General features: G+C 35.4%; 1 long non-coding RNA gene across 1 annotated transcript; it reads right to left on the bottom strand.

The window, feature by feature from the left end:
* Positions 1 to 68,648: 68,648 nt before the first annotated feature.
* On the bottom strand, positions 68,649 to 106,951 carry LOC139082330 (uncharacterized). Its single transcript, XR_011538230.1, has 3 exons — positions 106,414 to 106,951; positions 75,938 to 76,032; positions 68,649 to 73,229 (listed from the first exon to the last, which is right to left on the bottom strand). It is a non-coding gene; the product is annotated as an uncharacterized lncRNA (long non-coding RNA).
* Positions 106,952 to 144,179: the final 37,228 nt, after the last annotated feature.

Genomic DNA, 144,179 nt, shown 5'->3' with positions numbered 1-144,179 from the left:
TTTTCAATGGTGCTGGTTGTAAATTGCCAAGTTTATTTCAAGGACTCCAGAAATAATATACCATCCTACACTCGCAGCGGCAGCACGGGGAATTGCTGATTTCTTCTTGCACCTGCTATTATTGGAACTTATGATTGTTTCCATTTTTGCAAATTGGATTGGGGAAATATCTCTTGGAATCTGTACATCTACTTTATAAATAGCCTGTTAATATATTTTGCCCAACTTGACTGGTTTCTTCATCTTTTTCTTTTTGATTTATAATCCTCTTTACTATTAGGTGTATTAAACAAGGTATGCATATGTGAAGTAAATGCTCAGTTTATGCTTGTTTTTACATTCTATCTCTCTATTTACTGCTTTTTAATGTGCACATTGATCTTGATGTGATCAAATGTCGTAAAATTTTGTCTTAAGCAATGTGCAAAAAATCTCCCATCTTGTAAACTAAGTGCACATGTATATTTTTGTATAATTTTCTGATTAAGATCTTGTTCTTTCACATTTAAATATTTGTTTCTGGGGGTAAATTTTTTTTAATTTTTATTTTTTTCGGATGTACATCATATTTCAAATTCTGTATACATTACATCATGTTCACCACCCGAACACTAATTATAGTGCATCCCCTCACATGTGACTCTAATCACCCCTTTTTCCCTCCCCCCTCCCCCCTTCCCCAAAGGTAACCACCAGTCCAATCTCCAATGTTATGTGTTTTTTTTTTTTTTGTCATTTTTATCTTCCACTTATGAGTGAGGTCATATGGTATTTGACTTTCTCTCTGAGGGGTAAATTTTTATTTTGCTTCATTTAAAACAGGCAACCAAATGTCCACATATCATTTGGTGAATGTTCTACCTTTCCACACAGTCTTGAAGCACCGTCACTTTGTGTACAAATGAATAAATACACACAGAATTACGTACACACACACACACTCTCACACACATAATCTTTTAAGAAGCTTTCCATTCTGTTTAAAAATCTACTTATGCATTCTTCACAATGTAATATAGTTTAATATACTTTTATATCCAGATTATACAAATCTTTCCTCATTGCTATTCATTTTTATAATTTTCTTGATAATTCTTTTTTTAATGTTTTTTTTTCTTTTTCTCCTCAAAGCCCCCCCAGTAGGTAGTTGTATATTTTAGTTGTGGGTTCTTCTAGTTGTGGCTTGTGGGATTCTGCCTCTGCATGGCCTGATGAGCGGCGCCATGTCCGCACCCAGGACTCGAACCAGCAAAACCCTGGGCTGCCGAAGAGGAGCGTGAGAACTTAACCACTGGGTAATGGGGCCAGCCCCTCTTGACAATTCTGCTGGAAATTTTTTCTCATATGTGCTCAAGTATCATTTGGCATGGTTACAGTAAGATATTGAAATTTTTAATTAGATATAATGAATTTAGATATTAATCTGTGGACAACTCATTTTATTAAGGTTTCCTAGAACAGTTTACTACAATGACTTATAAATCAGAAAATACGTATTAACTACCATCAAAGACTCTTTGGCATCTGTAAAGGTGATTTGTTTTTTGCTCTTTTATTTTGGCCTATGATGTAATGAATATTATTGCTAGTATTGTCTAATATACATATATTTAACTTGTTTTTTATTGAGAATATATTAACTTAATGAATTTTTTTCATTTGTTTTATGCTCTGTAACAATAAAAGTGGTATGGAACTTATTGGTTAAATTAGGCTAGTATATTTTAAATAAAATAAGTCTCCAGAAAATGTGAATTAGTAAAATTTACTTAAGAAAAAGGATAAACTATAAAAATAGCATTTAATTACGTAATAAAGTATTATCAAAAATACTTTCTCCAAAAAGTTTTTTGATCTCAAGTAGAAAATTCCTTTAATATTTATTTACAATGTATTAACATACCCAAGTTATTTTCCCGACCTGAATCTGTGACTTATTTGTAAGAGATCTGGTTGAAGAAATAGGCATGAGAAAGAGTACAAAGGGGGCTGGCCCCGTGCCTGAGTGGTTAAGTTCACGTGGTCTGCTGCAGGTGGCCCAGTGTTTTGTTGGTTCGAATCCTGGGCGTGGACATGGCACTGCTCATCAAACCACACTGAGGCAGCGTCCCACGTACCACAACTGGAAGGATCCACAGCGAAGAATATACAACTATGTACTGGGGGACTTTGGGAGGAAAAGGAAAAAATAAAATCTTTAAAAAGAAAAAGACTACAAAGGGCATTTTGAGCAATGCCAAGTAAGTAAATCATTACCTTGAAGGAACGAAAAAGCCACTGAAAGTTATTAAACATCAGAATGATGTAATACATTTGCATTTTACAAAGTCTTTCCCCACACAGTGAGTTGGAGTGTGAGCTGATATAAAAGATGAAAATCGTTTTAGGTGAGAGTTAGAATTGGCCTGTACATTGGCATAGGGCATGTAAGGAGAGCTCTAATTTCAGAAATAATAATATATACCATTCAATAACTCTGTGCCAGGCACTATTCTAAGCGCTTTACTTGTATTATCTTACTTAGTCCACCTGAACGAGTGCGGCTATTATTATTTCCACTTCCTAGATGAGCAGAAGGAAGCACAGACATTTTTGTCACATTTGTCAGACAACATAGTACTGAATAGCAGATACAAGATTTGAACTCAATCAACTTACCACAGAGACCCTAGTTTGATGGCTATAAATTACAGCTCTCCAGTGTATCTAGGCCAGAGAGGTAAAAGAATATGCGAGGAATAGGTGTAGGAGTGGGGAATGTTTAATCATTGACAAATATTAATTAAACACTTTTGTCATATCAACACAGTCTAGAATTGCAAGCTTGTACTTCTTGGAAGATGGAGGAGCAAATCATTGACGTAATGGAAGTTAATAATAGAAGATGCATTAAATTGTGGATCTTGGATTATTCAGGGGAGGTATCCATCAGGCTATTAGATATACTACTCTGATCTTAGGAGAGAGATTAACGCAGAGGATGTAATTTAGGGAGGTATCATCACATAAAGTAAGAGTTGAAGTTGTGGGCACAGATGAATTTTCCAGGAGAGTTTAGTCTTATATGAAAAAAAAATAGCCCAAAATAGAATTCTTTGCAAACAGAAACGTGTAAAGGGAATTGCAGGAATATAACCCATTAGGTATAACATTATGAAATAAAGATATTGGTAGATAAGACAGAGAAATAATTAAGAAGAAGGATATGAAAGAGCAGTAGTGTGGCTGAGAGTAGTATTCTATGATACGAACTAAAAAGTACAGATTAAGTACGGAAAATAGGAAAAATATCCTGGGTGACCTTAGCAAGATCATTTCAAAAGAGAAAAAAGCTAAAGTCACGGTTAATTAGCGTAAGGAATAAACGATACTGAGAGAAGAAGTCAAGTTGTCCTTATTTGCAGATAACATGATCTTATATACAGAAAACCCTAAAGATTCTGTAGAAAAACTGTTAGAACTAATAAATGAATGCAGTAAAGTGGCAGGATATCAAATCAACACAAAAATCAGTACACTAACGACAAACCATTTGAAAAGGAAATTAGAAAAATTATCCCACTATAATAGCCCCCAAAAGAATAAAATACTGAGTAATAAATTTAACTATGGAGATGAAAACTACCAAACTATGTTTCAAAAACTAAAAAACATTGATAAAAAATATTAAAGAAGACACAAACAAAAAGAAAGACATTCATGTTCAAGGATTGGAAAACTTAATATTGTTAAAATGCCCATACTGGCCAAAGTGATCTACAGATTCAACGTAATTCCTATCAAAATTCTGATGGCATTTTTTTCAGAAATAGAAAAAACAAGTCACAATTTACATGAAACCACAAAAGACCTTTTATAGCCAAAGCAATACTGAGAAAGAACAAAGCTGGAGGCATTATACTTCCTGATTTCTAACTATATTAGAAAGCTACAGTAATCAAAACAGTATGGTGTTGGCATAAAGACAAGCATATAAACCAAGGGAACAGAATACAGAGTCCCTAAATAAATCCGTGCATATATTGTTAACTGATCTTGGCAATGATTTCTCGGTTATGACACCAAAAGAACAGACAGCAAAAACAAAAATAAATAAGTGGGACTACCTCAAACTAAAGTGCTTCGGCACAGCAAAGGAAATAATCAACCGAATGAAAAGGCAACCTACAGAATGGGGGAAAATATTGGTGAACCATATATTTGATAAGAAGCTAATATCCAAAATATATTAGGAACTCCTACAACTCAGTAGCAAAAAATCTAATATCCCAATTAAAAATTGGATAAGGACTTGACTGGACACTTCTCGAAATAAGACATACAAATAGCCAACAGGTGTATGAAAAAATGCTCAACACCACTAATTAGGGAAATATAAATAAAACTACAATGAGATTTTACCTCATACCTGTCAGGATGGCTATTATCAAAAAAATAAAAGACACCAAATGTTGGCAAGGATATGTAGAACCCATGTTCTCCAAATTAGAACCCTTGGACACTGTTAATGGGAATGCAAAATGGTACAGCCTCTATAGAAAACAGTATGGAAAGTCTTTAAAAAATTAAAAATAGAATAACCATGTGATCCAGCAATCCCTCTCCTGAGTATTTATCCAAAAGAATTGAAATCAGAATCTTAGAGAGATTTTTAGCACTCCCGTGTTCACTGCAGCACTATTCGCAATAGCCAAGATGTGAAAACAAACTGAATGTCCATTGACAGATAAATGAATAAGTAAAATGTGATCTATTTATAGATATAGATAGCTAGATGTAGATACACACACACACACACACGATGGAATACAATTCAACCTTTAAAAATAAGGGAATTCTTTAATAAACAACAACATGGATGAACCTTTAGCACATTATGCTAAGTGAAATAAGCCAGTCGCAGAAAGACAAACACTGCGTAATTCTGCTTACAGGAGGTATCTAAAATAGTCAGACTCATAGACTCAAACAGTGGAATGGTGGTTCCAGGGACTGTAGGGGATGGGGAAATGGGGGGTTACTGATCCACAGATACGAAGGTTCAGTTAAGCAAAATGAGTAAACTCTAGAGATCTTCTGTACAACATTGTACCTACAGTCAACAATAAGGCATTGCACTCTCAAAAATTTGTTACAAGGGTAGATATCATGTTAAGTATTTTTACCTCAATCAAATAATAAAATAAAATACATTATACTGACCAAAAAGTAAAGTAAAATGAAAGTAAGGAACTATGCATAACCAGCTAACAAACATTACCCCCATACGTAACACGGGAACATAATTTTATAAATTGCTTCCAGACTATGGATTATTAGAGATGACTTATTTCACGTAATAACTGGATGTGAAAAGATAAGAAAATTGTTGAAATTTCCAGAAAAAGTCTTATTAATATGATATAAACAGAAAGGAAGAGATGCATTCTAGAGTTATTTTAGGAATAGAAGCAATAAGTCTTGGAGATTTATTGTATTTATTATGTCCAAATAATTTGAGATACATAATAAAAAATATTTCACAAGGTCTATTAAGAAAAAGAAGAAAAAAAGAACATGAAGGAAAAATTAAAAAAGAAATGACACTGGGGACAGGAAACCATCGTAAAAATTTCTTTTCTGAATTTTGGTTGTTAAAAAATACAAGCAACTTAGTGGATGGCTTGAAGGGACCATGGAAAAAGTTTTCAGTTTGTTTATGTCTGTATTTTGTTTGTTTTAAAAGAAAGCAGAAAATTATTAAGGATGGGGTTTGCTAGCTGATTTTATGAGCAGGTGATATTTTGGGACTAAAGTCATTTTATTGTCCCTTCTCATTGATCCATTATTATTTGCAGCACATTTCCAAGATTGATAATATGATGGATTGGTTTTTAATTGCCACCAGTCCATTTACAGTATCTCATACACACACACACACATACATACAGCAACAACAAAAACCAGACAAGCAAAAAGCTATCACACAGTATTTCGCATGTGAATTTATATACCAAGTTGCTTACTAGCTTGATTGGTTGATTCACTTATTCCGTAAACATTCATTGAGTTTCTAGTGTGCCTACAATATTCTAGGTGCCAAGAATACAGTTGTGAGCAAGAAACCCAAAACTCAACTCTCTTGCCTTTATCTTCTAGTGGGAGAACGGACAAGGAAGAAATAAATAAAGATAAAAAAGAATGACAAGTAATTATGGAATCCATGAAGAAAACCTAAGAGGGTTAAGGGATACAGAGTGATGGGAGGGGCACTTTACTGACAGCTTAGGAGTAGGTGACCACAGGCATGGGAGTTGGCTATTGTGAACAAAAGTTCACCAAGGGCAAGAATCAGAGGGACTCAGAAAGAAGGCCAGGATGAGTGTAACTTGAGGATATCAGAGCACTGAGGATTTATGTACATTGAGACTGGCGGGGTAGTCAGGGAGCAATCCGAGCAGGGCCTCACAGCCAGTGCTAAGGATTTCTCTTTTATGCTAGTTGCAGTAGAACATAAAAATAGTGTAAATCAGGAGAGAGACTTTCTAATTACATATCTTATTTGATTCTGTGGCTTCTATAGAAGTATATTAGATGTCTGAATATTTAATAGGTACAGTTTTGCGTTCCTGTAATTGAGAAGGTTAACAAGTAATATTATCAGAACAAATAATAATTTAAAACCTGATTTATTTTGTGTTAACTTAGGGAAATTGAAGTGAGTTGTATTAATTTGGGTGGAAATATGGAGCTCTCCGACTTCATATATTTACCACTGTGCTGCCACATCAGCAATTTAAGTCGTCTCAGTCAGAGACTGGGGACAACGCCTCACAAAATTAGAGTCATCCACAGCACAAGGAGAGCTCAGACAGTTCTTGGAATATAATCACTAGACATGGTTTTTAAAAAGAAGAATATTCAAAGAAGTAAGAAGAGTTGCTATTTTTGTTTCCTTTAATCTCCATGAGACTCTGTAATAACTAGAGAATAGCAAAAAACTTAGAAGAAAAGGAAGAAAATATTAGAAATGAAAAGATAAAAGTCTCCCCTATACTCCAAAATCTTGAAAAGATTTCCTTAGATGTGGAAGTGTCTGCTTGCATCAATTTATTTCTCTACTGGCTTACCATATTACCTGAAATTCTCTTCATTAAAATCCCTTTTTCTATCAAAGCATTGTGCCTCTAGAAGGCTCCTTTAATGTAAGGTTAATGTAAAATCTCCAGTCATTGTTTAATCTGTTACATGATATTGCCAATAAAAATGAGAAGCAGAAATTAAGACACGTCTCTCCAGGAAATAGAACTAGAAAAATTACATTGTGATATGAGAAGAAAGATTGGATCGTGAAACTGTAAACGGAGGAAGAAAAGAAGTAAGGGTGTAGGGAGGGGTATATTCAGGTGAGACATTGCAACTACATTCTTTGTCAATGAAAGGTTAATATTTTTGTGTTTATATGTCCTATTCCGGCAAAGTATGATTACTCTGAGTATGTATAGCATTTAGGGTACTTGCAGGTATATATGTGGGTGTGTATGTTTGGTGCCAAACTTTGCCCGTCCTGTGTCACTCTACCTTTTACTTCTGAAGAAATGATGTTTGAGCATGCAAGTATTTGTCCTTCATCCCCAAATAAAAGAATGAAGTGTTGAAAAAGAAAATGATAGAATGGCCCCAGCTAAGTCTTCTAAATTGGGTAAACATGAAAACTTCCCAAGGGCAAAGATTGTTTTAGAACAGGGCTTTTTGACCTCACCTCTATTGATATTTTGGCTGCATTATTCTTTGTTGTAGGGGGCTGTCTTGTATGCTGGGTATTCAGCAGTGCCCTGGTCTCTACTCACTAGACTCCAGTAGCACTGCTCCCCAAGCTGTGACCCCCAACAATGTCTCCATCTCCAAATGTCCTCTGGGAGAGGGATAATTGTCTCGTATCCAGAACAACTGTTATAGAAAAACCAACTTCCAGACACGTTACTTCCACATAAACTCTTTCCTTTAACAAATATGCCTGAAAACTTGGGGTGTCAAAGCATCCTTTAACAAGGCAACACAAACCCAGAGTTGAGCTTCATAACTCAAACATATTTCTGATAATTCTTAAGCTTGATATTAGAAACTGTGTATTTTGATCTGTGTTGAGATGTTCTGAATTATAAAATGAGTGGCAGAAATAATGATGTTTTATTTAACAAAGTCACTTTTTTTCTTTTTCTTTGAGGAAGATTAGCCCTGAACTAACTACTGCCAATCTCCATCTTTTTGCTGAAGAAGCCTGGCCCTGAGCTCACATCCATGCCCATCTTCCTCTACTTTATATCATCTTCCTCTACTTTATACGTGGGACGCATACCATAGCATGGCTTTTGCCAAGTGGTGCCATGTCTGCACCCAGGATCTGAATAGGCGAACCCCGGGCCACCGAGAAGCAGAAGGTGGGAACTTAACCGCTGTGCCACCAGGCCGGCCCCAACAAAGTTACTTTTTTTCATTTGGGCTTACTAAGGAAAAAAGAAAGGAAGGAAGGAAGGAAATAAGAAAGGAAAATAAAATATTGTTCCTCTGAGAGGAAAGCAGAAAAACTGATATTAAATATATTGAAGGTGGTGGCACATTGTTTTATCAAGAAAACATTAAAAGAAGCCATATATAATCTATCTAGTCATTTTCTAAATTATATTTCACATGTGACTTTTAAAATTACAATGAAGCAAATAATTTTTCAAATTTCCTTTAGGAACTCTTAAAGTAAAATTTAAGGATGACCAGATTTATCATTTGGAATCTTGCCAATTAGCAATCCCAGCAATTTTGAATATAGAGCAAATACTCATAAGATTCTTTTAAATTTTATGTAGTCAAATTAGATGATAACGTTACAAATTTCAGTACCCAAATTGTATGCATTCTTTATATACCTTATCCACAGGAAATTTCCTTATTCTAAATTTACTTATTCTTAGATCATATAAAATACTTACTATTTACTATAACATTTCCCTGAGTTTAAAAATTACTGTCAGAGTCCATTCTCTAGAATATTTCAAGTTTGAATGTCCAATTTAGAGATAGGTTAGAAATCACTATTCTTTTTGAAAGTTAATTTCTCAAGTACGTATTTTAAAAACGTTGAAGTGTATACACTGTTGTTTTCAAGTATACTCAGGATCGGATTGAAAGTGCTTTCAAAGTGTTGCAAAACTTAAATGAGTTATGCTCCCCAGACTTCCCAAGAACAAGACATTATTAGTTAAACTTGATTTTGAATGTCTTTGTTGCATTCTAGAAGAATGTTTTCCTCTTAATCAAAATCTTCAATGAGTATGCTTACGTTTTATTTCTGGATTTTCTGAGAAACGGTATGGGAAAGCAAGGACAAGGAGATTCTTGCAAAAATGTGGATTCACACTGTAGTCATTTTAAGGCATGTTTTTAAATGACTATGAGTATCATTTAGTTAACTCTGATGCAAAGAAGACAAATAATGTAAGATCTGATGACTTGGTATGACTATCAGAATTCAGTATGGGATAGTGTTACATATCAGTGTCTAAGTCTTTAAATTTAATTTTTCCTTTACATATGTGTCTTTTTTTCAAAGCATATGATGCCATTATCCTCTGAAACTGGTGAAAGGAAACTATTTGCTTTTTTTTTTTTTTTTTGATGATTCATATAAAGGAATGTGTTAGGATAGTCTCCTGGCTGTCAATTTTGCATTCATCAAATATGAATGCTTGGTTTGGATATGTTCCTGAAAATAAAGTGTACTCTGTTGAAAACACTGTCAATAGACATCATTTTCAAATAAAGTTATTCATCTCTAAAGAAACAATATATAGTCCTAAAAATAGATTCAAACATTAACTAACAGTTATGGGCTAACGTACCTTGAGCACTGAAGGCAAAAAGCAATTTCATTGTTAATTTTATCACAAAAGAAGAGCTAGCATTGTTGAGCTTTGAAATAAGGAGTTTTCCATCCACGTTGATATGTAAGTTACCTATACTGACAAACTTTAGTAATATGTTAGAAATGGGAATTTCCATCATCTTATCCCTCAGGATACCACTTTCTGCTAGTTAGGCAGAAAAGTTTATAATAATTAAATGTAGCGTTTTTTAAAGGACTACACGTTTAGGGTGCTAAAGAAATTAGAGCTTACTATAAATCATAATCCTAATTCTGTAATCCAAAAAGGGAAAGCTGATTATTTTTATGTAATTCAGAAATACATATGTGTACATATATATGTGTATCAGATCTTAAAATCTTAAAAACAGCTTTGTTATGATAATTTTTTATTAAATCATGCACTTTTCTTTCTCAGCTAAAATGATTACTTTTTTGAAATCAGGCTTTAAGAACAGTATTCTCCTTTGTTCTGTCAAGAGGAAAGCTTTCTCCTTTTTTAGAGGAGGAAATAATACGCTATAATTCCTGGAAGGAAATTGTATTTGGTAGAACTTGACTATTAATCATAATATGAGGATTTTTCTAGCAGCAGTGGCTGAATAATTTTGACAGCTGGCCCACTGTGAATGAAAAACAGACATTTCTGAACAGTGAGCCTGTGTGAAATCCTGATGTTAGTTGCAGTGTTACTATCCACATTTTCCTTAGTGACTCAAAGCATTGATCCCTTTGAGGTCTGCTAATCACCCAGTTTGTGCTTTGGTGCCTGCATAATTATGAGTTTAATGATAAATCAGACCTGCGCTTGCTCTCAGGGAGGTTTCAATCGGGTTAGTAAATCCAAAAGGTCAACACCAGATCTTGGTTAAGGGTTGGAAGAATTACGACAAAATACCTTTTAAAAAAATCACAGAAAGAAGAAATTACTTTTAGCTTACAGGAAAGAAAAGAAGAATTGAGCAGAAAAAGAGAAACATTGTGGAGTAGGCTGAATCTAAGTTGGATATAAAGGTGGACGGAATAGTTCATACTGAAAGACAGAACAAAAGGATAAGTTCTCCACCAAGCAATAGCATGAACAAATAAATGATAGGAGGAAATTACCATCATATACATCAAAGGAGAAATAGGTCAAGAAAAAGGTTATTAAAATGATAATACTATAGGGGTATAATTATAATTGACCAAATAAATAATAGTGGGTATTGCCTAATTGAGAGCAACTCATTAGCCACATCTTGTTTTCCACTTATTAAAAAAAGCTATATGTTTTTATTGATAATTTTCGGATTAGGCCAAATGAAAGAGTCTTATTAGATATCAGATTTAATTTGTGTATGAATATACAGAAACATTCAAGTGGCATATACAATCTAATACACTAAAAAATAAAGCAGTTTATCATTAGTGCCTCGGATTGTCTCCTGTCCTCCAAGTGCTTATTTCTTACTTGTTAGACTAAGGAACATTGAGATAAATTCTTGTTCCCTTAAGAAAATAAAGAGGTACTGGGATTATTGTGAATTTATTAATTTTTAGAAGATCATGAGTTTGTCTTAAGCATTTCCTTCTTTGTTTAATAACATCATATAACAATTCTTGGACAATTATTCAGTCTTTTACTTGCTGTTTTAGCATGTAGTTTCCTGCCACAGTATTTCATAAATAAAACGTTTTGATAAATTCTTCATAAAAAGGGTATTTCTGCAACAACATGTGAGCTCAGGATGGAGTCTTGTTTTAATCCCTGTTCATCGTTGAAAAGGCACTAACTCTTACAATGCATTTCTTTGGCACACAGTAGTAAATAGGACTTCTGTTTTGTCTTGGGTATGTAAGTAGCTAGTGAGCTTTCTCTTTCACAATAGATCCCTGTAGGGCCTGTTAGTCCTGGGAAAAAGACAAAACATGTGGGAGATCTTATACTATTTGTAAGGAGAATTCAGAGAACTAATTTTTTTTTCTTTGGTGATAGTCCTGCTTACTAATTTGAGAGATTTTCAGATTAACTGTTAAAAAATGCCCACATAAATAATTGTTTTTATGACCTCGAGCGTATCCATCAAGGTGAGACAAGCTCATTGTTATTATGCATGTGTATGTACGAGATCATACACTTGTATTTCCACATAGTGAGTGAGATTTGGATACTTCAAACAATCAAAGAGGGAACAATAAGCCCAAGATTAAAGTATTAAAATCTAATAAAACAAGTCTTTTCACATTTTGTAAATGGACAGGATATTTCCAATACTTAAAGTCTAAGTACATTAAGCTAACCAGAATAGCTTCCTATATCAATTTATATTTTTGAATATTGCTATTGAAATCAGTGGAGAAATAGAGCTGCATTTTACTGAAATACCATATTATTATTTATCCCACATAAAAGAGATTGGTAATCACATGGCAATATATGTTTATAATCTTTATGACCCCCATTACATGAAATTGTTAGGCGGCAAATGGCATATATCTACGGTTTCCTTTATTTTCTTGTTCAGTCTTTCAAATGTAAATATACAGCCCAAATGCACAGATTAACTTTTGCGTATCTTTTTATTAAACTCACCTCCGGGAGGACATAGACCATATGTCTTTTCACCCTCATACAAAGAGTTCTATCAGAACGCTTGTGATATGTCTAAATAAAAGAGTTGCTCTAATAATTTTTATCAGAGAATAAACTGAAGAGAAAAATGCAAGATTAGAATAAAATACTACACATTTCTAAATGCACAATTTACCAGGTAGATATATACATTTTTAAATTGATATACTTAAAAATATGTATAGAAAATTATTACAAAAAGAAAATGATAAATCAATAGATATAGCAGGGAATGATCAACTCTCTCAGTAATTGATAGATGAACCAGATTTTTAAAAGAAGTGTGAGCATAGATATTTTGAAATACACCATTGTCTTATCAGATCTAAAAATCAGTTGTAGAACTCAGTATCCAACAATTAGAGAACACACATGCTTTAAAAGTCTTGGAACACATATATTTCATCAAACACTAGACTTCAAGGAGGTCTCAAAAAATATCAAATATTTGAATACAAATAGTCTGAGCTAAATACAGTTAAATTCAAAGGCATTCACAAAAAGTTTATCGAAGATACAGTGGAGGAAATATATGGAGATAAATTTAATAGAAGTAAGGGTAGACGATCTTAAGTTGAAGGGGCACACAGTGTGCTACAGAGGAGACAAAGAAAAACTCAGATCTAGATATGTTATAACGATATTTTAAAACACACAAGAAAAAAGAAAAATAATTTTAAAATAAAATTTCCCTAGAGATACAGAATGTCATTTACAAAGGAACAAGGATAAAATCTACATCAGTTGTTCTTTTTTTTTAAGCACACCACTGGACACAAGAAGATAATGGAGTAATATTTTTTCAAATATTAAAGAAACAGTACTTAGAATTTAGAATTTTTTATCTAGCTTACAATCAAATCCAGTGTTTAAAAAGATAAAATACCATAACCTTACTGATTTTATCCCATATATACAAAGAAAGTTCCATACTTAAAAATCTATAAACTTAATTCCCACATTAAAAATTAAAAGTAAAACTTCATGACTATTTAAATAGACGCAAAAACATATTTGATACATTTTATCATAAATACATAATAAAAATGCTCAGAATGTTAGAAATAAGAAGGAACTTAATTATGTAATGAACATTATCTTTTAGAAATCCACAAATGTTATTCTAAGTGAGTCAATGTAGAGAGCTTCCCATTTAAAATCAAGAACTATGTAAGGAAACATGCTTTCAAGACTTCAAATCGCAAATGCTTTGGTGGCTATAGCATGCATAATAATATGATAAAAAGGAATTGAATGCATGAGAATTGGAAAGGAAGGAACAAAACTGTCATTGTTTGTATAACATGATCATTTACTTAGATACATTATTATACATAATTGCAGAGTTTACCTAGATAGAAGGACAACGTGATAATATAAAAAATTCAAATGAATTTCTTTATATCAGCAACAAACAACTAAAAATAATTTGTTACTGTTTAAAGTAGTATCAGAGAATATCAAGTGACCAAGAGTAAGTCTAACAAAAGGTGTACTGGACTTTACTAGAGATGCAATAAAGATTTATTAAAATGCACAACACCTAAATTAATGGAGAATCTGTTTTCATATACAGAGTAACATGCCAGCATGAGAATGTCAATTCTTCTGAAATCTAGTTATAAATTATAAAAAAATAAGAGGAGAAAGCTCTCCCTAATTTGTTTTAAATGGCCGTATTTCCCCGATTACAATCTGACAAAGACATTGAAAGAAAAGAAAATTATAAACTAGCATTCCTCATAAATGTAGACATTGTAAATTTAATTCAGTAATAGATCTCAGGAATTCAAAGCCAATATTACGTTAAAAACAAATTAGATTAATTAACTATATTAACAGAATAAAGGAGCAAATGATATGAACAACTCAACCCAATGATTATCCATTTGTGATAAAATTTATAAGCTAAATGTAAATAGATTGGTACCTCCTCAACCTAATAAAGAGATTCTATGACAAATTCTACAAATTACATTATATTTAATTATGAAAGACTGAATGCTTTCTTGCTGGATTGAGAAAAATGCATGGTTGACACCTTTCATAACTTCCATTCAACATTGTATTGGATGTCCTAGCTAGCACAAGAAAGTAAAAAAAAGAAGTAGAAGATATAAAGATTGGAAAAGAATAAGTCAAACTGTCAATATTCCCTGGCAAGATTTTTTTTAATGTAGAAAAATTCTGAGGAATATACCAAAACAAACAAAAATTCTACTAGTTTTAAGAAGTGAAGATAGCAAGCTTCCAGGACATGGGGTCTATATCAAGAATCAATTGTGTTTCCATATACTAGTGATAAACAACTAGAAAATGGAATTAAAATGCCCATTTTCAATAACATCAAAAACTCTAAGGAATAAACTTAACAGCAGTCAAAGCAAGACATTTATTCTGAAAACTACCAAACATTCCTGAGGCTAAAGAAGACCAAATAAATGAAGACGTATGGTCATCTAGAAAGACTGAAATGCTCAATTTGGTTAAAATGCTAATTCTCCCAAATTGGTCTATGGGGTCAACAAAATCCAAATCGAAATTTCAGCAGGCTTTTTGCAGAAAATGATAAGATTATTCTAAAATTAATAAATGAAAAATACTTCAAATTCTCAGAACAGTCTTGAAAAAGTAGAATATAATTGGAAGATTTACACTACCAGATTTCACAGCTTACAATGAAGCTACAGATGCTGTGGTGGTGGAATAAGTATAGAAAAACAGATCAATGGGGCAGAATAGAGAGTCCAAAGTTCAACTGATTTTTCAATAAAAATTCCAAAGCAATTCAATGGGAAATGAAAGACTTTTCAAAAAATGGTGCTGAAGCAAGTGGATATTCATATAGAAAAAGTCAACCTTGACTTATATTTAATAACACATACAAACTTCATTCAAAATGAATCATGACCTAAATGTAATAGCTAAAACTGTAAAGTCTAATGATGACAGGTGACTCAAAGTTGACCTGAGGGTAAGTGAAGAATTCTTAGACAGAACAAAACAATTACACCCAAAAAAATTATAAATTGTACTTCATCAATAACGGAAACTTCTTATTATCAAAAGGCACCACTAAGAAAATTAGTAGGCAAATCATATGTGGGAAACATACATTTGACAACAGACATATTCAGAATATATTTTAAAAATCTCCTACAACCCAAGAGTTAAAGTTCAGACAATTCAATAAATAAATAGACAAAAAGCTTGAACAAACGCATATGAAAGGAAAATATATAAATGGACAAAAATTTCATGAAAAAGTGTTTAATATCATTAGTCAACAGGGAAATACAAATTATAATTACAATGAGATACTGCTATATTTTCACTTTAATGACCAAAATTTTAAAAATACTGTCCATGCTAAATATTGCCATGGGTGTTGAGTAACCTGAATTCTCACACATCACTGGTGGTAGTGTAAAATAGCTCAACGATTCTGTAAAATGTCTGTCAGTTTCCTATAAAGTTGAATATACAGCTTCACTTTGACATAGCAATTATACTCTCCAGGACTTATGCAAGAAAAATAAAAAATATGTCCACAAAAATAAGATGCATTCATAAATGTTTAAAGAGATGTACTTATATTATCTCAAAACTGGAAATAATACAAATTTCTATCAACAAGAGAACAGATACACACTGTGCTCTATATCATACAATGGAATACTGCTCAGCTATCAAAAGGAATAAACTGATTCCTTTAACAACATGTATAAATCTCAGAGATATTTTGACGAACAAAATAAGCCAGAGACAAAAGGCGCATGTAGTATGATTTCTCTGATAGGAAGTTTTAAAGTAGGCAAAACTAATCTATGGTGGGAAAAAAATCTGAACTGTGGTTGGGGGATATGAGGGGGTGGTGATTGACTGCTGAGGGATAGGAAGTGCCTCTTTGGTGTGAGGAAAATTTTCTTTATCTTGTCACCGTGTTCACTGAATGGGTACATCTTCTTGCTAAAACTCATTAAATCGCACTCTCAGTTTGTGAATATGAATATTGTAAATTTTACCTTATAAAATAAGTAAACAAATAGTAAACTCTAGTCAATATAATGAGGATAATGGGATCCATATTTCTCCCTGTTAAAAGAAAAGAATTTCAAAATTGGAAAGGGAAAATTTAGTATGTACCATGTGATTTTAGATTTGAATTGGAAGTATCAATATGTATTCATATTCTATATAATATGAATGTGGTGGGGAGAAGGAGAGAGAAGAGAACAAGAAGGAGAGAGAGAGCAGAGCAAGAATGAAAAAGAAGCAATAAGCACACCTATTCAGATTTTCGTTTCTGAATACCACTCCCCATTAAAAGGATAGAAGGCTTATTGGAGAAATGGTTATTATTTCCAGGACTGGAAAAGAGCAAAATGAGCCTGGAACATATTGTTGCCTTGCACAGGAGGAGCTCAAAGAATCATGAAAATATGTCAAAATGACACAAGCCAGTATGACAGCTCCCTTTGGCTATATCTGGAATTATTTGAGCATCAATGTAAGTAACAAAAGGAGTGGATTATGACCTATGGAATAAAATAATAATCCACGAGTCCATACTGATATATGTAAATAAATGAATAAGTAAATAAAGATCTTCCTTACCGTAGAATGCCAAATAATAGCAAGAATGATAAATTGATAAATCGTCAATGATATAAACCTAAAGGGTTGATGTTTGACAAGGGAGAAGATGCCTACATCGTTTCAAAATATTTCCCCATAAGCTACTTACTAGTTTCAAAGAAAATGTAGTAATACCAGCATTGGGAAATATGTGACTACCACCTGAACAAAGACACCAAGCCTAGCATCACCAAAATGGGGGCAGAAGACATCATCTGTCAAATAAGACACTCTGAAAAAGAAAGAACCTCACTCCAGTGAATCTAATCACAAAGAGGCATCAGAAACCTAAGTTGGGGAACATTCTACAAAATAACTGACCCGTCCTCTTCAAAACCGTTAACCTGAATAAATGTAAAGATTGCTACTATAGAGATATGACAACCAAATGCAATATGTGATTCTGGATTTGATCCTGGAAAAGGAAAACAAATCTATGAAGGATGTTCCTGTGAAAATTAAATCTGAGTATCATCTGTGGATGAGATAATTTCCTGATTTTCCCTAATTTTTTAAACTTAATTGTGGTTTGGTAAGAATATGTGTGTTTCCTTAAGGAATACATGTTAAATTATTTAGGGTAAAGGAAACAGGATGCTTCTAACTTATTATGGGTCAGAAAAATAATATTCATCTATGTATAAAATTAATATAAAGAGATAATTATAAGTGAATGAGCCTACATGGAAAAATTCTTGAATCTGAAAAATATATAAAAGGTATACAAGACTTCCTGGTACAACTATAGTAATTTTACTGTAAGTTTAAAACTATTTCAGAATATAACTTACTACCAAAAAAACCACCAAAAACAAAAGAAAAAACCTGGTATAATTTTAGATCCTCTTCCCTACTCTACAGTGTCAGGAGTGGTCTCCCCGCCCCCTACCTCCTTACACACATAAACACTTGATAGAGTACTTGAGGTTTAGTCTTTCGCCTAAATAAACGAAAGCATCTCCAGGTTGGGGAACACATGACTTAATTTATCATAGGTACCGTAATGTAAACCTGGGAATAAGTGAGAGTTTACAGGATGAAAGTTCAGGCTCCATTATCAGCTCTTTCATACCAGCCCACTTCCTTACTTTGCTTTTAGAATATTAGCATCCAGGTGAAATTGCAAATCTAGTCTTTCTTCACCAGAAGCAAAAAAAAGCAAAATAAGGAATTGGTGAGCATAGTAGTCTTCGCCATAACCCCCAAAGATTTGTTTGAATTTGAACACTGTAAGGGTGGATAAACTTTTCCACATCCCATTCCATTCCAGTTAACAGCAACTGCATTCTTGCAATTTGCAACATCCTTGACTCCTCTTTTCTTTCCTACCACACATCTAATCCATCAGTACATCCTATGAGTTTCAGTCTTTTTCAATTGTTGTCTTGAACTGCATTGCTTTTCCCCAGAGCTATTTCTTACCTCATTTAAGATTTTGCAAAAATCTCTCTCTCTTTTATTTATTTATTTTTTTACATAATGCTTACCTGGCCTTCTTAGTAAAATTGCAACTCATTTTCATTCTCGAAAAAATGGATGTGACTGATCCTATTCTGCTTTTTCCCTTAGTAATTTTTACCTTATAACATACAATGTAACATAACTATTTCTTCTGTGTAGAGTCTGTCTCTCCCGATAGAATTTAAGCTCCACAGAGATAGAGATTTTTTTTATTACTCTGGTAACTGATATATCCTGCGTGCATAGAATAATTCTTTGGACATAGTACATTCTTATTAAGTGTTTGTGGAATAAATATCTCTTTCTTGACTACACAATTCTCATTTAAGTGACACCAATTCCATTTGAATCTAAACCATTAGATTCACTGAAAATAAGGTTGGAAAAAAATGTTTATGGTTAAAGTAATTAGGTTTTAAACTGTAACTGCTATTTATTTAGCATCTTTGTATTTGCTAATGTGTGTACCAAAGACTTCACATCTAATGTGTGTACCAAATACTTCACATCTAATGTGTGTACCAAATACTTCACATCTAATGTGTGTACCAAATACTTCGCATTTAATTAATCCTCAAAACAACTTTATGTTATAGCAATTTCACATATCAAACAAATCTAGACTCTCAGAGGTTAAGCAAATCGCCCAAGGACACAAAGAAAACAAGTGAGAAAACTTTACAGGAGTAAAATTTACATGCAGAAAACTAGAAAGTCTTAAGTGTGAAGTTCAATTATTGTTGCTAAATGAACACATTCTTGGAAGCATAACCTAGAACAAGAGAAAGAATCTCACAAGAAACTCCTACGATCTCCTTGTATCTTTTGCAATCTCTACTCCTTTTCTTCTCTCCAAAGACAAAAAAGCTAGCTTCTAACACCGTAAGATGCTTTTCTCTATTTTGAAGTTTAAGTGAATGTAGTCATATAGTGTATATTATTTTGTGCCTTGATTATTTTACTTAGCAACATACCTTTATCACTGAATAATATTCATTGTATGAATGTACCACAGGTTGTTCATCCATTTACCTATTAAAAGACACCTTGGATGAGTTTAGATTTTGGGAATTACGAATAAGTATTGAGAACATTCGCCCATAGTTTTGAAAGGGGACATAAATTTTCAAATCATTAGGTAAATACCTTACAGCACAAGTGCTGGATCAGACTGGTTCACTTTTTAAGAAACTGCTAAACTGTCTTCCAAAGTGACTGTACCATTTTGTCTTCCCACCTGCAATGAATGTGAGTTCTGGTTGACCTGCATCAGCTCTAGAAATTGCTATTGTGGGTTTTGTATTTTACTCATTCTAATGAGTGCCTAGTGGTATCTTATAACTGTCTTAATTGCACTTTTCTAAAGGCAAATGATGCTGAGTATCTTTTCACATGCTTAATTCCATCTACATATCTTCTTAGGTGATACGTCTGTTGAGAAAATTTGCCTTTTTTTTTTTAAAGATTAGCACCTGAGCTAACAACTGTTGCCAATCTTTTTTTTTTTTTTAATTGCTTTTTCTCCCCAAATCCCCCCAGTACATAGTTGTATATTTTTAGTTGTGGGTCCTTCTCGTTGTGGCGTGTGGGACACCGCCTCAATATGGCCGGATAAGCGGTGCCATGTCTGCACCCAGCATCAGAACCAGTGAAACCCTGGGCCGCTGAAATGCATCGGAAGAACTTTAACCACTCAGCCACAGGGCCGGCCCCAAAATTTGCCTATTTTTTAATAGGCCTGGTGATTTCTCTTTTGGAATGTTATTAACCATTGACTCAATTTCTTTAATAGATATTAAATTTCTTTAATAGATCATTCATAGAATGTTGTGTGAGTTTTGCAGTAGTGTCTTTCGAGGAATTACTACATTTCATCTAATTATGAAATTTGAGAACACAGATTTGTTTTTAGTATTCTTTTATTATTTTAATGTCTATAGGATTACTTTAATTACTATGGGCTACTCTTTCATTTCTAATATTTGTAATTTGTGCATCCTCTCTTTCAATTCTAGGTTAGCCCAGCTAGAGGTTTATCAATTTTATTGATTTTTCCAAGGAACTCGCTTCAAATTTCATTGAATTTCTCTATTTTCCATTTTCATTGATTTATGCTCTATTTTTTAGTGCTTATTTTCTTCTGCTTGCTTTAAGCTTCAATTGCCCTTCTTTTTTTCTACTCCTAAGATGAAGCTTAAGCTATTGAGTTTAGATCTTCTTTTCTAACATAAGCATTTAATGCTATTAATTTCCCAGTAAACACCTTTTCCAGTGCATCCAATAAACTTTGATAAGTGGCAATTTCTTTCCCGTTTAGTCAGAAATATTTTTAATTCATCTTGAGACTTCTTCTTTGGTTAATGGATTATTTAGAAGTGTGCTGTTTTATTTGCAATTATGTGGGGATTTTCAACTTTCTGTTACTGATTTCTAATTTAATTCCACTGTGGTCTGAAAATACACTTTATATGATTTCTATTCTTTTAAATTTGATAGTAAGTTTTATGGCCTGAATGTAATCTATCTCAGTGAATGTTCCATGTGAGACTGAGAAGATTCAGCTGTGGTGGGATGGAGTATTCTGTATCAATTAGATCAAGTGGATCAGTAGTTGTGTTCAGACCAATTATATCCTTACCGATTTTCTACCTGATTAATTCATCAATTATTGAATGAAGGGTGTTTATCTACAACTGTAATAGTATTTTTGTCTATTTCTCTTTGCAGTTCTCTCAGTTTTTGCCTCACATATTTTGACATTCTGTTCTTACGCATACATACATCAACAGTTGTTATGTCCCTGGAGAGCTGGCCCCTCTAACATTATGTAATGCCACTTGTCATCCCTGATAATCTTTCTTATTCTAAGGTCTGCTTTGTCTGAAATTAACACAGCTACTCCAGCTTTCTTTTTATTAGTTAGCATTGTATAATTTTCTCTATTTAACCTATCTGAATCCTTATACTTAAAGAGAGTTTCTTGTAGACAGCATATAGTTTGGGTCTTTTCTTTTTCATCCATTCTTAACAATATCTGCTTTTTCAGTTGGTCTGTTTAGACCATTCACACTACATTTGAAATGATTATTGGCACAGTTGGATTAATATCTATATATTTGTAATTGTTCTCTATTCATTATACTTATTTTTTGTTTCTTTTTTCTACTTTTTCTTTTTAATTGAAGATTTTATATGAGTCCAGTTTATCTCCTCTCGTTGCAATTGTATTTTGAAAAACAAAATTAGTGGTTGCTCTGGAATTTGCAACATACATTTACAACTGCTCTAACTCAAAACTGTGGCTTAGAATTTCGGTTTCTATAGAATCTTCGACAAAGAACAATAAATCTGTAGTAAAATGACAGGCAAAAGGAAGCAGTTTTAGACTTCCAAGGGTAGCAAACTGTGGGGAGGTAAATATATGGGAGGAAACTAATGCAGGAAGGTTTGTTTGTGGATTCTTCTGGTGCCATCTGTGGACTGATAAGATTCTGTCTCCAGTAAAAGAATTTGTATCCTGCCTTTATGTAGACAAAGGAAAGTAGAAAGATTTCCTGTGTTTCTGCTTCTTAATTGCCTTGAGTTCTAAATAATTTTTATGTCAAAAAGGCATATTTTGAGGTGACATATTGTGGTTTTCTCCATTCCCTTCTCTGATGCTCCTTCTTTATACAAGTCCAAATTTCTGACCTATATCACTTTCCTTTTCCCAGAAGAACTTCTTTTAACATTTCTTGCAAGGCAGATTTGCAGTGTTGAATTTTTTCAGTTGTCCTTTGTCTGAAAAAGTCTTGATTTATTTTTTACATTTGAAAAATAATTTTGCTGGATATGGAATTCTAGCTTGTGAATTCTTTTTTAATAATCTACTTCATCCATTCTCTTCTTGCATGTTTTCTGGTAGAAGTCCAATGTAGTTATTATCCTTGTTCTCCTACTGGTTAGATGCTCTGACACTCCACCTTTTTTCATCGTTTTCTCTTTGTCTTTCATTTTCTGCAGTTTGAAAATGATATGCTTAGTTTATTTGATCTTGTTTTTGTTTGGGGGTATTTATTTTGCTTGGCATTCTCTGAGCTTCTTACATCCGTGGTTTGGGATCCGTCATTGGTTTTAGAATATTCTCAGGCATTATTACTTTAAATATTTCTTCTGCACTGTTCTCACTTTATCTTTTTAGTGGTATTTAAATGACATATGCTAAAACTCTTGAAATTGTCCCATAGTTCTTGGATGTCATTTTATTTTCTTTTTGTCTTGTGGTTTAGAATTTTCTGTAGATGTATCTTCAAGCTCATACTTCTCTCCACCATGATGAGCCCAATAATGAGCCTATCAAAGGCAGTTTTCATTTCTCTTTCATTTTTTGTGTTTTCACATTTCCTTTGGATTCTTTCTCAGAATTCCCATCTTTCTGTTTACACTGCTCATCTGTTTTTGCATGCTACTTTTATCATTAGATCCCTTAAAATAAAAACCATAATTGTTTTAAATTCCTGTCTGATCATTACAACATTTCTGCTATATCTTAAGCTGGTTTTGATGATTGCCTTCTCGCTTCAAACTTTTTTCTTGCCTTTTGTCATGTCTTATAATTTTTGGTAAAAGTCAGACAAGTTGTATTGGGTAATAGAAGCTGAAGTAAATTGACCTTTAGTGTGAAGAATTATGTTAACTTGATATGAGCTGGGTGTTTAACGTTTATTGTAGGTATAGACACTAGAGGCTTCAAATTCTTCTAGTGTCCTTGCCCTTGTCTCCCCTTTGGACTTTGTGCTTCCTTAGGTACTTCTTAGGGAGATGCTTTCCTTGCAGCTCTTTCAGCTGAAATCCACAGTTAGCATCCTTGAGCCATGTTGATTTAGTGGTAAGATGTGGGAGACAGGAGCATTCTATAATTTTTTTTATTAAATCTAGACATTAGTGGGCCTGTGTCTCAGCGTTGTTACTTTCACGAATGTTTTGCAAATGCTGTAGCTTTTTTCTCCTTGCCGCCTATTGCCATTCCTGACTCCACAACTCTAAATCCATTTCCTTGATGTTCATGTCCCTTATTATTATGGCCACTCCCATAGATAAGACAGAATGGATGCTAAGGGCAGGAATGGGAAAAGAGCTCTTCCTCCTGCTGGAATAAGGCTCTTGCAAAAATGTTTTCCTCTGTAGAGTAGGCTTTTGTTAAGGAAAATGCTCTGGGTCTATCTTACAATGATCACTCTTCCTCCTCTTGCCTTGGCCAGGAGAGATTCCAATCTCTCTTTTATTATGGGCTGCCTCTCCCCTTGGGAAAACTCTCCAAGTCGCTCTTCTAGGTACTAGACTAGGCAGTAGCCCCTGGTTTAATTGGCTTACCTCTCGTGGTGAGGAATATATGCCCTATGAGTGAGCTGGGGGAGGGCTCTTGGGGCCCAAGTATTATACACCTGTCATGAATAGGGTAGAGGCTTCCATCCTATGTGTGAGTGAGTGGAAGAGAGGGCTGAGTGAAGGAAGGGAAGCTCTGACCTCTTAGCCATACTCAAGAAGAAGTTAACCTGTTAGCTTCAAAGTTTGAGGGGATTAGAAATGCTGGTGGCTCACTCCTCCTAGTGAGATGAGATAGCCCTTTATTATGAGCTGAAGGAAGACAAGCCCAGTTTCCTTGTCCATACTCTCCAGGAATGGAACTTAATTCAAGTTGACTTGGGAGCAGGGGAAGTAGAAGTGGGCATTGCTCAACTGCCAAAAACTCATGGTGTTCTTACCTTGCTTTAGTAGACTTTCTTGAATAAATTATTCTTCATTTGCTGTATGCCCTTAGCACAAATCTCAGAGTCTTAAATTTTTTTTTTAATAATTTTCATCAGTTTTGCTTGTTTTGTTATGGAGTGGTTCCAGGGAGCTCCGTGTGTTGCAATCCTAGAAGCCGAATTTCTTAGCTTACTTTTATGCCATCCATATTGAATACAGTAAGTGTACTTTATTATAGGTGGAAGACTAATGATAACACAGTAGAGAAAGATGAGCACTGGCTTTGAGGCCACACACAGTTGGATATCCAACTCTACTGTTTACCTACTGAGCATCCTGGGGCAAATTACTTTATTGGGCCAAACTTTGCAAAATTGGCACAGAGGACTTTTAAAAAGCTTTTGTCTAATAGACCCACTTTAAAATTCCTGAATTATTGGAATCTAAATATTTTTATTTTCCATTTAAACATTTCAAAGTTTTTAATTGAAATAAGTAAAATTTTAAAACAAAGCACTGCCCTACACCACACCATACTTACCTCCTTACAAATTCACTGGCATATGGATTCTTCAAAATGAGGAACTGCTTACTAATTAAATAGCACTTGTGCACAAAGTAGATCACTTCCTGGGATATACATTCAAAGGGAGGGTTGAGGGGAAGGAAGAGATGAAGCCAAAAGGAACATAACTATGTACTCCCAGACTGTATTTCCTCAAACTTTGCATGCATAAGAATCAACTAGAGAGCTTATTAAATAGCAGATTCTTTTATCCAATCACCAGAGATTTTGACTTCGTAGATCTAGGATGGGTCCCTGTAATTTGAATTTTCGTAAGCATCTCAAGTGATCTGGATGCAGGTGACATAGGAAACATATTTTGAGAAGTCTAGAAACATTAGAGTTCTAGTCACAGCGGCTGAAATGCTGGGCAGGATACTGATAGCAAGTTTGAGGTATTTCACACAAAAGTCGAAAATAGAACAAGTGCCATCCAGTCATGATGGTTCAGTAGTGCCCTACCTAAAACATTTTTGGTGCCTAAGATTCCTGTCAATGACTCTGTTTTGTAGTGACTCTACCACACTCTATTATTAAAGGTTACAGTAAACAGGAGTTTGAGTTGCTTACAAAGAGTAGAAAAGTGGTGGGAGGAAAGGGGTAAAGAAAGGTTCTGTACTCAATTTTAACACCCCAGAGACAAAAACGAAGGTAAAATGAAGCAAATTAAAGTTCAGGGTTAGGTAGTTTTTAAAAACTCAGATATAGTCTGCACAGGGTGCACATGCATAATTTATGTTTACTAAAGTAGTTCTGCTCTTAAAATGTGTCATTTTGAAGAACATTTTTAATCAATAGTTTATTAAAACAATATTCCACTTGATATACTTGATTTCTGGAATTTTAAATTTTAATGTGACACATATTAATCTGTATTATAATACCTATTATAATAAAACACTCCACATGAGGCATTTTCTTATTTTATTACTTCCTAGTTCCCGGGATAATTTCTTAGTTCCTCTGATATTTAAAGCACCATAAGTACAAAACGAATGCTACTCTAAAATTTATAAAAATACGGCGTCTATTACCACTGATGTTCTTGGTTCTACAGTGGTATCTATGATGACAGAAATAAGAAATTACATGGCATTTGATGTTTAATGCAATGTATATGTCTGCAAGTTTAATTTCTCCACTGAGAAATCTCTAGAGAATTGGAATGGAAAGATATGTTGAACTAGATAGTTTCCAAGATGTAGATTCTCTCTCAGGATGAGAAAGAAAAATTATGCACATGTACACACACGCATGCACACATGAATGTATAAACACAAAATTATAAGCATGACAAAAGGCAAGAAAAAATGTCTGAAGAGAGAAAGCAATCATCAAAACCAGTTTAAGATATAGCAGAAATGTTGTAATGATCAGACAGGTATTTAAAACAATTATGGTTTTTATTTTAAGGGATCTAATGATAAAAGCATGCAAAAACAGATGAGCAATGTAAACAGAAAGATGGGAATTCTGAGAAAGAATCCAAAGGAAATGTGAGAACACAAAAAATGAAAGAGAAACGAAAACTGCCTTTGATAGGCTCATTATTAGACTCAACATCGCGGAGAGAAGAATTATGAGCTTGAAGATACATCTACAGAAAATTCTAAACCAAAAGACAAAAAGGAAAAAGAATGACATCCAAGAACTATGGGACAATTTCAAGAGTTTTAGCATACGTCATTTAAATACCAGAAAAAAAGGTAAAGTGAGAACAGAACAGAAGAAATATTTAAAGTAATGATGACTGAGAATATTCTAAAACTAATGACGTATCCCAAACCACAGATGCAAGAAGCTCAGAGAATGCCAAGTGAAATAAATACCCCCCAAACAAAAGCAAGATCAAATAAACTAAGCATATCATTTTCAAACTGCAGAAAATGAAAGACAAAGAGAAAACGATGAAAAAAGGTGGAGTGTTAGGGCATCTAACCTGTAGGAGAACAAGGATAATAATTACATTGGATTTCTATCAGAAAACATGCAAGAAGAGAATGGATGAAGTAGATTATTAAAAAAGAATTCACAAACTAGACCTGTTTCATTTTATCTTTTCCTGTTTGGGGTAAAGAAACAGTTGCCTTACCAATCGAAAAAGTCTCTAAATTTATAAACTATACTTCTTTTCTTGCTTACTTCAAAACAACTAATTCTTTTCTGACCTCAGTTTCTAATAATATTTGCAGGACATAGCTTATAGTAAACATCAAATACTTCCAACATTCTGTGCTGCAACCTCTTCCCTCAAGATATAAGTTCATTAAGGTAACAATTTTATCAATTTTCCACCAACATAGAACTTTCATCAACAACCTTCCGGGTTCTGATAACAATTTCCTTCCTGTCCTCCCCCTGTTCCCTAAACTAATACCAAATATTTCAGTATTTGCATCAGAATAATACCCTGATTCTCACACCAATTTCTGTACCAATCAGGATGCCCTTGGTTATGCTAAAGTAATATCACCAATGATAGCGGCTAAAAAAGCAACAGATGTTTATTTATTGATTACGTGATATATCCATGGTGAATCTGCCAGAGTCTGTGCTATGTATCCTTAGTCTACATCTCAGATGGAGACACCAGCCACTACCATTGCTAATGGTGGTAGCAGAAGGGAAAAACAGTCTAAGATCTTGAACCAGCAATTTAATGTCGGGCCTAGAAGTGACACATCCCATCTGCTCACAATGTATTGACTAGAATGAGTTCCATGGCCTCACCTAATCAGAGGACCAAGAAGTTCAATTAATCTGGGTGTCTTAAAGATGGAGAATTACAGTGAAATAATTGGCAAACAGTCTACTATAATGACAAAGTAGAATTTATCTCAGGAACGTAAAGGTGGTTTAGAAGTAGGGGCTGGCCTGGTGGCACAGTGGTTAAGTTTTCACATTACACTTTGGCAGCCCAGGGTTTGTAAGTTCAGATCCCAGGCATGGACTTAGCACTACTCATCAAGCCGTGCTGTGGCAGCATCCCACATAAAATAGAGCAAGATTGGCACAGATGTTGGCTCAGTGACAATCTTCCTCAAGCAAAAGGAGGAAGATTGGCAACAGATGTTAGCTTAGGGCTAATCTTTCTCAACAAAAAAAATATGATTATTTAGCTGTATAAAACTCTACCAGTGTATCAGTCAAGATAAAATTAATACAGAAATATAACAGTATAAAACACAGATGTCTCTCTGCACGCCACATGTTAAAGGTTTTAACACTGGAAATTGGAAGATTGCACAGTTATTGGAAGAAGTGATGGAGTAAAGCTCAGAGAAAACTCTGCTAAAAGTCCCAGCCAACACTACAGGATCAAATGGTTTTCAAGAATTTACTGATGACCTGCTATGACAAATCTAGATAACTGTGAGGAAGCTCTTCCATTTAACTCAAAGTGCATTAACAAAGTAAGTAATTCTCAAGAATCTTACCTGGAAGTACCACATGAGAATGTGTCTGTCTGCAATATCTACTCGGAATAATGGTCTCTCCTCTTACACCTTCCAGATCTTCTATGAGGCCCTTTCATTGTCAGCTTTTAACCTAGAACAAGATAGATGAAGAGGATTTTAAGAAATAATCATTCCTAGTTTCTTCTTTGTGAAGCAGAAAAGATCTTAGAATGGGATGATGGTGATGCTTTGTTGACAACAGACAACTCAGCACGTAAATAAAACTATGTGATCCTATCACTAGATACAGAAAAACATTGGTAAACATCAACATTCATTTATAATGTAAAAGAAAAGTCCTCAGCCAACAAGGAGAGAAAGAAACTTCATACATGGAGTCTATTTACCAGAAATCCATAGCAAACATCATTATTAATGGTGAAAAAGTAGAAGTGCTCACATTAAATAAGAAACAAGAGAGGGAGATCCAGTATCATAATAACATTTTGACATTTGCTCCAAGAGTCTTAAACAGAAATGCCTCATGGACTGGTGATCCAATCTAAATATCTGTGAATTCTAGAGGTTGTTACTTAGCCTACTTAACATTTTCATTTGGATGATCAATGGCCATCTGGCATTTAACATGTGAAAAATAAAACTTGTGATTTCCCTCTAACCCTGTTTGTCCCACTACTCTGGTTCTCTATTGCTCTGTAACAAACCATGCCAACACTTAAAGGTTTAATGTAACACTTTATTATTATTATTAATTATTATTACTGTTATTCCATGGCTTTTTGAATTGACTAAGCTCAGCTGGGTGTTTTCACTCAGAAACTCTTATGTGGTTGAGGCAGACGGTGTCTGGGGAGGAGACCTTTGAAGGCTTCTTCATTCATATGTCTGGCACCTGAGTTGGACTAGTTGGAACATCTGTGGGTTCTTGGGCTTCTCTCTTTCCAAGTGTCGTCTCTATGTGGCTTCCTCACATTAAAGAGGTCTCCGTGTAGTAGGACTTCCTACGTGATGACTGGCAACTCCCGGAATAAATGTCCCAGGAGGCTCAGGTGGAAGCTGTAAGACTTCTTATTACCTAGCCTTGAAGTTCCCAGACATCACTCCATCATACTTTAATAATCAATCAAGCAACAAACACTTGCCCAAATTCAAGAGAAAGAGACACAATCCACCTCTCGAGAGGAAGGATAACACAGCATTTGTGCCATGTTGAATGTATTTCACCCACAGTCTTTCCTATTTTAATATATAGTGACTCCATATAACTCTAGGTATACTTTATCATTTCTTTTTTATACACTCTACTTTGAAGCTGCCAATTAAACCAATTGAGTTTGCTTTTGAAATAGAACCACTCTGACCATTGTCAGGTCTTCTACTACTATCACCTTAGTTCAAGCAACATCATATTTTACCTAAATTATAATAGCCTAAACATGAGTTATCATTATGTAGTTTATAATCCACTCAACAGAATTATCCTTCTGAAATTTAATTATCATCTCTAACACCTAAACAACTTCCATGACTTTCTATGTTACTCAGAGAAAACCCAAAGTCCCTAACTAGCTATAAAATCCTAAATTATCTGGCTACTGCTAGTTTTCTGAACATATATCTTTCCATTGCTTCCCTTGCTCACGTGGCTTTACCCACATATGTCTATTTCTCTTCTTAAAACACATCAATCTATTCCCAGCTTAGAGACTTTGGACTTGCTATTGTCTCTGCCGAATAGTCTGGTCTCAGATGTCCTTACATCTTTCAAGTCTCTATCTCTTCCTTTATTGTATTTTAGTCTTTTCATTGCCTAGAACAGAATCTAGCATATATTGAATATTGCATATATATATATGTTGAAATGCCTCACTCTGAATAAAACATTCATATTCAAATTTTTAAAAAATACAATTAATTGATCAATAAATTTTTTTGCAGTGATGTGCCACTTGCTGAGTGACACTGATATGAGTAAGATTGTTCTCTTTGTCATATTGAACTTTTAAATCTTGTATTTATTTTAATTATTTTACTAAAACCTACTGGATTTTATTTTTGTAACAATAATTATTTTGAAACATTTTAAATTCTCAAGTGACGAGTTTTAATTGCATTTAAAAATAATAGATAGTTTTAGTGCCTCGCTATCAGAGAATTCAAACTTAAATGCATCATTTTTAAATTTTTCATGAGTGTGTGCGAAGAACATGGTCCCTGAGCTAACATCCGTGCTAATCTTCCTCCATTCTGTATATGGGAGCCACCACAGCAAGGCTTGATGAGCGGTACAGAGGCCTGCGCCCAGGATGTGAACCTGTGAACCCCGCCTGCCAAAGCACAGTCTGCAAACTTAACCACTACGCCACCAGGCCAGCCGCTTAAATTTTTTACTATATTAATATTAATATATATTTAATAAATACTGAAAGTGTTTTGTGGACACTTGGACAGTCCTATTTTTTAAATATATAACAATATAGAATATAAATATCATTTTAGGTATACTATTAAAACCACGACCATCTTAATGTTACGTGATTAGACGAATTTCATAATTGTAAGTTAACTGATCTTACCGCATTGTAATCGATAATTTCATCCAGATTTCTAAAAATTTGCTTCATGCACATTACTTCATGTAATTAACCATAAATGAGTAATCAGTTTGTGATTTGTACTTCCTTCAACACAATAACAATAAAAAATAGTTCATTCCACTTTATACTATACTAGTATAATATTCATATTTCATCTGTCTCAGGATAACAATTCTTTTTGTTTAACATATTCAGAAAGTGAAAAAATATAGACACTTCTTTAATGTGTATGGTTTTTTCTAATAGAATTAATATGTTTATTGTACAATCTTTTCAAAATGCAGAAATGGGCAAAGAAAAAGCCAGGTATTACTCATAATCACAGCACATGCTACTGTAAAATATTAAATTTTAGCGTATTTCCTTCTAGGGACATGTGCACAAATGTGTCTCTGTGTATAGATACATAATTAAAGAAAATTAGGATATGTATTTGAGAGTTTCTATAATGTATTTTCATTTTTCTGAATTTTATAACATTTGTGAAGAATGCATAATATTGCACTGTATTATCAGGTTCTCTTATTTTGTGGTAATTTACTCAATGATTCCTCTAATACTGGAGATTGTGCCTGGTCCCAGTGTTTTGCTACCATCAATAATGCTGCAATAAACAGTCTTATGTATAATTCACTGTGTGCCTCTCTGATTATTTCTTTAGGATATATACCCAAAATGGAATAATTGGCCCAAAGAGTATGGATATTTTAATGATATGGATAAATGTTGCTAAGTTGCCCTCCAGAAACCTTCCATACATTTGTATTCCCACAAGCAGCATATTAGACTTCCCATTTGCATTTCTTTAAATATAAGTTATATTGGGTATTTTAATGTGTTCATTAACCATTTGTAGTTTTTGAGATTGTTTGTATGGGTGAAATTTCACCAAGTGATATTTTCCTCATTGCCTATTTTTCTTGTTGATTTTAAGAATTTAATTTTCTGAGTGACATTACAGTGAGTTGTTTTCCAATTTGACATTTTACTGTTAATATTATTATACTTTCAACATATACATAATTTGTAATGTACATGTACTCAAATTTTCCCATTTTTTTCTTTTTCTTGTTTAACCTTTCTATGATTAATAATTATTTCCATATCATGAGATTATTTATCTACCTATGTTTTCTTCTTGTTAATTTTCATTTTTATTATTTTTATATCACCAAACTAACATTTATTTTGTTTTAATTTTTTCTGAAACCTATTATTTATGAATTCTAATATGGCTCTTCTTTCAAAGATAGATTTCTTTTAATTATGGAATTTATGGAGACGTTAAGAGTTTTGATATGAATCCTTTCCAGAGCGTGGTATTTTGTCACATTTATGATTGTGGTCATGTCAGTTAGGAAGTAAACAGAGAAGGAGCAAAATATCTAAGATATAGCATTATAAAATCAAAGATAGAACCTCCATTATTAATTCAACAAATATTTCTTAAGTTTCAGCCTCCATTTTTATCCAGCAAAATACTCATTGGAAGTTAGACTGAGCACTGTAAACATTTTTAAAATATTATCATTCTTTTAGAAGGTTACTAATTTTTCTTGGCAGATAAAATTAACTCTGACAGAAAGTGAGCCTGGTAAAAATTTCCAGTAAAGTAGATAAGACTTTCAATAACTTAAGTGCAGAACGCTGTAATTTTACTCCATTCGTGATGTGTCCCATAATGTTCCAATGTCTAAATGAAGTCGTATTGTATTTCTTCCTCGGCAACAACGTGTCAACCAACAGCTTCCTTTTGACCTTTTCTTTACATAGAGTCATACAGAAAGTTCTTTAAGTGTGACCAGTGCCTAGCAATGAGTTTAATCCTCGGCAATAACACAAAATGCTGATGACTAATGAAAAAACTGAAAGATTAAAAGGAGAGAAAAAAAATCACAGTGGACTGGCCTTATTTTATGTTAAATAAAAAAAATATTTTGAAAGCCTAACCTATGAACACTTCCAAACTTTGAATCTACCATCTTCATTGTTCCATGGCCTATGAATTACCAAGCATTAGCCATTAATTCCCACATAGTACTAATATTTTTTCTTCAAGTGGTACCCACATATTTACCTATTTCTAGTAGGTCCATGGTAAACTGTCCATGGCTGATGAGACAAATGTTAAGCAGGACTTATCCAAACTATATCTTCTCCACTTTTTAAAATTTTTCTGATAACCTAACATTACTGCTAAATTCCAACCCTCTTTTAATGTAAAATTTCAGGTTTCTTCTTGATTCACTTGCTATGAAGCTTGCTGTCTGTTCATCATTCTGCTTTCTAATTCTCAGTCATCTAATTCTTAATTGTGAAAATGCGTATGTTTATGTGTTTTGACTCTGAATTTCTGCTTGAATCTTCGTGTGCCAGGATGCTAGAAACACATTCTAAATAGTGTCTCTGTGATAAGAAATACAGGTAAAACTATAACAGATTCAGGGCCTAACTCCAACCAGAGGCTTAATTCATGAGATTGTTTATTAGTTGTTTCCTGAGAGCAGAGACTTGAGATAATTACCTACAGAGGGTTAAATTTTGATGAATGTGTGAAGGAATGAAGCAGAATGTGTGGTCTTGGCAGTCTCCATCAGCCATACCTTGCAGGTAATCTTCTATAGGGCAAAGAATGATACAGAGAAGAAGGATGCAATTCCATGAGTTTACACTTTCTTCATCTTTAAAATAAAGAAGCTGAATGACTGTTTCTGAGATAATTTCTGTCTAAGTAGGCTCTTAATTTACGAGTTTATGAGAGAGTCAATGATAAACTTCCCTTTACTTTACAGATAGAATTTTCCACATCTCACTTCTGTAAAGACTGGCCCTGGTTGTCTTTAATTCAAGTAAAAGTTGCACTAGAGCCTGGAGATTTAGATTCTTTTTTCATATCTGTGCATCTTCAAAACCTAGAAGAAAATTAAAGTGTATTTCGCTAAGTATAAATTTAAAATATGAGGTATAATAGCTTATGTAATATTACACAGTTCCAAAGGGAAGAATGGTCATCCTCCCACATTGGTAAAGCAATCCATATTGTAAATGTCCAAATTTGCCTAAGCATCTGGTACTTTACAACCTTTTGGATAGAGTTCGAACGTTTTCCCATCTACAAAATTACTTTGTGTTAACACACCATGCAAAAAGATAGCACAAAGTGGGGCCTCTTTTGAGATAGGATATCTGCAAAATATCATCAATGCTTCCCTTCTTCATCAAGATGTATGATTTGGCAAGTAGCTCGCTAATTGGTCTTTATAGAGATTATTGTCTTCAGAGCTGCCAGTTGATCATGCTATTTCATTCTCAAATATAATGGGAATGTCACAGCATTTGAAATTACTTGCCAACTCTCAGACTATTCCATGGACTCTGAAGCTGACATCCATCTAAAGCAATCTGGACACAAACTTCTAATATTTTATGGAAACAGTACTCAAAAGTTTATCCTTGTTTATTTTTTAATAAGTAGCAAAGATAAAAAGCTTCTACTTAACTCCTCTGCACATTATGGAAATGGATTAACTGTGGAGAAGCACATTGATCTCAGAAGAAGTTAATTAAATTTTGGTCTGTGAAGTGATCTTAATGTCTGGGAACCACTATCTTCTACAATTTTCAGAGTTCACAAACTTTTATTAATAAATGTAAGCTTCTTTGAATCAAGTATTTACTCTCATTCTGTAGAATTTGAAGGGCCTATGAAACTTTATAAAATCCCATGCATCCACGAGACTGCCACAAAAAATAGCTATTTTTATGATAATTATGTTGAAATTTTTCTGTTTGAAACGTGGTGTGGGAGCTCTAGCTTTATAAATTGCAATAAAGTCATCACAGAAGAATATTTATTATCAACTCTATTGGTCTTATTTCCTCTTAAAAATCATTAGGCAAAAGAAGAGCCTCTGAAATATGCATTTCACCTTCTTTTAATGATAGATATGACTTATTTTAACATGAATCACTTATTAAGGCAGATGCAAATAATCTCATGAGGAATAAAGACTGAATATACAGCAAAGAAGCCAAATGTCAGAGCTGAAAACAAACCTAGAAAAGATTCGCTCACCCTCTCATTTTAAAAACAAAGAAATTGAGGCCACCATAGTATTTGTTTATCATTGAAAAGAGGGTCAATAAGTCTTCTGAGAAGCTATTTTACATGAGGGTAAATGGCAATGTTAAGTTTTCATTAAAAGAGAAATGCAGCAGCAGTTGAAAGATTCAAGAAGAGAGATTCTGCCTTAAAATATTCTAATGCAGAATGTACAAAATAACTTCCAAGTAAACAGAGCAAATATACCCTAAAAACACATTGTATCTTCCTGAAAGAAGCATAAATAGTCATCTAAAACAGAATTTTCACCCAATTTCACAGAGTTCATGGACTCCCATTTATGATACCCTGAATTCTTAAACCCTAGCTTATTAATCTTCCATTACGGTATTTATTGCATGATGCTCAAGAATTCAAACAACAATTTAATGCTACTCTAACGGAACATGCTATCTTGAAAGTTATGTTTTTTCACTCTTGCAGAGTGATTTATTTGACTAAAAAAGTGATGAAAGGAAGCCAAGCAATTTGAATAAAGGATAAGACATGATATCAAAACAAAAATATCCCAAACAAGACTGTAAGATCAGCAAAAATATAGACAAACTGACCAATGGAGCATAATAGGGAACCCAGAAACTATTCAACAACATACAAAAATTTTATTTATGGAGCTGACCTGGTGGCACAGTGGTTAAGTTCACACATTCTGCTTTGGCTGCCTGGGGTTCACCAGTTCGGATCCTGGGTGTGGACATGGCACCACTTGTCAAGCTATGCTGTGGTAGGCGTCCCACATATAAAGTAGAGAAAGATGGGCACAGATGTTAGCTCAGGGCCAGTCTTCCTCAGCAAAAAGAGGAGGATTGGCGGCAGATGTTAGCTTATGGCTAATCTTCCTCTAAAAAAAAATTATTTATTATGTGTAGCAGGCTTCCAATTCCATTTTCCCCCTCTGAACAACTGTTGTTTGAAACTCTCTTCAGTGAGTAGTTGTACTTTTGCTAAAGATATGCTGCACCACCTGTCATCTATCAGGTTTCTATATGTGTGTAGGTCTATTTCTGGGTTCTTTTTTCTTTTCCCTTCATCAGTTTTTCTACCCTTATATCAATACCACACTATGCCACTTACTCTAAATTTAACAGGCAAATTGATAACTTGATAGTGCAACTCTTCTTTTCTTGTTCTTTTTCCAAGCTATCATAGTTCTATACTTTTTCTTATAAAATGTGTAGCACTTTGTTAAATTCCACGAAAATCCCTGTTGGGGTATTTATTGGAGAAGTTTTACTGATCATTCATGATGTTCTGTGATCACCTGGGGACAATGATGTTATATAATATTAAGCTTTCTGAACATTGGATATCTTTCCATTTTCTTGGGTTTTCTCTATTGCCCTTTATTACAGTTTCATTATTCATTGTAAAAACTTCTTGCACATAATTTGACAAATTCATTCCCAAATAAAATTTAGTTTTATGCTATTGTAAATTGTATCATACAATCTATTGTTCAAATATTTGTTGCTGAAGTTAAGAAATAAAATTGGCTTTTTAAATCATATCCAGTGAGCCTTCTAATACTCTCAATTATTTATAATAAATTACCTACATATCTGTTTGTGTTTCCACATAGAAAATCATTAATGACAAATAATGACAGTTTTATTTTCTTCTTCCATTTCTTATATATTTATTTAATTATGTTTCTTATAGGACTGTGTAAAGCCTCCATTGAAAAATCAAATAGAAGAGAAGATAGAGAGTATTATCCTCCATTTTAAAGGAAATCCTTCTTACATTTACCCATTTAAGTTGCTGGTTATTAACATTTTAAGTTATATAGGTATTGTACATCAAATTAAAAAGTTTTCTTTTATTCATTCAATAAAAGGCTAATTTGATTGTCTTATATGTGCAAAGAACTCTTCTAGGTGCTTGAGCTATTTCAATAAACAGAATAGGCCAAACTCCCTGTCCTCATGAAACTTACACTCCGGAGTTCCTAGGTTACTAATAGTTTCTGTTTGTTTGTTTCATTTGTTTTTCTTAAGTATACACACATTCATTTTATAAAAACTTTTTTCTGTATCTATTGAGATGATCATGTTTTTCTCCTTTAATCTCTTAATGGAGTTAGTGACATTTAAAAATATAAACATAAATTGAAACATCCTTGCACATCTAAAAGAATCCCAGTATGGTGTTGGAATTTTTAAAATACATTGCAAAATTCAACTTGCTAATATAATAAGATCAAGAAAATGACACAAGCATATCTGGCAGAGTCACAGAAGATTTTTCCTGCATTATTTCAGCACAGGATGAAATCCACTGGTACTACATGATAGTTGTTTTATACTCAGGCTTAAATGTCTGTGTGTGCGTGTATAATTTCTGTTATTTAAAAATGTCAAACTCCTGAACTTCTAGGACAATATCAAAGTTTTCAGAAATACTGTGGTTCATTAAAGCCAATACGATTGGCCCAATCAAGAATTATTGAGCTGGGAAAACACTAAAAACTGAAGGACTTAATCTCTACACCCAAATCCTCAAAATATAATTTTATGCCATTTCTCCAGTGGACCATTCCCCTCTCTGCATTTTCCTACTCATCTTTGCTAAAATACAATATTAACCTTTTATTCACAAAGAAAGGGAGCTGATTATAGATGGCATTAACTCACCAGTTGTCTTAGTTTCTAACTTGCGTTGCTGGAAATTTTACTGAATTTACTTAGGATGCATGCATCTATATTCATGGATCAAGTAAGCCTGTAATTATCATTTCTCACACTCCCTTTGTCTACCATGGGGAATCGAGGTTATATTAGCCCCATAGAATGAGATACAGAGCATTCACTCTTTTTCTGAAAAGGATCAAATTGATATTTAACCTGAAATTTTGGTAGAAATATCCTTTAAAACCTGGACTTGTTATTTTCTTTGTAGAAAGATGTTAAAATATGACCTCTATATATTTAATGAGTCTGCCAATATTATTCAGGCCTCCCGTTTCATCTTGAGTCGGATTAGATGTTAACAAGTTAGATTTTCTTATAATTATTTTTATTCAATAAAATTTGTTGCCATAAGTTTTTGATAGTATTCTTTTATTATCCTGATAACACCTGCTAAACTGTAGTTATGATTTCCTTTTTATTTATAATGCTACTGACTTGTGAATGTTTTTCTCTTTTTCTTGGTTGGTGTTTTCAGAGGTTTGTCCATTGTTTTTGTCTTACCAAAAAGTCAACTTTTGCCTTGGTTAATCCTTTCTGTGTTTTTTAGATTTCATATGTCATTGATTTCTGATTTTATGTTTATTGTTTTTCTTTAGAGATTTTTGTATTTATTCTATTTATTGTATGCTACCACCACCCTCCATTCTTCTTCATCAGACAGAAACTTGAAGGTGCCTTTGACTCTTCCTCATGAGCCCTCCATATGCATATTTTTATCTTATAAACATCTTTAAAATCTATGCACTGCTGTTTCTTATCCCAAAAGGAACTTCAGAAATGCTATTTCTTGGCACCGACTTCTCCTTTTTTTTCCATTCACTCTATTAACTTCTCTTCAACTCCTAAAGCTTCTAGCACCTAAACCATTTCTTCATGGAATTTAGCACAGTTGTAGTTTCTCATTCTTTTATGAATTATTTGATTAATATTTTCTCACTAGACTTAAATTGTCAGGTGAACAGGAATCTAGTCTATCTTGCTCAACAATATGATCTCAGGTCTTAATAATCAATGAGTATATTTTGAAGAAATAAAGAAATCAGAACATGAGGAAATGAACTTGGCTACAGAACCAAATTATAGAGACTCAGATTTTGACTCTATAAAGTGCATTTTAATTCATGTAAGTAAAAAAATCACTGCATTTGAGAAGTAGTTCATCAGTCAGTTGGGAGAAATACTGCAGAGAAGATTCAAGAACCAGACAAAGATTACACGGGTTTGTTTTATGATCATTCCATTTTGAAGATACTAAGATTAGCATTGAGTAAAAAAAATAAATAAATAAATTCTAAAGGAAAAGAAATAGAAACATTTACAGATTTAGGAGTCATTCAATTCTTCCTTTCAGAGCACTTAATACGGCGGATATTTTGTCCTCTTAGTGATAAAGTAATTACATCCAGTTTATATGTGTTGAGTGAAATGTGTAATTCCTTAGTGCAGCTTATTAATTTAAAAAGTTATTTCATTTCTTTTCTGACTCAAGCACTCTAATCATTAAGTAGATGACAAGTGATAAACTGTTGACATGACCTGTAAGTTTTTGCTGTGTATTCTGGAACAAAAAAAGAAAAAAATACCATTAGGAATATCAAAACGGACACAACCAGAGAACTAGATACACCCTACTTGGTGAAAAGAGCAGAGGGTATTTTTATCTTATTTTATTTTATTATTAGTGTTGTTAATATAAGATTATCTTCAAATCATTCTTAAGATGGTTAAAAAATGAAGTCAAAAGAAAGAGACATAGTAGAGTATAAATGTTTAGAAAATCTCAAGATGGTTGTTTTGATTTCAAGTTTTATGTCACTGCCTTTGGGAAAAGTCTTTAAAACTCTTGTAGCCATCATGATACAAGTGAAATAAACTCCTATGCTTTAAAATGTTGTGAATGAAATTTTTATTCAGGTTACTTCTCTCAGAAAAATCAATAAATCCTTTTAATAATGTGGGTCAAGCTATTTCCACACTGGGATTTGAAAAAAACAATTTGTTACCTAAGGGAGTATTTTCTTTCTTTTCCTTTTCTTTTTTTCTATTCTAAAAGCAGTTGAAAAACATATACTGGCTCTTCAAAGATCATTGGACACACTCTCCTTATCAAATGTCTGTTCTTTGAACTAGGGAAATTAAACACTCCAACACAGCAACACAATTTGTTTACGAAAAGAAGTGAAGAGTATATTTCATGTGATCAGATTACATGCAAATTGTGAGCCACTTGGCTCACTGAATAACCAATGACACTTTTTGGCAGCAGAGAATGTGACTTCATTTTGTGAACACAATGCAAGTTTTATTTTTCACATAGAGGTTACTTACTCTTTCCATAGGAGAAATTGCCATTGTATTTTAGGCCCTAAGTCATGGATGAATCATAGTATCTCTATAATTCTATTTAGTGAAGCCATTGAAGTCCATATCACGATTGATAATTCTGTAAAACTAATTCCATGGGCCAGTGCCCCCACTGAAAATATTATCTAGAGAGAGAAAGACATATAAACAACTCCAATAAGGTTCTTTTCTGAAGAGCAGAGAAGGTTATTCAATAATAGGTGAATGTTGTGAAGACAGAGTTGGAAGCTGTCTTGTAGGACAGCTTCATAAGTGATTGACTCAAGTGGAAAATCAGGATGAGAAAGTCTAAAGATATTCTAGATGTCTTTTTTAGTTTGAGTCTAAATTAGATCCCTGGATTTTCTTTACTTGCTCAATCAAAATCCTTATGAAAATTAGGCCTAAACACCAAAATATATATTTTTAAATGGTTTTCATGTTTGACAGCTTCACTAGAATGTAAGCTCAATGAGAAAATAGATGGAGAAATTAGAGTTCCTGCCACAGAGTCAGTGTCTTACACACATTTTTGACAAAAAAAAGTATTGAATAAATGAATGAAGCTCAAGTAATCTAATATTTAACAGAAAAATTACTGATTAAAAAGTTCTAGTCAACAAAAGTACATCATAAGTGTTATTGCAATTTTTGATTCATTTATTTGCAAGTAACCCATATGTTGTATTCTTTTGTACATAATGTGTAAATCAGCAAATAAATCTATAAATTATAGGAATATTCAGGTGCCTTCTTATAAAAAAGTGACCAAAAATTGATGAATGCAGTCTATTATAGCTGCTTCAAGAATTCATCTTCTCTGATAGAATGGTTATAAAAACCAAATTCTATTATACATCTAATGATAGTAGCTTATGTTTTTGGAATCTTTGCTATGTTTCTGGCATTGTTTAAGCATTTTGCATCTATCACCTTAATTTAATACTCAAACAGCTATAATAGTTTGGTAATATCATAATTCCCATGTTACAGATGAGAAAACTGAGATACTGATGACTTAATTAGATTATCTATAGTCACTAGCTATTTAGTGACTGAACTAGGCCTTGAACACAGAGTGGTGGATTCCAAAGTCAGTCCTTTGCATTATTGTATTAGATAATCATCTAACTAAAGCAATGACGATGATTATAATGACAATAGTGATAAGTAAGTAGCATGTATTGAGTACTTATTTTTTGTGAGGCACCAAGAAAAGTGCTGTTGCTTGCATGCTTTATCAAATTTAAAACTCAAAAATCTTAAAATAGTATTGCAATTATCCTGACTTTATTAATGAAGAAACTAAATTATAGTGGGCTCACTTTTATACATCATAAGTGCCAAAAGCCAAAAATTTAATTTGCTTTGAGTTAATGCCAACTTTTATTTAGTAAATATATGCTCCTGGAAAATTGAAAATATTTTTAAAACTGCACCAAAATACTACACCTTATCCTGAAATCAAGTGGTAAAGTCAATAAGTCCACCTTGGTAAAAGTATTGCTTTATATGAACAGCAAAATCATAAGCTTTTTAAAGTGGAATACAGACAGAACATTATGAGGATGAGTATTCCATGTTCCAGTTCTTTCCAATGTCTCATACTGTATACACCAAATTAAATCATTAAGATATATGTGAAACATATGGTTTAGTTTTTTATTTTTAGTTATTAAAAACAACAATTCACTTACTTGGACCAGACACAAGGAAAAAGAAAATATATGTTTTAGTTAAAGTTTTGATTGGGTAAAAAAAGTAGATATAAAAATGAAGGAACAGAACATAAAACCAAAGAATTTTGTGATTATGAAAGATCTTAAAAAATTTTCTCTTATTAACACCTCCAATGCTTTAATCTTACAGCTCCTTCAAATTTTACAAGTGTGTCTATTCTATTTTCAGAAGATTGTAATTGTTACAATGTCTTTCATATGATGTATTTAAATCTTGATTCCTTAGCTTCCAGTCTTTGTTATAATTCTTCCTTTTGGAATAATATAAATTAAAGTTATTCCCTCTTCTGTAACTACCGTCTTGAAGCTAAGATTTTCCTGTTGACCTAAACACTCCCAGTTCTTCGGCCATTAATTTGAGCCGTCACTTACGTCCCCTTACGGTGTGGAGATTCTCTGACTTTACTCTTCTGGCCCCAGTATTTTAATTCTACACTGCGGTCACATCTTCGGTTCCTGATATACTTTACCAGGTGAATAATACTTCAAGCATGGCACAACTGACCAGCAAGAAATTCTGAAGAGGGTAGGGCAGACGACAGAGCCCTGAACTGTGCCATAAAATGACAATTCCCAGCGTGACATTGTAGAATGTGTAAAAATGTCCACACTTTATTGCAGCTCCTCCACTAAGGGAAATCTCTTTCTTCCCCCCTTAAATTTAGGAAGGCCTTGTAACTTGCCCAGATGGCAAAGGCAGCATCACGTGAGTTCCTAAATAGGCTTTCTGTGTTTCCATTCTTGCTCTTGGAATCCCTGTCTAGAGCTCAGCTGAGCTGGAGAGAACTGAGCTGCGTTGCCAGGTGTGGGACTCGCCAAACAAGACAAGAAGCCCAGATAACAGTGAGAGCCAAGCCTGCAATCACTTCCTGCAATAATATAAGGCGTAGGCTAAATCCGAGAAAGCCTGGACTCTTCCTGTTTCCCTGAAGGAAAGGTGTGCTAGTGAAGGATCGGGTGGATCAACACAGATGTTAGGGATCATCTCACTGCTGGAGCCCCAAACAAATGGTTCCTGCAGTTTTAGGAACCTGGGGGTTGGGGGAAGGGGAAAGAGGGGAAAGAGAGGATTAGAAAAGTGCTGAATACAGAATCAAAGTAGAAAAAAGTGTCTTCAGAGTGACCTTTTTCTGACCCCTCCCTATGAAGAGGTCTCAGTAGAGACCTCTGCCGACAGACTGGGATATAGAGGTGTTGGACTGGAGGTACTTGGGATAGAAATGCAGAGACTCATAGAGCATGGTGGGGCCTGCGTCCTTGAGTGCAGCTCCCTTCGGAGTCTGCAGTGCCCTGGCTGCGCGCCAAGGCTGGTGTGGGCAGGAATGCTCTCCCCTGAAGCCTGTCAGGAAAACCTGTGTAATTGCCCATGGTCGGGCCTGAAAAATCATACATATATTTGTGGCCAGGAGCTGGACTCCTTAACCCATGCCACTGATGGCATGTAAATAAGTCCAACAGAGCCCAGTAAAGGACGGGGCATATGTTGAACATAAATGAGCCATCCCCCAGCCAAACTGGCTATATACTAAACTGATGCCTGAGTGAGTGCACCTGCAATCACCTGAGCCTGACTCAGAACAGCAGAACATTCCAGCTACGCCCAGCCCAAATTATCAATCCATAGAATGATAAGTTACATAAGTGTTTGTAGTTTTAACCCATTTGGTTTGGGTTTGGTTTACTTTGTTAAACACACACAACACACACACACAAGTTAACTGACACAGACATGAACCAAAAACCTTTAAATATAGTCTGCCAATATATTTGAAACCACCAAGTATACTGTTATCCAGGTTCTATTTCTTGGTTTTATATTTCCAAAGCTATTCCAAAATCAGTGCTGTAGGCTTGTCATATACTTTTTTCTTGGGTTTCTGTAGTTATTACTTACTTCAACGTCACTTTAGACACCCTGTTAATTGTGCTGTTTGCTTCTTATATTTAATTTCTGCAACTTTTCCCACCACATTTTGATCTTCATATGCCAGAGGAAGAGATAAACTAAATAGTAAAACATTATACAATATGTATTCATAAAGTTATAGCATATTGGTTCAAGTTTTCATAAATATTTTACATTTGCATATTAAAGAATTTCAAAGATGAAAAGATAGTGAAAAAATCAATTCAGTTCACTAGAAAAATGTTTTCTTTCTTACAATGAGAAAACTGAGGTCCAAAAAGAAAGGAGAAATGATAAATCTTCAGAACTAGTGAGTGGCAAAACTGTGACTTAAACCTTGGCCGACTGTACGTGATATACCAGCACGCTTTCAAAACTTGCAATTCTGGTGGTGGTACTTTTTTGATGATATGTTGTCAGGTGTCCCTACGCTGTGGAGTACAGGAGAGCCATGATAGAAATGGGAGCAAATTCAGTGTAGAAATGGAAAGATCCTGCCTTACTCTACTGATTACCCATCAATCTGAATTCACTTGTGAAAATTTGGAGGTGTTCGTGGTATTGCAACATCTACGATTGTCTGGGCTTAATCCTATTTCAATACTCATTTTCATGATAGTCATAGGTAAGGTCTGTATCTTCCTTCACTTTAGTTATTTTAATTTGTAAACTGGAAGTGATTTTAATGCTGGTCTCACAGGGTTGTTGTGATGATTAAATGTGATGTATTTAGAGACATGATGCGGCAAGAAGTACTCAATGTTTACGCCATCCTTCCTACTGCTTCTACTCTCAGCGGCCTCAGTGGACTGTTAGGTTCTTGAGGGCAGGGACTCCCTTCTGGTTTTAAATCCCCAAGACCCCTGTCAAGTGTTACGTGCTCCGTAAATATTTGTGGAAGGAAATAAAGATGATGAAGAAATAAGGAAGGAAAGAGGGAGAGAAAGGAAGGAAGGAACTGAAGAAGGAAGAGGAGAGGCAGGGAAGGAGGGATAAAAGGAGGGAAAAAAGAATTGTGAGTCCAGCACGACTTTATAAGAAACGCCAACATGTTTATTCAAGTGCTTAACGTCAGAGCTAGTAAAAATATTGTCAACCATTGCTGAAGTAATTGAAGAGCAAGAGAAAGAACTTCAAATTTTAGAAGATACCAATAATTGCTACTAAATAATTATTTGGAATTATCAATGGGAGTAAGAAAGAGTAGACACCATCCTCCTAGCTCTTTGGTTTGGAGTAGGATATACAGCAGATTATATTGGAGTGACTTACAAGAGAAGAGGGTGGGTCTGGGAAAAATATGTCCTTTGCCCCTCTCAGTTTACATTACTTACTTTGCTTTACTTACTCAGTTTACATCCCATACTCAATCATTATAACTAGCTTTGCCTGGACAGCAGCCTCAATTCTCAGTTTTGACAGAGATTATTTTACTAATCTTCTCAAGCAATCAAACCTTGGTTTGCGGGTTCCATTTTCTCTGTTTATTAGTTTACGCTACTTACCATTATTGTCCTTCTCTTTCTTTCAAATTAATTTGCTAGTAATGTGCCAACTTCTTGCAATGATGCTTAGATAACTGATTTTCAGTCTTTCTTCTCTTTAAATGTATGTATTAGAAGGCAAACATCTTATCTGTCCATGTCCTTAATACCTTTCCACAGTTACAATATATTTTTATCTTTCAGCTCAAAACACTTACTAATTTCAATTATGAGTAAACCTCCAATATAATTATAAGCCATTTGACTCATGGGTTATTTAGAAATATATTACTTAATTTCCGAATATTTTTCAAAGGATTTTCAAATTATATATTTATTGTTGGTTTTTTGGTTAAATCGTCTGGTGTCAGAGATCATAGCCTGATGATTTCAGTTTTTTGACAATGTTTGAGATATGCTTTATGACTCAACATGAATTAATTTTTTTAAATGTACTATGTGCATTTTAAAATAAGATATTTTGGCAGTTAATGGGTACAGTCACTTAATCCTCCTGCCAACCCAGTGAGGAGGGTATTCTTATAGTTATCGTATTATTCCTGTTTTACAGGAGAGAAAGTTAAGACAGAAAGGTTAAATAATTTGCCCAAATTCACTTGGCTCGTAAGCAGTGAAGCTCCCAGAGAATTAGGCCCAGACTATGTCCTCCCAAACCTAAGCTATGTTGTTTTTATTTGTTATATAATAGTAATACAAATCTTGCATTAAAGAATGAAGTACAAATAAAAGAAAACTTTTAGGTTAGGTTATATGAAGACTCAGTGGGGAAATTATATCTAATTGTGTGAAAGAAGAATTAGATTTTTTTTCCCCTGTGTGACAGCAAGGGGTATGTTAGGAATAAAAAAGGGAAATTGCAAAGAAATAAAAAGAAATCACACTAAAAAGAACCTCTAACATACAGAACTATCCAGAGAAAATAGACTTCCTTAAGAATCACGAGACTTTAGACTTTCAAATGAGCCAAAAACACTATTAAGTATAGTAAAAAAATATTGAGAACAATTGGGCTTATAGATCCCATACATTTTAGCCACTATCAGTAATATTTCCTACAGTCAGGAGATTCTATGACTACAAATACTGGCACATTAGCTAATGTTTCTTATTCTTACTGATCTCTTATATTACCATTGAAATATTGGTTTTCCTGGAGAAATAACATTTCAGTTCGTAGCATTATGGTAGATCATCAAACACTGCATTTTTGTCAAATGTTAAGTACAAGAAATATTGTGTTTATGTGTTCTGCCTTTTAGTCAATAATAAAAGCCATAAAAATGATTAAACCTTAGGAAAAATAGAGTCCCTGAAGAAAGATGAAAAACAACATATATCTAAGAAAAGAACAAGCTGAGGAGAAGCATGAAGGAAGCACTAAATATTAAAAAATAAAACAAAACCTCATACAGGGATACTGAAATAATTCCTTATTCTGCCTATCCACCCCCTTCCCTTGGTCATAGGTAATTCAGATTGTAGTTAGATTTAGAAACAAGTGTCTAAAAAAGTTGGCAACATCTGACAACAGGGAAAACTCAAAATGAATTATCATGTACCCCTCTAGCCAATAACAAGAGAAGATTAAGGACTTACAAGAAAACCAAAATAACGTGTCTTACAACAATGAGAAATTCATCTATAACAGGTTACAAATAATATCAAGTCTATGTAAAACTCTATTTACTTCCCAGCATCCTGTCTCAAAAGGGGACAGGTGAAACTTCTGTGCATTTGTGTTCTAGGGGGCAAGATGGTTGAGGTGATTGAGGCTCAGAAAGGGTTGAGGAATCACGGAGGTACACGATTAATCCAAGTACCCTTCACTGTTCACCTTGCTTACTCTCCCCAGATCTGGCCCGTAAAAGCTCAGTTGATTAGGATATACCTGGAATCACTGCCACAGTTGTCAATATCCACCACAGGATCCATTGTCTTAAAAAGGAGCAGATGATTGCCACCATGAGGTGTCAACGTATAGCCAAAACTATGGCTGGATGGATAGTTCAGTTGGCCTTCTGGCTAGCTAGCTGCACAGTATTGACTCAGTCATTTTACTAACCCCAAGTGAAAAGAGTCCCTGATTTTTTGTGATTGAAAATTTGAAGACCACTTATGTTGGGATAGAGTTGTCCTGTACTAAAACTGGAGTTCTGAAATAGGTGCCACAAGCATGAGCTTGCATGTCTTGGTGGTGTTTCCCTCTTTAAATGTACAGTTTAAAAAATTGCTACCCAGACATCAATGGAGAGAGAGCAATAAGTGAACATAAAAAATTATATTTATCAACAATAATTACACGTTTTATCTTTTCAATTACTACATTAATATTTTCAGTTCTTAGGGCAAAGAGGTTACTTGATGGCTTTTCTTGTGGGGTTATAAAAGCTACATGGTGGGGCCACCATGGTGGCATAGTGGTTAAGATCAAGCACTCCACTTCAGCTGCCAAGGGTTCACGGGTTCGGATCCTGAGTGTAGACCTACATACTTCTCATCAAGCCATGCTGTGGTAGCATCCCACACACAAAATAGGGGAAGATTAGCACAGATATTAGCTCAGGGACCATCTTCCTCAAGCAAAAAGAGGAAGATTGGCAACAGCTGTTAGCTCAGGGCCAATCTTCCTCACCAAAAAAAAAAAAAAAAAGCTACATGGTGATTTTGAATGAATGTTTATATAATTCAAGATTGTATGAATACAATTATAAAGTATTGCAACCTTACACTACATTATTAAGATATATTTTCTTGATATATTAAAATAACAGTCTCACTATATTCTGAGTACTCTTGGCAAAGAGCACCCTATATTATGGAGGACTTTGCCAAACTTAAGAACCTCTAACAGGTTAACCAGCAAGGAAAGGACCTTAGATATAATGGTTTATAATGGGATGCAGTGAAGGAATTTAAGGGACTTTAGCTTAGAAACATATTAAGTGATTTCAAATCACTGAAGTTTCATTCTACAGAGGAGTGAATTTTGCATAGTTCAGCTTGAAAAGCCATGACCAGTAGGCAGATATTCCAGAGAGTCAGATTTTGGTTCAAAATAAGGAAGAACTACATACTAGAATTCTGAAAATGCAAGTCACCAGAAGCTGAAGTTTAATGGCAACTTGTTAGATGCAATTATACTGCTGTGGGCTGCAGGTTGAACCAGTTTTCCACTTCTATCTCATTTAACTCCAAGTTTGTGCTACTTTCTGAAGGATGTTTCATAGTAGGACAGGAAATAAATTAGCCAAATCTACTCAAAGTACAAAAGGAAAGCATATAAACAGCATTTTGTTTTCCCGGACATCAACACAAAAGTTAAAAAAAAATTCTATGATAGCTGTGTTAAAAAAACAGCAGTATCTGAAGTCAGAAGACTTGTATTTTATTTTCATAAAATAAGGAAGTAAAATTTGATTCATTATAAGCCTCATAGAGCTGCAGAAGTCTATAAAATGCTTCTGACAGTTAAGGTAACAATATTAGGATTGGTTCAATTCATAAAAGCGGAACATGATGAAAATTGCATGAGGACCAAAATAACAGTATTTGTGTGGAAAATAAATTCAACTTGTAACCGTAGGAGTGAAGTTCGAATTTTGAGGGCCCTGAATAACCAGGCAGAGATTAAGACATATACTTGCAGCTAAAGAGATCTTGTGAAGGTTACTGAATATCAGGGTTGGTTATTTATCAGACACTTAGCTAAGTGCCCAGGATGGCTCACGTCCTGCCATCCTGCCAGGTGAAAATAATTGTTCAGTGAGTGATCAGAGCAATTAGAGAATCAAAGGAAATTGGTTTAAACTGCAACATCATCACAATCCTACAGAATATATTAGGGAAAATTAGTTAAATCACTTTAACTTGCATTTATTACTTTGGAAGAGACACGTGCTAATAGTACCTCTCTACAACGAATTGTTGTAAATACGAAATGAGATAATTCAAATAAATGCACCGTGCTTATTAGTAGCTTCATTATGATTAATGCAACTATTCTGAATTATTAGATATTTATAAAATAAATCAGTATTGACTGTCATAAAATTTCCTCATGGTCTCACTTAAATGTCTGCCATATCCATCAATGTTGAAATGACTCCAATAATAATGAGAACATGATAAAAATTCGGTAACTAGAATGGAAAACAGTAATCCTTAAGTTTACACATTACAGGTTTCTCTCTCTTTCTTCCCTTGTTTGAACCCACCAGAAAGCGAACTATAGTAGTCACTTGATAAATTTTTATTGAACGAACATTGAATAAATGGATACACTTTTCTTTACAACTGTGCTTTAAATAAAGAAAATATAGGCTGATTGGGCCAATAATCTGAGAAAATACAAGCCAAATTATATATTTTAGCTCAACTCTGTTTTCATGTAGCCCCATTATAAACTTTTAGGCCATACCAATTTTCAATACCATTTTATAGTATAATCAGTGTTCTATGACAATGAAAGGTGTTCTGGAGTTTCTGTTTTGTTTTGTTTTGTTGTTTTTATTGTGGGATACTTTTATCAATTTTTGATAAATAATTGCTTAAAAAATACTGCCCAAATCTCACTGGCGTACAACATACATTCATTTCTCATGCCCAGGCCTGTGGATCAGCTGCAGAAGCTCTGCTCCAGGCTGCAGGTTTGGTTCAGGTCTGTTCACACATCCTCATTTACCCACCCAGGCAGAAAACGCAGCTGCTGCGTGGAGCCTGCTTGTCTTACTGCAGATGAGAGAGTGGCCAAGAGGATAAGCAATACAAAGCAAGAGCTGAGACTTGATATATGTCATGCCCACTCACGTTTCACTTGCTCAAAGCAAGTCACAAGGCCAAGTACAATATCCACAGGGTGGGAAAGTGTACTCCTTCCATGGGGGTTGGGGGGCAGGTGAATATTTTTTTCTCATTAATACCATCTATAAGAGTCACACTTTATAGGATTTCTGTGCTATTGAAATAGTGCAATGTTTCACACATTTTAAAAAGATGTTTTTAAGTGAGAGAGGTAAAAAAAACATGCTTGGTATTAAGCTACTGTGAGAACGGGATTTACTCAAATTGTATTTTACACTTTGTGTCATGTTATATTTGGTCATGTGGTGTGAATGAAAAATAACGTCATAGAATTAGTCCATGAATATTATAATGTGAAACTGAGTGTTTCTTTTCATCTTCTGGAGCCAAAACTCATTTGACATGAAAATTGCAATATAAGCCTTTATTTTTCAAATTTAATTTAAAAAATTTAAATTAAATGGTAATGAGAGATTTTGATTATTCGTTTTAATACTTTGCACTAATTAATTCAAAATCAAAATGTTTTGGGTAGTGAGGTTGCATGAGGCTAAGAATACTAACTAAGAAGTTAACTGCCAGCTGTGTCATATCTTGTCTCCAAACCACCATGATGAATTCTAGGTGACAACAATAGTTAGACTCCAAGAAGTAACAAGTAGGAATACAAATACCCCAAAATATTAAAAGTGTCTTCAATATATTTAAGCTTTAAATATCTGAAAATATATTAATATAAATGTTAGAATTATTTAGATTTTTTCATTCTGTAAGCTTTATAATGATAATGTGTCCTATATGTACAAATTCGTTATATATACTAGTACCGTTTCTAATGTTATCCATTTAGATATCTAAATATATACCTACCAGATAGATATTTACCAGTTTGACTTAGAATAATTTATTTCAAATTCCATTGATGACAATATTCTAAATTGTGTTCAAGAATGAACATTTACTTTTCAAATATTCTTTATGATTTTATATATATGTTTGTGTGTATGTATAGAAAGAAGCAGCATGCTATGTTTGTATTCATATTGAATGTTTTCTGAGGATACACATGATTTTTTAATTACCTTCTAAATTAAAAAAACTTACATCTGCACTCTACAAATTATTTTTACAAACGATTTTAGTAGTTTTAACTTTTGTCTAAAAAATTGCAGATCAGTCGGTTCTGACTTTCTTACAGATTCCTAAATGAATAACATTTTCCCCAAGATCTCTATGTCAGTGAACAACAGAATCTTACAGCTATTATTATAAATATATTAACATATAATGGTATTGTCATGAATATTTAGAATTAGCATGGATCCACTGCCTCCATCAATTAATGTTAGATTATGGGCAAATCATTTATCTTTATTTCTTCTTAAAGATGTATAGATATCTTCATCTATAACACATCTAGTTAAGACATCCACTTCTCATAATATTGAATTGGGAATAATCTCATATTTTCTGCTGCTGCAAAAAGTTGAACAAAAGTTTTTACTAATTGTAATTATATTGTATACAACTTTAAATATACTCTTCTCATAAGCAAATAATTGAAAACTTTTAAGTTTTTTAAATCAATCACAAATAATATCAATTTGATTGCTTCCAATGTTATGAGAATTCAAGTCAATGCCTTATCTGAAAACATGAGCATTACTGGTTTACTATGTTTGTAGTGGCAATATCAGCAGCTTCATTTCCAGAGTAATTGGTTAATGAAAATTAAAGACGAGAAAGAGAGGGAGGGAAAAATTCTGTGAAATAGTTTAAGTAAATATTAAAGGAACATTTCAGAAGCAAACTTGTCACAACTCTAAAAGTTTCTTCCAGAGATAGATTTAATAACTTTTAGAATTCCCCCTAATTTAATGTTTTGTTCTAATACTTGATGTGTGGAAAGAGAAGCTGGGCAGGGTAAGTGATCTTGGGGTGAGATAAATAAGATGAAGTTCTCAGGTATAATATTGCCTTTGGTAGAAGTGAATGAATTCTTCCTTAACCCCTGATTGACATTTAAGAGATGAGAGTGCATTCAGGGTACTAGAGTTATGGTATATAAATGGAAATAGGCTTGACATAAAAAAGAAATCATAGTGGAGTTTGACATCAAGGCCATGCCTAGACAAACAAAAATAACTGCACAACAGCTTTCAATGTGCTGCCAGTCCTACTATATTAATAGTCCATTTTACTTTCAGTAATAAGAAAGATTATTTAATAATCAAACAAAGACGTATGACAGTATGAACAGTATGTGAACTGACATAACTAAAAACTGAGTTTGACTTAAAAATGTTCAGGTAAGACTTCATAACTCTTGATGGCTTGAGAGCATTTGATGCACAGTTTTTATTTTCTCAGTTTCCATACTTGTTGCATGAACTTAATCCAAGTTTTGCTCCAAATTTGATTTGTGTTGTTCAAGAAGTCAATAGTGTAGGCATAACCATTTGATTATGGACAAGTTTAGCATTAAATACTTAAGAATAGCTGAAAAATGCAATTGCCAAAATCACTATAAAGGGCTAATGATATGTGTCAAGAGAATAAAAAGTGGGTGGGATACACAAAATAAAATATAATAAAAAGTTCAATTTAAGTACTAAGCATAACATTTCAATAACAGTAAATCATCTTGGATGGTTTTGTTTCTATGTAATCTACTTCTCGATTTCACTTACTCAAAAGGTACCCATGTAAGTACCCTATGTTCAGCACTTTATTTCTTACAAGAACAGCAGTTTGCAATTTGCTTAGATACTTTCTTGGTCCACAAAACAATTCCTTTAGGTTGAGTTCTGTTTTTGTTTTATAATTACTTTTATTTTAAATTTGGGGGCAAACATTTTGATTTTCCTTGATGTTTCACCACACTGAAGTGGTAAGAAAAAATATGCTTTCTCTGTTGTTTCTCTACGCGTTTTATAGAAAAGTGGCAGTAATGGTGGTTACTAATTTGCTCAAATATTTACCTCTTCTTTCTATTATCAGATTATACTTCCCTACCCCATTGATATCTAATTTGCTCATATAATTTGTTTGGTCAGTAGATTGTAACAAAAAGTACAACATGACTGTTTCTCATGAAGGCTTTTAATAGTCATTAAGCATTCATCCATTTCTTTTTCCCATTGACCACAATAAAAGCATGGCTCAAAGAGAGGCTGCTTTTTGAGCTCTGGTCCCATTATGAAGACACATGGAGCAAGACTTTAGCCAACTTATGGTGCAAGCAAGACATAAACATTTATCATTACAAATCAGTGAGATTTGGGGATTTTTTTTTTTGTCACCACAGTGAAAATTAGGAAAAGACAGTTGATACAGAGGTACAATAGTTTTAGCTCTGCCTGAGATGCTTAAAATAATTTTAGATCCATCTTCATGCCAGAAATGAATATTCAGCAATTTTTAGAAAAGTGTCAGATTTTATAAAAGTTTAAGTCCAAGATGACAACATAGAAGGGTCCTGAACTCATGTCCTCCCATGGACACACAGAATCTACAGATATACATGGAGCAATTCTTTCTGAAAGAAATGCAGAGACTAGTTGGGTGCCTCCTGCAAGTTGAGTGAATGAGAAAATACCCACATTGAAATGGGTCTTGGTACAACCTCAACCACTGAGAACAAAGAAGGTGGCTTAGATAATCACAAAGCTTGAGAGAAAACAAAGAGATCCAGCTGAGTTAAATGATAAAGTTAATCTCTTACATGAGGTCACTACATTAAGGCTGGGAGAGGTGGCTGTACTGTCTAATGCATAGAAACCGACAAAGAGAGTCAAGGAAAATGAAGAAACAGGTAAATGTGTTCCAAATGAAAGGGCAAGTAAATCTTGAGAAAAAGACCTTAATAAAATAGAGATAAGTGATTTATGTGATAAAGAGTTCAAAATAATGGGCATAAAGAGGTAAGAAGAACAATGAATGAACAAACTGAGAATTTCATCAAAGAGATAGAAAATATAAGAACGTATGAAACAGAAGTGACAGAACTAAAGAAGACAATAACTGAACTGAAAAATTTAATAGAAAGTTTCAATATCAGACTAATCAAACATAAGAAAAGATCAGCAATCTTAAAGATAAGGCAGTGGAATTAATTTAATCAGAGGAGCAAAAAATAATGAAAAAGAGTGAAGATAAATTAAGGTTCTTATGAGACATAATCATGTTGACCAATATTCACATTATAGGAATCCCAGAAGGAGAGAAGAGGGAGAAAGGGACATAAAGCTTATCTGAAGAAATAATGGCAGAAAACATCCCTAATCTAGGGAAAGAAACAGACATCCACATCCAGGAAGCCGAGATATTTCCAAATAAAATTATTTCAAAGAGACCCACACTGAAACACATTATAATTAAATTGTCAAAGTTTAAAGACAAGGAGAGAGTCTTGAAAGCAGCAAGAGAAAAACAACATGTTACATACAAGGAAACTCCCATAAGACCATCAATAGATTTTTCAGAAGAGACTCTACAGTCCAGAAGGGAGTGGCATGATATATGCAAAGTGCTGAAAAGAAAAAAACTACCAACCATGAATACTCTACCTGGCACAGTTGTCCTTCAGATTGAAGGAGAAATAAAGAGTTTTCAAGCAAAAGTTCAAGGAGTCCATCACTAGTAGACTAGCCTTAAAAGAAACGTTAAAGAGATTACTTCAAGTTGAAATAAAAGGACACTAAGTAACATGAAAACATATAAAAGTATAAATCTCACTGGTAAAGGTAAATATATAGTTAAATTTAGAATAGTCTAATGTAATGATGATGGATAAATCACTTATAAATCTAATATGAAGGTTCAAATTGTCAACATTTTCTTGTGTGAGTTTTAGCAAATTGTGTCTTTCAAGGAATAGGTCCATTACATCTAGATTATCAAATCTGTTAGTTATTTATATTATTCCATTATTATCCTTTTAATGTCCACAGAATCTGTAGTACTGCCTGCTCTTTTATTTCTAACATTAGTAACTTTTGTCTTCTCTCTTTTTCTCTTGGCTAGAGGCTTTTCTCCTGGCTGGAGGCTTATTAATTTTACTGGTTTTCTCAAAGAACCAGCTTTTGATTTCAACAAATTTTCTCTATTGATAGCTTGTTTTAAGTTTTATCAATTTCTGCTCTAATTCTTATTATTACTTTTCTTCTACTTACTTTGGATTTGCTCTTCTTTTCTTAGTTTCCTAAGGTGCAATTTTGATTATTGATTTTAGATCTCTCTTCTTTCTTTATAAAAGGGGGTAATTTGGGGCCAGCCCTGTGGCCAAGTGGTTAAGTTCATGTGCTCCACTTCCATGGTCCCGGGTTTTGCTGGTTCGGATTCTGGGCGCAGACATGGCACTGCTCATCAGGCCAGCTTGAGGCGGCATCCCACATGCCACAACTAGGAGGACCCGCAACTAAAAATACACAACTACGTGCTTGGGGGATTTGGGGAGGAAAAAAAAGCAGAAAAAAAAAGGGAAGATTGGCAACAGTTGTTAGCTCAGGTGCCAATGTTTAAAAAAATGAAGGGGGGTAATTTGGACATAGAGGCAAAAACACATAGTGGCAAGACAATGTGAAGACTCACAAGAGAGCACCATGTAAAGATATAGGATCGGAGTGATACATCCACAAGCCAAAGAACACTGAAGATTGCCAGGAAGCCACCATAAGCTAGAAAGGGCCAAAGAAGAATTCACCTACAGGTTTTGGAGAGAGCATGGCTCTGCCGACATCTTGACTTTGGACCTCTAGCCTTCAAAACTGTGAGACAATAAGTTTCTATTGTTTTAAGCCACCTAATTTATGGGACTTTGTTATGGTAGTCTTTGAAAACTATCACAGTAATGCATACTACTGTAAAATGGCAACCTAAAAATGTTAGTATCTAAAACAAACACGTGATTTCTTTTTTCAGAGCCACAGTGTGCCTAGGAATTTGAATTCCTTAAAAGAACAATAGAGGGGCTGGCCCCGTGGCCGAGTGGTTAAGTTCGCGCGCTCTGCTGCAGGAGGCCCAGTGTTTCGTTAGTTTGAATCCTGGGCGCGGACATGGCACTGCTCATCAGACCACGCTGAGGCAGCGTCCCACATGCCACAACTAGAAGAACCCACAACGAAGAATACACAACCTTGTACTGGGGGGCTTTGGGGAGAAAAAGGAAAAAATAAAATCTTTAAAAAAAAAAAAAAGAACAATAGATTATTAGACTGACATTTTTTCTTCCAAGATATTTACTGTCGTTCTTCTTAGCCCCTCTATTTACTTATACTCATTCTTACAGGAACAAAAATTCATATAATAATATCCGTTTTGTGGATATTGTTATTTTTGCTGCTGTTTTCATTGTCGCTTTTCTACACCAATCTCTAAAATCCTAGTGTACATCCCTGCCCTCTCTCTCTCTTTAATAAGTAATTTTTAAAACAATCAGAATGATGGAGACTGTCTTTAGTTTGCTTTTTAATGCCCCTTTTCCATATTTCAAAGTACTAGCCAGAATCTTTTTGAAGTAAATGTATATTCATCCATTTCCTATCCAAATATTTTATTTGTGAGATTCACTCTTCTTATATCTCACTCTGTGTTGGTTGATCCCCTTTACTTGATCCAAATTGGCAAAGACTTCAAGTCTACTTAATTACTGATGAAAGAAAAGTACTCGACCAAATTTTCTTGGCGCATATCATCATAACTGGGTTTCCATCTGTATAGTTCTAAATAACCAGGTAATTTGTACAGGAAGACTTCTCAACGAAAAATAATAAAGCAAATGATCAAGTGTGAGTTTCAAGTGACTGGACTATTATGGAGACTGTGTCATTGATGAAGAATTTCTTTTTTTAAATCTATAAGTTATATTACACAACCTTATAATTTTAGAATTTGAAGAGATATAGAATAATTTGGATCAATATTTGCATTTGTATAAACTGAGCCACAGAGATCTTAAATTTGATTTGGCCAAAATCATCAGGGTCCATTATGTATTAGTATGGAGTAAACGTATAAGTGAAATGATTTCTGATATATTACTTATATTTTACTAGAAAGTGGATTAACCATTGTTAGATTTTAATTTAGATTTTTTTCTGTTCTGATGTGACTATGTTTTCATAAAGTCTGATGAAATTCCTATCTTTATTTATGTATTCATCATTTCTTCTAAACAGTCTTATATATCACTTTCTTCAAGTTTTCATTTAAAATAATCTCAGAAATTTGATAAATTTCTATATTTGCTAAGCAAATACCTCAACTTTAGAAAGCCCCATCAGAGTGAAATCAAATATAGAAAGAGAGAGAGTGCAGAAGATTAAACTATTATTATTTTTTCAATCGTTTTTTTGTTTTTTGTTTTGACTTTTTGTTGTTTTTCTTTTTTCTAATATAAAACATTCCTTCTAACTTACTGATGCACATAGATGTAATCACAAAGAAATCTTACTCTTTTTCCATTTTGTTTCCATGCTTGAATTTTGCTTCATAGACAACATATGTTTCATGATTCTACCCAAACGTGGATATTGATGATTACTGCATTTTCTTCCCTCCCATCCACTATAAAATTACCTCATGATATAAAGTTCACTTAAAAGGATCCTGTTTTAGGGGTTAAGAAACCTGAGTTTAATTTCAGCTGTGTAACTTTGGAAAAGCAAATTAACCTCTGAATCTGTGTTTTCTCCTCTACACAAAAACATTAGAGGTCTATCATATCTTCCTCCTATATTTCAAGCAAACAAGAAGTCCTTAAAATGTAAGGTAGTTAATATAAACATATTCAGAATCCAATCTTCCAATTGCTAGACACTTTTTAAGAGATGAAATTAGTAACTACTCTCACTCCTTAACTAAACAAACAACATATCCAAAGTTATCCCAGGAGTATTTTAAAAGCAACAATATCTGAAGTATTTGCCTGTCTCTGCCCTGGGTATTAGTTGTATGAGGTAAGCTACTATGTTAACCTAAGAATAAGTGCTTTTAAATGAGAATGAAGTAAATGAGACAGTGGAGAATTTTTAAAAAATGACATCACGATGAGATTCAAAACGTTAAATAAGTGATGGGAGTTATGATGATATGGAACACCATTAGTTAATTTCTAGATAGGTCATGCAGAAGAGAGAAATCTCCTTGAGAGGACAGGAAATAAAGAGAGAATCATCCTACACAATCATCTACTTTCCACTCGTATTATTTCATTCTATTTGTTACGTTTGCTGGATAACATACTTAACGTTTTAAATACACTACTTTACACATGTGGAGAGCTAAATACAGCAGTACAGAATTAACCTTAAGAACTTGAACCCCATGCAGCCTGATACGCATCCTTCTCTTGCTTTGGTATCACTTCTTCATTCTTCAATCCTTAACCTTCTGGGTCATCCAATCTGAGGTTAGTCCCCACTATTTTGTTGTTTGTCTTCATTTCACTAATTATTAATTTCAATTGCTTATTAATTGTTGTGTTTACTTGTATAATATTGAGCCTTCTCAATACATTGTAAGCACATGATTGAGGCAGCCATAATGATTTTATTATCTTAAAGTATTGGAACAAATAGCCACCAAATAAATATATATGGAATAAAAAAATGAATGGTCCCTACAATTTTGGATATTTTTAGGCACTATTCACCCATTCATTCTTTAAATAAATATTTCATTGAGCACTTACTAGGCATTTGGAATATATTAGTAAATAGGACATATAAAAAAGCCCTGCCTCATTGCACTCACATTCTAGAAGGGGAAAAGGACTATAACAATTAGCAATAAAAATAATTTTATGGTATGTTAGAAAGTGTTTAGTAATTATGGAAAAAAGAAAAGAAAAGAAACTAATATAATGGGGATTAGAAATTTGGGGTCAGGGCCCAGGGCAGATTACTGTATTAACAGATAGAAACGCTAGGTTCATCCATTCCTTGGCTTTGTTACTCACTAGCTTCATGACCTCATTTTTCAAGACACTTCTGCAAGATTAGATATTTGAAGGTTTACTCCAAGGTGCTTACAACTATTATATTCTGTGACTCTATGTTTAAGCTAAGCAACTCTATCAAAGAGGATAAATCAGGGATATTAATGATTGTTACAATCTGAGAATATGAATGGGGGCATCAGATTAAACTGAAATAAGCGTGCCTTTGATGATGTTTGAACAAAGCACATTTGTTGTTGTTTGAGATTCAGCAATAATTTTATTCATTACCCAGAATCTCTGCATATGAAAAGTTAAGTAGTTAACTATATCATGGAATTTCTTCAGTTATTAGAAATAATACAAGAGTAAGCACAAACAAAATCACTTCACAGTAGAACAGGAATAAAGTAATATTTTATAGTGTTATATGAAATAACACTAAATTTATGATGTTGTATGATGCCAGGATTGGTTTTTGTTTTCTGGAATACAAAATTGTGCTGTGAAAAATGTTAGATATTCATGGTCTGGGTTTAATGTGCTGGATGTACTGCCTGTCTGAGCTTTTCCAGGTGGTTCTTCAAACTAAAGCTTAACTACTTAAGAATTTCAAATATGACAAATAGCTCCTTGAACTTGACTTTTGCGTGTGTGTCAGAGAAACACAAGATGGAACATAAATAAAAACAATTCACAGAAACAAGGTTTAAGATCTGACATTTCTAAGCAGCAGGCTTCTTCTGTCCTTAGGGTGATAAACAAAACTATTGAAAACCCCATTAGGGATATTTATAGCCCCTGTTTAATGTCCAGGATGTAAACTAATATGCCAGACTGCCAGCTACCAACTTTGGGGTGGAAGAAAACAGCTTCTCAGAGTGAACATTTTCATCTTTTTCCCATTAATATTCCAAAGACATGGCACCTTAATCTTTTATACAGTGCAAGGGGATCTTTCTTTTAGATTACTTTCCATGAAATATTTTGTTTTTTTGTAAAACGTTGTCTCAGGAAAATTCACGAACCTGTTTTCTGTTGTATTTACATATTCTTGGCTATGGGGAGAGGAGGCCAGTGTTCAGAACCTTTCATGGCTGTTCAAACGGAAAAGAATCATGTGAATCAGTAACTAATCCTAAAGGAAACGGACCAATGAGCTATCCTAGGAAGAACAATGGCAGCTACTGGGAGGTGCGTGAAAACCAAAGAATATAGGATCAGTTGTTTCAAATGATTCTTGTAGTTATAGGGTATCTAAAATTGACTTATCTATATGGCCTCAAGGGGTCAAAATGGTTTATGTTATGGACTGAATGTTTGTTCCCCCAAAAATTCATTTGCTGAAATGCTAATTCCCAGTGTGGCTATATTTGAAGTAAGGAAATAATAAAGGTTGAGTGAGATCATAAGGGTGGGGCCCTAATCCGATAGGATTAGTGCCATTATAAAAGACACCAGAGAGCTCACCCTCCCTCTCTCCCTCTCCTTGTCTCTATCTCTCTCCCCATGCACACATAAAGAAGAGGTTCTATGAGTTCACAGTAAGATGGTAACCATCTACAAGCTAAGAGAAGAGGCCTTAGAATGAAACCTACCTTGCCAGCACCTTGATCTTGGACTTCCAGCCTCTAGAACTGTGAGAATTAAGTTTCTCTTGTTTAAGCCACCTAGTCTGTGATATTTTGTTATGGCAGCCCGAACAGACTAACACAGTATATAAGATATAGGAAGAACAATTTCATTTCTACATGAGCAAAGCTTTCTAACAGTTAGTATTCTAAGGTGGAATTGACTAATTTGACAGAAATACTAAGTTTGCTGTCGTCAGAGGTGAAGAAAAAAGACAAAGATTTCCTTGAGTGAGTTTTTGATGTGGATGGAGTCATGGCATCAACTACATAATTATATTAAACAAATTGTAGAATTCTATTCCAAAATTAAATGAAATCCTCTGATTCTGTGGACTGAATCAGACTGCTGACCAAGCAATATATTTATAAAAGAAATGTTAGTCACTATAATTGTGCACTTTTATTTATTTTTTCTGTTTTTGCTTCTTTTCTTTGTTTTAAAGATTGATCCTGAGCTAACATCTGCTGTCAATCTTTTTTTTTCCTTCTTCTTCTTCTCCCCAAAGCCCCCCAGTACATAGCTGTATATTCTAGTTGTAGGTCCTTCCGGTTCTGCTATGTGGGACGCCACCTCAGCATGGCTTGATGAGTGGTGCTAGGTCCGTACCCAGGATCCAAACCAGCGAAACCCTGGGCTGCCAAAGCAGAGTGTGTGAACTTAACCACTCTACCACAGGGCTGGCCCTAATTGTGTACTTTTAAAATGTGAGAAAAGAGAAAAAAAAAAAAAACAGTAAAGAAGAGCAGGGAAAAGCAGTGAGTTCCAATGCTGGTGAAATAGATGGTATTGAAAAGGATTAAGAAGCATCACTGAAATATGAAAAGAAACTATAAGATATTTGGTAATAGAGGCAGGGTTATTTTGGTTTCCACCAGTTTACTAATTAACAACTGACCATAATAATGGCTGGGGGAAAAAATGATCACTACTGCTTTTATTTTGCCTACATTTTTGCCATATAAACCTACAGTTTTTCTGTTTCTTTTAGTTTTTTAATGAGTAAGGGTTTCATGTATTTATTTACAGTTGTTCCTTGAGAACAGGGTCAAGTCTCACATTACATGCGCAGATTACGAGACATTGATCCTGAATTAGGAATGGTCTTTTAAGTTTTTCTAATAATCATTGAAGCAGAAGAGACTAATTTTAAAACAATTGGTCGCTTTTAAAGACTGACTCTACAAGTAATAGCCTTGGATGTGTTCAAGCCTTGTTATACTTTTTAAATGTTTTCCAAAATCACTAGATATTTAACAATTTTTTCTCTTCTATCCAAACTTCTTTTTCTCTTGGACTTACTTCTTGGAATCATTATCTTTGTGCTGAATTAGTATTTGTCTCAGAACACTTAATATAGCGAGAAAAATAGCTCAGAGAATTCTACTATCTTATGGATTAAACAGTCCAAGAATCTTGATAAGTAAGCAAAATTCACATTCTGACAAATTTACATATTTATTAGCCTTAGTATAAGCAGATACCTTTAAGACTCAACATTTTATGCACAAGCTGCCAGTTACTTAAAATTCTTTGCATCTGCTACGTGACAGCTTAAAAATAAAATATTTGACCTTTTGTTTAGAAAGCTGTGAGTAGGAAGATAGCATAACAAGACATTTCTCAGCTGAGATGTTTAACAGGCAAAGTTTGGTTCAAATGAGTGTTTGGCAAAGGTTTTTACATTCTGTCTTCACATTGGCAAAGGCAGAAATCAGAGAACTGGTTTCTACAAATTCTATATGTCAGGCTCTCAGCCTCTGAATGTCAGATCTGCTGTGGAAGACTATCAAGTGTACTTTTCTGTCTAAGAGAACAAAATATTTTTATTGTTACATTTGTGTATGAATACAGCTAATTGGATTTCTGAAAGTTGGGCTTTTCCCTCTTTGATATTCTTATGGACTCATTCATCAGGACTATTTCTAGCATCATCTGCTATTCTGGTTTGCAATCTTACATTCCTCTAATGCAATTTCCACATTGCAGCAATGGAAGTCTTTCAAAAACACAAGTTTAATTGTTTTATTACCAATTTCAAACAATTTAATATCACCCACGCAAAAAAGCCCACACTCTTCAACCCATTGTATAAATGTGTGTGTGTGTGTATAGGGGTGTGTGTGTGTAAATCAGGCTCATGTCTATTTCTCCACTCTCTTTAAAAATTGCTTTCTACTCACATCAGACCACTTACAGTTCCTGGAAAGTGCCAAATTGTTTCACTTTTTTTTTGTATCCTGTACAGCATAAGCCCCACTTTCTAAATGCCTACCCCTTCTCTACCAATAGCCTACAAAGTAGGCTAAAATATTTGCTTACCTCTCAGAGTTTATTTCAAAGGTCTGTTTATTTATTTCAGGTATGTTGAACATCTTCCTTCTACAAGATAAAATTATTCAAGCCAACCCTTGTGACCCTGCTGAATTTTGTAAAAGTTTCTATCATAAGACCTCTAGCATTTTGTTGCCTTTACTCATTTTCATTGTCTAGCTCCCTCTTCAAAACCAGTGACTTTCAAGAGTTGAGTGTTATATAAGAACACTTATGTTAAAAAGAGGTGATAGAGATGAGGGAGAAACATGAAACTAGAGGTTAAATTTTCTTTACCAGGAGGTATGTGCCCCTAGACTGAGATCAACTTGAGCCAAGGACAGGATCTTTTTTCTCTCTTTATAACCAGTACTCAGCAAAGTGCCTGGCAAACATAAGCTATACAATAAATACTTATTGCACAACTGAATAGACGTTTCTCATGAGAAACTTACAAAGACATCCTGAGTGTGTGCGAACATTTTAGTTTTTCTTCCTTTTCTCTAAAATTTTAAGTTATGAGATGGAAAGTAATCTTTGCATTAATGTAAATGAACGTAGAGGAAAGGTCTGTGTGAGAAATATGTATATCTCCGTATCTGAATATATGTGCATGTTTATATGATGCATATTTGTCGATCCAATGAGTCCAAACTCTGAAAGGGTGGAGTCACGCCTGTTTTGCTTATCTTTGTATCTCCCAACTTTTATTGGGAGTTCTAAGTAGATGCTCAATAAATGCTTGATTAAATGAATGCAGTTGTTGATTTGCAATTGGATGAGAAATAATTGATGTTTCAAAAATTGTCTCTGTCTTCATCAGTTGCTCTAGGAGTAGAGATAACATTCATCTTTGGAAAGATAGCTTCCATTGTTAAGGAAACAAAATAAGAAAAAAAACACACAGATATGCTCACATACACATTCAAATGTACCTTTTGGGTATGCAAAGGTAAATCCCTGGGTTTGGGCTTTCTAGTTTAGAGAGAAGAGGTTGCTAAAAGCAAAGCTAAATTGCCCTACGTTTTAAAGTAAAATGATTGCTTTTGTCTCACCACCAAGACAGTGTGTTCAATGGAATTTTCCTCATCTTTTTCTGTATAGCCCTGGGCATGATTTTTGGCACTTACTGCATGTTCCACAAATCCAAGTTATCTTGAGCTAAATGTATCAACCTGAACTCATTTAGGGTACAAAAAACAGCAACATCGATCCCTTGGATATTTCTAAGTTCATATTTGAGTTACCATACAATTAAAAAACCCAAGACACTCTTGGATATATCAAACCATAAGGATTTATGCAATAGCAGAAAGTGTTTACTTTAAATTAAGAGATATTTTCATGTCTGGATTGAAATTGTTTGGAAAACCACATAACAGTACCTTCCTGTCAATCGCTATGTGCCAAATATGATCCTAAACAGTTTATAAACATCACCTCATTTCATCTTAGAAGTCACTGTTACTCCCACTCTACAGATAAGGAAATTGAGGCTCACAGAGTTTAAGAGATTATCACAAGACGGCACCACTCGGAGGTTTGCCTGATTTCGTACCATTCTGCCTTTCTCCTAGGTTAGTACTATCTTGCAGTGCTGGGCTGAAAATAAAAACACAAATTTAGTGTCTGGGTAGGAAGACACTTTCTCTTCTGCTATTGAAAATATCCAAAGCCTGTTCTAATTTATATGTGAAAGGGAAAATGGAACAGCAGCTGGGATTTTTAAACCATTTGTGTACATTTAATTTTTTGTCTTTGACTGAATATTTGTACTGAATTCTGAATACCAAAAAACCCATAATTGTGCTTTATATGTATTTTACATTTCTATAGGATAATTGCTTCTTCATAATAAAATATGAAGGAGATGTTTCAGAAATTTTGATCACTATTCTTATTCCAATTAGTTATACCCCAACAGATGTTTTCAAAATGATAGAACAGGCTTCATCAACTTTATTAACATCAGTATTTGAGAAATTACTTGCCTTTAATATACCTAAGGCTAGAGCACAGTTAATTGCTATATTATACAAAATTGCTAGGCACTCCCAAAATCTTATCAGCCTTAGGAAAATAGAAAGCAGTATGTTGTCTGGGTATTTTTAAGGCAAAATTTCATCCCGTTTTATTGCAATATTTAACATGAAGCACATGACTTTTCCCCTCAAAGAACTAACTTCATTCTTAAATTTTCACTTTCTTCTCTCTCTCTAGTCCTCTCTCTCTCACTTTCTCTCTTTTCTCTCTCTCTCCCTCTCTTACATTTTCACATGCTACTTAGTCATTAGTGGGTAAATGCATGTGATATTTTATGTCTTATCTATTCATAGTCCTAAATTCTAGGAGTTACAAAATAACACTTATCAAACTTAGCTTGGCTCGTTGAAATTAGAGCCCTGCATATGTCTTAATGAATGATAATATTAATTCTAATAAGAATTTAATTGCTTATTAAACATATTAATGCTAAGAGTTTTATGTTTCTTTTAATCAATACAACCTTGCAAGCAAGATAATGCTGTCTGCTAAACAGTGTACTATCTCTAATTGGACAGTGTGCCTAATCAATGATATCACATATGACTATGTCAGCTCCATCTGTTGTTACCTTTCATTCATTCATTCACTCATTCACTGTGGACATATTATTTAGCACCCACTATGGGCCAGCTACTGTTCTAGGTTCAGGAAAAAAAGCAAAGAGGGAAGCAGACAAAGTCTCTGCTCTGCAGTTTACATGCTCTCCTTTTGTGGGAACTTGAATGGGAACGAACCCCCTCTTATCCTTTGCTTCTATCCCGCAGCTGTTTTATTCACTGAATTAAAACAGACCTTAGCAGGCATTCTTGTTATTTCAATCATCTTAAATTGCACTTTAAATTACCACAGAAGTTTTAATATGGCTGAAGCCAAAACAAATGAGCCACAAAAGAGCCTATTTGCATCTCAGTAGACCACGTGTACATGTAGAAGCATGGGGAGCATGCATCTCATGTAGTTTTAAATATCTTCTATCAGGCTAAATATTTTGAACTAGAATTGCTCTGGTAGTAGGTATTGAGTCAATAGCGTTCCACGTAGTATCATACAACAGACGGCTTTTTCATGGTCTGCTCTTAAGCAATCAAATATATCAGCAAATAGATTAGCTAGAAACTTATGTTACGCACTGAATAAAGTGCAACTAATTTAAATAACTCCACATGGGTCATTGATTTCGTTTGTTTGCTGCAATTATCTAACTAAAAGAGAAAGATCTGGCCTGAATAATCCTGATGATGAAATCAGTCATATCATTAATCCTCACAAATAAAAATGGCAAGTAATAAGAGATATTGGAGTATATGAGGAAGCCATTTTGTGTATACCTAATTCTGCTTCCCCTTGTCTTTCCAAAAGGGCCTGACCGTGGCCCGTTAAGCATGCATTGCATATCTGCTTAGACATTCCCTATGGCAAGAACAAAGGCCTTGAGATAAAGGTGAAACTTCCCTCCCCCTCCCAACGTTGACATTTCCTTAAGGATTAAGTAGCTTTCCTTAGGTTAGGAACTGATTGCTGTGCTCACCTGTGACCACCCAGCTCAAGACAGTAGACTTGCCTCCTGCTACTCCCTCCAAGATAGCAGACCCACTACCTGCTGTGTCCATCGCTGTACCGAGAGGGCAATCTTGAGACTATCGTGGGAGGGACATTTCAATCATATGTAAAGCATCCTCTTTGGGGGTAGATAACCACTCTGTGCACCCCACTTCCTTGGTGCCATTTCTTCCTTCGGGAAGAAAGGCCCTGGGCCACAGTCTTCAGATTTCAGCTCAGAGTAAACTCTGCCGAATTTTCATTTATAGATTGGTTATGGATTATTTTCGTCGACAATCCTTATATCTAGATAAATGATTTTTCACAGAGGCTGTTTTGCTCCCAGGGAAAACTAGGCAACATCTGTAGACATTTTTTGATTGTCACAACTGGATGGATGCTAGTGGCATCTAGTGGGTAGAGACCAGGAATACTGCTACATATGCCACAATGCATAGGATAGTTCCCCCACAACAAAGAATTATCTGGCCAAAATATCAATAGGATTGAGGTAGAGAGACCCTGATCTAGACAGAGTATGAAGGGAAAGCCAAAATTTTCATTTCTGATATAATGTGATTCATTTGTGTTTCTTTTTTTATTTGGGTTGCAAGATTTAGAAAATGAAAATACAGGATGTCAGTTAAATTTGTGTTTCAAATAAAGAATTTTTTTTTAGTGTAAATATGTCACATGCACTATTTGGAATATATTTACACTAAAATAGCATTAGATTTTTATCTTAAATTAAAATGTAACTGTGTGTCCTGTATTTTATCTTGCACCCCTGTTTGTGGTACAGTCAATATTTACCAACGTTGGCCCTGTTAGCAATGGTACAGACCTTGTCATTTTATTTGTCTATCAATGCTGCACTTAATACATCTCAGGCACATGTATATGCCTTACCTAGACACAGTACAACCTAAGGTATAGTTTTGGATTAGAAAACAATTGTTGACAAGGAAGATGGCCAGTTGGAATTAGCAAAATTAGGGAAAATTAATAAAATCAGCAAAATTTTTCAGGACAAAGCAGCATCTCTAAAATATCTAGATAATTTTGATGGGAAATAAGTGATATTTCCATGAATTATGATGAATTCTATTGTAAGAAGGTTTATGGGAGTTTGTGATATGCCTGCTTTTACTACATATACGTGATCTTGATGGGTAATATCACAGTGGAATAGCCCCTTTGTGACTATTTATTATATAAAAATGAGATCGGTGATAAGTATTAGTTGAAACCTCTAATGTGGTTTAGAATCCTGGAGGAGCTGTTCATAGCACTTGTTCTGTGAAACAAATGGATCTGTGCTTTCCTGGTTGCTGGGGCTTTACTTGTTGCTGTGATAAGACACCTTTTTCTCCGTTCATGACTGAAACAGAATTCCATGGGCTTCTGGAAGTGTTGGATCCAGATGGCTCTAACTCGCTCTTGGAAAAGTGCCCTGAAGAGACCTGGCCCAAGTTCAGTGTTTCTCCTGGAGGCATCCAATTAGTGGTTGACCACATGGCATAAAGTCTGGTCCCCTTTCCTCTGTGGGACAACTAAGAAGGGTCATTCCACCTCAGAGACCCTGGAGAATCAACAAAGTTCTCTTTCATATTGGCATTAGAGTTCAACACCTCCTTCCACTCATTCCAACTTCCTTTACTTCCCCACAGAGTCGATTCCAGGGGACTTCTGAATAATCCCCATGCTTGCTAATATCCCTCTCAGAATATGTTTCCTTAGTGGCCAAATTAGAGGTCAGATGAGTCATTGGTTTATTGCCAAGGGCCCTGACTGATAAAATGTGGAACTTTGTATATTCTTTGCTGTAAGTTTTTGATTAGTATGTGAATGTGTACATACGTACACAAATAAACACATGCACACACACTTAAGTTTTTGTTTGCATGTCAGAGAATGTGATGCGTCTCTGTTTCTATCATGAGCCTAGAAAATAAGCCTTTACTTGTCCTGTCTGTGTAAAAGATAATTCAATATTTTAAACTTCATTTGATCTCCCAGGGAATGAAACCATTCTTATTGTGCATTAATTACATGCTTATATACTCTACTAGGCATTGTGTAGGATCCAAGCTATAGATAACCCAAATAAAAATTGAAGAATAAAAGAAACATTGTTTTTCATTTTATTATTAGTTTTATTTGTAATAACAGATTTATTGTTCGATATGGTTAACAATGTGCTTTCACATGCTTTTTCTCATTGTATTTTCATAAAATCATGTGAGCTGGCAAGCAGTACTGTTTCTTTTCAGAGGAATAAACAGATTTGATAAGATTAATTATCTTGCCCAAAATCGCCCAGCTAAAACGTCCTGGCGTCAGGTAGCTCTGGCGTCCTGATCTTTCTACTCTAAACCCAGCACAGAACAAGCTGCTTTAGAAGTGAATGTGCTGCCAGCCCTGACACTTTAGACTTGAATCTGCTTCTGAACTCTGGAAATTTTTCATCTGGGTAGTGATGGAGACAGAATACTTGTGGGTTGAAAGGAAAAAAGCAAACAGGGCAACTTTGAAAAGGTTAATCCTATCGGTAAACTTAGTATCTAGAATATTTATAGGGCTGCCAGGAGCTGAAACGCAATGTGTGAGCACATGAATCAAGACTGTGGGAAAATTTGAAGCACAGAATATGACATAACTAGACATACAGGCCTAGTATATAACAGACTTCAGGAATTATTTGTAGAAATAATTAATGAATAAATCTATAGTGAATGTACAGCTCCAGTCTGGCATGACCATCTGGTAAGAGCATGTATTTTTCAGCTTCTGAAAGAATCAGTCTTATGGATGCCTCAGATTATTACATGATAATGTGTTTCCTTGGGATTGATGACTTAAGCCCCTGCGTCCTGATAATGACCTTTGCTTGAGTCTCAAATGTATAGGTGTTATGCTGTGGTAAGTTGAGTAGCAAGGACTGGATACTGACCTCAGGTTTGTAGTATTTGTAGTATTGGGGGTAGTGTTGGAGAGGGTACTCAGTGCTCATGTGCCTAAGATCCTACCTGAAAATAGGCCCCTGCCTCTTAAGATATAGCCACTCCTATTCATATGACTTTGTCTTGCCATCACTTCCAAGCCACAGAATTTCTTCATCAGAGAATTCTAAATATTAGCAAACGTACTGCTTTATTCTTCTGATTTGCTCTGATTAAAATACAAGCTCCTTGAACGCAAGGATAATATTTAAGAGTGCTATGCCTTTAATACAGTGATAAGTTAATAAATCTCTTTTAAGAGGCCTAATTAAACAGAACTAGGTCTTGAATAATTGGAAGAATTCAAGTAGCAGAGACCAGTGGAATGTGAGTCCATGATGGCCAAATGCATAAGTAAGTTTGTTCTTTAGTGAAAACGTGTGGAAAGTAATCTGATTAGAAATCACGCAAATGGTAAAGACTTGAAGGAGGGAAAAATGAATTAGGAAACATGTGATCATATTCTTTAAGTTTTTGACTGTCAGAAAGAGAGTTCAATGTGATTGGACAATAAAGAGCCAAAATAGCTACTGGGCAGAGAAACCACCTGATGCAAGGGAACTTTAGGAAAAGCCACCATTGGTGTCTCAGTAAGATCAGAAAAGTCAGGAAATATCAGCATAGAACATCCAATACTATGGAAACCAGTTGTTATTTATGAAGAGAGCATATTATAACATTTCAAAGACAGAATATTTCTTGTCCTTTAATATTAAATTCTAATTTTCACATCATTCTTTTAGAAATCTACAATCCAATTCTATAAGATTGACTGCAATTTTACAAACTATATAAAATCTACATAAAATAGAATATATCTCTGATTAATAAGTCCTCAGAGATAAATCAGAAGAACTGGGACATAGTATGTAAGATCTCCAAATACTTCCAAGTTCTCTCGATTGCCAAGTATGCAGCTACCCCATATTTTCTGATTTATGCCCAGTTTTTCAAAAAGATGTACCTTTGCCTCTTGGTTAAGAAAAGATAAATGACTATATATTTTACAATGATGCCAATTAAAATTAGGCTTCAATGATATCAGATAAAAGTTTTCTTTCATTTTTAGTAGAAAAGAGGCAGATCTGAGGTAAAGAGTTTATTCAGTTTATGTTTCAAGGCATTCATGTAACTGTTTATTTTGGTTAGCACAGTGTTCCGTTGCACAATTAAGTGCTATTAATTTACACCATCTCTATATAATGTGATTTTTTTCCAATAGACACGCTCGCTTATTTGATCTGACTGCTGCCACATACAGGTGTCTATAACTATTGGTCAAAACATTTCTCCACGGCTTGCAGTGCTCTCTTTGCTCAACACACCCTGTGGAATTCTAAAGATAGATGTTCTGATGAGTTTTCTGAGTGTGATCTCAAATCTCTGAAGTTTTCACCTGAGTAAGGCTATTGAAGAATGCCATACACATCCTTTACCCATTATCTTCCTATCTACACTTACTTCCCTTCAGGGCCATTATCAAATTTGACCTGATCTAAGATCCCTTCACACATCACTTTCTATCAGAATAAATTTTGCATTTACATCCCCTTCACTTCCATAGAATTTTGTCTGAATATTTATTACACTATTTATGTGAGTCTGATTTGTATTATTAGCCATTTATATATACTTACCTCGTCTACTAACTTATGAGTCCCTGTGATATTAGAGGAAGAAGGGAGATAGCTGTGGGGACATCATTGATTTTTAATTTACCAGTGTCTTAAACATCTGACTTGAACATCCTAAGCTATCAATGAATCTTTATGGAATTAAGTGAAAAGTCTGAAAGTCAGTTTTAATAATTTTGTTTTGAAAAACCTATTGATTTTGCTAGAAGAAATCCTTTCATAGATATGAATTCAAGAAATATTGTATATGGTAGAGAGCAAAAGATCAAAGTATAATCCCTGTCACTTGATTTGTGACCTTGGCAAAGTTACTTTGGGGGCACAAAACACTGACGCTCAATCCAGCATATTTTTGTTATTTTCTGTCTTGATAACAATGTTAGATTTGAAAATGACTACCTATAGATATTAGTTTTGCCATTTAAAAAATTTAAAAAATAATAATATCTAATTTTTATTTTTTCATGGGGTCAATGTGATCGCCAGTTAAGACAAAATAAGTAGAACTACAAGCTACAAGAAAAACTGAAGTAACTGTTAGTACTGTTTTCTATTTCATGATCTACTATGTTGGATTAATAGGTACTCTCTCCTCTTGCCTTATGCAAATTTTAAGAAAATTAATAAAACAATGGTTTTACAATATTTTATAATTTGCAGATCTTGTTTATGTATATTATCTCAGTCCTCACAGTAGACTTGGAAGATTGGCTTTATCTGCACACTGCTAAAAATAGTCTAGAAAACAAAATTTTGAAATCTTAGCCCTGCTTTTGTGTGTGTGTATGATTTGTTTTTTCTTCCTTTTGCCCTAGAAACTTTATATGATGGCTTATTTTTAGTTTTCTTTTGGTTTTCTTCGTTATCCTTAAGTGGTGAAAATAGTATGAAAGCATCATATCTAAATAGAAGATATTTATTGCATTATTGCTATTTCAAGCAAAAAGAAATAGAATAAAGAGAATGACTCAGCATCTCAACATAAAAGCCACAGATCATAGTTTGAATATTATCATTGAGAACAATTGCTGGACATCTGTTGTGTTTGAGTAACTAGAAGATCTCCTCCGGGTGAAATAACACCTCGGCACTGCTCTTGAATATCTTCAAAAAACTGAACATTTGTGTAAGCGTATCTTTCTAATAATGTTAACGTTAATCTTGTTCAAAACTGCAGAGTAACTCCAAACTCTTAGGTCGATTTCCTATGACCTAACATAAATTCAATGAAGAAATTATGCAATTAGGTGAATCATACCTATAAAGCAATGTTTCCATAGCCTGAAAGTCGAGGGGTTCTTCTGTTTTCGATAGGGTATTGTTAGCGGTGCTTCGACAAAGATTTTAAACAGTCCAAATGACGTTCTTTATTAAGCAAAGCTGGTCACTTGTTGCATAAAATCCTTAATTTCTGCAACATCTGATACTCTTGTCCAACCTACTTTGCAAATCAATTCGTTAGATTCTCGTTCTCTGGCTTCTAGGCTCATGGCAAACTTGAGTCTTGTCTTCTATCTAATTATTGTGATCTTTTTCACACTTTTATCTCTGGCCTAGGCGAACTCATTCTTCAGAACTTCTCTCTCTTCTTTAATTTCTTTTGATTGTATTCTGAATATATTCCTACAATTTAATTTATTTTCTTTGTGTATATATTATCAGATTTTATAATCTAAAGTCCCTCTTAAAGTTTAGATTTGTAATTTCAACTGTTTGATATCACTTCAAAGATGCCTGATCTTTATCTAAATAGATTAAACAAATATATTATTTGATCTCAAAATTGTCACTCCCTTTTCCATCTTCTTGATTTCTGCTAATTATACGAGCGTTACCCTAGATAACTTCAACATTTCAAATAAATTGTTTACATCAACATCTGATTTTTCTCTTATATTGTGAAAACTGATCAAATGATATGGATTCTGACTCCAGCTGCATCATGAGTTTATTCATTCTTTATTAACTTGTTCATCCATTCATCCATCCAGCAAATATTTCTCTTTTCTTTCCCACTTAGCTAAATCTCATTAGCAGTTTCTGAGACAGTCTTCTACTAGTTTCTATTTCTCTTTTCTGTCACCATTTGAAACAACCCTAAAGTTAAAAAAACAAAAAAAATTAACATCCAGAAACATAAAACATAGTTCTGATCATATCACTCTCTAATTAACAAACAATCATTTCTTGTTACTTTTCAGCTTAATATGAAAGCCTTACATCGGCAACTCACGGTCCATAACATTGAATCAATTCATCTGACCAAAATTCTCAGTTCACTTGTACATATAATCCATGTTTAAACAAAACTAGATCATCCACTGTTACCTGAACACTCTTGTCAATCTATGGCCATAATAGTCCCCTTCCTACTTCTGTCATCACTGCCTCTCTGCATCTGTTTAGGCTTAGCTCAAATGCCATTCTCTTTAAAAATCACTTTTAGATTCCCCTTAACTCAATGCTCTCTCTCTTCCTCGAGAGCACCATGAGTCTACGTCTCCATTTCTCTCTGGATTTATCATAATCTAGGGTTTTCAGACTAAAATTCAGGGAACTGAGGGTTTCCTCAGAGATGCTGTAGAAATTGTCTTGGAGGGTCAGGGAAAGGATTAAGTGGGTATAGTTTCAAATTTTAAAGCCCCAGCTTGAATCAAAGCCATTACACTTTTATTTTACATATAATTTGTTTCTGCATGACACTTATTTTGAAGACAGTGTTTCCGTCTCTTGAAAAATAAAGACCTCATTTAATTTGTTTTATGCACTCATTTAGCATGAATCCATTTATACTGTAAGCTTGTTAAGAGCAGAGGTTATATTGGACTCACTTTTGCTTCCTACTCTCTCCCCTAAGTTCAAACACGGCCCCTGAAGGAGTAAAATAATGGAGTGCTAATTAATCTGGTTCTTTCAGTGGTATGCCTAGCAGAAAAAGCATATTTCTGAGTATGGATCATGATCCACCTAGGAGAGCTGAGTTGAATCAAAAGACCTTTGTTATTCACAGGGAGGGAGTTCAACACAGCAGTGAGTACAGCCTGGTCTCCAGCGGCAGACGTGCTCTGGTCCCCAATCCTGTCTCTGCCACTTACTAGCTTAGTGATCATGGAAGCTTTACATTATGCCTCTGTCTCAATTTCCTCAACTGGAAGACAATGCATAATAATAAAAGTACCTACTTCACATAGTTGATGCAAAGAATAAGTAAGTTAAAATTCATGAAGCTCTTGGTACAGTCTCTTGTCTCATACACGGTAAGAAGTATATGTGTTAATTATTATCACTTTAGTTTACATTTATATAAATATGGCACATATTTATATAGCCTATTTTATATTTACTTATTAGTGTATATTTGTCATCTTTGTCTGCCCAGCATCTGAGTCCCTTTCCTACGCTTGAAGAACTCTTGCCTGATAAGGACCAAAGTCCCACCTCTAATACAGGGGAGCAAAAGGCTTTATATTCACCCATCCTGCCAGGGCAGGCATGTAATGTATGCTTAACCAATTAGGCAAGTCTTCCCGGTGCTTTGACGTGGGAGCTAATGGTGTAAATAACAAGGAGAGTAGAAAATATCTTCGAATGGTGGTACCAGTGACAGGAATCCTTGCATATAACATCCAAAGAAACTGGTAGCGGCAGGGCAGATTGTAGTGGTCAGGCATTCGTAGCCTCAGATGTTATGAATTCATTCCAGCTGTGTTTCTGGTAGCCCGGCCACCTTTTCTTCCTGATCTTTCTCAGAGCCTGTTTCTCCAGTCATTCCAGTGATAATGGGAACCACCAGATGTCTACTTAAATACTATATGCTTGGTAGCTTTTTTGAGATATAATTCACATACCACACAATTCATTCAAAGTATACAATTTGATGATTTTTAGCATAGTCACAGAGTTGTACAGTAATCACCACATCAATTTTAGAATATTTTCATCACCCTCAAAAAGAAATCCTGTATGTAATAGCAATTACTCCCTACTCCCCCAAACCTCTTACTTCCAGCCCTAGGCAACCATTAATATACTTTCTGTCTCTATGGATTGATCTACTCTGGATAGCTTATATAAATGGAAAGATGCGATGTGTGGTATTTTGTGACTTGATTCTTTCCCTTAGCATAATGTTTTCAAAGTTCACCCATGTTGTAGCATGTATATTACTTTTGAAATATATATTTTTATATTTGTAAAAGAAAGGAGTCTTTTGCAAAATACTATCCCATTTTAGGAATATGCATTTTATTTTCTAATTGTAAGTTAATAGACATTTCGGTTATTCTCACTTCGAGGGGTTAGTTTTCGAGACCAGTCTTTGGAATTTGTTCTGATTCCAGGCGGGCTCTTCTCAGCTCTTTCTTTCTCTGGTGAACTAGCTGGCCCACAGCTCAGCTTGCTGCACTCGTAGAGCTACCAAACTCTTTTTAATTGCTTACCACCGAAATCTCCACAGTTTTTGATACTGCCCTTAGATTTGAACTCCACATACTCTGTTCAAAATAAAATCAATTACTTTGAAGAGAGCTTGAGAACTCTTTGTTCTTATGGCCTATCTCTCTGTCTCAGCCAAGTCTTTGATTCAGGAGCAGGGATAGTGGCCTATGTCTCCCACAGTGACATCTGCTTTACCAGTAGGGTGCTCAGGGTGGGTGGCAGCTTGTAATTCTCACCAGTTGGCTCTTCCAGCATGGACCCTCCTCTTAAGAATGAAGTGAGTATTCTCCAGATGCAGTATTCTAGGCCTGCTGTGTCTGGGGTACAGCCTCTACCTTACAAGGTCCTCCCCTCCCAGAGGCACTCACCTGGAGTTCAGCTTCTACTGCACAGAGATGTAGGGGTATGAATAATGCTGGTGTACTGCTGCTCTCAAGTTGACACTGTGGCCCTTGATTGGGAGCTGGAAGAAGAGAAAAACCTCCATTTTCTTGGCGACATATGCCCAGAGTAGCTCTCCCATCATACTGATGGAAGGGGAGTAGGAGGTAGCGTGCTATGCTCAGCTACCGCAGACTCTCGCTGTTCTTACTGAGATTTCATTTCTTCACTTATTGCATGTCCTTAGGACCATCTCTGGGGACTTTAATTTTTTTCATGATTTTCACCATTTCTGGTTATTTTGCTGGGGAACAGTTTTGCAGGGCTCCTCACACTGCCCTTCTGAAGTCATACCCATCAAAGTCCTATCAGTAAATCCCCTCTCTACTTATGTAACCCAAATTTAGTTTCAATTTTTTTGTATCTCAGAACACCAGCTAGTGTCATATGAAAGCGCTGAAATCAGACATCTAGATAGCAAGACCCACTGTGAGAGTGGCCAATAATTCTCTCTTGAAAAATGTGAAAGTGGGACTGAAATGAATGTAGGAAACATAATGCAATTCCACCCTGAACATGCAAGGTTTAAGCTATTCTGAATGCTTTCTTCCATAGAATAGTTTATACTTCCAAATTTGAATATATTGAAAAACATACTGTCTTAGCCCTCCCTTTTACTCTGCTAGTGAATTTATGTAACCTGTGCTTAGTTGTCCTGCAACTCTTTTTGAGGAGGTCAAAATTCAAATGGAATTTTAACATGGAAATCTACTTGCCTGCAATTAAAATATTGTAAGTTACGTTGCATTTAAAATTCTCTGATCCCTGGTTGTGTATCAGTTCTTAAGTTTGGAAAACACATAATAGAAATGTCTCTTACATGACATTCATAGATATTTATGAAGAACAAAGAAAATGTAATAATATGAGTGTATATTTATTCCCACATTACAATTCTCACTCTTTAAAATGCCAGGTGTTTCTAAAGAAGACATTTAGGACAAGGTGTTTGGAAAGTGTTTGCTTATTAAACAAGATTCACACTTGAATAATTGTGAGAAGATTTTGAAATAGTTTATATTATCTTTTGGTAAAATTATCTGGCTGTACAAATCCATATCCATTTGGAACAAAGGATCTGGGTGTAGGCCATGGACCTAAAAGGCAGATGCATGTGTTAATGCCCATTGTAGATAGACATACCAGCCACTTGTCACAGGTCTCAATCACCAGCCATTCCTAATGGTTAAGAGACAGTGTGATAGAATGAAGTCACCAGACTGAAGTCTCCCATCTTAGACGGGTGTATTCTAGTTATTTCTGTAATTAAACTTTTCCCAATAATAAACTATAAGCTCCTTGTGGTCAGAGACAATGTTTTCCTTGATTTCTTGCTTCTTCTTATGCATCATAGAATCTTTCTTTTGTTATGGCAAAATACAGACAATACAAAATTGACCCACTTAACCATTTTTTTTTTCTTTAGGAAGATTAGCCCTGAGTTAACATCTGCCACCAGTCCTCTTTTTGCTGAGGAAGACTGACCCTAAGCTAACATCCGTGCCCATCTTCCTCTTCTTTGTATGTGAGATGCCAACCACAGCATGGCTTGACAAGTGGTGCCGCGTCCGTACCCGGGATGTGAACCGTCGAACCCTGGCCCTGAAGCGGAATGTGCAAACTTAATTGATGGGCCACGGGGTCAGCACACGACCCTCTTAACCATTTTTAAGTGTACAGTTAAGTGTTATTAAATACATTCATAATATCATGGAACCATCACCACCATCCATCCCCATAACTCTCTTCATCTCATAAAGCTGAAACTCTATAGCCATTAAATTATAATTCTCCATTTCTCCCTCCCCCTAACCCCTGTAGACCACCACTCTACTTTTGAGTCTATAATTTTGACTACTTTAAATAATTAACTTAAAGGGAATCGTGCAGTGTTTTTCTTTTTGTGACTGGTTTATTTCACTTAGTGTAATGTCCTCAAAGTTCATCCATGCTGTAGCATATGTCAGAATTCTTTTCCTTTTCAAGGCTGAATAATATTCTATTGTATGTATATACCACATTATACCACATTTTACTTACCCATTCATTTACTGATGGACATTTGGGTTACTTGCACATTTTAGGTACTGTGAATAATGAATGCTGCTTTGAATGCGGGTGTACAAGTATCCCTTTGAAACCTGGTTTTCACTTCATGTGGATATATATCCAGAAGTAGAATTGCTTGATTATAGTAGTAATTCAATTTTTAACTTTTTGAGGAACTACCATACTGTTTTCCACAGCAGCTGTACCATTTTACATTTTCACCAACAGTGTATAAGGGTTCCACCTTCTCTATATCCTCCGCAAAACTTCTTTTCTTTTCTTTTTGTTATGGAAGCCATCCTAATGGGTGTGAGGTAGTATCTCATTGTATTTTTGGTTTGCATTTCCTTAGTAATTAATTGTGTTAAACACCTTTTCATGTGCTTATTGGCCATCTCTCTATCTTCTTTGGAGAAATTCTATTCATGCATTATAGGATCTTGTAGGTGTATAATAACTCTCGACAAGTGAATAAATGACTGCCTAAAATTCTAGTCCTAATTTTCTGAACAACAGAGTTGTAGAAAAGTTTTTCATTGCTAATCTCTACATGGTAAGAGAAGAAGAAAAAGGAATTATTCAATATAAAAGTCTAATATACAGCTTTTCGTATTGTAGTGTTTATAGTATGAGAAATTAGGGAAAGCGTTAGGCGGCAGAGACGTCGAGCCTAGACGCCATTGCACAGCGATATCATGGATATGTCACATATCCTTTCAAGCCTCAGCTTCACCATTTGCAAATTAAATTATTTACTTTCAGTTATTTTTTTAGACCAAATAGTTGTAATTCTGCATGTTTGATATCCAAGTTACAGTTGATACTTTTCAATCAATCAGTTCTTAGTGGTAAGGAATATATATGTATATATATAAGACTTAGCCTTCTCATTTTTTTGTGTATTAGTCTCTTTACTACCTATGTGATCAAGAACTGAATTCTTAATTATTTGGTTACCATCTTGATAAGTTAAGCCTGATACAGATTACTGGTAAAGGAAAAACTCAACTTTAAATAAATTCTCCTAGATTTACCAACCTTTTCTAGAAGTGAATGGACTGTAGATTTTTGCCAGAACATTTTTCTAAGATTCTGTGATGACCTGGGAATGTCTTGCACCACTAATCAATTCACAAAAAGCACTCCATGTAAATCTGTCTCCTCTGCATTCTTTGCACTATTCTAACAGAGACATTTCTTTAAAACAATGTATTTGTTATTTAATGCATCCATGCATATTTGTTAGATTTTTGTTTTATCTTTTTACCAAAAGATAAAATTTTTTGATCACCGCTTATCATATTAATTTTTCTGTAAGTTATTGCCCAATAAACGTGCAGACAATATTAATATTAAGGAGCAGTTTTAAGGGAATTAATCTCATATTTGCTTAACACATCCTGTTTAGATCATAAATCTTGCAGTGTGCCATGAATTTTATGCATTCAGATATCCAGCTAATTTTCATGTTGATCATAGTCATGTAAATGTTCTTTATTTCCCTGGTATTTTTTCAAAGTCTGTTAATGCGGGAAGATGATTTTTAAGTAATTATCATATGGAACATGTTCCATGTGAAGGGTCAAGGTGTTCTATTGCTATAATTGAATAATAAGTTTTTTTCCCAATTTGTAGAAAAAATACCAGTGGAAATGATTTTTTTAACTTTACTTTTTTCTTCCAAATATATTTGTCTTAGAACATTGACTCTTGTTGTATATTACTGATCTCATATTTGTATAAAATGATATCTGACATACCACAAAATTGTATCTTTCTAAGTTAAAGGTGCATTATATTCAGTATCTTGGTGTTTTAATAGTGTTCCAGAAATATCACTGTGACTTGCAGCTGCCGAACCAACTGAATAATTTTGAGAAACACTGCTCTAAATTTAGAACTTAAAGAAAACAGAAGGAACATTATAAATGTAGAAAAGAGGAAGTTAATATTCCTGGCTACGAAAACTCTTTGAGTACTACAAGATGTAATTAACCCATAAGTGTACATATATGATATCATTCACTGAGTGCCCTTAACAGTTTTCCAGTAGAAAATTGTTTTAGAAATTGCCAGCCAGAGTGGATATTAAAGTTTAGTCTCTCTTTATTTGGATGAAAATGTTCCTCACGAAAAACTTTAAAACATTTATAAAAGTTCATTTACCAGAAGTAACTGCAATTCAAATACTGAAACTAATTTTATTTGAAGAAACAGAACCTTGTTTTGATAGCCATAATGCTGCAGAAGAAGAGTTAGAAATTTACTTTCAATGATGGGGATAGGGATCTCTGTTTCCAAGCTACAGAATTACAATTGAAAGAGAGAGAGAAGGAGAGAGAGCAAGAGAAGGAAAGAAGGGAGGAAGGAGGAAAAGGAAGGGAAGGGAAGGGGAGAAGGAAGGAAGAAAGGGAGGGAGTAAGGAAGAAAAGGAGGGACAGAAGGAGGGAGGGAGGGAAGGAAGGAGGGTTGGAGGGAAGGAAGGGGGAAGGAAGGAAGGAAAGAAGGAAGAAAGGGAGAGAGGGAAAGAAATAAAATAAGCCAGGTCTGAAGAATAACTTAGGAGGAGGATGCTGGGATATGAGTCATTATTATCTATATTACATACAATGATGTCTTAATACAGGCAATTTTTTTTAAGGTTTTAAGCATTTTTCCTTCATTAGCTTGATTTTGACCCGTTACTGAAAAGAATTAGGAAGATAATACTATTATTTTCATAATCAAGAAATAAAATATTCTTTCCTCCCTCTGCAAGCCCCTGGTAATTAATTTTCTTGTCTGCTTTACTCCCTTTTATGTAATTTTCTTCAATACTTTCTCGACTTCAATAGGAATCATTGTACCATAATAGACAAAAACAAGGGCTAAATACAAAGGCGCAGTGAAAGCGTGTTGACATGAGAACAACATGGCAGAGAAGGGTCGCATGGTGTATTTTGCTAGAATGCCTATCTTAAGCCCACAACATGTAAAACACACTTTCCAAATGTTGGGAATCCAAAGGCTTTTCAAAATTTCCATATGTAAGTATGACATTTTACCAATTACATCTGAAATGTAACTCAAGAATTTTCCCTCATGCCATTTTTTTTAAATGTTATTTTAGAGGAAATAAATTTTGGAAGCAAATACAAATTGCTTCTATTTAAGCACTAGCTGAAAAGCATTGCATTAAGAGATATGTGCATAAGAGAAAGTTTAGAGTTCAAAAACCAAAAGATGTTTTATACGGAAAATGTTAACCTATGAGACAGTCCGCAGATGACTGCCCAAATTCATATTTAAGTAACAAAATTAGCAGAATCTTCTCAACTTACATTCAGTAGACCCCTCAGAAAATTCTAAGTTTTCTCTGCAGTTCAGAGGATATTAAGTTACTTATTTTATAGTTGAAACAGGGCAAGGACCCAATCTTAAAATGTTTGTTCCATATGTCAGAATTCCAAGGTATTTCTCTGAACAAATGTATTTATGTAGTAGTTGTTTTAACTTATTACCCACCCTCTAGGTCTAGAAATTGATAAAAAATTAATGGATGCCACTGCATCAAGTCTTAATCAATACTATGACCACTTCACTCATTTTCACTGCACTAAGAGCAGAAAACTTCTCTATTCTAGGCTTTTAGCCTTATCCTATGATTAATTATCATGCCACAGCAACACAATAGTAGTTCAGTTTAATTAGCTATATGGTTTACAGAGAACCGAATCAAGACTTCATTTTTCTGCATGAGATTTACGCTCTTACAGAGGCAAGCTTTTTCCGGATGAAAATTATTTCTGGTCATTCCAAGAAAAAGAAAATCTAGCAAAAGAGAAACATAAAATATACATAAAACATTTAATACCTTAACCTCAAACTTTTGAAATAATAATTGAATGAATGATAAAACTATGTTATCCTTAATTAATGAAGACATTAACTGAATTGTAATTTGAGCAAAACAGTTAAACTGGTTGTATTAGGGACAGCCATCATATACATTTTGGAATGTTTGGGAAAGGAAAGAAAACACAAGCATCTCCAAATATGCTTTTGGAGATAATTGTCTATCCGTGGAGTACCCTCACTTCTGACTCTTTACTGCATCATGTATATAGTTACCAAAACAATTTCCTGTTCACTGTGGATTCACCATTTATTCCCAATTTCCTAAGTTATTATACAAGTGAATGTTAACCAAATGATTATAGAAAAGCATAAATTAGGAGCTGGCCCAGTGGCATAGTGCTTGAGTACACATGCTCCACTTCAGCGGCCCAGGGGTCGCAGGCACAGACCTAGCACAGCTCGTCAGGCCATGCTGTGGTGGTATCCCACATACAAAATAGAGCAAGATTGGCACAGATGTTAGCTCAGGGCCAATCTTCCTCAAACACCCACAAAAAAGCATCAACTAATGTATATGTACATTTTGTATACACACATATATGTGATCTATGCATGTGATGTTATGTATGTAATCTATAAGTGGTATGATCTACAAACACTTAGATTAAGCTTTTATATCATTATACAGTGCTTTTGAAATGTTTGAGTCGAGGACTCTGAAAAAAATGATGACAGCAATATATCCTGTTCTCCTTCAGTTTGTTTATGGTTTTAAGTTATTCATAAATCTTCAATTTTCCCACATCCAAAGCACATCCATAGAAACTCTAGATTAATATCCTCCATGTTTAACCACATCAGGGACAAGACACAGAATCAATGGTGTTTTCGCAATAAAGATACTGGAAATACAACCAGTCCTCTCAGAATTGAAGGTTGTTGTTCTGTCTCTAATGTGATTCATAAGGATTCAATCTTGGTCTTGGATGCCATCTTTCACAAATGCACAGTAAAATCAGTACCTGTTTTATGCAAACTTCATACTGCATAAAATAAAAATCTCCCCTAAATGCTCCACTCAAGATTCATAATGAATTCTTTTTTTTTTTTTTTTTGAGGAAGATTAGCCCTGAGCTAACATCTGCCGCCAATCCTCCTCTTTTTGCTGTGGAAGACAGGCCCTGAGCTAACGTCCATGCCCAACTTCCTCTATTTTATATATGTGGGATGCCTGCCACAGCAGGGCTTGCCAAGCGGTACCATGTCCGCCCCTGGGATCCGAACCAGTGAACCCCGGGCCACTGAAGCGGAACGTGCAAACTTAACTGCTGTACCCCTGGACTGGCCTCAATTCTTTTTTTTTAAGCAGAAACTCCTCCATTTCATTCGCATAATATTGCTAACCAAGATCACTCTGATTTTTCCTTTCTTGTTCAATTAATGATATTTGTTTGGTTGTTGTTTTTATTGTACATTCTTGAGAACATTTTCAAGTCAATTTGTATTCCTAGATAACTTATAAATCGGGATAGAGGCAGTTTTTCAGTGTTCTGTCTCTGTATCTGATCTTTTCTCTTGCTCTAAAAGACATTGTTTTATCTTCCCAACCTGTTCACTTCCCCTGGTTGGTTATTTGAATGGATTTAAAAGCATTTCAGCCTCTTGGCAAATCTCTTTTTATCTTAGTTTTTCTCAACCTTAATCTATTTTCCTGTACCAAGTCTGTAATTCTGCCCCTACATTCTTTTATTTCCTATGAACTTATCTCTAATCACAGGCATTTTTTTTCCTGCATAAAACCTGCAATACCCTGTGTTACTATTCATCCCATTCGGTTCTCACAGATTCCATAGATCAGCATTTCCATCAGCATTCTGGGCCACACAGATCCCTTTTCCCGGCTCACAGCGCTTCCTATAGTTATCTCAGCCAAATGAGAGTGTCTGTGCAAAAGTCTGTGTAACGACTATCACTGTTAACCTTATGTTATTTTCTCTAGTTATTTGCAGACAATATTACCGTTAGCCACCGAAATCAAAAAAACAACAACTTGGACTAGAATGTAGGTATTTGCTCTCTTTTTGCCTGAACCACGTGATTGTCGGTTTTGTGGTTCTCCCCTTCTCTGTTTAAGGCAGTTGGTTCACGCCTGCAGAGACAGCTCCAGCACCAACATCTGCCTGAAATAAGTGGTTTAGAGAAATATTTAAAGCAACAGTCTGAACACACCTCAAGTACCTATTGGTCTAATCTGATCTTGTTTCTTCATTCTGATTTTACTGGTTTCTGAATTACACACCTGACAGAATTCTCAAAATAGCAACATGCATAGTATCTTTGTTTTATTTCCAGGACTTTGGTCCTCACTTCATTGCCTGCCCTCTCTCATGTCTCTGTTGGAGAGCAGAATCCTGATACCAAAACCCAGCTTGCTAAAAGTAGGACCATATCTCCTAATGCCGGGGTTTCTTATAGATAACTCCTGCTCCTGAATTTGCCAGAACTCTGCTATGAGACCTGTTGGGAGATGTTGCAATGCAGTGTTGGCCTTCCAGGTGCCACTGCTGTGCTACATAAGCACACATTGCCTCTTCCTCCAGCCGCCCAAGAGTACCTGTAGAGGCTGCTTATGTGGGCTTCTGACACTTCCTTTGGCTGCTTCCCCAGAGCCTATAAGGAGGAGAATGCATTCCTAGCGCTCCTACTTATGCACTGGCACACTGAATTTAAATGATGCTTGACTGTAAACATGGCCATTGGGACACTAGCTGTGTCTCCTTTATTTTCCCTATCTTACATGGTTCATATCTGTGATACTTATGCTTTCTTTGTCATCTCTGTCTCTTTCTCGTTCTCCCTGGTAGCTGTAGCATCTCAGTTGCTTTCTATTTCATTACTATTCTCATGCAACTCAGGCTTTAGTGAATCATTCATTTATTCATTCCTTTATTCAACAAGTATTTAGCAAACACACATGGCTGCGCTGTTTATAGCATGGAAGATGCAAAGGTCAGTAAAACAGACCACTCTCACTGATACGAAAAACTATAAAAAAAAATAAGTAAAAGTTACAATAATTTATAATTGCAATAAGTGCCACGAAAGAAATGAAAAAGCCTAATGTTATCAAGAAGAGAGAATGGGAGTGGGGACAAGAGTTACTTTATACTGCATCATCAGGACCAGTCTCCCTACAGAAGTCTTTGAATAAACACCTTGATGAAGTGAGGATGTGAGCCGTGCAAATATACAGGAGATCAATGTTCCAGGAAAGGTAAGAGAAAACAAAAGCCCTGTGGTCAAAAAGGGTTTCGTTGTTAGAAGAACAGGAAAATCTGTGTGGCTGAAGCAGAGTGCCTGCATTGAAGCATGGGGTGGAGCGAGCTTGGAAATGTTACAGAGAACTTATGAGACATGCACAATAATTTGGATTTTATTTTTAATGAAGTTAGGAATCAAAAGAAAGGTTTAAGCCAGAAAGTTCAGGTGGCTGGCTTATGTTTAAAAATGGCTGCAGCCAGTGCAGTAGTCCAAGTAAGAGATGACGGCGTCTTGGACCTGGGTAATATTAATGATATTGATAAAAATAGATATTTGGGTATCTTTGTAGGTTCAACTGACATACCTCCCTATGGCTCTTTGGGGAATGTCATTCATCTCTCAGTGTTACTTTATGATTTTTACATCTTCATAAGACAGCCAAAGATTTTACTTCACATGCAGAATGATCCCAGTAAAAATTCAAGGTGTCTTCAATGCCCAGTTATTGTCTGGGCAGAATACAGCTTCTTAGGAATGGGGAACAATATTCACATACAGCTAACATTAGCAATGGGGGAATCAAAAGATAGACCAATGGAAGATTTGGTTGTTGAAAAGGAATGATAAGAGCTGGCAGTAAAAATGTCAACATTTCTAAGAGGACATAGTGGACATTGTATATAACGATGCATGACTTGAAAATGAGTATAAAGTATTTAGCTTTGATATAAAAGATGCTATTGGAGAAACACATTTCAATTATTTCCTTCTTAAACCAAAATAAAGAAAATTTCCTAAAATGTAAAATATGTTCCCTTGTGACTCTCTTATTGCTTATAGTATATAGTATGTGAAACTTCAGCATAGTGCTCAAGGCTCTTCAAAATCCATCCTGTTCACCTTTATCGGTTATTATTCCTAACATATGGTTCATGTTCTTGCCACACTTAATTTCTTAATTATCTCTCCGTACTTTATACATTTCTTTTAAAAGCACTTACCTCTGCTATTGTCTATTGTCTCTACTTAGATGTTTCCCTCTTGCTTATCCAATTCTAAAGTTACTATTTCAAATCCCACTAAAAATATCACCTTCTCTATGAAAACTACCCTGAGGTTAGCAATGAGTTTCCATAGCAGTTCCTAGACATCTTTAATTTAGAAGAGTCTACTTTCTATCTAGGTAAGTTTATATTTCTGTATCCTCCACTAACTTACAAACTGCTTCTTGAAACGATGGTATTATTTATTTTTTTCTTTGCACACTGACTATACAGAATAGTCGACTACCAATAAATGTGTGAGGAATTGAATTAAAATCCTATTGCACGTAACCATAATCTAACCCAAAACCACACCAAATAAACTGACGTGTAATTTGGACTGAAAGCAGGGACCATTGTGTTATATTGTTCCTAGGGTTGTTCATCAAGGCAGGCTCTATTTGCAATTCCGTAATGAAGACAGAGATGTTTACATGACATCCTCACATTTTTTTGGTCTTACAAAATAAGCACATGCTTCACAAATTTTTATTACAATAATTATCATCATAGAGGCCAAGCCATTCAGATGCTTTGCAACTTGTTCTCCTGTATTATCTTAATTAATCTGACAGCATTGGTTTAGGTAGGTAGTTGCTAATTCTATTTTGGAAGGAAAAAATGTAGAAGCAGAGAGGGGTTAAGCAACTTTCCTAAAATCTCATAGCAGAGAGATATAATTCCATGTCTTTCCGACCCCAGAGTGCTTGTCCTTTCCTCTGTATTACACTGACATAGAGAAACAAAACATCACCTTAGAAAAGGGTAAGGGTGCACATTAAGTCTCTGATGCTGCTCTAAGAAATAAAGAGGAGAGCCTGCATGCTCTATTTACCTGTAAGCCTGTGGTGTTCATTAGGTGTTAAAAAGGTTTGCTACTGGCCAACCACTAAGGGGCAGTGATACACAATTATCAGCTCACTGTGGATGTGAGCTGTGAGTCAGGGCAACTCCAAGTCCATTGCAAGGAAAAGAATTGAATCCTCTTGGTTTTATTTCTCAGTAGAGAACTGGAGCAGAAACAAAGCAAAACACTTTGTCTCCCCCCAGGATCTAGTTATACCTTTTACTAAGACAAACACATCACATTCGATTCTCCTCTGCCACTGCTGACAAGAGAGAAATACATTCAGAGAACCAACTGGAGCAGCCAGATTACTCTCACACAAAAAGAAACGGTGACTTCGTTTACAGATCACTTTCTCGCCTTTACTCACTGTCCTATGCTCACAGAAGCAAGCAAGTTAACATCTATCATGAAAAGATGTTCTCTTTTCATGGCTCAACTTTAAGATTTCAAATGGGCTATAATGTCTGAATGCTTGGCCTCCAGCAATTAGTGTACTGGTAGCTAATGTCCTCTAAGCTTTATCAGCTCCAGATTCTTTGCATAATATCCTCAGATATTGCTTTTATGCTGGGCAAGGTTGGAGGCAGGGAAATTGCTATTGCAAAGGTTAGGGAGAAAATCCTTGTACTATAGCTGACATGCCGTATTGATCTAGTACAAAATCCAGCCATTACTGAGACAGATGGGGGAGCTCTGAGACTCTCAATCCAAAAATTGCATCAGCTATTGCTGATGCTGCTGCACATGCTGACAATAGCTACAGTCTGAAAAGCACAGTTTACATGCCTGAAATAAATTGTTTTGATTAGAACCTTTAGGAGAGAAAGTCATAAGGTACAGTTTTATTGACTACTTGCCAAATAGCACAGACCCATGTACTGTAAGCTTGTTTTGCTCATGTAAGTCCAGTTCCAACTAGGCTTTCATTTTCTAAGGTTACGGACTTGGAGTATAATATATTATCATTTACCCTGAATCATTGCACACGTGGCATATGAGGAAGTAGAATTAATTCTCAAGTGTTGCTGACCTCTGTGTATATGTTTGTTTATTATCTTGTTTTCTTATAATAAATATACTCTAATTTTGTGTGATGAAGACTGCTTTGATTGCTTGGTAATCTGTTAAGTGTTGTGGCCAACAAAGTGAGTTCAAAAAACTGTCACTGGGCACTAAAGAAACAAATTGTAAAGAGAATAACCATGTAACTAGCCATATTTAAAATGCCTACTCTCCTTTTCTGCTCTTCTTTCTTCCCTGAAGCATAGTTTTTTCTCCTGCAGAGAGCTTTCTTTTAATCTGTTGCTGTTTTTCAAAAACAAGACAATTGAGTGCAATCAACCAAACAAAATTTGGACAAATTGTTGTGAAATGCAAAACGAGAAACCAGCATGCTTTTCTTGTTCTTTCCAAAGCTGGACCTGTGTTACATTATCCTCCAAGAAAGCAGTGCACTGTGATGCTCTTTTCTCAGTGAAATGCATGGAGATCATTCTTTCTTACTTTCTATGTGGGTTTCCGAGTTGGCCATTACAGATAGAATTGAGTATACACAAGATTTACTATACGTACTACAGTATACCTGTAATGAGACCATTCTGGTGTGCCTGTTGTGCCTACATGAAAACAAACATCTTGCCTAGAAAGAAAATGTTTTCCATACATAGACTTTTAGGAGTACATAAATTAAGGATGGCAGTAAAAAGAAACCATATATATTGTCTATGTTATTACAGACACTGTCTTGGATGTGTTACATGCATTATTTCATTATATGACAAATTTACAAAAAGAAATACAATAGCTATACACTGCTGTACCTGTTAAGTGTAAACTTTTTGTTCATCAATCTTCTGATACTTACTATTCCTACTAAGTTCTAACTTTGCGTCAGATTAATTAATCAATTAATAAAATGAATGTAGAACATAATGACTTCCCTCTGGGATTTAAAATCCATCCAAGAGATGTGAATTATTGCATTCCGTTGTTAGTTAGGAAAGGCTAAATGTCAAATGATTATTAAAGCTGTGTAATAAGATACCAATAAGGGCCAGACATTGCTAGCTGAATAGAACAATAATTTATTTTATATAACAAATGCCTATTAAAAAATGAACAGGTGTTAATTGAAATGGCAACATCAGTGTATATGGCTATTTGACCAATCGCACTCCACGTTTCATAAATTGTTCTTACTATGTGCTGACACCATCAGATTCTAAAGTGGTGAGATCTGGGGTCTCAATATTTAATAACTCATTTGAATGACAAGTTGCCGAGCTTTCAATTTATATGCTGTAAGAGAGCTAAAGGTGGAATTAAATCTGCTAAAATCTGCATCTTGGACCTGGGGGTTAGCTCTGATATATAGGACCACAAATTATAATTTTCAACATGCAGCCGGCATTACCAGACACTCAAAAATGCTAATTTCAAAGTACCTGTCATTTCATCTAAATGACGTGAACATAGTATTGCTACAATGTGTAACATGAAGATTTTTATCATCATTATTACAAATAAATGAAAAAGATTATTACATGAAATTAGCAAACATTTCTCTATATGCCAGAAATGGCAGGTGTGATTGTGTGGGGTTCGCTTATCTAGACAACTTACCTCATCCAGTTATGCTCTGAGAATGTGAGGCTGTCATATGCAGCAGGAATGTGTAGCTGTTCAACTGCGCTGAAAGAGTTAAATGCTGTCCCTCTGCTCTTAAGCGGCCAGGAGGGTCATAAGCATTGAGATAAATGAAGCATCATTTATTACCTCTGTCTCTTCCACTGTGCTTTTGAGAGGAAGTATTGGCACTTACTTTGCAACAGATCTGATCTTCTGTTCTCTGAGGAAATGCTGTCACTGGTATTATTTACTCTCTGAGCAGCAAATCCTCATAAATTATAATGGTTCTCCACACAGCCATTTACAAATTTAATCAGGGATGATTTCCTTGCCTTTTTCCATTATCCCCAAATTATTTTCAGGCACTGTAATATACTAAGTCCAGTACCTTGTTTATTCCAGAAATATGACTACAATAAGCTTCCAATCTAAAAGAAAGGATATAGATGAAGATACATCTAGTTTATAGCCTATTAAAAAATATATTATTTCTCTCACTTTAAAGGATGTAAGTGCTGCCAGAGATTCTAAGTCACCCTGTGTACCAAGACCCTTTATTTCTTCCCATTGACAACACACACCACCCTAATAAACAATAAGGATAGAATGTTAACATGAACCAGAGCTTCATGCCTATAGGACAGACTTTGAAGACAAACAAACCTGAATTTGTGCTCTGCCTCCACCATTTACTAGATATGTGCCCATGAGACTATTTTAGCTGCTCTAGGATTCAGTTTCTTCAAATGTAAAATGAAATAATATTAATACATCTCTCACACAATTGTTATTAAGAGTAAATGATATAATGGATATAAATAACAGAGAGAAGTCTAGATATAGTCAGTACTCAAGAAATGATAGCTATTTTTTTTTTTCTTTCTTTGGGTTTCTCCCCAAAACCCCCTGGTACATAGTTGTATATTCTAGTTGTGGGCCTCTCTAGTTGTGGCATGTGGGACGTCGCCTCCACGTGGCCTGACGAGTGGTGCCATGTCCAGGCCCAGGATCCAAACCAGCAAAACCCTGGGCCGCAGTAGCAGAGCGCGTTAACTTAACCACTGGGCCACGGGGCCGGCCCGGATGATGGCTATTATAAACAGCCCACCTCTCCTCTCTTTTTAAATGAATCAACTTAACCTGGAAGAATAAATAACAGCCAAGGATCATATTAAGAGTTGGGATAGCCCTGGAGTTTGAACATGCGTCTCCTATTTTGGATCACTTTCTATTAAACTCTTCGCTGTAGTAGTTTATATTACATAAGACACTCAAATGTAGATAACTCCCTGAGCAGTTTACTCACTGTTTAGTGTGGATACTATCATTTTTGTGCCATTTCAAGTAAAGTATATAGGAGTAGTGACCTATCACCTCTGGATATTGCCCTGGAGATTCCAATGACGTTTCAGGCTTATCTCAAACTATTTTTATGTTTGGACATGGTACTGTCGGACACTGTTGCTGGATGACGCTGAGCCGTCTCAAAAATACTCAACAAGACTGAGATTAATAAGCTAAGTAAAGGACCCTGGAACAAAGGCCTAGAGTAGGGTAGCCCGAAGAAATTGAAAGAACGGCATTTCTCTTCCTGAGGCAGAGAAGGAGGAGAGGGCCACAAGCTGGAAGTTGTATTTGATTTATCTTTGCATTCTGCTTATAGTGATACCTGGGAGCTAATAATGGTAAAGAACAAGGAAATATTTGAACAAGCAGACTGAATGCTAAGAGCACATAGCTACATAGATCTATTTCTTTTTAAATAATTAGATTAATGACTATTTGAAATTGCAACAGGCAGACATTAATAACTTTCTTAAAAATAAAGATAATTTATTATTTTTTGTATCAGTGATCATCCCAATCTTCTGAATTTGAAGACTTAGGAAGCCAAATATATAAGCTTTTTAATAATAGGCCCAAATTCAGAAAATAAGAGTAAAAAAGTATATGCAAAAAAAAAATATCATTAGTTTACCATGCCACATTATTACAAAGGATTTAATTGGGCAAAACAATAAAATAATTGCATTCTACTCTTGTGTCATTAATTTCAGTTCTGGGATTACATTATATTTTGATCTGATTTCATTGAATAGGGGCAAAAGGTAACATTCAACCCTTTCCAAGTAAGAAATGATCCAAAATATATAAACTTTCAAACTTTGAAGTCATTTTTTTAGTCTATGAAAAATATGTGTTTGCAAGTACCTATTTGTATATGTGAGTTGATGAATACTAGAGGTATTGAAAGCAGTATATTGAAAGATAAACATATATTTATAAAGAGCTGGAGTCTCTGAGGCATCCCCATAAATAACACTTCTCTTCTTTACCCAGATGTTTTAAACGGATGTCTAAAACAAAGGAAAAGGAGATGGCAGGCAAAATATCATCTCATCTACTGATTGAGACTGAGCTGGGAAAATGTCAGTTAGTGTTGGAGCTAAATGGTTCTAAGTAACCCCTAAAATAGAGTAGGTGGCTCATCCCATCACTGTGGAGTTCTTCGGTTCCATTACTAATCTTATGACTCTGTCTCTCAGATTTGAACCTTTCTAAATCGTTATCAACATTAATATAAATGCTGGAATGTTTATTACACAATCAAGAACATGAAAATAAGTGATTTTCTACAGGGAAGTAAAACAGTATAGTAATAGTTTAATCCAAGAAGAGCTAGAATTTTGCCTCAAATATCTTGCCATTTCAAAGTCTATGGTACAGCAATGTCACTTCTCTTCAATATGGTGTCCATTTCTCACTTAGCTTAGCAATTATCTTAGACCTTTATTGCCGATGCAGCATTTCCTTTGCACTGGTAGTCTACCCAAGCAATATGGATATGTCATGTCTGTTTAATTTTAATGAGCTTTACACTCAACACAAAAGATGATTTCTATATCTGTCATGCTCTTGCCATTTGATGTAATAACAATCGCAAGTTTAACAAACCTGAAATACTTTACCTTTGTGTTCTCTTTCATACTTTTCATAATTTTGCACATTTAAAACTCATTCCCTCTACCACTTAAAAAAAATACATGGGAGACAAGTCTCCTGTTTCAGCATTGTTTTTAACAGAATACGATCTTGTTGTCTCTATTCAAAATTTTGCCTGAGGAATAATGGAGTTTTATTGGAACGATTCTTAGTGAAGCAGCCTTCTTAACTCCTTTGTTTCTTTTTTCCTCAAACTCATCAAACATGTAAGACAAACAAAGCCCCTGAGGACAGACTATAGGGACAACTGTTAAATCTACCATCTATGTCATATATCCCAGTCCTTCCTCTTGTCATATACTTAGCACATAGCAGACAAAGGAATTCAGTTATATGACTAGCTGTTGGACATTTAATAACAATAGCTAAAACATTTATTAATTGTTGTATCCTTTCATAACAAAGTTAAAAGAATGCTTATGTGAGAAGGTAATAGGAAGTAGCTATTATCCTATCACTATTTACTTAACAGTCAAACTGAGACCACATGGCTAAACCAAAGATATATAAGTAGTTCATCTACCTCAGTCCAAATATGAGTATGTTTAGAAATCTCAAGAGGTCATTGTTATTACTATCCCCCTTTAATTCCAGCAAATAATAATAATAAAGCTCCCAATAGCGTAAAATATGGACTTCTTTCTGTTCTTAGGTTCATTTTTGCCCACGAGAGAAAGTCACTTTTCTCAAGGGTGAGACTGAGAGACGAGAATTAACAAGTGTGACCCAGCCTCGTCTTCTCTCTCTGATATATCTGCTAGAAGATAACACATAATCTCTGCATCATCTTCTTTAAAGCTTTACACGGGCAGGACCCTATGGGGATGTCTTCTAAGTTCCCAGTAATGCTTGAAAGTTGATGGGCATGTTCAATTTCAGGGTTTAGTCTAGTTAAGCTTACAAAGCTACCAGAGTGAAGGACAACTTCTCCAGTTTAGGCTTCATCAGTATTCTTGGTTCACATTTGATCTCCATATGTCTGATCCCTGCGTCTCTTAATTGATTACAACTAGAGCAGAAGAAAAAAGAGATGCTATTTATTGTTCCCTCTTCAAGATGCAACAATAGCTCACATTTATTGATGTTTCATTTATCTGAATTTTATAAATTTATATTGCTCATAAACCCCACTGAATTATGATTCAGTGTTTCACAAACACTTAATTATTTACCTCTATAGCAAAATTATAGTTTTCATTATATTTATAATAGCTTTATTAACTTTTCATTACTTAGATGCAATTGAACATTAGTAAAATCTCAAACAGTGATCATAGGTAAGAGACTTAAGCGACAACAAACTCTAAGAAATGAAGAAGAAATCAACTCAAATAACATCTAAATTTACTGGAGGATTTGGAAGCAAAGAGCGTAAATTCTTTTTTAAATGTTTTAATTGTGTCCACCTCCAGGAAATCACAGTATTATGAGACTTTTAGCGAAAAGAGTTTGAAGCTTTTCAACCTTTGAATATTGTTGGCTATTTCCCAAGTTTTCCTTATTTTCCTAGAACAGCTTAGAATCACTACCCTGGGATTTCCCTGATTCTTTGTAAATCCAGTCATACAGACAAAGTGTCTTTTACATAACATTTTAGTACCTCAATTTATCTGGGTACAAACCAGTTTCAAAGCATCTTTAATATGTCTTTGTTTAATATATTAATAAATGAATCAGCAGGAAGTGGACTGATTTCCTTTACTTACAGCCACAAGTCATTGCTGTTCCTCGAGAACATATGTTAACGGTATGTATTTTGACTTTCCACATTTTTTTAAACTTTTATATGGTATTTATTACATTTTACTTTACACTTAACTGAGTCTGATCACCATCCCCCCAAAACGTCAGGAGAAAATGAGAGAAAAAAGGAATTTTCAGATTCCCTTGACTCCTTCTTGTATTTCTTGTCCTTCAAATATAAAGTGATACGTTTTCTGTAGGCCAAGTGCTTTGAGTTCATTTCCCATTTATGAAAATCCAAGCATGCAAATATCCCTGAGCTCTCAGAAAGGCAAGCTCAATTTAAGCTGTGTCACTGAGGAACAAAGGCAATTAAATTAGCCTTCCCTCTTCTCCTCGATGCCTTTCTCCTGACCATACCACTTTACTGATAATTTGTCTCAAAAATTATGTCAAGAGAGCTCAAGATCAAACTCACATAGTACTCACCATCATAAGCCTCACTTCACCTCGAAAAAGCCTTGGGTAAGACTCACTTTCCTTATTACTTTCCACTCTGATGAAAACGTTCCTCAGGAGTCCTGGGTCTCTTCAGTGACACTGATGTGCCCTCACCCCAAACTTAAACTTTCATTTCCACTTTAAATGTCATTGAGGGGACCTTCTCTGTGGAAGCGTTGTGATTAGAACAAATAACATGCCTGATATTACCTTCAGTTTACTTTTGCTGAAAGTTATTCTTGTCCATCTTAGAAATTTAAACCTGGAAAAGATCTTAGCAAAAAGACTAGGTAAAATTCTGTATTATGCCATGACCAACATGCGACCATTTGGTCACTAATATAGATTCAGTGAATACCTTGAATGGGAAAGTTACTTAACTAGAATTTGGGAACAATATCTAAGCTATCTAATTCGTGTAGTAAACAAGAAGAGGAACACAATTTTAAAATCCAGAGTGGTAATCATGAATAATCTTAAAATTCTATTCTGAGTGCTTTGCACTTAGAAAAGATCATAGTCCAGGTTGTGTGTAGACTATTGTGTAGAGCCAGCCCATAACATATTGCTTCACTCATATCGGCATTTGTTGACTTATTTACCAACATCTTCCAGTGATTTTTTTTAATCTTTCTTAAATATTTTGATGAAATAGATTTATCTCATTTCCCAGTAGTCTGAGAGTACTTACACATAGTTTCTGATGTCTGGGAAGCCATTACAAAATATGGAAAATATAATCAAACTCACCAAGACATACCCATTCACTGCAAAACTATGAAAATGCAAAACTATGCAAATGCTCAAAGATTAGATATGCATAGCAGTGTTATTCTGGTGGATGTATGTATGAGAAACTGGTTATTTTATGTAATTTTTTTTCCTTTTTAAAAATAACAGAGGTGATGTCCCTTGGATCATCAATAATGGAAAACCATAGTTAGTACTGAAAATCCATATTCATACAACAGAAGAAATGTGAATAAAATTCTAAGCATTGCGTTGAGCTGGGTCAAGGACAGCTGAAATGCTTAACTGTCATTTTTTTTTAACCGTTTTCAGCCAACCTGTGAAAATAGCAGGAAGAAATGTCAACCTAGAGACACTGTCCATCAGACTATGTCATAGTACAAGGACCTAGTAAACATATTAGAGCCCCATGGGGAATCACTTGGGACACTGACACTTCGTATTTTTGCACTTATGCAAAAGGCAAAATGTTAAATGAAATTCATTCAAATATCCATATATTCCTTAGAAAGATATAAATTATTTGGGGAATGATGAAGCTCAGCGACCAAGAAAGCGAGAACGGGCATTTAATGATCCTTCCCCACAGGATTACGCTACCATTTTGGACCTCCTCTGCCCTTCTTCCTCGAAGGGGCTGTTCCTCGTGATGTCAGGAACGCTGACAGTTCTGCTAACCATACACAGTTGGAGGAGGAACATAGCTGAATTCTTCTGTCCTGTCTTCTGAAGAGGTCATTCTTTCAAGCAGTAGCTTTAGCAATTCACTTCAATTTGGAGGAAATGAGTTTTTCTTACTTAACTGCCCCATTCTCAGACATACCTTTGGCTTATCAATAGGAAAGGTCTATTTGGGGTTCATCAATACATAAAGGGGTTTTTCCAGTCACAAGAGATTCTTACTTTTCAATAGAGTTACTTTCTCACCTTTCCTTTGCCAGGCAATTCCCAGGCTCTCTCTTACAGTTGTGTTATTTGAAAACCATTACCCTCACTAATGGTATGAGGATTGTGATCTAAGACTTGACTGTAACCATTTCAAAGTGCTAAAGTTAGTGGTAATGCCACCTCAGTGACTAAAGAACACCAACTGAATTGAAACGTTCTCTTGTTAATAAAAAAAACCTCTACAACTTCAGGGAGAGTGAGCAACAATGACTTACAATGTCCAGAACAGCAGGGAGCTCTCCTGTACATACAAGTGGAAATAGTCATGTCTTGGTTATATTGGGGATGAATTTCTCTTAGGAGGGGATTTTGGTCTTTGTGCTGTAGGTTTTTGGGCTCTCAAGAGAAATAAAGAAGCGTCCCTGAGAATCCTGGGTACCCTTAGATAAAGGATATCTAAATGGCCTGAGGTGCAAATATGACACATTTCCTAATACATCAGCACAGAATCAGAATTTGATATTAACCTCCAAATGGCACTAATTCAGAAACATATTTTTTTAATCAGCTTGGCTGTTTCCATATCTCTATTTTTATATTTCTTGCCTGTCACCCTAATTTAAAGTCACTTTGACAAGGGGACTATTTTGGGTTCCCATTTCTAGTCCTTCTTTATGCTTTTGTGTTTTCTGCCTTTTTAGTTTCAATTGTAATCCCAATTAGATATGAGAATGATATGTATGCTAGATTGTGCCCTATACACAATTGGGATTCAGGAAATGCTGTTTCTTGTAAATAAATAACTCATACTCTTCCTGTAATTAATTGTGACCTCATGATTACAATAGTAGCTTATCTGACTCTAGATCAAACATCAGTATTCTGAAGGATCAGGTCCATTGCTAGAGTGGCATAGATGCTTTAGGTATTCAATAAATATTAATCAATGTGGATGGAAGTAGATAAAAGATGATACTGCTAAAATGGGGATAGACAATATCTTTTAACTTAAATTTTAGATTTTTATATAATAATAAATAATATGCTACTATTATCTACTTAAGGAAGGAAAAAGTCTCCTGCCCTTTTTTTAAGAATATTAATTTTTAGGTACAGAGAGTCATGAAAGGACTGGGAGTTCTATCCTTACTGAAAAACCACTTCTATAGTTTTTACCAGTCTAATTCTGAAACAAGTCAGCTTTTAAATTGCACTGTCAAGAGGGTAAATATCTGCACTTATATTAAGCTGTTGCATTAAGTTCAATAACCATTCTTTTAAAATGAGTAGTTTACTAGAGTTGTACCAACTCTCCATTTTCAAAAGTTGTACGGTTAAACTTTCTCATTTTTACTTATGGGGTCTTGGAAGAAATAATTACTGAGTTCTAAGACTCACAATAGCTATGTTTCAGATTTATAGTGCATGCCTATATCTTTCAGAATGCAGAACTTTTGCACAGTGTGATATGTGCTTTGGGCATGCATCAAAAAGAATTTCCAAATTGTATATTGGCATGTGGAAGGGAGGGTGGAGTATCAGTGATATCGAGATATTAATTATTCAGTTTTACTGCCATGCATTATGAATAATGAATGTGACATTCAATGGTAGAACGGCAGTTCCCATCAGGATGCAGTGCTCTATAAACATGTGTAGGGACACCAGGGCATGAGCAATATAATTAATTGCTCCTAGATCTTAGTATGAAGACCTCATTTTCATCAGGACTACAAGGATGGGCCTGTGCTTTTATATGCCTCTGGTTTTGACACAGCAGGTAGCATGAGATAGGATAAAGTCAATAAGGCAAAGTGGATTAATTCTGTTGGTAGAGAGAGCTTAGAAAAGTTTTGAACTGTGATCTGTGGCAAACTGAGGTAGAGAAAATGAACTTCCTTTCCTTTTTCCTTTTTTCCTTTTTTAGTTTCTTTTTTTTAATGCTCTTACTTTTTACCAATAAACGTCTGTCAGCATTTACTTAGCATCACAAAATCAGGTTCTAGTGGCTGCAAGCTCAGATGCTGGAGCAATTCAGAGCTTGTTCCAAATCAAGCTCGGGGATCCAAGAAAAGTTATTTCTCTAATAATTTCTTCACTTTAAAAAGTGGTGAAAACAATACCTAAACTAATAGGTTGATATGAGGACTCAGATAATTCTTGAAAGCAAATACTGGTTAAAATTATTGTTGTTATTATTGTTATTGAAGATGTACCTTCGTTTCTACAAGGCATGTCAGGTACTATGAGAAAGCCTGAGGATAAAATATTTCTTAAAATAAGAAAAAAAGCACAATTTAAGATTAAAAAATGAACTCAATAGAATTAAATGAATGGATTCAAATTTACCAAAGGCTTATGAGTATATAGTGAAATAAGCTATTTTTTTGCCTTGTACAAACATCATAAGAAAGATGATTAAAGAGAATGTTCAAGTTTTATACAAGATGGCACAAAGCAGTTTATGATTCCCTCCCCAAAATCAACTCTCAGAAAATTAAAGGTGGAAGGAAACATGGACTCCAAGAACTAATCAATCAAACAAACAATAACAACAAAATATGAGTAACCAAGCAAGAATACGATCAAAACCATCATAGGAAGGCAAAATGTTGTCTTGGACTAAGGTGCCTGGCAGTGAATGGCTGCATTCTGGAAAAGAAAACACCTGGAACCTACAGAGAGACGATAGCTTGGAGAAAACTTTTTAGGCTTTATTCCTACCTTGGCTCCTGGTGGCCTTATTCCTTCAGAAAAAAACCCACAATAATAGCATAGGCCATTTGTACTAGTGTCCTTGAGGTTATTGAAAAAGCTTAGAGTTGATGAAAACAAGTGTGAGTTGAGTAGTCTTTGAGTATTACTGCTTCCACTCTGGCCGTAAGATTTTTCTGATGAACTGGTGGAAAATGAGAATGATTTAACTGGCTAAGAATGTTACACACAAAAGAGTATGACCTTGAAGCCATACTCAACCCATATTAGCAGATCATGTCTGATACCCTGAAGGCAACTGAAGCCCACAGGCCAACAACTAGATATTTGAAGATAATCATAGTAAAAGAAATAGACAAAAGAAAGATTTGAAGCAGTTATTGTGACAGACAGATGAACATTTTTAAAAAGAGAATAAAGGTATTAGCAATAAAAATAAATAATTTGAAATATTATACATGAAAAATGTAATGACAAATAAAAACAAAATAGATGGAGTTCATAAGTAAGGTTACAGTAAAGAGGAAATTAATGGATTGGAATATCAGTTTGAAGAACTCTCAGATGAGTTAAGGAAAGGATAGAGTTGGAAAACGTAAAGGAAGCCTAAGACATCTAAGACCAAATGATACAAATGAACAGCATTTTTGTACACTGGAGGTAAATAACTAAGACATACCACAAGGCCTTAGTAATAAAAACAGTGTCGTTTGGTTGAAGAACAGATAAATAGATGAAATTGATTAAAGGACTTTGAGACAGAACCATATGTATGGGGACATAAAATACCATAGATATGTTACTGTAAATCAAAAGGACAAGGACAGTTGTTCAATCTATAAAAATTGGCTCACAATATGAAGAAAACCAAAACCGTATCTTTATGTGACACTAGGTAGTTCCTATCGGATTAACTATCTAAAAGTGAAAGGTGAAACTATAAAGTTAGTAGAAGAAAATGTAGAAATATTTCTACCTTAGGGAGAAGGAATTCTTATGCAAAACTTTTCACCAATAAGGCATTTAAAAAGGATTAATTGAATTACATCACAATTAACAACACTGTCAGTGAAGAGCATTACAGACAAAATTATTAGAAAGATGCCAGATGGGAGACAATATTTACATGTTCAAAATTGGCAATGGTTGAGTACTTGCCCTAAAAAAATCAAGGAGGGTCTGCAAAGCAACAAGAGTTATACAACAATTCCAACAGACATATAAGCAAATGTTATAAACTGTAATTTACAGAAGAGAAATAATAAAGTGCCAATAAGCATATGAAGAGATGCACAGTCATTAGAAATCAGAAACATGCCAAAGCAAGTAACCATAATATTAGCTTACATCCCTTTCTCTTGCAAAACTTTGAAAGCTGGGCAATTCTGAGTTGTGTACGGTTCTTACAACAGCAACTCTCAAGCACTGATGGTGGCACTGGAGACTGTGGAATCTATCCTGAACAGCAGCCTGCTGGGACATAGTCCAATGGCTCTTACGCATACATTTTGTCCCAGCAAATCTGCTCCTGCGAATCCATAATACATAACTTCTTACAGAAGTCCAGAGGGGGCATTTATAGGATGTTCAATACAGTGTTCTGAGAGGTGGTAAAGAATTACAGGTAAACTCGGTGCCCGTCACTTGGAAAGCAGATTGGGAAATGTAATGGATTCACATCATATAACAGTTAGAAGCAAGAAATAAACACATATAACAAAGCATGGCTGGATCTTATAGCTCTGAGTAAAAACAAAACAAAACAAAAACAGGAGGCACAAGGCACAATATCACTTATATAAATTTAAAAATACTTTTGTATAATCAATTTATATTTTAAAAGAACACAGAATCAAAAATGCATAATAAACATTGGAATTGTCATCTCTGTGTAGAAATGGAAGAAAAATACCCAGGGAATAAAGGAAGAAAGGAAGGAATGAATGAAGAAGGGAGCGAGGGAGGGAGGGAGGGAGGAAGAAAAGAAGGAAGGAATGAATGAAGGAAGGAAGGAGGGAAGGAAGAAGGAAGAAACGAAGGAAAGAAGGAAGGAAGGAAGGACTAACAGAGGAAAAGAGAAAGGGAGGGAGAGAAGAGCAAAGGAAGAGAGAAACCTTGAATGGACCAATGATGATAAGGTACCATGAGTAGTATGATTAATCCAACTCCCTCAATTTGAGGTTTTTTAAAAAAGGACCAATAATTTGGAGGAAACCATCTTTTCCTTCAATGAAAGATGCACACACACACAAATATGTGTCTTATTTTGTACAAACACATCCCAGAGTTATACACAGGTAAATAAAGTAACAAGAAAGTAGAAAAAGATAGAATCTCACATTTTCTTCCCAAAATCTATGACACCAAAACTTTGGTATAATTCGTATAACATCTAATAGCACAGTGTCTTATATATAGTGAATGCTCAATAGATAATCATTAATTAAATTATTTATGCCATAATTGGCTTAAAAGAAAAGGAAAAAGAAGTTTATTTATTTCTGCTTTTGAAAAAGATGGAATAACGGGGGCTGCATTTACCTTCCCACCAGAAATAACTGAAAATATAGGCAAAATATAGGCTACTATGGTTTATAAGACACTGAACATCAAGAAACAAGCAATGTTTGTTTTTGAGATTTTTCTAATTTTCCTTTCTGATTTCTTCTTTGACCTATTGGTTGTCCAAGAGTGTATTGTTCAATTTCCACATACTTGTGAACTTAGTTTTCTTACTGTTATTGATTTCTGGTTTCATAACACTGCGCTCAGAAAAGACACTTGGTATGACTTCAATCTTCTCAAATTTGCTAAGACTTGTTTTGTGATCTATCATATGACCTATCCTGGAGAATGTTTCATGTGTGCTTGAGACAAATGTATATTGTGCTGCTGTTGTATGGAATGTTCTGTACATATCTGCTAGGTCCATTTAATCTAAAGTATAATTTACCTCCAATGTTTTGTTATTGATTTTATTTCTATCCATTTTGAAAGTGGAGCATTGAAATCCTCTACCATTATTGCATAGTTTTCTATTTCTCCCTTCAGAGCTGTTAGTATTTGCTTAATATAGAGGTGTTCTGACGTTGGGTGCACATATATTTACGAATGTTATTTGCTCTGGATGAATTGACTCCGTCATTCTATAATAATTTTCTTTGTCTTTTGTTACAGCTTTTGAATTAACATCTATTTTGTCTAATATAAGTATAGCTACCTCTGTCCTCTTTTGTTTTCCACTTTCATGGAACATCTTTTCTTGCATTCTTTCACTTTGAGCCTTTGTGAGTCCTTAAAGCTAAAGTGAATATCTTGTAAGCAGCATATAGCTAATTCTTGTTTTTTATTTATTTACTTATTTATTTTATCTCTTCAGCCACTCTATGCCTTTTGTTTGGAAAAAGTAATCCATTTACATTTAGAATAATTATTAATAGGTGAGGATTTACTAATGCCGTGTTATTTGTTCTTAGATTTGCAGTTCACTTGTTCCTTTCTTCCTCTTTTGATGTCTTCCTTTGTGAACTGATGATTTTCCCTAGTGGAATATTTAGATTTCCTTCTCTTTACTTTTTTATCTTTGGTCTTTGCTTTGCAGTTACCATGAGGCTTACATAAAACACTTCATAGATACAATTGTCTATTTTATTCTGATAACTCTAATCACATATAAAAATTCTACCCTTTCACTCCCCTTTTTCATGCTTTTGATGTCATGATTTACCTCTTCTTATATTGTTCATTCATTAACAAATTATTGTAGCTATAGTTATTTTAATGCTTTTGTCCTTTAATCTTTTTACTAGAGTTTAAACAGTTAGCATTGAGCTTCCTTAAAAAGCTATTCAGGTAAATCACAGATCTCTGTACCTTTGGCATTAGTTATTGGAAAATTATTGTGATCCTTCAATGATGTCATGTTTCCTTTATTTTTTATGTCCCTTGAAATCTTCCATTGCTGTCTTAGCATTTGAAATAGAAGTCACCTGCTGCAGTCTTTACTGACTGACTTGGGAGAGAAATGCCTTCTGTCAGCCTTGCTGTGAATTCTGAGGCTTACTCAGACCTACTGTGGATACACCTGCTTGATTCTTCTTGCTCCTTCCTGTGGCAGAATTCTTAAGCTTGTATGCCTTCTCTCAATCATGCAAAGCACCAGGCTGGGTGCTGACAGCTTCACTTTTGCTTTCCTGAGGGCAATGCTAAATACTCAAGCTTGTGGTTTCTCCCAGACCTGCAGATTTAGGCTGGTTTTCTGCATGTGCTCACTAGCCATCTGCAAAAGCTTACTCTTACTGCATTCTGGGATATACACAGGGAGATGGCTATGGGGTGCAGGCATGTATAGGTGAGGCACATAGGGTGCTGAAGGTGCCTATAGGCCAGTTGTGGGGATCCAAGGGTGAGGTGTCCCTAGCAGCTCATGGATGGGCTTCCCAATGGAGTTTGTGACACAGTGAGCAGGATCTAGGACCCTTTGATATGTTCCAGGCCCTGGCTTGTGTTCTCCAAACTGCTTAGTACCCCAAGTTGTGCAGCTTGTGACTCAGTACTCTGGATAGGGTGAGAGAGAAATTGGCAGCAATCTGCAGAGTTGGGGAAGCCAGGTGTTCCCTCACACGCTCCCATTTTTCCTTTGGAGAGAAATCACAGGCTAAAAAGGACGCTCTTGACACTGAGCTGTGCCACTTTGAGAGAGGGGTAACATGGAAAAAGTCAGTGTTCCTCCTACCCTCTACAATGCATCCAATCTCAGATTTTTTCTTTTTTTTCTGCTTTATCTACCCCAAATGCCCCTGACATACAGTTGTATATCTTAGTTGCAGGTCCTTCTAGTTGTGGCATTTTTTTTTTCTTTTTAGATTTTTCTGTTCCAACCATGTATTAGAACTTCTCCACTGGATTCCTGGACTTCCACAAAGGCTGTCTTGTCTGTGGATGATTGTCTAAGTCAGCGTTCTCCAGGGGATCCTGGTCCATGGCTGAGAGAGACCCTAGCTGGTTCACAGGGACACTTTAAGGTCCACAGCCAGGAATGAGGTCTGTGTGCCTATCACCCAAGGTATTGTTGGGCAAGACTCTTCCCAGGTCACCTTGATGTATGATGCTGGTCACAGAACTACAGCCAAATGGGGCTTAGCTGAGTCCTCATGGGTACAAAGCTGTTTCTGGGTCTTTGGCTGGAACCACCCTCTGTAGGGCAGGCCTGGGGTCAGGCTCATCTTCTCAAAATGGGTCTCTTTGTTCTTGGTCTCCACCAGGGTTCCACAGTCTGCTGCCTGAATCCCACAACTCCCACAAAGGCACCTTTACCCATGGATGGGGCCAAACTATTGTTATTGAGGGGAAGATATGTCTTATTTGGCCATCTTGCTGACGTCACCCTCATGGAGTTTTCTTTGGGAGAAAGTTTTTTTGTTTGGCTTTTTTTTGGTGAGGAAGATTGGCCCTGAGCTAACATTTGTTGCCAGTTTCCTCTTTTTGCTTAAGATTATTCCTATGCTAACATCAGTGCCAATCTTCCTCCATTTTATATGTGGGATGCCACCACAGCATGGCTTGATGAACGGTGTGTAGGTCCCCACCCAGGATCTGAACCCTTGAACTCTGAGCCATTGAAGTGGAGTGTGCAAACTTAACCACCATGCCACTGGGCAGCCCCTGTGAGAAAGTTTTTAAATACAATTTGGTAACTCTCATAGATTTAAGGCTACTCATGTTTTCTTTCTTATTGGTGACATTTGCTAGTTTCTGTCTTTCATGGAATTTGTTCAATTCAGTAAAAATGTTGAATTACAGACATAAGCTATTCACAATATTGTCTTACATTCCTTTTAATGCCTCTGGAATCTGTAGATATGTCCTATCTCTCATTCCCAGGATTGGTAATTTCTGTCTTCTCTCTTTTGTTCCTCACAGTTTAGCTAGGTGTTTATCGATTTTATTCATATCAAAGAATCAGCTTTTGATTTAATTTTAATTTTTCTGTATTGCCTTTCTGTTTCTTATTTCATGATCTACAAAGAACTAACTAATACATAATTCATCAAATTTAAAATTTCTGCTTTTTGAAAAACACTGATAATGAAAGTACAATCCATACCTCAAGAGGAAATATTTGAAAATCATATATCTAATAAAGGACTCGTAACTAGTATATATAAAGAACTCTCAAAACTTAGTAATAACATGACAACAAAAGTAATTCTTAAAATAGACAAAAGAAATGGATACTTTACCAAAGAAAATATATAGATGGCAAACAAACACATGAAAAGATCTACAACACCATTAGTCATCAGGTGAATGAACAATATGAAACTCTACAGACCTATTAGAATGGCTAAAATTAAAACGATTACCAATGCAAAGTGTTGGTGAAGATGGAGAGAAACTGAAATTCTCATATCCATCTGGTGGGAATATAAAATACTACAACCATTTGTAGAAAAGTTTTGCAGTTTCTTAAAATGTCAAACATACACCCACCATACAATGTAGCCATTCTACTTCTAGGGGAGTTGAAAGCATACATCTTTACATAGACTTGCCCACAAATTTCATGCCCTCTTTATTTTTAATAAAATTTTAATTATTGCTACATATAGCAAAATGGATGAATTTGAAAATCATTATGGTGAATGAAAGAAGTTCAACCAAAAAGAGTACATATTATACAGCTATATTTATGTAGAATCCTAGAAAATGCAAACTAATCTATCATGGCTGAAAGTAGATCAGTGGTTACCCGGGGAGGAGGGTGAGGGTGGGATGGCGAATGGGCAGGGAGAGCAGGTGAGATGCGTCACAAAGAAGAAGGAGAAACTTTTGAGAGTGAGAGAAATGTTCATTATCTTGACTTTCATGATGGGTGTATAGTATACTGAATGTCAAGTGTACCTCAATAAAGCTAGGTTTTTTTCAAAAAGAAATGTGTAGTAAGGATATAAAGGTACACTTGAAGAAAATTACTCAATAGCGTCAGGAGGAGTTTTCCTTTAACTTAAACAAATGCGCAGTTAAAACCAGAACAACCTCGGTAAACCTGAGTGGCAACTCTAAAATTCAGTGTGGCCCTGTTAAGGTACCATTTCAGGTCAATATCTCCAAAGTCTGAAGCCCCACAATAGCTACTCCTCTGCCAAGAACATCAGGGCATAAAGCTCTTGACCTAAAATGATATTTTACTTACCTGTATGCTCTCACTTCCCGAAGACCCCAAGCCGCTGCACAGACTGTATTTGACACAAATGCATGAGACAGGGCTCACTTTCCACAAGCAGGAAATATCTTAAGTTCAACCTAATTAATTTTAAAAACAATTCAATTTTAACTATGTATCTCCTTCATATTTGACAGAAAATTCAACTTTGGCCGTGGGCAGTAGGAAGAAAATCTTGGGATGTCCTCTGTAGTTCTTGATCCTCAGAATACACTGGTTCCCTTGAAGAAAACTTCGGGTTCATTTCACACGGTTCCCTTAGTTTCCTCTGCCCTGCCACTTCTCTGACTCAGAAATCTTTGCCAAGGCTGGAAAACATGCCACTTTTCCACTTGGAATTCTTGATACTTTCCTGGAAAATCTCTCCAGATCAGATTAAAGGGCCCCATTGATTGTCTTGACCACAGAACTGCACCCTAACTCGCTTTCTCCAGTCTCCTGATTCAGTTTTTAGCCTGAAAGAAATCTTTCCTTTCTGTTTATGTTTCTTTCAGTCTCCTCTTCCTCTGGGGAATCTAGACTGATTGCTTCAGTGGATTTGGTTTTAGGAAACAAATGCCAAATAAGGAGAGTGTCATGCAGACAACTTCTGCTTTTTCCTCCTGCCAAAAATGCCTTTATTAAGAAAAGGCTCTGAACGAGCCTGTTGTCCGCAGGACAGAAGAAAGAAGAGGAACACTCACAAGGAGAAAGAGACAAATTGTCTCACATATTTCATAAAGACAAAAACTGTTTAATTTCCAAACTGTTTTGGTGGCTTTTGCTAAAATATTTTCAGTAGTCCAATTCAACAAACAAACATAATGAAGGCTGCAATGCTTCACAACGCATGTGCACCTCCCCTATCTCATGAGCAAGACTACGAGATCCAATTACTCTAATGGAAATGAGAAATGCCAGATAAGAACTCTGAAGTTAGGCTTTAAGAATTCACATGTATGTGGGAGTCTATGTGTGTGTGTATGAGAAAGACAGACAGACAGAAACCTAAACTATATCGTGCATGAGACAATGTACTTTGTTAACTATTTTCTCAGATACCATACTACTTTATCCATGCTTCAGCCCTTATGAGAAAATATTTTAATTATAATCTCTGTTTAAAAATGAAAAACAGGGCCAGCTTCGGTGGCCTAGTGGTTAAGTTCAGTGTACTCCATTTCGGCGGCCTGGGTTCGGTTCCCAGGCTGGGACCTACACTGCTCTGTTAACGGCCCTGCTGTGCTGGTGGCCCACAGACTAAAAAATAGAGGAAGATTGGCATAGATGTTAGCTCAGGGTGAATTTTCCTCAACAAAAAAAAAAGCAAAGAAGAAACTGCATATGCTTAGAGAAGTGAAGTGACTTGCCAAAAATACACAATTAATGTGACGGGTGGGATTTGAAACTAAGTTGTTAACGCCTCTCTCTCATTTAAATCTTTTAGTATCCTAGTGTAATCAGCTGAACTGGATTCAGATTCTGTCTTGACAATTTAGCATATGAGATGTACTCTTCTCTTCTATAAAATGAGGAAAATCAATTAGATAACTATCATGTTTACTATTCATAAAGGAACCATGCCCACATATACTAACAGATGGGTAGTTGATGAGTGATATACCCACCAGATGAGTGATGGTGACTCAGGTTGTCTATGTCCCTTAAAAGACAGCCTGTTTTATAAGATTCTTCCTTTTTCTGGCAATTTCCATTATTCCTTCAGCCTTGGGGGTGATAACAGTCCTGCTGCTAATAGTTGAGAATCTTGCACTAACCCTATCTTTCAGTTTTCTATACGCATCCACACCTTTGTAATTAATTTCTTTGTAAATAAGCCTTATTCAAATTACCTTAATTTGATTCTGCCATCTGTTTCTTGTTTGGACCCTGATTGATACAAATTATTATGTAAGCTTCCTGAAATTTGCTTGCATATAAAAGCTTATATCCACTCATATATACATTTTTGCTGCATAATTAGTAACATTCTCTTCACATCGTGGGGTTTTTTTCAATTAATAACATATCTTGTGGATTTTTTCTATGTTAGTACAATAGAGATTTTCCATGTTAAAATAAAGTAAGCTTTAAAGACTATAAAATCTGGAAGGCTATCAGGTGAAAAGGAAATATTATGTATAATGGAAAGGCTTATGGTCACAAAAAGCCTTTAATGCACAGTTTGTTTGTTTTTTTTAATTTTCCACAACTTCAGAATCTATTGAATAAGAATCTAATGTCACCCCAGGATTGAAGATTCTTTGATTTTGGAAAAGAAAGTCATTTTTCCTTCCAATCCTATGAGTCACTGATTTCCTTCAAAGTAAATCTTTTCATAGCTGCTTAGTAAAACAGAGCACATTTACCACCTCGGTAAAGACTGTGTATCAATTGAAAGTGAAAAGTATCCAGGAGCAGTGTAATTGTAATTGGGCCTCATTACCAGTGAGGTGAAGGTTGAAATGTATCAAATCAACACATTGTACACCTTAAACTTACACAATGTTATACGTCAATTATATCTCAATAAAAAACCAAAATTAAAAAACGTTTAATAAACAAAATTAAATATTGCTTATATTGAAGTCTACAAAACCACTGCTGATATCAGTGGTAACAGGTCTTTTCTACAGACTAGTTTATCTTTTGAACAGATTTAGGAACATTTTTAGGCGGTGGGGAGGGAGTGAGACCATCTTTTGACTCTGAGAATGAGTTAGCAGAGTGTGTGTCTCCTTTGTTCCACTTCAGGCACCTGCAATTATCATCTCTCTTGTGTGGCTAGTCTCCGCTTAGGTCACTCAGCTTCATGGGACTTCTGAATAAACCTACCCACAGGTTTTTAGTTTCTTGACATCTTAACTCCCATGGATATATTTATTATCAGAATGTTCTAATAAAATCATTGGAATGACTCTCCAATTATACAAATATTCCGGAGAAGTGTTAAATTACATCTACAAAGGAAATAAACTATCTTGAAACCTAAAAAGAATAACATAACTCTGAGCAAAAAATATATTTTCACAGAAAATAAAACCATATGGCCAAGTGAGAACCACTTTTCCTTATTTACATCATCTTACTATTAAATATTCCGTATGCTATTGTCTGGGAGATTGGAACCACATTACGTTTAAACAGATTCAATTTATTCATTTATTAAAAATGACAAAACAGTACAATTGTTTATTTGCAAAAAAAGTACACCATTTTCTCCATGGCACTCCTTTTCTCTGTGGATTCCATCAATTTTTGGCTAGGAATTGAGTTCTCTCTGCCCTGGAGGAGTCTGCTTTCTTTAGGTTGGCAGTTATCCCTTTCTCAGAGTTTGTTTCAGCACTAAGATTCAAGAATCTTGCAGAACCTATCTCTATGCTTGTGTAATTCCTTTTCCTGCTTTAAAGCTACATTAGTCTTTTTAAGCCAAAGAGGAATGTGCATTCTCTGTGCATTTCAGTCTTAAAGTACATTATTGTAAATAACACTATAATTTCCTACAGAAGCACATTAAAATACTGGGTGTAGTCCTCACTAGTATTGGAATTAAATATATAATAGAAATGACCATAATATGTTATAAAGCAAATAATTTAACAATCACAGACCCATATAAGGACTGAAAAAACTTAGGAAATCTTTAAGATATAAATAAGCATTGGTGTAATATATACACTAGCTTTATCAGAGGTTCCAATGTATTTCAATGTCCACACATGGTAAATAAAATATAGAATTATACTATATCCTAAATCTCATCTAAATTTATGATGGTATGGTAGGCACAATAATGCTACCCCACCAAAACAATGCCCACAATCTAATCTCTGGAACCTGTGAATATGTTACATATTCATATTCAGATGTTATTAAGGTTACTGACATTGAGGGGGCAAGTTACTCTGGTTTATCCAGGTGGACTCAAAGTAGCCAAATGGGCCATTAAAATTAGAAGAGGAAACCAAAAGAGATGAGTCAGAGAGCTCAGCAGAAAAGGGAGACAGAGGAAAGATTTAAAGCATGAGAAGGACTGGACCACCCTTGCTGACTTTGAGAATGGAGGAAGGGAGCCTCCAAGAAGCTGAGAGAGAGTCCCTGCAGACAGCTAACAAAAAACAGGGACTTCAGTCCTACAACTGCATTGGCTCAGGGCTGCCAACAGCCTGAATGTCCCTGCAGACTGCTTCGCCCCCAGAGCCTCCAGGAAGGAAAGCATCTCCCTCTGGCTCTTCTTCTACCTCCCTCGCCCACTTTTAAAGACCCTTGCAATTACACCATAATAATCCAGAATGATCTCTCTATTTTAGGATCAGCTGACTAATAAACTTAATACCATCGGCAACCTTAATTCCCTATTTGCCATGTAACCTAACATATTCACAGGTTCTAGGAATAGGACATCTCTGTGAGGGCATTCTTCTGCCTACCACAGGCACTAAGGCCTCGTAGAGTAATGGTCAAGAGAATTGACTTTGAAGTACAGAAAAACTGGGCTCGAATGCTGCTTCTTCCTTGCTGCATGACCTTGGGCACGTATTAATGTCTCCTGAGCCTCAGCTGTCCAAACTGCAAATCAGAGGCAATAGGAGCTACCTCATAGGAGAGCTTTGAAAATTAAATTTATGTTTAGAAAAGTGCTAATAGTAGCAATGCGATAAATGTTAATGATCATTATAAGTGTTGAACAAACGAAGAAAATGTCATCAGAATCCTGGATTAGAAGAGAAGAAGACAGTGACCAGGATAAGAGATACAAACAGTGATTCTCCTAACTCCTTAGTATATGTAGTACTAAAGAGAAGGGACAAGAAAGAGAGAAATACCCTTTCATTATTAACCCTATCATTTAAGAACGTTTGTCAAGCAAGAGCTTCTAGATCTAGTAATTTCTTTGGTGAGTTAAGTTGTCCCAAATGGACATTGAAAAAAAAATGAGGGCCGGCCCAGTGGCGCAGTGTTAAGTGCTTACTTCCACTTCCGCAGCCCCAGGTTCTCCAGTTCAGATCCCGGGTGTGGACATGGCACCACTTGACAAGCCATGACATGGTAGGCGTCCCACATATAAAGTAAGGGAAGGTGGGCATGGATGTTAGCTCAGGGCCAGTCTTGCTCAGCAAAAAGAGGAGGATTGGCGGCAGATGTTAGTTCAGGGTTAATCTCCCTCAAAAAAGAAAAGAAAAATTAACATTGCCAGTAGAAGTGAAAATTGATTTAAAGGATATTTGACAGCATCTAGTAAAGTTGAAAAATGCATATATCTTATTAGTTTTCTAGGCTTGCCATAACGAAACACGACAAACTTAGTGGCTTAAACAACAGAAATTGATTGGCTCACAGTTCTGGGGGCTAGAAGTCAAAGGTCAAGATGTTGGCAAGGCTGGTTCTTTCTGAGGGCTGTGAGGAAGAATTTGTTCCCACCTCTCCCCTAGTTTCTGTTGGTTTGCCGGCAATTTTTGGTGTCCCTTGGCTTGTAGAAGAAACACCCTCTCTCTGCCTTCATCTTCCCATGGCCTTCTCCCTGTGTGCAGTGGCTGTGTCCAAATTTCCTCTTTTTATAAGTTATATTGGATTAGGATCCATCCTGATGACCTCATCTTAATTTGATTACCTCTCTAAAGACTTTGTCTCCAAATGAGGTCACATTCTGAGGTACTTGGGTTTGGGAATTAAACACGAATTTTGGAGGGACGCAATTAAACTCAATAACACTCTATGATAGAAATTTCCTTTTAGGAATATGCTAGAAAAAAGTATCATATAATTGTAATAGAACATAGGCCTAATAATACTTATTGCTAAATTGCTTTTCATGATAAACTATTGGGGAAAAAGGTCCATCAGTATGGTCACAGAAATTATTTTTAAGTTTATCTGTCTCGTATATCATCACACAACATTCAAAATTATAAAATTTATATGATTTGGGGGCAGATCAGAACTTGCCACCCCAAAATGTATCACTTTGGCTTGATCATTTTTAGGGACAAAAGACTCTGAAAGAAACTTTGTCCTTCCCCCTATCTAAAAGAATTTAAGATAGAAGGCTTGTCCCAGGGGCTGAGCTGGCGCCACAGTGGTTAAGTTCCCACCCTCTGCTTCGGTGGCTCAGGGTTTGCTGGTTCAGATCCCAGGTGCAGACCTACGCACTGCTTGTCAAGCCATGCTGTGGCAGGTGTCCCACATATAAAGTAGAGGAAGATGGACACGGATCTTAGCTCAGGGCCAGTCTTCCTCAGCAAAAAGAAGAGGATTGGCAGCAGATGTTAGCTCAGGGATAACCTTCCTCAAAAAAAAAGAAAAAAGAAAGCTTGTCTCAGGAAGGTGCTACTACCATAGATAACTCTGGCTATAATAGTTTGGGAGGACCCTTTCTAGGTCTATTTTTATCAAAGGTTACACTGTCTATAGGTGCCCCAGCAAACATTTGTTTACCAAACATTTGTTTTCCCATCTCCATGTAAATTGCCTTTCTCCCCTTTGAAGTGCCAAACCACGTACCCCGACATCGTCCTTTGTCCTTAGCTGAAAATGGTGTTTAAGGTTGTAGCTTCTACCGTTTTGGTGAGTTACTCAGTTTTCCTGAGTTTTTCCCATGTATACACGTTATTAAACTTTGTTTGATTTTCTCCTGTTATTCTATCTCATGAGTTTAATTTGTAGACCAGCCAGAAGGACCTAAAGGGTAGAGCAATAGCTCTTCCTCCCCTGCAGTTTCAGTCTGGATACAGCACCAGAACACAATGTTGAGTGGGAAAAGTGAGTTACAAGAAGAGAGTTTAGGTGTAATTTTTTAAAAACAAAGACATGCATTGTATATGAAAGCATAAACATTTTTTAAAAATTGATGAAGAAACAAAAAATAAGTTTATGAAAATCAAGTTGTGCCTGGATAAAAGGGAAGTGGGCTGATGAGAGAAACAAAAATCCCTCATTTACCTGTAATGCCTGATTTCTTTGTTTTAAAAGATCTGAACCATTAAAAAAATTATATTAGTAATTCTAATATAATCATTTGATATCTAAATTGTTATATTATTTACTTACTTTTCTGAATTTTTTAACCTGAAGAAATTTTATAGGAGGAGAAAAAATTGCATTGATAACACCAAACTTAGGTTTTTTCTCAATTGGCATGGAACCCATGAATAAGCCATAGCAAATGGGCAAGCTCTTAATACCATCATTTCTATGTTAAAGTTTCCGGTTGTTTGTGAAAGCACTAGGTAGGCACATTTGCATTTCATTTTGCATAGATATACATATAGATTTGCTTAATTTGCATACTACTTTAAAACAGTTTAACAGCAAGTATGTAAGGTAAAATAAAATGCTACAACTTAACAACTGAATTAAAAGTTCAACTTTCAAATCCAAAATTAAAACAGATTTTAGAAAAATCCCCTCACAGTAAGTCTTTTGAGGGATGAGGCAGTATTTCTAACCTGGATAACACAACTGGGAGGAGGAGAAAGAATGCACAGGTTGTTTGGGGGAAGTTAGAAGAAAATATAGTGTTGTGGCTCAGCATCTGGTCTTAGAATTCCAACCTAAAAGGATGCTAAACTCATTGGTTTCCTCATGTATAGAAAAGGGCTAATAAAGATGTATACATCTTAAAACTCTATAAAGTCCTACAGAAATAGTTTGTATTAATAGCCTGACACAAGGTAACTCGTTTTTTCAAAATTAGATGTTGAAGTGCGCATTTGTTTTTCTGAGAAACCAGTGCATCATTTTCTGGACTGTGGCATGAAATTGACTCAGGAACACCTTGGAGACTGTCATATAAAAAACAAATCCAGATGTAGGTAAGGAGAGATTTTACTTAGACTATTGTTGCAGTAGGAGCAGTGTCCACTTCTAGGATAAGGCCCACCCTTATCTCAAAAGGTAGGCAGAAAGGACTTTCTTGTATAGGGAGGAGTAAACACGACTAGAATGAAAAGGATGTGAGGGAGGTGGAAAAGCAGGTGGCAGGATCTGAAAATTGGTCTAGCAAGGTGTTCCCTGAGGGCAGTCAATTCTCAGAAGAGCCCATGCAGGGAGGGTTGTTCCTAACTTCAATACTTTCTTAAATTCAAGACTGAGTCAAGGTCCAAGGACCCTCGGGGAGAGAAGACTGATTAGAGTTTGACCAAGTTAAGTTGGAGGATATTTTGTCCAGATTGGTCAGATCATATAAAACAAAGGAGTGAAATAATCAAAATAACCTATAGCAGAAATTGACTAATCCAAATATGCATGTAGTTGATTATAACTTGGAAAATGCTTTTTCCAAAAATAATTTTGTTTCTATCTTCCTTCAAAGCAAACAAAATTTAATTAACATAGGTTTGCTAATTAGCAAAGAAGACTGTCTTCATATTTCATTAAGGGTGTTAAAATGAAAAGAGAAATGAAAGTAACATTTTCTTAAATATATTGCTTATAAAATTATAGTGATTTTAGTGGAGACTGTATAAAAATGCATTGTGATTATTTCATTCTGCTCCATGCCCCTTAGAATCTTACTCTCTTTTTGTGTCAGACCTTTGTGTCTGATTCCTAGGTTTCCTATTGGCGTGTTTTATCTTGTAAATGGTATGATATCATCCCTTTGGCATTGTGTCTGAAAGGAGAAACAAAGCTAGTTTTGGAAAACATAAGCCTTTATTTAGACATAGAGAGATTTAGTTAAGAAAGTAGTAAATACTAAAATAGTTCAGGAACATAACTGAAGTAAACGAAGCTATGTAAATTTGTTTGGGGATGTTTTCCTCTCTTTCCCTCTCATGCATGAACTCAATATATTTAACTCAATGACTGTATTTTCTTTTGCTTTTAAGTTTTGCTTTCATAATTAAAAATATTTTTAAATATTAATGGAAATAATCATTAATATATTCACCAGATAGGTTATTGAATTTTATAAAATATGTAAATAAACTCAATGCAAATGAAATTTCCCAGTATAAGCAAAATAGGATATAATCATTCTTCCTCCTATTACAAAACAAGTCTAAGAGGTTATAAAAAACTAAAGAGTATACAAACAGCAATAAAAAGACTAGTAGTATGTACAGAACCTGAACGTTCCTTTAGAAAAAACTCAGAAAGGTATTTTATACATTTTATTAAATGTAAACTGGATTTCTAACATCTCCCTTTCCTAAATGCTAGCTCTATTTTAGAATTCTAAAATCCTAGCTCTGTTATTGATGACATATATCTTCATTACTAGTTCAGAATAGAACTATGTGATTATGTAATTATTAGCAAGCTAAGATATTGGCCCTTAATGTATGGTTGTAAAGAACTATTACATCACATTTGAATCTTGAACTTGAAATTGCTAATGTTTTATGCTGAAAGAAGTGTGAAGCATAGCTCTCCCTTTCTCTATTTGAACGACCTTCCTTTCACTAATAACCTGGATTTTTCATTTGTCAGTTGGTCAGTTTGTTTGAAATAAAAGAGGAAGTGGTAGCAATAACAGAATAAAAGCAAATGAACCCTAAGAAAAAAACACTCAGTTGTCTAGATTCAGGTCACATGATGCACAATTTCCTCATCCCTCCACTTATCTAATCCTCCTTTAATGCAAAACCTTTGTAGCTCTGGGTTGCTTTGAATAAACAAGACAGAACTGAAGTGGACTTAGAGATTTTTCAGCTAAGAGGGCAGTATATGTAAGTATGATGGGCAATGATGTCTTTGAGTTCTCTTGATGACATTCTATAAATAATCTGGCTGAAGTGAAAGAATCTTGAATTAGTGGTAAAATGCTCAGTGTGGAAGCAGCCACCTTGAGAATCCCAGATAAATCTCTTAGGGTCTCTCCACCTCCAGAGAGCAAAGGCAAGCTTCAGGGACTGGCAAAACGCCTTATAGATTTGTTCCTAAAAGATCTATACATGAGATGATAACACAGCGAGTGGAAAGTGGGTCATACTCACTTTTTCATGTTAGTTCAATTCAACCAATACTTGTTAAACACCTTCTATGTGTCAGACACTAATAGGTTCTTGGTATCCTAATGTAGTTCAGCTTATTCAAATGCAGAAGATAACTATACCAAAAGAGGCTTCCAATTTACCTTAAATTACACAGTATAAATATGCACAGGGTACTAAGGAAGTACAAGACCAGGCTCCAGTCTAGCCTGAGAAGTCAGGGACTTTCCTGGGTGTGACGATGCTTGAGGAGAAGTACAGAACAATGCAGATGGGAATTCTTTCAATTATGAGAATTAACTTCCTTTGTCATTTTCTCAATTATTTCTATGACTATCATTATATAATAAAAGCTTGGCATTTCCAAATTTATTATGTATAAGTCCAGCTATTGAGGAGTGATCCTAAAGTTCTGCTGGAGAGGAGGGAATTCCCCCTTTTACCCTTTTTGTCTTCTTATGGCTAGACTAGCAATAAGATTGACACAAGACCAGATTAACAGGAGAAAATCCCAATTTAGTTACGTGCACGCAGGAGAATCATGAAAACGATGCTTAGAGAGTGAACAAGCAGGCAGTATATATATCTTTTACACAAAGAAATAGTAAATTTGTGAGGAATGACAAGACAAAGTAAGTTAGGTTTGAGGTACATAATTAGTGAGAAATGTAAGCAGAGTTTAGAGTTGAGGTAGTAAGTTAACAAGGTTTGTTTAGACAGCTTCTCAGCCTGAATCCCCAGCTCTGATGATGAGGATACAGGGAGAGTACCCTTCACAGGGGAGACGTATTTCCTGCTCTCAGGGGAAGAGAGACAGGAGGGTCAGAATGCCCCTTTTGCTTCTCAGGGAATTTTAATTTAAAATAATCAATATGCTATTGTGGGATATTTTGGGGCGGCCTGCCCTGGACCCCAACAGTTCCAAATCATGAAATATCTAATTTTCCTAAAAATAAAGTTAAATTGCTTTCTGTTATAAATAATTGAAAACCCAAGTGAAACTAGTTTAAATAATAAAGGGAAGTAATTTCAGAGTACCATGCATACTTTAGAATTTTTGTTTCTGCATTGCTTTATTTAGCTCTGTGCTTTGACTCTCTTTCGCTGTATCCTTTGATGCTGCCTTTTTTCTATATGAATATTTTAGACCCAGATGGCTTTTCTGGGACAATAAAATGATTTCAAGTGCTCCAGTCCACACATTTGTGTAGCAAACCATCCAGAATAAGAGTTTATCTTCCTCTAACCATCAAATATAAATCCTAGACATCAAGATGAATGTTCCAAGTTGGGTCTACCTGTGAACCAATCCCTTTAGATGGAGAAATGCACAGAAAGATTAGATTAACTGTAGGTTAGTGCCATCCCTGAAATAATCACAGTGCAAAAATGGATGGATTTTTGCCATTGGTTTAGAAGACTCCTCAGGATTTGGCCCTAGAGCAGGACCTGGAGTGAGATCTAATCTGGGCCTATGGAAATTAGTGGGAGAGAGTGGCTATCGTTGCCCTGGGACTAGCCTAGACAACCGCCCAGCATCTGCATTGAAACTTCTCTTTATTATTCTCTACTGATCTTCTTATATTCAACACCTATCAGCCTATATTTTCTAGGCTTCTGTATGTCAAAACGAATATGCTGCTTTGGTATATGTGAAGTAGGAAGATTTTGGAAGGTCTGTAGGTGTATCATTTATGGAGGACTATGAACTTCAATACTCAGGTGTGTTTTTCAGCATCACTCGGTAATTCTCCAATTTTCAGGGGACGATGACCGGGTATCCTACAATCTAACTCAACTCTGACACTATCTACCTAGAGATAGCATCAGATCCCACAGTTTCAGGGTGCACAGAGTCCAACAAAATTGCTCCCCACATTTCAGCCACCAATCACGAGTCCAGATTGTCACATGTGTTTCTAACAAACTGGCTGTAATTGAAGGTTCCCACGACCCCCTCATTGGATGTGATTAATTTGCTCAAGCAGCTCACAGAACTCAGAGAAGAATTTACTTACATTTACCAGTTTATTATATAGGATAGAAGAAAGGATGCAGATGAACATCTTGATGAAGCGGTGCAGAAGGAAAGGCCCAGAAGCTGAGGAACTGGAACTGGGGTGTGCCACCATCTCAGCATGTGGACGCATTCACTAATATGGAAGCTCGTCAAATCTCCTTGTTCAAGAGGTTTTCAATTGGTTATTTTGTACCCCCCCAACTCTCCCTTCCCAGAGGTCAGGGGGGGGCTGAAAGTTCTGTTAATCACTTGGTCTTTCTGGTGACCAGCTCCATCCTGAAGCTATCTAAGGGCTCCATCCTAGGTCACCTCATTTGCATAAACTCAAGTGTGCTCAGAAGGGACTCCTTATAAATAACAAAAAAACACACTCCTATCTCCCAGGAAATTCAAAGAGTCTCTAGGTGCTCTGAGCTGGGAATAGAGGACAAGACCTAATATACTACTTATTGTACCACAAATACCTACGGTTGATTTTAGATAATTGACTTCTAAGATGAAGGTGGCATTCATTCCAAGATTGACACCTTCATTAGGTTTTCAGTTGTTGCCACGATAAGCTACCACAAACTTAGTGGCTTATAACAACATATATTCTTTCAACTTGTGTCTGTAAATTGGAAGTAGAGCATGTGTGTAAACAGGCTAAGCTAATGGTGTCAGCAGGGCTGTGCTCCTTTCTGGAGTCTCTAAGGAAGAATCTAGTTTCTGTTCATTTGCTTGTTAGCAGAATTTAGTTCCTTGTAGTTGTAAGACTGAGGCCCCTATTTTTTTGCTGACTGTAAACTGGGGTTATTCCCAAATTCTAGAGGCTGCCACATTCCTTGGCTCATACCTTCCCTCTTCCATGTTCAAAGCCAGTAATGCAGGGTCAGATCTTCCTCACTTTGAATCTCTCTGACCCTCCTCAGCCAGGAAAGCTTCTCTACTGTTAAACGGAGATTAACGCGATCTAATATGACTAGACTGGGCTCACCTAGATAATCCGGGATAGTCTCTCCATCTAAAGGTTCCTAAATTCTACCACTTTTGCAATGTCCTTTTTGCCATTTTCACAAGTTTGGAAGATTAGGACATGGACAATTTTAGGGGACATTATTCTGTCCAGCATTAAAAAAAAATTCAACTGAGTAAATTTGAAGATCTAATTGGCTTTATTCAATGATTCACTAATTTAATAGCATCCCATCTAACAAATAGAAGGGTGCTCCAAGGAGTTGTACAAAATGTAAGGTTTTTATACCAGAAGGGGGGTGGGACAAGGAAGTTATTAGCAAAAGAAAACAAAGAATTGTTTCAGGCAAGGTCACCTTCCCTTAGGGGGAAGGGCTGGGGATCTCATCAGGTACATTACCTCACTAGTGCTGATCAAGAGATTCCAGACTGACTGGCTTAAAATTCCACTCGTGGGAGAGGTTAAAACTGCAATTAGATTAAGTATTAAGTCTTGGTGGGGCTTAGTACAAGTGACTCCATTTTGGACTCGTTTCCTTTTTAACACTACCTTAATACACTGATCTCCGAAAATTGTTACAATTACTGCATTAGTCAGTCTTCTCCAGAGAAACAGAATGAACGGGATGTGTGTGTCATGCTCTTAGGAGTGTTTTTGTTTCCCTGGGCCTTCATAGTCTTACAAGGTGATTTAGGGTGGGGACTTTGGATTATGTGACATTTCCTTGACCTCCTGGTGGGCTTGAGTCTGAGATCAATCAGATTAATCATGTGGGCAGCCAACCACACTTATGCAAAGGAGCGCCAATAAAAATCTGGACACCAAGGCTTGGGTGAGCTTCCCTGATTGACAGTACCCTGAGTATATAGTCACACCTCCTTAATGGGAGTGTAACATTGTCCACAGCTCCACAGGGAGAAAACAACTGGAACTTCCACAGCTGGAACTTTCCTGGACTCTGCTGTATGCAGTTCCTCCCTTGGTGATACCAAGCCTAGGCTCTTAGACTCCCTGTGTAATAGAAATTAACAAGAGGTCCAAGCAAAGTCTCAGACAAGGTTTTATTTGGGCTTATGCTTGAGCACAAGGGAGACAGCACAGGAGAAGTGGCTCTCTGGCTGGCTCCCTCAAAGGAGTCATCCTGAGTCTTTTACGGATGAAGGGAGAAGACTGGTGTCATGATTATCCTCTTCCAAAGATATGCTGCTTCCCTCTTCCTGGTGGTGTCATCTTCGCATGCCCCATAGGGGTTGCAATCCTTGCGCCTGCCCAATAGGTCCAACATGGTAATATTGCTCATTATCACCACCCGAGAAATGTCGTATAGCGGTCATCTCAAGGATTTGTGTGCATGCGACAGTCAAGGTCAACTGCTTGGGGGAAGTTTTGCAGTTGGAAAGTTGCTTATCTTGACTTCAAAAATAGCTGGACTGGGAGGTGCTGGACCTAGTGGTGAAGTTGAATCTTGGTGTCTGAACCTTGACTTCCTTGGAAAGACAGCTCACTCGTATACTAAGGAGGGACAGAAAGACCTGGTTAGTTTTGAACAATAGTTGATTATGCCGAGTGTGCACAGCTGCAGTTAGCAAGACTTATCTCAAAGGTTCTTGCTCTAGGGAAGATTTTTCAACTGGTTCCTTCTTGGTTTCATAGTGATTTAGGATTATCATGTTATTTGATGTGGTTAATGGGCAACAGATAATATAACACAAGCAGAGACTTAAAAAGTGCTCACATGTCAGGATTTATCCTCTTGCTGCTCTTATCCCTGCACTATGTGTGAATAAGCCTGGGCAAATCCTCTGGATGATAAGAGGCATGTAGTGACCCAGTTGCCTCTGCAGCCCCAGCTGACAGCCTGCCAACCAGCAGACCTGTGAATGAGGCCGTATTAGATTATATAATAGTCAACTGACCAGTCATCCAAATACAGGTGCATAAGCAAGCCCAGTTGACATCATTACTCAAATCTCAAGAAGGAATTGGAATTGATTAGCACTGATACATGAACAAGTGACATAAGGGGGATGGTCCATTTCTGGGTCGTGTTGCTATCAAGGAGATCATGTAAAGAATGAGGAAGGAAGTACCTGACCTCAGTACAACTGAATGAACAAAAATTGTATTGGCTGGAAGATTTATGGCTCTTTGAATGAAAGGAATACTGAATAAATGAGTTACTTATCCATTACAGTTGCTCATGCTTTTGGAGTTGAATTTGTAATTTATAGGTTACACTATAGTGCAACAATATCTCCAGATATATTAAGAAAATAGGTTATTTAAAGAGGTCCAGTCATATTCCAATTAGATTCACAATCTAACTTATAATTTTTTTACTTGGTTCCTCTAAATAGGGGCCATGTTTGCAACCCTTTAGAGGACAATAGAAGAGCAGTGGTTTCTTGCTAATGGGCTATTGCATCAGTGAATACATTAGGAAGAGTAAGGTAGACATAGTACATTAATGTGTAGATGGGTTTTATCTAGTACAATCTGCAACCTAGTTTAAGTTTATGCTTAAAATTATAATGTGAGCCTTTCTAAAACTTAAATATTCAAGACTATTGCATAAGGTCAAAGCCTTTCAGTTATGAACTGAACTGTGTCTCTCCAAAATTCGTACACTGAAGTCCTAATTCCAATTTTACTGTATTTGGAGACAGTGTCTTTAGAGGATTAAGGTTAAGAAAAGGTCATAAGGGTGGGGCTCTAATGGAACAGGACTGTTATCCTGAAAAGAAGAGAAAGAGACGTCAGAGATTTCTCTCTCTCTCTCTCTCAACACGAGCATGGAGGAAAGACCATATAAGGACACAGGAAGGAGGCAGCCATCTGCAATCCAAGGAGAGAGGACTCGCCAGACACCAACCCTGCTGGTACCTTGATCTTGGACTTCCAGCCTCCAGAACTGTGAGAAAATTAATTTCTGTTGTTGAAGTCACACAATTTGTGGTACTTTGCTATGGCAGTCTGAGCACAGTAATATATTCCTGAGCAGTTAAAATGGATCTTTATACCTTCCTCATCATGGGTTCTTGCTTTTAACCCACTCCATTTTACTTTGTTGTTGTTAGGAACTGCATGATGCTTGTCTTCCTGGAACCTAATTAGAGATTGTTAAATCATTTTAATTATACCTTTTAATGAAATATTGAATAATGGAAAATTCATTATTGCCAAACTCTTTAAAAATGATAATTAAGAATTTACTAATCCTTCCATAATATTTATGCTTGTCTTATGTGTTTAAAATAAACTAAATAATAAATGTTATTTTTTAAACTCCGTGTACATTCTGAATATTCTGGACTTAGAAAAACGAGGGAAAATTGAAACGAAGACAAATTTCTCTGTGAAGTACATTAGGTATGCATGGTTTTGCTTTGCATGCTCTTGAAAATTAACGTCATTTCACAGGTAAAAAAGCAATGAGAACTTAAGGCACACTATGGACTTGGGGTGATTATGATGTATCAATGTAGGTTCATCAACTGTAACAAATGTACCACTCTGGTGAGGGGTGGGTTATACAGGTGTGGAGACAGGGGCATATAGGAAATCTCTGTGCCTTCTTTTCGATTATTTTGCTGTGAATCTAAAACTGCTCTAAAAGAATAAAGGTATATATGTATATAATCAATAGCCTAATTTTTAATCCAAACATTTCATAAAAGCCACTAATGGTCTCATAATGACAATAGCACACGTTGGTAATGTTAAATTTTCATGGATCAAAATTAAAAGTGCCATAAGCCATGGGGAAAAAAAGAACAATAGATAGCAGTATAGTTATTATCACACAAATGAGTGGCTGAGTTATTATTCCTGAAGCTGTTTTGTCATTTTATTCATTCGAAAATGTTTATTAAGCACCAATGAAATGGTATCTTCTGTATCGAAAATGTACACTTCTGAGATGTCTGACCAGATCTTAGTGAAAAAGAGGATGAAATGGGTTAAAAAATGATTTCCAGATGAGAGTGATGAGAAATGTTATGAATTAATGAGAGTGGCGCATAATTTGAATGAAGGACATTGAAATATTAGGGGACAGAGGAATAGTTTGCTTGTGAATCAGTATGGGAAAGGGGTCTCTAAGAGGGGAAAGAAGCTGTGAACTGGTCAATTGTCAGGACAACAAAGTAGATCTTTGATATTTATGTTTAAAGATACTTTCTTTTCAAAGGAGAGAAACAGATGGGCAGCAAAGTTACATGTACTAGAAGAAAAGAAGTAAAATTCTGCCTAAGTTTTTGACTGATTGGGTACTAGGGATCAGGTAGAAATTGGATATAAAACCAAGCAACCATTTTTAACCCATGGTCCTGTTCAAATTTTGACAAGGAAGGCTTACCCCTCTGGGACCCAATGTCCCTGTGTAGAGTAAATTTTTCTCCTCTTCACTTTTAGAGCATCCTGTGTATAAATTCTCATAGCTTCTACCACATTGCATTGAAATAATCTCTTTAAACATCTGTCTTTTGCATAAAGTCAAGTTCCTTCAAGCATCAATGATCAGGATTTCTCTCATTAACTCTCTAGCACCTGACGCATGATCTGATACCTAAAAGGTGCTCTGTCAGTGTTTATAGAAGTAAACTGCAATTCATCCTGTGATTAACTGAGGAACTATTTCCCCCCAGTGGACATGCTATAGAGAAGTGGTTTGCTCATAGAATTTCAAGGACATTAGATTTAAATAATGTAAACACTAAAATCCAAACTGGTGCTAGAGAAACATGAGGACAATCTACTTTTTCTTTTTTAAAATATTTTTTAGTCATGCTGTTTTATACTTTTATACTCATTACTCCAATTAGTAAAACAAATTTTTTGATTTTTGAATTCTGGATGAACTTCTGCGCTAACAATTGATTTCATTATTGGCTTTTTATATGTAGCTTGCTTGTAAACAAACATAAATCTCTGCTTGTCTTCTGGGCTTGTAGCACTTACTATCCTTTTTGTTAATATGTTGAGTGAATCATCAACTAGCTGAAGTATTTAAATGTCAGGATCAAGTACTTTGATGACATTAATTAAAAATTTTAAAAGAACCCCTTAGATCATGTAATTTGTTTTGCTTCTAATTTGCTCTGAGATGCAAACAAATCCACTTATTTTTCATAACCTAAATTATAAGTGCATGGAAAAATACATAGTATAACTGTATCTACTAATATTCAAAGTATGCAGCAAGTCCTCTAATCTTATTGGTTTAGATTATATAATATATATGTGCGCATATTGAAACCAAACCTACAGACATAGGAGGAAAAGGCCAGTTTGGCACCCTTCATCATATTATTACCTCACTCCCTTTCTCCCCAGTATTAACCATACAGTATTTTGATACTTTATTATTCAATCTGTCATAATTTATTTATTCAAATATTGCTGAGTACCTATTATAAGCCAACTGTTCTCTTAGACACTGCATAGAGAGCAGAATACAGCATGTATACAGTTTATAAAAATAGCATAAACTTCTGTATTCGTAAAAATGCATAGTATAGTTTTCATGGTTTTGAAATATTTTAAATAGAGAAATATATATATATTTCTATTATATTTTCAGAAACTTTTACTAAAGATTTTTAGATAACTTATGTTTAAACATGTAACTGTAGGTAATTTTTGTAACAAGCTATACAATTCCCATGTAAGACTAGATTACATGTATACCCTACTGATGGAATATACTTCATGTATTCATATATTATATATGTCTGCTTTTCTGTTAATGGTTCATTTCTTTTGTTATCAAAACCATGCTGCAATAGACCTCTTTAAACATGTCCTTACAGATACATAAACTTTAGTTTTGCTAGGATATATATCTAGGAGAGGAATTACTAGCTCAAAGGAGCTCTATATATATACACCTTCCACGTTAGCTAATATTGATAAAATGCTCATCAAAGTGTTTATACAAGTTTGCTCTCCAGATAACAGTGTATGAGAGTTCGTATTCCAATACATCTTTGCCATCAGTTATTATTTATTTTATTTATTTATTTATTTATTTTGAGGAAGATTAGCCTGAGCTAACATCCACTGCCAATCCTCCTCTTTTTCCTGAGGAAGATTGGCCCTACGAGAACATGTGTGCCTATCTTCCCCTATTTATATGTGGGACACCTGTAACAGCATGGCTTGATGAGCAGTGCATAGGTCTGCACCCAGGATCCGAACCTGAGAACTGCAGACCACTAAAGCAGGGCACACGAACTTAACCACTATGCCACCAAGTGGCCCCTGCATCAGTTATTATTGTCAAAGTTTCTCCATTTTTTAACTTTGATAATATAAAATGCTGTCTTAATGTGATTCTGAGTTGTACTTTCTTAATTACAAGTGAAATGAGCATTTTCATATGTTTATTGGTATGTTCTCTATGATTAGATACCACTCTTGCCTTTTTTGATAATTATTCCTTTGTTATTATTGCTTAGGAATTGTAGGCATTGCATACCATTAATTGGTTTGAATTTTCACTTTGTTTTCTATATCTTTTGTGGAATACATTTTCATTTTAATGAGGTCAAATTAATTTTTTTATGCTTTGTGCTCTTAGTGACTTGCTAAACCAAGGCCACAAATGTATTATCCAATATTTTATTCTTGATATTTAAAATTTTTGCTTTCTTGATTAAATAATTTATCAGCCAGCTTATAATTTAATTTTTGTGTGCAGTAAAAATAGGAAATCAATTTTGTCTTATGTACATGGATCATCCCTTGGCCTAGTGCCACTTATTGAACAGATAGTTATCACCTCTCAGATTTCATTCCATAGCTGTAATACATCAAATTTCAATTCAAGTGTGGATTGTTTATAATTACTCTATATTATTCTTTCTATTTGTCTACTGATCTATCCCACAGTGCCATGCCAAATTCTTTTTTTTTTTTAAAGATTTATTTTTTTCCTTTTTCTCCCCAAAGCCCCCAGGTACATAGTTGTATAGTCTTCGTTGTGGGTCCTTCTAGTTGTGGCATGTGGGACGCTGCCTCAGCGTGGTTTGATGAGCAGTGCCATGTCTGTGCCCAGGATTCTAATCAACGAAACACTGGGCTGCCTGCTGCAGAGCGCACAAACTTAACCGCTCAGCCACGGGGCCAGCCCCCCAAATTCTCTTATCAATCCAAATAGATGATCCATATATTTTCTTGCATTTTCTACAAAGCTAATCCTATATTTCAAATCTGTATTTGAAATATTCTTGTTTTATTGCTTTGGCTCTTCAGATAAATTTTGGATATAGGCAACACTATAGGCCCGCAATATAGGCTGTATTAACACATTTTGAATACTGAACCATCTTACAATCCTGGGTTAAAACTCATGTGGACATGACATCTTTTTTTCTTTTTTTTTTTTGGTGAGGGAGATTTGCCCTGAGCTAACATCTGCCCCAATCTTCCTTTATTTTGTTTCTGGGATACTGCCACAGCAAGGCTTTGATGAATGGTGTATAGGTCCACATCTGGAATCCAAACACGCAAACCCCAGGCTGCTGAAGCGAAGTGCACAAGCTTAACCACTATGCCCACTGGGTTGGCCCTCATGAAGTTTTTTTAAGTTAATTGTTTGATGGTGAGAATGAGGAAGTTTTGATTTCTTGTGATACCCTTATCCAGTTTTTCTATCAAGGTTAGCCCAGATAATAAATTAAATTAGATCATATCCTCACTTTTCCTACCTGTGAAATATTTTCCAGGACACAAATTATCTAAGTTTACTATAAAATTCCTTGATTTGGTAATTCTTGCCATTTTGTGGTGAAAAGTTTTAGAAAACTGCTATTTCTCATCCAAGTGCTTTTCTTTGTTCATGATATATAAATATTAAGAATTGTGCATAGGAATTCATTCACTCATTCAATGACTATTATGAAAGAGAGAGAGATTGATACAGGAATGGATACATTAAATACTCAGACCAATTCCTGAAGCATGGTAGATGCTCAATGTTTGCTGAAAAAAATGAATAAAATAACAAGTCATGGGATAATGCGACTAAAGAGATAAGTAGAGAAAAACTGAGGACGGTTCATTTCAAATCGAATTTATAGCTTTTTTTTGTAGAAAATGAATTTTATGATCAATGGATTTGAAGGTTAAAAATTAAGATTCTATTGTGATCACGTGGGTGATAATTTGATCACATAACTAGGTCCATGGCAGGTTGGATAAATAATAGAGTGCACACACTCTCTATATATTTACACATGTATGGATAATATGTATAGATAGGAACTGAAGCAGCTGAATTTGTTTTTGATTGAATTTAGGGAATGAGAGAGAAAAAGGAATCAAGAATATGTGCCAGGTTTCTATATGGGGTGACTGAGTGAATGATGGTAATACTACCAAGTGGGAAAATATTGAAGTAAGAGCTGAATGAGAGCTTGATGAATTCTGTTTGGGACATAGTGATTTTGAGATAGACTACTCTAACCAACCATATCCCACATGTTAGAGGGCTAAAACGAGATAAGGAGTGTGAAAAGTTTTTAAGAAATTTAAGAAATTAAAATAGTCTAGGTATGTAAAAGATATCCTTATTGTTTTCAGCAGAAAAGTGAACTACTTAAATCAGAAGCAATGAAAGTTCTTTTCTTTTTACCTGAGAAGAATGGAATAGAAAGGTGAGGTGTATTGCCTAATTAAATTAAGGTAGAGTCTATACATGAAGATAACAAATTTGTATATGTTAATGCCAGGACCCCGAGATTCTGTGAATCTGAGTTTCAGATCTACATGTTTTGAATATAATCCACTCCATGAAGACTTGATTAATCATTTTCTCATAAAATTCAGTTAAGGGGAACATCATAATAACATTCTTTATGGGCATTACTGACTTAGGAAAAGTACCACGCTTTGATGAAAAGCGATCAGCCTATGTTTAGGGTAAAAAGATGAAAGATTATTATAAAACTCATCATAATATTAACTTGTAAGGAAACTACTGTAAGGAATACACATGGTCATTCTTATGAGTCCCTGCAAGGAAAAATGTTTGTCTAATTCTTAGAAATAATATTTTACACTTAATTGACAAATATAGAATCCCAGAATAATGCTAAATTGTTTGCAAGAATTATCTCACAAGGTAGATTATAGTAGTATATCCACTTAAATTTGATGAACCCAAAGCTTAGAAACAATTCTGTGGGAACCACTGGGGATATCATAGTTGGTATGAAAATTATTTTTAAATGATGATGTTTGAGATTCAACAGATGCAGAAAGAAACTTTAGCAGAGCTTCTCTTGTTCAACTAGAGTAGAAGCAGAAACTTCTGGAAGTGAGGCTGCCATAAATTCCCTCTCCAGGGTGGGTCTACTCCCAGGAGGAAGAACAAGCATAAATCTACCATAAATCCCTTCTTCAGGGAGTTGTATGGTCCTGAAGAAAATGGAAAGAATACTCACACCTGTATAGACAAACATTATCACAAACTTTCTTATTTCCCATTTGTTCCCCTAAAAAACGTATTCATCTTTCCTAAGGAAACCATAGGAGGCTTTTCTCTACCCTTCCTTTCCTTTACTAAATTACGTATACAGTCATGTGCCAGATAATGATGTGTCAGTCCATCAGTCAATGAAAGATCAAACATACGACAGTGCTCCCATAAGATTAGTACCATATAGCCTAGATGTGTAGTAGGCTACACCATCTAGGTTTGTGTGAGTACTTTGGATAAGATAGAAATTTTCCTCTACTCTTCCAGGTTCTTCTTACTGGTCTAAGAATTAAATGGACCTGAGACAAATTAACAGGAGAAAAACAAACAAAAGTTTAATCACATATGTACATAGTAGAAACCCAGGAAAACCAGGTAATTTGGCAAAATGGCCAAAGCTCTCACCTTAAATACCGTCCTCAGCTAAAGACAAAAGAAGATGTTGGGGGTGGAAAGAGTCAGGGACTTCAAAGGGAAGGAAGGCAATTCACAGGTAGGTGAAAAGGAAGAAACATTTGAAAAACAAGTGGTTGTTTGGCCACACAGAAGCAGAAGAACACAGAGGGGAGCCCAACAAACAAGCTTTTGTAGGTTCCTCCCTGTCTACCAACTAGTTCATGTGATGCCAAGGTGATAGCTCACTTCCTAAGACAGGAGTTGTTTTTTGACTTTTAAAAAAAATTATTTACTTATTTTTGAGTTATAATAGTTTACATCATTGTGAAATTTCAGTTGTACATTATTGCTTGTCCATCACCATATAAGTGCTCCCCTTCACTCCCTTGCCTACCTCCCACCCTCTTCCCCCTGTAACCACTTAACTGTTTTCTTTGTCCATGTGTTTGTTTATATTCCACATATGAGTGAAATGATATGGTGTTTGTCTTTCTCAGTCTGGCTTATTTAACTTGGCATAATACCATCCAGGTCCAACCATGTTGTTGCAAATGGGATGATTTTGTCTTTTTTTATGTCTGAGTTGTATTCCATTGTATGCATATACAGCACATCTTCTTTATCCAATCATTGGTCTATGGGCAGTTGGATTACTTCAATGTCTTGGCTATTGTGAATAGTGCTGCAATGAACATAGGGGTACATATGTCACTTAGGATTGTTGATTTCAAGTTGTTTGGGTAGATACCCAGTAGTGGTATAGCTGGGCCATATTGTATTTCTATTTTTAGTTTTTTGAGGAATATCCATAGTGTTTTCCATAGTAGCTGCACCAGTTTGCATTCCCACCAGCAGTGTATGAGTTTTCTCTTTTCTCCACACCCTCTCCAACATTTGTTATTTTTAGTTTTAGTGATTATAGCCATTTTAACAGGTATCAGGTGGTATCTTAGTGTAGTTTTGATTTGCATTTCCCTGATGATCAGTGGTGTTGAACATCTTTTCATGTGCTTATTGGCCATCTGTATATCTTCTTTGGAAAAATGTCTGTTCATATCCTCTGCCCATTCTTTTGATTGGGTTGTTTGTTTTTTTGTTCTTCAGTTGTGTGAGTTCCTTATATATTGTCAGATACATGATTTGCAAATATTTTCTCCCAGTTGGTGGGTTGTTTTTTTGTTTTGATCCTGGTTTCTTTAGCCTTGCAGAAGCTCATGAGTCTTATGAAGTCCCACTTGTTTATTTTTTCTTTTGTTTCCCTTGTCTGAGAAGACATGGGATTCGAACAGATCCTTTTAAATTCAGTGTCAAAGAGTGTACTACCTATATTATCTTCCAGGAGTTTTATAGTTTCAGGACTTATCTTCCAGTATTTGATCCATTTTGAGTTTATTTTTGTGTATGGCATGAGATAATGGTCTACTTTCATTCTTTCACATGTGGCTGTCCAGTTTACCAAACACCATTTATTGAAGAGACTACCTTTTCTCCACGGTATGTTCTTGGCACCTTCAGTGAAGATTAGCTGTCTGTAAATGTGTAACTTTATTTCTGGGCTTCCAGTTGTGATCCATTGATCTGCGCACCTGTTTTTGTACCAGTACCATGCCATTTTGACTACTATGGCTTTGTAGTACATTTTGAAGTCAGAGATTATGATGCCTCCAGCTTTCTTCTTTTTTCTCAGGATTGCTTTAGCAATTCGGAGTCTTTGATTGCCCCATAAGAATTTTAGGATTCTTTGTTCTATTTCTGTGAAGAATGTTATTGGGATTCTGATTGGGATTGCATTGAATCTGTAGATTGCTTTGGGGTAGCATGGGCATTTTAACTATGTTTATTCTTCAAATCCATGTGCATGGAATGTTTTTCCATCTCTTTAAGTAATCATTTATTTTTTTCAATCATGTTTTATAGTTTTCATTATATAAGTCCTTCGCCTCCTTGGTTAGATTTATTTCTTGATATTTTATTCTTTTTCTCGTGATTGTAAATGGAATTCTATTCTTGAGTTCTCTTTCTGTAAGTTTGTATTAGAGTATAGAAATGTAACTGACTTTTGTAAGTTGATTTTGTACTTTGCAACTTTACTGTAGTTGTTAATTATTTCTAATAATTTTCCAATAGGGTTGTATATATATAAGATCATGTCGTCTGCAAACAGTGAGAATTTCACTTCTTCACTGCCTATTTGGATTACTTTTATCCCTTTCTCTTGCCTAACTGCTCATGCCAAAACCTCTAGTACTATGTTGAATAAGAGCAGTGATAGTGGGCATCCTTGTCTTGTTCCTGTTCCCAGAAGGATGGTGTTCAGTTTTTCCCCATTGAGTATGATGATGTTGGCTGTGGGTTTGTCACAAATGGCCTTTATTATGTTGAGGTAATTTCCTTCTATCCCCAATTTGTTAAGAGTTTTTATCATAAATCGCTGTTGGATCTTGTCAAATGCTTTCTCTGCATCTATTGAGATGATCATGTGGTTTTTATTCCTCATTTTGTTAATGCGGTGTATCACATTGATTGATTTGCAAGTGTTGAACCATCCCTGTGTCCCTGATATAAATCCCACTTGATCATGATGTATGATCTTTTTGACATATTGCTTTATTTGGGTTGCCAATAATTTGTTGAGAATTTTTTCATCTATGTTCATAAGTGATATTGGCTTGTAGTTTTCTTTTTTGTGTTGTCCTTGTCAAGCTTTGGTATCAGAGTGATGTTGGCCTCGTAGAATGTGTTAGGAAGTGTTCCATATTCCCTAATTTTTTGGAATAGCTTGAGAAGGATAGTTAGTAAATCCTCTCTGAAAGTTTGGTAGAATTCTCCAAGGAAGCCGTCTTGTCCTGGGCTTTTATTTTTTGGGATGCTTTTGATTACTCTTTCAATCTCTTTACTTGTGATTGGTCTATTCAGATTATCTACTTCTTCTTGGTTCAGCTTTGGGAGGTTTTAAGTGTCTAAGAATTTATCCATTTCCTCTAGATTGTCCATTTTGTTGGCATATAACTTTTCGTGGTACTCTCTTATAATCCTTTGTATTTCTGTGGTATCCATTGTTATTTCTCCTGTTTCATTTCTAATTTTATTTATGTGAGCTTTCTCTCTTTTTTTCTTTGTAAGTCTGAGTAGGAGTTTGTCAATTTTGTTTATCTTCTCAAAGAACCAGCTCTGTCTTTCCTTCATCCTTTCTACTGGCTTTTCTGTTTCAATTGCATTTATTTTGCTCTGATTTTTATGATTTCTCTCCTTCTGCTGACTTTGGGCTTTGTTTGTTCTTCTTTTTCTAATTCAATTAGGAGAAGTTTGAGATTACTTATTTGAAATTTTTCTTGTTTGTTAAGGTGAGCCTTATTGTGATGAATTTACCACTTAGTACGGTTTTTGCTGCATCCCATATGAGTTGTATGTTATGTTGTCATTTTCATTTGTCTCCAGATATATTTTTTTTTGAGGAAGATTAGCCCTGAGCTAACATCTGTCCCCAATCCTTCTCTTTTTGCTGAGGAAGACTGGCCCTGAGCTAACATCCATACCCATCTTCCTCTACTTTATATGTGGCATGCCTGCCACATCATGGCTTGACAAGTGGTACATAGGTCCGCACCGGGGATCCAAACTGGTGAAACCCAGGCCACCAAAGCAGAACATTCGAACTTAACCACTGCACCACTGGGCCGGCCCCTGATTGGTTCTTCTTTATAGTTTCAATCTCTTTTGTGAAGTAGCTCCTGAACTTGTTGAATTTTTTCTCCACATTCTCTTTAAACTCATTGAGTTTTTGATGATAGCTATTTTGAATTCTCTGTCGTTTAGATGTCATATTTCTGTGTCTTCAGGACTGATTTCTGTGTACTTGCCATTTTCTGTCTGGTCTGGAAATTTAATATAATTTTTGACACTGCTAGAAGATGTGGCTCTGTTTTTCCACATCCTGGTATTATTGTTTGCCATTATTACCTATTGCCACTGAGTTGAGGTCAAGAGCTGCATATTCTGAGCCCTGTTTGTTCTGCCAGGATCCCAAGCACTGGAGCTGGCACTGGATGGCTGGGGGTGAGGGAGGCTTTCTTATGCATGCTCTCACGGGCTTATTTGCTCTGACCTTCCTATCTGCTCTCCTCGGGTGTTGGATTGATGAAGTCACCCCTGTGATAGCTTTCACCTTGGTAGGGGACTTTCCCCTAAGCTGCGAGGGACCTGGGGGATCATTGACATTCCCGCTAATGGGCCCTTCCTTCCCACTTCCTTCCCTCTCAGAGGCTGCACACAGTCCCAAATCACAGTCTTTTGAGGAGGGAGCAAAGTTTTCTCTTACTTCATTCCACCTCCTCTGAGGGGGGCTCCAGCTTCTCCACCCTCTAACGTATGGCTGCTTGGGTCTCTCAGATGTCTTTTGTGTTGCATGGATGTCCTTTTTTGGAGTAAGAATGTCTTTTTTGTTGTATCATGGAAGGGAGAGATCACTGGTAGAGCTCACTCCACCATCATGCTGACGTCACTCTAGACAGGATATTTTTATCTGAATTCTTTTTTTGTTTTTAAAGGGCTTTTTTTTTTTTTTTAAAGATTGGCACCTGAGCTAACAACTGTTACCAATCTTCTTTTTTTTTTTCTGCTTTATCTTCCCAAACCCCCCTGTACATAGCTGTATATCTTAGTTGCAGGTCCTTCCAGTTGTGGCATGTGGGACGCCACCTCAACGTAGCCTGATGAGAGGTGCCATGTCTGCGCCCAGGATCAGAACCCTGGGCCGCTGCAGCGGAGTGCGCAAACTTAACCACTCGGCCATGGAGCCGGCCCCCTATCTGAATTCTTTGAAGCAGTATAGGGGAAGAAAAAATTTTCCTCTACCCTTCTAGGTTCTTCTGGATGGTCTAAGAACTAAATTGATGTGGGACAGATCAACAAGAGGAAAACAAAGTTTAATAACATGTATACATGGGAGAGATCCAGGAAAAGTGAGTAACTTGACAAAATGGCCAAAGCCATCAACTTAAATACCATCTTCAGCCATAGACAAAGGAGGATGTTGGGGGTAGTAGTCTGAGACTTCAAAAGGGAACAAGGCAATTCACATGGAGATGGAAAAGCAAATGTTTGCTAAACAAATGTTTGCCATGCCATATAGAAACAATAGGACATGAAGAGGACTCTGATCTCTAGGCCCTGCCAGTCTCCTCAACCACATTCCTTCCATATTCTTTGTAGATATCTCTGTTGATAGCTTTGTTCCTGTTATAGGCCGTTTATCTAAGTTCTTTTAGGTGGTTAAGGGTAAGGGAACAAGAAAAATTTTCTGAGTTTTTTGTTTCTTAAAAACAATCAGCCTAAAATAATCCTCATGTTAAACAGACACATTTTGGTGTAGCAAATTTTGTTCCCCTTCGGTACACTCTATGATGATTGATGAAATCACCTAATGACATATTTCTCAGAATGTTTCCCTGTCATTAAGCAATGAATGACTATATAAGCCTCTAACTTAACCATTTAGCAAGCCAGCTACTTCTTTTGTTGGCTCCCATATACATATGTATAAACCTTTTTCTCTTTTTTCTTTATTATTATTTATTTATTTGGTGAGGAAGATTCACCCTGGGCTAACATCTGTTGCCAATCCTCCTCCTTTTGCTTGTGGAATATTGTCCCTGAGCTAACATCTGTGCCAATCTTCCTCTATTTTGTATGTGGGATGCTGCCACAGCATTTCTTGATGAGTGATGTATAGGTCCAGGCCTGGGATCCAAACCCTCAAACTTTGGGCTGCCAAAGTGGAGTGTGCAAACTTAATCACTTAGCCACTGGGCCAGCCCACCTTTTTCTCTTTTTAATCTGTCTGTCATCAGTTTAATTCACAGGCCTTAGCCTATAAACTAAGGGGGTAGAGGAAAATGTTCTTTTCTCTTTTCTACAATTCTAATCTACAAAATTAGCAATTGGTGGAGTTTAGGCTCAAACCTTAGTTATCTGGTTCTAGTGTCTGCATCTTTAAATAGCCACATTCCTCTAGTTTATTGCTGTTTTGTGATTACTGTTTTTATCTTTTAGTTTTTAAATTTTAAATCTTCTTTTCCCTGTCAATGGAGTCACAGACTATCTCATTTATTACTAGAATGTTTTGAAACAAACCAGTACTTTGCCTCAATAAAGTACATAGGTCAGTAATGTCAATGTCAAATTCCTAAACATATTATCTCAATAATTTCTTTCCTTATTAGCAAAAAAACCCTAAAAGGTAGTACTTCACAGCAGCTATATGAAGTTGTTAGTTCACTCTGCCTGTACAAGGGATTGCTGGTCATGGTATAAAGTCAAGGAACTTTCAATCAAACTAAAGGTAGAATTTTATGTGATAAAATATCAGTAGTTTTGAAAGCTTCTTGTTGAAATAAATTGCAATTCAAGATTTACAGGTAAATAGCATTCTTATGGGAAGCTAACAAGTAGAGAAAAAGAGTGAATCTGACCACACATATTTGCATATGTATATATTTTGTCAGTGGCAGAGAATAGACACAACAGCATGGAGGGAAGCGCCGTGCAGATCAGTTTTAACATACATATTTCTAAGCCTCAATTTGAGTGCTACCTTTGTTTATATTTATTTATTTACACTTGTAACTTTTGTTATTTTGTCTATTTTATATTTTCTTACAGGTGGCCTTAAGTATTTTCTAAAACTAGATTGAAGAGAAAAACTAATAAATTAAACAATTGCATAAAAGTTTGTGATGGAGAGCAGAATTTGCCCCAAATTATGTCTCTTTGGTATAAGTATGATTTTAGACTGGTATTTTTAAGAAAAAGTAGATGTGGGAGAAACTCTGAAAATGAAGGTGAAGTTATTCTTTGTAAGAGACATTTACATGTAAAAAGAAAATCTCCACTTGTATGGGTCCCTCCCTAGCTGTCCCAGGAATCTGGGGATGACCTGATCTCTAGAAACTCTTACCAGTGCAGGAGGTAACTACTTAAATTTGCATAACAACCCTACCCTTGTTTATTGTGCTTTCCTGGAAACTGCCCGTAACTGACTCCCCCTCACCATCTTTTTTTCTCTTTAGCTCAAGATGGTATTTAAGGTGATGGCTTCAGCCATTTTGGTGAGTTGCTCGGTTTTCCTGGGTTTTTCCCATGTATTCATGTTATTAAACTTTTGTTTGTTTTTCTCTTGTTAATCTGTCTCATGTCAATTTAATTCTCAGACCAGACAGAAGAACCTAGAAGGATAGAAGAAGATTTCTTCCTCCCCTACATATGTATGTGTGTGTGTATATATATATATATATATATACATCCACACCCACACATATATATAATGTACAGATACACACACATGTGTGTGTACATAATATATACATACATGTATAATATAAATACATATATATTTTTCCTGCCCTTTTTTTACTTTTAAACAGACCATTTCTGTCACAGAAAGTCACACTATCCAGGAATGTATATGGACCAGATAAGATTGTATCATATTCAATTTTCTTATTATTTTACTATTTTAGTAATCTCATACTTGGATGGGTATCACAATAGTTGATCAAGGACTCTTCACTGCTAATCATCAAGAGACAGAGTAAATAATATTTAAAATACACAGGCTGATTTCTGGCTCTGCTGAGAAAAATGACTTTCTGAACTGTTTTTATTTTTAAATTTCATGGGCTACCTGCTATAATATTTCAAAGATGTTTTTCATGGTTTTGAAAAAATTTTCAGCTTTTAATCCTACTCTTTAAGTACTGTAAATCCATATTATGATTAAATAAGCAGGCAAAAAGATGTGAGAAGAAAACTGTTAATTGTAAGTGTTATATTGGTGGTTTCTTAATTATACAACTGGTGAAACCACAGGAATTGTTTGATCTTTTTTTCTTTTGTAGAGAAATTTTGAGAATCAAAACCCAGTGACTGTCTTTGCAAAAACAAAGAACTGATTACACGTTTAGTCAGTAAATAAAGAATGGCTAGTTACATGTTATGTTTTGTTCATTTATTTCCCCAGCTGCATTTACAAGGTTTCTTTTGAAACTGCAGTAAATTGAGATGGTCTCTGGGTAGAGAATAGAGAAAATAGTGTTTTCTCTTTTTCATAATGGTCCTGCACTGTGGTGTACTATGTACAAGCAGGCTCTGAATTGCAAGGAGATGAGGGCACAAAGGCAAGGTTTCCTATGGTGAAGGTTATAATCTAGTTTAAGAAGATTCTAATGTGAGAGGAACTGGCCCGTACATGTGCACAGGGGGCAGGCTGTGGGAAGTGTTAAGGAAAGGTTGCTAGGAATGGTGTAAATCAGAGGAAAAGAGGAAGGACAATGACCTTCAAATCTTTACCTTTCTCAAGGATTCTATTGTAGAAGGAAAGAATTTGTCACCACAAAATATGTCTCTCTGGCATAAGGATTATTTTAGCCTGTTTTGCTTGTGTTTTTTTTTTTTTTTTGAGGAAGATTAGCCCTGAGCTAACATCTACTGCCAATCCTCCTCTTTTTTCCTGAGGAAGACTGGCCCTGATCTAACATCCATGCCCATCTTCCCCTACTTTATAAGCGGGATGCCTACCACAGTATGGCTTGTCAAGAGGTGCCACGTCTGCACCCAGTATTCGAACTGGTGAACCCCGGACCGCCTAAGTAGAATGTGTGAACTTAACTGCTGCGTCATTGGGCCAGCCCCTGTGGGGGTTTTTTTAATTCTTTTCTTTGGTGAGGAAGATTGGCCCTGAGCTAACATCTCTTGCCAATCTTCCTCTTTCTTTTTTTATTTCTGCCCAAATCCCCCAGTACCTAGTTGTATATCTTAGTTGTAACTAAGTCATTCTAGTTTCTCTCTGAGGGATGTTTGCCACAGCATGGCTTAATGAGCAGTGCTAGGTCCGTGCCCAAGATCTGAGCTGGTGAACCCCAGACCACCAAAGCAAAGAATGCAAACTTAACCACTCAGTCACAGGGCCAGCCCCTAGCCCGGTTACTTTTAATAAAAAGCAGACATAGGGGATATTCTAAAAACCAAGTAGAAGTTACATTTTGTAAAAGATATTTACATTTGTAAGAGAAATCTCCATTTGTAAAGGTGTTTCCCAGGAAAAGGGGGATGACCATCTCTACAAACTCTTATCAATGCAGAAGTCAATAATTTAAATTTGCATAACAACCTTTACCCTTGTTTACTGTGCCTTTCCTGGTAACTGCCCATAACTGACTCCTTCTGCCCCCAATATCTTCTTTTGTCTCTGGCTGATGATGGTATTTAAGGTTGTAACTTCAGCTATTTTGGCGAGTTACTCAGTTTTCCTGGGTCTCTCCCATATGTATAAGAGGTGTACATGTTACCAAGCAAGGGCTCACCACCCAAAGAGCACAGAAGTGGCCACCATGGCACACTGGCTTTTGGCAAAGGAAAAGCTTTATTGTTACGTCAACGAGCAAGGACACAGGAGGCAAATCTCTCAAATCTGTCTCCCTCATCCAGGGTTTGGGGTAAAGTTTAAGGAATCAGGGAATGCCAGCTGGTATGTGGAAGCGTTGGCAGGATGAGTTTTGATTTGCAGGTCAAAATTTTCTCTTCTGCACACTCCTGGCTGGCCCACTGCCCCTAAAAAACAGCTTCAATATTCTTTTAAGATGGAGTCAATTATGGAAGGCTACCAGGAAAAGCACAGTAAACAGGGTAAAATTGTTATGCAGATTTGAGTCATTGCCTTCTCCATTGATAAGAGTTTCTTATGATTTAAAGTCATTCCTCTCTTCCTTGCACAGAGAGGCAGACACCCTTACAAATGGAGATTTCCCTTACAAATGTAAGTGTCTTTTAGAAGGAGTAACTTACACTAGGATTTCAGAGCTGTTCCTATGTCTGCTGTTTCTTAATAATCATTAGCTCAAAATAATCTTTATGCCAAAGAGGCATATATTGGGACAAATTCTGTTTCTGGTCCTGTGGTTACAATGTTATTAAACTTTTGGATTTTTTCCTGTCAATCTGTCTCATGTCGGTTTAACTCTTGGACCAGACAGAAGAATTTAGAAGAGTGGAGAAGAAGTTTTTTGTCCCCTACACTATCCATTGTCCTCTTACATATATTTCTGCTAAATTTTCTGGGTCGTTTATACAGGAAAGTCAGGTGTGCCAAAGCACATGGAGCTAATCAGAAAAAGTGTCTAGACTAGGACAGGATCTCACACCAGCTCCCACAGTCATTAGTCACTAGAAGAGAGCTTCAGTCTGTCACCCTTGCTTCCTTTGGGCTTGGATGTCAGAGTATTCCTGTTTGGGAAGAAGGGATCTGAGACTGGCTTGTTTGCAGCAAAGTGAATTGTGCTTGAATACTGTACTAGAAAAATCTAGTGGTTTTCTGCTACTGGCTGAGTTCAAGTTGCCCCCCTCAGCTCTCAACAATTCTTGTCATTTGAAGGTGAACGCAGCAGAGGAAGAATCACTTTACCAAACGGACTTTAGTCCCACCACAAATCTGTAGTTTCTGATCAGCGCCGAAGTACAATCAGTCTGCCCTGGAGAAAAGGCCCAGGAAGCAACCCCACTGCAACTGCCAGGGAGACAGTAATGGATCCAACTTACTTCTTTCTGGTTTGAGGGTAGGTGTCAAGCAAACAAAAAACAAGGTCTTCACATAAATAGAAAAAGATTAAAATTTTAGCAGCTGTTTGATCAAAATACATGAATAAATTTGGCAGACTGCAAGCAGACACACACACACACAAACACATTTTCCTAGTCAGAGACATTGTAGCGGTGGATTAATACCCGTATACCAACTTATTTCCTTTTCTGTTTATCATGATTTATATTCAAGAGATATTTTTGAGGGTGATTCAAAACTGGGAAAAAAAATACACACACATACCCAAAATAATATAACATGGGCAAAATCTTAGCTGAATATTTTCAATATTCTTATCATCAGACAATAACAGTTATTTGAATCCTTTTTTCCCACTTCTTTTTTGTTTCTTTTTTCTGCTCCCCTCCCCTTTGGATAGTAGACTTGTTCTATAAAGAAAACACTACATATTTGTTCAAGGGTAGTAAAAAAATTCTTTTGGTAATATGTTATTAGATTTTTATATTTACACACACACATATACCTATACTGAATAGACATAAAGGTTGGTTTGTAAAATTTAAAAGATTTAGGACTGCACCAGACTATTTTATAAAGGTGGTACATTTAAAATTGATTTTTTGGAACAAAGATCACTGTGTCATAGAGGCTAGTGAAGTTGGAATCTGAGATTTCAAATAAATGCATTTTTCCACGTGTTTGTGAGAATCAAAGACTTTCATTGTGATTCAAATAAAAATGACAAAGATGACTTAGGGTTTCGTTTTTTGACTTTGTAGGGAGTGCTCTCTTTGTTACTACAGCGTTGAAGAGCTCCCTTTCTATAAATCTGACAGTAGATTATTTGCCTTAAATCTAAGAGGCCTAACCATTTGGAGTTTAAAACTCCCGCATCAGTCTGACTTGGCTTCACTCTGGGATGAGTCAAAAGGTCAGGTGGTATCTCATTGGGAAAGAAAAATTATCATGTCTGAGTACCAGGAGTAACAATTCTAAATATGGACAGGCCTAATTCATTCAACATTTCAATAATAGGCAAGTGACACATGCTGGGTGGGCTCAACCTCTACAGCTGGAGCCTCAGCAGCTTGGGAAAATTTGGCAATGCAGATTTGTTGAAGATAAATGACATATCACTTTTGGAGAAGGAACGGGATTTCTAGATCAAACAGGGACCTTTCAGAAATCTTAATAATTACTTCACCTTCTTTTTCTTAACTGTTTAATTCTCTTCATCCAACAAAGGCCACTGCAACACTCCCCACCCAGTACCCTCACACATATCTATTCTTGATATTAATGTTTATACTTTTGCATATAAAAATATTAACGTGTATATCCATATTTTATTTCCTTTGAGCAATTATATTAGCATTTTTTTTGTAAAGAACTATTGAAAACAAATGGAAAAGAAATCGGTTTAAACAAAAATTATATGAACATGTATATTAAAAAAAGAGATTCTCAGAACTACATAAAATAAATCATGTAATATCTTCTATTTATAGCTCCCCCAAGGCAATATATTAAGTGCTAAAGAGAGAGTCAACAAAAGCAAAATAACATATTGCTGTTTCCAATATCTCTGATGTTTTCTAATTGGCTACCTTCCACACTACTGTCAGAGGAGAAGCATCTCTAAAGGCATATTTCTGCACTTCTTTCCTTCCCAGAAGCTTGTGGAACATAATCAAGAAAAAGTGATATTCAAGGAAAAAAAGGGTCTGACAAAATCAGCAGCGCACTTGGATTCTTTACATGGGTCAAGAAAGCAGGACGATGTGCTATATACGTAGTAGATTTTGGTAACACCTTGGTCGATCACAAAAGACAGTCTCTAGCACGGTTCCTGGAATCCTTCTAAGTTGAGACTTGTCCAGTGACAGTGATGAATAAACGTACATGCAGATGTAAAATGTACAAACAATGTAAAACCAAAATCTTAAAACCAAAGTAGGAAGTTCAAAAGATCAATAAAAATGGCAATCCCATGGGTAATTATTGTTATGCCTTATTATCCTCTTATATCTGTAGAAATCAGAAAAAGCTAGTTCTGACTGTGATGAGCATATATTTATGTATTTTGTTTCAAATACAGAGATCAATCAGCGGCTAAGTTCAAAAAAAGAGATGAAATACTAGCAGAAAAAGGTTTTCAGGAAAAATGCTAATTTTGTTTTGACTTTCATGAACTACATTATTTAGATTTCATCACTAATTTAAACTACTTATCATAAGTATTACTATAGGAATACAGTCAGATAATTTTTCTAATTTATTTAACGTGCTTTTGCCTACCATCTGCTATATAACCAGCACAGTGAAAGACACTGTGTATATAGTAATAAACAAAATACAAATGGTTCTTTAAGATTTACTGAAATTAATTTTCATTTAATTAAACTAGTAAAAATTTGCTTATGTAGGGGAGGAAGACATTTCCTCTTCCCAAATGGGGGTTCGTCTGGCCAGAGAGCGAATGAAATTCACATGAGACAGAATAGCAAGAGAAAATTAAACAAAGCTTTATGAGGACCATGGCCCGGGGCCTTTCTTCCGGAAGGAAGGAAAGGCACCGAAGAAGTGAGGTGCACAGAGTGGTTATATACCCCCAAACAGGGTGTTTCACATATGATTGAAATGTCCCTCCCACAATAGTCACAAGATTGCCCTGTCGGCACAGTGCTTGATGGACACATCAAACAGGTAGTGGGTCTGCTATCTCGGAGGGTGTAGCAGGAGGCAAGTCTATTGTCTTGAGCTGGGTGGTCACAGGTGAGCGCAGCAATCAGTTTCTAGCCGAAGGAAAGATGCTTAATCCTTAAGGAAATGCCAACATTGGGAGGGGGAGGGGAGTCAGTTACAGGAGGAGGTTACCAGACAAGCACAATAAACAAATGCAGATTTAAGTCCTTGCCTTCCCCATTGATTAAGAGTTTCTAGAGACAAGGTCATCTCCCCTTCTTCCTGGTACAGAGAGGGAGATATCTTTACAATGTAAAAGTCTTACAAAGGGTAAGTAAGTTCCACTCCTCAGAGCCTCCCTCCCCGTCCCAGTTTATCAAAGCAACCAGCCTCAGATAATCCTCATGCCAAAGAGACATATCTTGGCGTGGCCAAGACCAGTCCCCTGCACTAACATATGTAAACTTTTCTGTGATTTATGAAATACTTTTTGAAGCATTATCTAATTGATCTGCTTTACAATCTATGAAAAAGTATAAATAATTATCATTACTTCCACTTTATGTATAAAAGAAAAAGCCCCAAAACCTTAAGTAAATTTACAAATATTTTTTGGCTTGTAAGTAGTGGAGTTGGGACTTAAATGTAATTCTATATTGATTGCATCACACTTTGCAGTTGCTCTCTGAAATGTAAAGAGATGCTTGTTCACTTTCTAGATCTCCTATACACTTTTTTTCTCTCTGTTCTTCCTTTAGCAGAAAGACCCAGTAATATCTTCCATGATAACATGTCAATAGTTAAGTATTTAACAGAATTTTAATTAATTAATATGCAAAATTATTCACGGAGTCATAAGGTAAAAAGGAATTTCATTAGGTCTGGTCTAACTCCCTTCCTCCATATAAGTAAAGACATCAATAGTTCCAAATCCTAAACAATTTATTCTTACTTTTTTTAAGGCTTTGGCTGACCTTTTAGCTGCCTGTTCTAGGATTAAATCATCCTTGGAAAGGAAAATTAGTTATTTTGAATAAAATTTTCTCTGGATACAACTGAAATCCATTATTCTCTGGCTTAAATCTGAGAATGATTGATAAAATCCTATTAAAACGTTACCCATTTCTCTAGAGCCAGATAAATTTCACCTCTGACCACTCCAAATGTCAATAATCTATTTTCTTTAATTCTGAATATTTATTGTATTTCTTAAAAGTCTATATCACATAAATAGAATAGTATAGGCTGGGTCCTATTTTACATGCATGATTAGAGTTTCATATGCTTAAATTCCATAAATTGTAAACTTATTAAGTCTTCATATTTTGCTGTATACATCTTTATCTAATTGCATATTATTCAAAGATGATGTTTTATTTTGATGATTTCTCAAATGGATTATATAGAGATTGAAATCCAGAATTATATTTAATTCCCCATTTTTTAATTTTGGCTTGAGGCTAAAGTCTGTTATATCCAATGGTTAATGAGAGAATATTGGAGGCAACGCCTATTTTTAACTAATGAGCTCAGGTACAGCTATTTTCCATAGCTCCCTTGGATTAATATCATTCAATTTCAGTTTCAGAATCAGTGTGCTCTGTCTCAAAGTGGCACCTGAAATCATTATTACTATTTGGTAAATACCGTATTGTACATTACAGTAATTAGACAATAATCAAGAGATAATA

The sequence above is a fragment of the Equus przewalskii genome, chromosome 3, assembly GCF_037783145.1.
Source record: "Equus przewalskii isolate Varuska chromosome 3, EquPr2, whole genome shotgun sequence".
NCBI lineage: Eukaryota > Metazoa > Chordata > Mammalia > Perissodactyla > Equidae > Equus > Equus przewalskii.
The sequence above is the reverse complement of the archived record's forward strand: the minus strand, read 5'-3'. Positions and strand labels throughout refer to the sequence as shown.